The following is a 109,600-nucleotide window of genomic DNA, read 5'->3' on the forward strand; positions in this document are numbered from 1 at the left end:
GGGTCTTCACCATCACCGGCCAGGCAACGTATACGGGCTGGGCTCAAAGCCGGTGAGTGCTGACATGGAACCCGTCGGTAGAGCAATTAAATAGAGGGAGAGGGAAAAAGCTGAGCAACAGGGGAACCCAGGAAGAAGAGGCTGCCCACAGATCTTCTTGCAGTCTCCGCCCTCATGGCTCAGCCCTCCCTCTTCCCTCTATCCTAGGTGTATCGCTAAAGCAGGCGGCACGCATGCATAAAAAATAGTAAAAGTACTACGCCACGGCCACAGATAATAAAGCGTCCTGGCTGAGCAGCAGTTCGAGGTTTTTCAAAGTCCAAACCCGCGGCTGCAACCAAAACTAGCCCTTGGCGGGTTTGGACTTTGAAAACCCGCCAATGAAATTGAAAACCAGCCCAATGGCAACCCTGCTTTATTCTTGTCACTACTTCCTCTTCTTCGAACAAGGAAGTGACACCACGGGTCGTCATTTCCGTCAGTGGCCGGACACTGTAGGAAGCAATAGGAGATTTGGCGCGAATGACAAATTGGTCCCCCAGAAACCGGCTCCAGGTACGGATGAGGCGGAGCTGTCTAAGGGGAGGGAAATACGGGGGTCACGGTGTTGGCTGGGTACTCGGGAATGTGGCGTCGCTTTTAATGATGTCATAAGTACTTTAGTCTGTCGCCTTATGTCATACATTCAAGGCTTCATCATTTTAAATGGTTGTTTAAGCAATGGTGTGCGTGTGGCTACAAGAATTACCTTTGCACATAAATGTGTGGCACTGGCAACTCTGTGTCTTGTTCTTTGTATTGTTCTTATGAAAAGTTGAATGTATAACGAATCAGTGGTTCATTTGTATGATCAGCATAGGGGAAATATGGATTTTCCAAAATCAAGTTTGCGACCCGGCCAGCCCGACTGCCGTGCGCAACCGGGGATACGCGTGCGCAATCGACGCAGGCGCGTCCTCGCCTCTAAATTTACCCATAGTTGCTTTTCAGTTTGTGAACTATTGTTTGTTGATTATATAGTTGCCCCTGGAGGTGCACCTGATTAATGGACTCGCAGCTTAGTACATATGGGAAAATAAGTGCCTTTTTTCCCCCAGTTATGAATTTTTAAAAGGAAACTCTTTAAAATCAGAACTTACTGGAGTGAAATTTTCAAGCAGAACACTTACATACAAGCTACTGTTTATTGAGCTTCAGGCAAATCTCATAGTCCTTGCAGCAGTAGCAACAAAAGCATTAGTAAATGTTTGTCTGTATCCTTATAATACACAAAAGCTATGAATATCTTGTAAATGATATCCTTATAAACGGTGAGTTCTGATGTCATTTCTGTCACATGACTCACTGAAACTTGTGTATTATTATAAATAAAGTACCCCTCAGTTGCAAAGTATGAGGATATTAGAAGTTACCTCAGAGTTCCATGACCTGTCTTAAAAACACTCGGCAGTTGCTGCCGCCCTCCCCCGTGCGCTTCCCTTTTTGCGTCTGGGGGGGTCCACCAGGGCAGCAGAGAGGGCCAGTGTACTAGTGCAGAGAGCTTAACTTCGCTCTCTGCGCTAGAAGAGCAGAATTTCCGGTTTTCAAACCGGAAATACGGCTCTTAAAGTACCAGGAGCAGCATTTTTGCTGCCCCTGGTACCTCGTGTGGTGCTGCCGCCTGAGGCGACAGTCTCAAGTCGCCTCATTGGCAAAGCGCCCCTGCATGAAACTCCTCGGTAACTTATAATATCCTTATATTTTACAAGAGGGGGTACTTTATTCACTATATAATACACAAAAGCCATGAATATCTTGTAAATTATATCCTGATGTCATCCATTATAAACGGTGAGTTCTGATGTCATTTCTGTCACATGACTCGATGAAACTTGTGTATTATAATAAATAAAGTACCCCCAGTTGCAAAATAGGAGGATATTAGAAGTTACCTCGGTAACTTAAAATATCCTTATATTTTACAAGAGGGGGTACTTTGTTCACTATATACTACATGAGCTATGGATATCCTGTAAATAATATCCTTAGAAACTGTGCTTAGTGATGTAATCAGTTATAATCAGAGCTTAGTGATGTAATTTCTGTTACATAATTCACCAAAACGTTTGTTCTAATAAATAAAGTACCCCCTGTTATATGAGGATGTAAGAAGTCATTGTGGAGTCCATGATCTGTATCAAAACAGGAGGTCATGGACCTTGGTAACTTATAATATCCTTATATTTTACAAGAGGGGGTACTTTATTCAGTATATAATACACAAAAGCTGTGAATATCTTGTAAATTACATCCTTATAAACGGTGAGTAGTGATGTCATCAGTTATAAACGGTGAGTAGTGATGTAATTTCTGTCACATGACTCACTAAAATTTGTGTATTATAATAAATAAAGTACCCCCAGTTGTAAAATATGAGGATATTATAAGTTACCTCGGAGTTCCATGACCTGTATAAAAACACTCGGCCTTCGGCCTCGTGTTTTTATATGGTCATGAAACTCCTCGGTAACTTATAATATCCTTATATTTTACAAGAGGGGGTACTTTATTCACTATATAATCCTACGGTTTGTAAATTATTTTCTTATAGACAGCTTGCTCCTACATCATTATATTACTTATGGTGATCTCTTCTAGAGCTTTCTCACCTAGAACATTGCCTGTCTTGTCTAAAAGCATAACATAAACAGTTGTTTTTGTGTAAATTAAAAGCGCTGACAAATCATACCCTATGCCATATTTGTACGAGCCATTTTCCTGCTGCAAAGAAAAAATCTTTTAAACATTAAATCTTATAAAATTGTTTTGCCACCAGAATGGATTCATCCAGCTTGATTACCATCAAGTGCTACAATGTACTGTTTTATTGTTGCAGAAAAAAAGGAAATAGTTTTTAAAAATTAGAATGGACTCTATGGGAGGTGGTCTTACCATAATTCAGACCTTTCTGGATAATAGGTCTCCAGCACTGGTATTCTGAGGTAAAAGAGGGGCCTGGACCTTACAGTGTGTTTCCTGTATAGTGTTCAAATCCCCCCCCCCTCTTGTGCTCTTGTTATGCCCTTGATCTCCAGATAAGGAATGCCATGCATTATCTTCACTGTAATGCCAGTTTGGGCATTGTCTTTGGGAAAACTCATAAACAACTGTATTCTTTCTCTTCAGGATTATTTAACTTTGTAAAGTATTTTCTTATTGTTACATTGCTCTGAGAGAAAAGATGTAGGGGAACTCTGGCTTCCAAACCAAAATTTGATAAAAGAGGCCCACATAACACAAAAAAACCCTAATATACCCATCACAGTTACCTGTTTCTTCAAAAAGTATTAATAAATGCCATTTTCTATGCTGAAATCCAGTTGTTTAACGGTTCTTCTCTCTCTGCATCATATGAAATCCTGGCAGAGAAGAAGGGAATAAACACTGATTTTACAAATTGTAACAACTTCTCCACAGCTTACAGACAGCATGCATGAACTACATAACCCACAATGCACTGCACTGTGATGTTCCGTTCCTTATTGAAATCACGTGTGCAGGGAATTGTGGGTTTTGGAGGATGCAGGCTAAGAACAGATGGCTGCTGATACAAAGTAACCGTAGTCAGCCAGCTCAGCAAAGTAGTCAGACAGATCAGCAAAGTAGTCAGACAGATCAGCAGGGGGCTAGGCTTAGGGAACTGTCCAAACCATTAAAGATCATGAAAAGTCTGCATATTTTTTAATTGATGTATATTGCAAAATTGCTTGAAACTATGTTTACTTTTCAAAAAGCTTAAGCTATGTTTGTGGAGAGTTCCCCTTTAAGGACCGTTTTTTGGCAACATAACACCTGACACCACAAGAGGTTATGAGCTCTCCACTCTCTCTGTGTTTTTGCATATTCAGCTTTTTACAGTTTTGTGACATTTGTATGACATTACATGTTTTAACATTTTTACTTCCTTTTTTTTTATTTTCAGTTAAAATGGCTTCGAGTGAAAACGAGCCATTTTGTGTGAAATTTATCAAGTCTCCTGAAAATTCTGAATACTTCTTCAAAGCTTATGAGGTACTGCATCTATAACACAAATATCTGGGTATATTACTTCTAGAACCCAGCTGGGGAAGTATATTTTTACATTCAGTTATTGAATATTTATAACAAAGTTCCAAACTTTGAAATGCACTCTTTGCAGAACAATCACCCATGCTTATTTTGAAGTTAAAAAGACAAACACAGATTATATCCTCTATTTCTCTGCAGTCTCCGTGGGACACAGGAACCAGTGGTAAAGCTCCATCCCTCAAGAAGGCAGGACACTTGATTGACAGATGAAAAAGGGGGCGTGCCAGTATTACCTTACCCCTTGTACTTCCTCTATGTCAGGGGTGTCCAAACTACGGCCCGCGGGCCAACTGCGACCCGCGATCCATTTTAAATTGGCCCGCATCAAATTCCTAAAAGATACAGGGAGCAAGCCAATACCTAATCTCCCAGCGACCACAGACCAACTAACTAACTGGGAGGCGGCGCAGCGCTGTAAACGTCACCACGTCCAGCACGGCAGGCACCTCATTCCCTCTGATTACAGTGCAGCTCCCTGGAGAGGAGAGAGACTGCTGCTGCTGCTGGGCCGGCATGCCCCGCCCCCCGCTTCGCTGGCTGGCCTGTGAGGAGACTGGGTGTGTGAGAGTGTGGACGTCACTAGAGCTGTGCTGCCCAGGCACGCCCCCCTCCCCACGGCTTCACTTCACGGCTGGCTGGAGTCAGACTGTGAGCCTGCCCTCTGTGGAAACTGGGTGGGGACTGGGGAGACAGCGTGTGGACGTCTCAGGAGACTCTGAGAGAGGCTGCCTGCTGCAGTGTGCTGCCATTCACCATGACTACGAGGTAAACCTCAGTCAGAGTCAGTCTGTGCAGGAGACTTCTGTTCTTCTGCACTCACACAGCACACTCCTCCACAACTTCTCTCTATGGCTGTCAGAGTGAGCTACAGAGGGGTGGAGGAGAAAGGGGGGAAGGTTGCCAGTCCCAGGCAAGTAGCCTGTACACAGATTGCCAGTCCAGGCCTGTATGAGCATTATGGTTAGGCACAGTGTTATGTAGTCGTTCTGTTGCAGATGCAGGAAGCTTGTCAGGGCTGATTTGTGTGGTAAATAATTATTTATTATCCCCTCAAGTATAAGCTGAAACAAACTATTGTACATTAGAGTTGCCCTGTCCATTTTGGGGCCTCCCTTTCTTTTGTGCTCCCAGATAATGGAACAATTAGAATGGTCGGCCCCCACACATTTTCACCTCACCAAATCTGGCCCTCGTTGTAAAAAAGTTTGGACACCCCTGCTCTATGTACTTCAGTTTTTCAAGTGTCCTGCCTCAGGAGGTTGGACTATATGGTCTCTAGAGAGACCCAACAAAAGGAAGATCTTTAGTCGGTGTTTAGCACTGACACCCAGGTAAAAACTTGGGACACAAATAGTTGTACCCAAAGAGTTAACCCCTAATGCGGGAAAGAGGAATTCCGGGGCAAAGTATACATCCCCTTAGGGGGAAAATAGCCACCCAGAACTTATCCTGTCTCACCCTGGAGACGGGATTCTGGCCGGGAAATCTGCGGAGCAGGTAAAGGACTACTTGCTCATTCTGTTTGGCGCAACCGCCCACACACCAATCCCCCCCCACCCCGCCGCACACATGCCCGCATGCCTAGGAGCAGTCCACTACCATCACTGGCAAAAGAACAGGAGTAGCTCGGGCTGTGGCAGCTGCATGCTCTCAGGCTGTCTAGGAGAGCAGAGGGAGTTTTGCGGCGCTACACAAGGGAGCCGGGGGAATACATGCCGGTGTACATCTGATAGCAAGTAGTGGAGTGATGTCACTGGCTATCGTGAGAGGGAATTCGCCTCAAAGAACATTCTTTCGTAATAGGTCTAATGACAAATCTAGAGCAAACTGGAGGCCAAATAAGCCCCAGGGCTAGACGGGCCAGGACAAGCCCACCTTGACATGACGGGGCACCCTCTCCGGGATCTCCGTTAGCAATAGGGGGCAGACTTCTGCCGTTCCGGGAGGTATGGCTCCAACACTCTTCCGACGTCTGGGTGAAAGAAATTGTAACAGAAGGTTACCATCTGGTTTTCAATTCAAACCCACCTCAGAGGTTCTTCATGTCTTCAATTCCCACCGATCCAACGAAGGCTTGGGCATTTCGAGATTGCATTATGACACTACAACAGACAGGAGTGATTGTTCCATTACCACAGCAACAAAGATTTTACGGCTATTACTCCAATCTATTCATTGTTCCAAAGAAAGAGGGATCTTTCCGTCCCGTACTGGACCTCAAAGGGTTGAACAAGTTCATCAAGTCTGTGAAATTTAAGTTGGAGACTCTACGTTAAGTCATTCGCAGCATCGAGTTGGATCAGCCATTGATGTCTCTGGATATCAAAGATGCCTACCTGCACGTACCAATATGGCCGAACCATCGCCAATACCTGAGGTTTTTCCTTTGCCAACCAACACTTCCAGTTCGTAGAACTCCCATTTGGACTTTCTTCTGCCCCCAGAGTGTTCACAAAATTGATGGCAGTTACAGCAGCAACCCCGAGACTCCAAGGAATATCTGTGACGCCTTCTCTAGACGATCTAATCAAGGCAAGGTCAGAGCAACATGCACTAGCCAGTCTAGAAAGGGCAGTGTGTTTAACAATTCGGATGGAAGATCAATTGGGCCAAGTCTCGGCTTCGGCCAACCAAAAGGATGATCTTCTTGGGACTGGAGTTTGACACACAAGAACAGAGAGTTTTCCTTCCATCAGAAAAGCAAATCAAGCTGAGGAAGCAAGTATGGAACCTCAGAGTATCCCACAGACCAACGCTTCACCAAGCAATGAGGGTATTGGGCTCCATGGTTTCGACTATGGAGGCAGTACCCTTTTCTCAAATACAATGCAATGATGCAAATATGGACATTCAAATTAGCATACGTCTTCCCGCCACTACCCATGCTACCCAGGGTAGTCAAGAAAATAAGACCGTCAAATCTGCTAGTGATAGTCGTGGCACCATTCTGGCAAAGAAGAACATGGTACCACGATCTGCAAGAGTTGTTCACAACAGCACCCTTACCGCTACCTCGCAGATCAGATCTGCTTTGTCAGGGACCCATACACCACCCTAACCCAGGACTGTTCAATTTAATGGCGTGGTGGTTGAGGAGTCCATCTGGAGAAGACAGGGATTCTCACCAGAGGTAATAGCGACCTTACTAAAAGCCAGGAAACCAGTTCCTCAAAGATTTATCACAGACTGTGGAAATGGTGTTAAGAAAAGGGAAATCCATTTGAAACTCTTTCCATACCAAATATATCATCCTTTCTACAGAAGGGTCTAAACCTGGGACTTCAGCTCAGTTCTCTTAAAGTTCAAGTTTCGGCTCTTTCAATACTTTTTCAGCATAAACTAGCATTGGAGGAGACAGTAAAATCTTTTCTTCTAGGAGTTGCTCATGTTGTCCCACCTGGGCGGCCCTCGACACCAAACTGGGACCTAAACGTAGTTCTAGAGGCTCTCATAGAACCCCCATTTGAACTACTGACATCAGTAAACCTGGATTGGCTGACCTGGAAAGTGGCATTTTTCATGGCTATCGCTTCAGCAAGAAGAGTATCCGAACTAGGAGCATTGTCCTGCGATCCCACACTACTAGTATTTCACAAGGACAAGGCAGTACTGCGGACCAATCGTCATTTCTACCTAAAGTGGTATCATCTTTTCATCTCAACCAAGAGGTTATAGTACAGTCTTTGTGTCCAGATCCAAAGAATGCAAAAGAGAAAAGACTACATGGGCTTGACGTTGTCAGAGCTCTAAAGATTTACATTAAGCGTACGAGGAGCATCATGGGCATGGCGCAATTCTGCCTCGGCAGAACAGATATGCAGAGCGGCGACCTGGTCATCAGTGCACACATTCACAAAATGTTATCGTTTTAATACCTTTGCTTCAGCGGAGACAGCGTTTGGCCGCAAGGTCTTCCCTCCCTCTTGTTTTTGGGGCTGATTTATGTCCCCACTGGTTCCTTTATGTACTCACCGTTAAATCCGTTTCTCTGTAGTCGACAGGGGGACACAGGACTTCCCACCCGAAAATGCTTGTTTAGAGCTGGAATAGTTTTCCTGTGTTGCCTTCACCATGGTGTTTTAGATGTCAGGGGAATTGCTCAGTATATGAAATCTAATGTATAGAGCTCAAACACTACACAAAGGGCTATGAGCTGTTATGCAACCTTACAATTAGCATAATAACAACAATATTCATTGTCAAAGACAACTGGGGATTTATTTCTGCTTTGTCTTCATAGGCAATCAAGCAAATTCAGTCTGATGAATCTCTTCAGCTAACAGAAGAAAGAGAGGCACTTCTCTTAAAAGAAAAAGACAAATCTCTCTACATTTGTGATCCTTTCAGTGGTGCTGCATTTAGCCATCTGAAAAAGGTTTGCTATTTTATTTATAGATACTGAATACTTTTATATTAGTATGCATAAGGGTTGTCTGTCTTGTCATAACTACTGGCAGTTAATATGTGATGAACATGCTACATTGGCTCTCTTTGAAGGCATATGCTTCAAGCTACTGGCAATCCAGAAGCAGATGATAAAGGTCATATTTTCATCTAGTGGTTTCACACAGTTGCAATGGGAGGCCAGGGCACAGCAGATTATCCACTCACAATATGCTGTTCAGTACTGCACAGCATATGGGTGAGCCTGCATTAAAAGGAAAACTATACCCCCAAAATAAATACTTAAGCAGCAGATCGATTACATCATATTACGTGGCATATTAAAAATCTTACTAAACTGGAATATATATTTAAGTAAATGTTGCCCTTTTACATCTCTTGCCTCATGATGGTCTCTGTGCTGCCTCAGAGATCACCTGGCCAGAAATACTGCAACTCTAACTGTAACAGGAAAAAGTGTGGAAGCAAAAGACAGAACTGTTAATTGGCTCATGTGACCTAACATCTGTGGTCTGTTTGGTTTGTTTGTGTATATGATGAATCATATGATCCCTGGGGGTGGCCCTTATTTTTTAAAATGGCAATTTTCTATTTATGATTACCCAATTGCCCATAATACTAAAAAAGCTAATTATTATTAAAATGATAATGTTTTATGCAATATCTTTTTATAGAGACTTACATTGTTTGGGGGTATAGTTTTCCTTTAACACATCTCTTCAAGGAGAGTATGACAGTGGTAGACATGAGCACTGGTGATGAACGGGTAGGCAAAATATCAGTCAATGCCTGCCCTCAGCACAGCGCACCATCATTACGGGGGCAGGAGTGGTAGCCTTGCTACTCAGTATTGCCTTGGGTGCCAATACTACTTGGTCTTGACGGTCTTTAGGTTTTAAGCAGTTGTTCAGGTGTCTGAAAATACTAACGTTTCTGTTTATTACTAATAAGGGGTTTGAACTCTTGCTCAGAATTTAGAATTCTCTAAATTTACTCTGAAATATTCAGAAGACAGTACTATATTTATAACCTTTTATCGACTGTCCTTTAAGTAGATTAATAAGTTGATACCATATTTTCATAATTATATGGTCTCTAGATATGATCAATTTTTCCTATTTCATTTTCGGAAAATACGCTTACATATGCAGCTTGGCTGTAGGATAGTTGGCCCACAAGTTGTCATCTTTTGCATGGAGAATCAAAGACGCGTTCCTCGTGCTGAATACCCTGTCTACAATATGGCAATGGCTGATGTGACAATATCTTGCACCAGCCTCGATAAAGAAACTAGGGTAAGTTTAAGAACCATTCATTTAAATGTGGGGTATTTACATGGAAATATTTACAAAGTACTGTAATAGCATAAATGTAAACATTAAAGAAAATGTGTATTCCTTTTAATACCAGGAAGATGTGCATCATTATGTACAAATCATGGGAGGCTGTGTGTACAGGGATCTTAATGTTTCTGTCACACACCTAATTGCTGGTGAAGTGGGCAGTAAAAAATACCTGGTGGCTGCAAGTCTGGAGAAGCCCATTCTTCTTCCTTCTTGGGTGAAAGAATTATGGGAAAAATCAAATCAGAGGTAAGACCACTTTCCAATTTATTTTTTATAGTGTTAAGTTCATTAAATTGAGAAAATGAAGTTATGTATTTACTTCTCTCAGGCCATGACCTAGGCCTCACAAAATATAGCTTGTGTGTTGTTGTTTTTTTTTAATAAACAGGAATTTAATTAAAGTTACATTTACACTTTTCGTTATATGAATGGGTATATGTTTGCAACTGATATCTGTAGAGCAGAGAAATGTGAGATGGCTTTCTCTGCTTTTTTTGTAAGCATAGCCACATTAGAAGGCTTTCCTTATTTTCCTATAACATTTTCTCATTGTCAGCAATATTGCATTCATTTCTTTTAAGGATTTACATTTCTTTAATGCAAAGCTGGGTTTACTGCAAACAATGCTAATTAGGAAGTTCTATCTATAAATCCCACAAGGGGAACTCCCATCCTCTGGATATATATATATATATATATATATATATATATATATATATATATATATATATATATATATATATATATATATATATATATATATATATATATATATATATATATATATATATATATATATATATATATATATATATATATATATATATATATTTCTCTAGGTCTGCTTGGGGACACAGGGACAGTGGGGTATAGCTGGAACCACTAGGAGGCAGGACACAATAAAAAATAGAAACTTGACCCCTCCTCCTCCTGCTATACCCTCCTCTGTAGGCAGAGACACTCAGTTTCGTTGTGTCCTCAGGAGGTTAGGACCGTCTCCTGCATTCAGGAGTATTTTACTATTTATTTTGCTCTTTTATTTTTATTTCATTACAATTCTTCACATGATATGGAGCTGGACAGCTACACTGAGTAGTCTGATCCATTACTTGAGGATGTCACCGGGGTCTCTTGTGCTGTGCACTGACCATCCAGCATTGATTCCCTCCCTCTGACATACAGAGAGAGGATGCGCTGGCCGGGACACAGGGCTGAGGTATAGCCAGGTTCATCCTGTTGCTCAATCCTCCTTATATGCCCCAAGGATCCCTACACTACAGTCTGGAACTCCTGCCGTGGCTCATTTAAGGTAAGCATATATCCTTAATAGCAGCCTATTCACTCTCTGAGCCCCCTCCCCCCTGCACAATCCATCTGCCTTGCACAGCAGTATAGGAGACTTTGTTGCAACCTGCAGGTCACTAGTTCAGACCCAGGCAGTATGTTAATCAGCCTCCAGCAAACACACAGGCACTTGATAAAGGGCTTCTGGCCTGAAACATGTTGTGTGCAATAAAGAGCACCTAGCAGCAAGGTCTGCCTTTTCACTTGCTTTCTCTCAGTACTCTAGCTAATTAGTTAATTTCCTACACCTGGAGCGGGTGTGGCTTACTGAGATAATGAGCACAGCTGCCAAATCATCTCTACAAATTGTCCAGAATGGGAATGGCACTTATGTTAACTACTGTCCTCACTGTCAGCAGCACAAGTGAGTTATTGTGGGCTTAGCACCAGTTGTGCCTCACTATTGCCCTTCACCAGGGCTGTCTTTCACTCTACCTGGGGAGGCAACGGCTGGGGCAGATTTTGCACTTACTGTACATGCACCCTGTGCGCAACCCAAAAAGTGCACGCCAGTGCCTTATGCACCATTTTTCTAAGGCGTGCGTCTGCACCATATGTCACTGCTAGGGGAGGGGCTATTCTTACAACAGGGCAGTACTTCTGACACTGTGGGGTTTTTAGCTATTGCCACAGGGCAGCAGGCTTTGTAATTACTGCCTTATCAGCCTTTACTCCCCTCCAAGGCTTTACTCCCAGCAGTACCATGGGGAGGCATTTTCAGTTTTATATATATAACCTACATTATATATATTGTTAACTTAATTCCTCTCTTACAGGAACAGCTTGTGTACACCATGTCTGAAGGTACAGGTGATAACCTTTTTTCCAGGCCAGCAACTACTTCATCGGTTAAGTATTTAGCTTGTGCCAAATGCCGCATCTGGTCACAAGGACCCTCTGTGTTCCACGTGCAAGCCACCTGATGCAGTTTCGGAAATGTCAGAACTCCGTCCTCAGGTAAGCCAAGCCTCCCATGGGGACCCATCAGGCCAGCCCCGGGACTCCACCACCCTGGACCCCCAGCCTCCCCCAGAATGGGCATCTAAGCTTGCCGCCGGCATTCCTAAATTGGTGGAGTCCCGTGGCTAGATAAGCCTCGGCCTAAGCCTCCAAAATGTAGAGCCCCCTCTCCTTCCGAGGATGAGTGTGAGGCGGAGTCCATCATTACTTCATCCCTGCCACCTGACTCCGAGGAGGATCCGGCTCTGTCTGATGGTGAACTATCTCACAGTTCTGACCCAGAGTAAGGGGAATCCCCCCAAACTGTCCTCCGAGGCTATTGATTCCCTCATTTCAGTATTAGAGACCCTTCACTTAAAGGAGCCTGAACCTAGTTGCAGTACCTCCTTGTTTAAGCGCCGCAGCAGGTCCTCACCTTCCTTTCCTCTCTCATGCTCAACTCGAGCAAATTATACAACAGGAATGGTTCAAGCCAGAGGGATGTTTCCAGGCTAACCGCCGTTTTTCTCAAACTATATCCTTTTCCACAGGAACTAACGGAAAAGTGGACCTCCCCACCTTCAGTGGACGCGCCTGTCTCTCGACTATCTAAGGACACTGCTTTACCAGTTCCTGATGCAGCCTCCTTCAAGGACTCCATGGACAAGAAGCTTGAGGGCATTCTAAGTTCCCTCTTCTCTGCTTCAGGTACCTCCCTTCGGCCTGTTCTAGACTCGGCTTGGGTAAGTAGAGCCGTCCAAACTTGGTCGGACGCCTTATGCCGAGCGATTGCCACAAGGGTCCCCCGTGAAGAACTCGCTCATTTGGCCTCGCAAATCAAGGAGGCTGACTACCTATGTGAAGCCTCCCTCGATGTGCTACAGGTGATTAGCAGAACTTCAGCCGACTTGACTTGTCGGTATCGGTTCGCAGATCTCTCTGGATGAAACTGCGGACTTGTCTTCAAGAACATCTCTCACGACACTCCACCACCTGCAGAGGACGCTTCAGTGGAATGTCCAGGCCATCCTGGCAGTCCCGCAAGTCCACGTCTGCATTACTCACCCCTACTTCCCTTCAGCGACTCAGCCGTAGGGGGGGGAGGCTTTGCAGGTTTGCCGACTCCTGGAAGAATCTGACTCAAGACGCCTGGGTACACAAGGTCGTGAGTCAGGGCTACCACCTAGAATTCGCTTCTCTCCCGCCCCGCCGGTTCTTCATGTCCAGATATCCTCAGGGGCATCAAAAGGCTCAGGCGCTGCACGACGCGATCGGCAAGCTTATCCGTTCAGAGGTCATCATCCCTTTTCCGACTGAGGAGAGATTCCGAGGCTATTACTCAAACTTGTTTGTAGTTCCCAAGAAGGATGGATCTGTTCGGCCAATACTGGACCTCAAGGAACTCCATACTTTCATTCGACCGCGAAGGTTCAAGTTGGAATTCCTCAGGTCTGTCATCGCGGCCCCAATTTTCTGTCCCCATCAGAGATTCTTGCGATTTGCCTTCCAAAATCGCCACCTCCAACTCACAGACCTTCCCCTTGGCCTGAACTCGGCCCCTCGTGTCTTACCAAGATCATGTCGGTGGCCACTGCTCTAATCCGCACCAGGGGGATCTCCATAACTCCTTATCTGGACGATCTCCTGATCAAGGCACCTTAATTTGCAGTGGCCCAGCAGGCGTTGCACTTTACCATGGTTCGATTACAGGAGTTTGGTTGGTTCATCAACCTGGACAAGTCCTCGTTAACCCCAAGCCAATCCATGGTCTTCCTCTGGATGCAGTTCAACACCCAGACACAAACTCTCCCAGTGACAAGGTCCAGCATTTGCGGACCCTCGTGCGGTCTCTCCTCTCGAAGTCCCACACCGCGAGATTCTACATGAAGGTGTTGGGAGTCATGGTTTCGATGATAGAATCAGTTCCCTTCACCCAACGTCACCTCAGGGAGTTTCAGTGGAATATTCTTGCGGCCTGGAGGCACAAATCCCTTCTCCTGGAATTTCGTTTATCCCGCAGGACTCGAGTCTCTCTTCTCTGGTTGATGCAAACCAGTCACCTGACCAGGGGCAGACCCCTAGGGGATCCACAATGGTGACTGCTCACCACAGATGCAAGCCTCTCCGGTTGGGGAGCAGTGCAGAGGGTCGGTCAGCGCAGGGTCGCTGGTCTCTATCGGAACAATGTCTTCACATCAACCTTCTTGAGATACAGGCAATCCGACTCGCCTGTCAGCCATCTTCATTCCAGGTCTCTTAAACTGGGAAACAGATTTCTCAGCAGACATCCCTAGATCCCTGCGAGTGGCCTGTAAAGGACAACATCTTCCTCAAGATCACTCAAAGATGGGGGACGCCAGAGGTCGATCACAATCGTAAAGTTCCTCTCTTCTTTGCAAGGTCCAGGGACCCTCTGGCGGCAGACGCCCTCACCTCTCCCTGGGACTTCCATCTTGCGTTCATTCCAAGAAAGATCAAGAAACTTCAGAGAGAACTCATACTCTCATCCTCCAACATGGCTCTGTAGATCCTGGGTCTAGGATCTAGTACATCTCTCACTAGAGGAACCTTGGCCTCTCATCCTGGACCTTCTCTCTCAGGGTCCAATCCTTCACCACTGTCCTGCCACCCTCAATTTGATGGCGTGGCTACTGAAACTGCGATTCTAAGATGGAAGGGGTTCTCTGACACTCTCATTCTACCATGCGTGCAGCCCGCAAACCGGTCTCCGCCAAGACGTACCATTGGGTCTGGTTCACTTACCATTGGTGGTGCCAATGTAATGGTTTCAATTCACTGAAGTTTTCCACTCCACTCCTTCTGGCCTTATACAGGAGGGACTGTCCCTGCACATGTCCCTCGGATCACTGAAATCTCAGTTTTTCGGCACTTCCATCCTGTTCCAAAGAACTCTCGCCTTGTTCCCAGATGTTAGGATTTTTCTTCAGGGAATGGCCCACATAAAGCTCCTGGTACTTTCACCGGTGCCAAATTGGGACTTAACCCTAGTCCTACGTGCCCTGCAACATGCTCCCCTTGAACCCATGTATTCTATTCCACTTCAGTGGCTCACATGGAAAACAGTTTTTTCTGCTGGCTATTGCCACGGAGAGTATCTGAGATCTCTGCCCAATCCTGTAGGTCTCCTCTGTTGACCTTCCGGAACGACATGGCAGTACTTCATACTTCTCCCTCTTTTCTTCCCAAGGTGGTTTCCACTTTCCACCTCAACCAGGAAATTACGATTCCTACCTTCTGCCCATCCCTTTCCAATGCTAAGGAAGCAGCACTGCACACCCTCGACCCCGTTAGGGCCCTCAAGTTTTACCTGCACCGGGTTGAGGACATCCGTCTATCGGACTCCTTGTCCTTAGACCACCTTATCCTGATGGATAAAGCAGGCCATCCAGAGATCCTATTCATCACAGGGTCAGGTTCCCCCAGATCAATCAGGGCACATTCCACCAGAGGGCTTTTCGAAAATAAGCCTCAGCGGAACAAGGCTGCAACGTGGACTTCGATCCATACTTTTGCCAAATTTTACCAGTTTGGCACCTTGTGGCATCTGACACCCACTATGGCAGGAAGGTACTTCAGGCTGCAGTGGCTGGTTCCACGTAGGCCTCTACTTCCCGCCCTAGATTCAGGGGACAGCTTTGGTACGTCCCCACTGTCCCTGTGTCCCCCAAGCAGACCTAGAGAAAAGGAGATTTTGTGTACTCACCGTTAAATCTCTTTCTCTTCAGTCGCTTGGGGGACACAGGGCTTCCCTCCCTGAATAGAGGCCTTCTCTTGGCTTCAGACTGTTCTTCTTGTAATTAGTTATCAGATTTTCTGTTGATTATTGATAACCTCCTGTTTCTCCTTTGGTACGAACTGAGTGTCTCTGCCTACAGAGGAGGGGTATAGCAGGAGGAGGAGGGGTCAAGTTTCTATTTTTTTATTGTGTCCTGCCTCCTAGTGGTTCCAGCTATACCCCACTGTCCCTGTGTCCCCCAAGCGACTGAAGAGAAAGAGATTTAACGGTGAGTACACAAAATCTCCTTATATATATATATATACATACATCCATCCATAGCAAAAAACCGCACTACCAGGTCTTTATCCAAGTGAAAAGAAAATTTATTAAATATACGACGTTTCGGCCCTGTTGCTCGAGCCTTCTTCAGGTGGCTCGAGCAACAGGGCCGAAACGTCGTATATTTAATAAATTTTCTTTTCACTTGGATAAAGACCTGGTAGTGCGGTTTTTTGCTATGGATGTGTATTATTTTTAAACCAGCACCCAGGCAGTTGCAATCTGCAGGAAGAGTGCTCCAGTTTACTTCAAGCATATATATATATATATATATATATATATATATATATATATATATATATATATATATATATATATATATATATATATATATATATATATATATATATATATATTATATATATACTTAAAAGGTTGAACTTGATGGGCATGTTACTATGATTAGTTGGCCTGGGTGCAAATGAATAAAACTAGATTGCATTGCACTCTGCAGGTCTAAAACTAAGAATAGTTTATTGGTGAAAATGGTGTGGTCCAATGTTTTTTCCACTAGTCTGTGACCTTCTTCTGGGGCAGCAAATAAAAATGTTAACTGCACAAACCTAATTACTCACCCCCAGTAGAATTGCACCAAAAACAGATAGGTAGTCATGGTACCTTGTAAACAAGAATACATAAAAAATAACAGAATGCTGATTGAAAACTGTAAAAGTGCTCAGACAGATGTAGAGCAAAAGTGTGTATATATACATTGTAGTGGTAATGTGACATGTGATCGGTGGATAAAATCTCACAGACAATATATTTTAATCATTCTTATTGAAGAAAAGTTACAGAACCAGTAATCAGAATAGTAAAATATGTAGCAGTTAATAAAGTTCAATTTAAAGGGGTTGTTCACCTTCCAAACACTTTTTTTTCAGTTTAGTTGTTTTCCGATTATTCCCCAGAAATAAAGACTTTTTTCGATTACTTTCTATTATTTTTTTTTTACTGTTTTTCCAAAATCTAAGTTTAAAGTTGAACGTTCCTGTCTCTGGATGTTTTAGTCTGGCAGCTCAGTAATTCAGGTGCAGATTCTAAACTGTTACATTTTTGCAACATTTCATTGATACATTTCTCAGCAGCATCTCTGGAGAATCAGCAACTATTGTATCAATTCTAACATCTGCCTGTAATGAAACGCAGAGATTCTGCTCAGCAGGGACAAAGATAAGAAATGTATCAACTAAATGTATCAATTTAGAACAGTTTAAAGGGTCGGCGAACCCCCCTCCCAGAGCTGCTTTAGAAGGTGAAAAATTACCCTTTACACTTCAGTATTAGGAAAACGGTCACACGTAGAAAATATAAAGATCTATCTGAAAACAACTAGTTGTTTAAAGGTGAACAACCCCTTTAAGCTCACACCTGAGGATAATGGAATTGTTCGTCATGCACCCGGGGACAGACAAAGTTTGAGAAGCATGCACAACACAGCAATGTCTCCCCCCCCCCCCCACTGTCAAAGGCATCGAAAGTAGGAAAAATGTAACTATAGAAGAAAACAAACACTAAATACATAGTATATAATGGGAACACATTTAACAATATTTTTTGACAATAAATTCTCTTTTTTGTATTTTACAGGATTATTCGATACAGTGATGTAAACATGACAGAATATTTGTGCCCCATATTTCGTGGTTGTACTATATGTGTAACTGGATTAAGCAGTTTAGACAGAAAGGAGGTGCAACGTCTTACAGCTCTGCATGGAGGAGAGTACACAGGGCAGCTTAAGATGAATGAATCAACACATCTTATTGTCCAAGAGGCTAAAGGTAAAATTGCAACATTTCTCCTTTAACATTTCATGCTTCTACACCAGCCGTGCCAAATTATTTCTGCATTGGTTTTTAATAACTTGTTTAAAAATAATTATATGCAGGTACTAATGCTAAAACTAAATTTAATATATACGTTTGTAAAACATTTGTTTTTACAATGTATTTTTCCGCACTAATATGCTTATGTTTATTAATGTCATAAAATTTAGACCTAACGGGAATTAATGCAGGGACTGTTTGATGTACACCTTGGGGGGGGGGTTAAAAGGGTCTTTTCAAGGCCACAAGCCAGCTTTATAGAAATAATACAAATGATAGATCCAGTTTCAAGAAAATAAAGAGCATACTAGAATGGTATCAACAGAGTCACCTGCTGGCAAAGAACTATTCTGATGTTATTCTGCTCTGGAATGAGATCGGAAACCTCAGATGATGTTTCTCATTAAATTGCTGGACAGAACAACATCAGAAGAATTCTGTTTTCCTTCAGAATATACTGTATTCTCCTCAATTGTACAGTCCAGGGGTTCAGAATGTTAATTGTTCAGTGCCAAAAATAAACTGGGCACAATGCATTTGTTTTTTGGAGGTCATTACTTCAACCAGTAACAATACGTGTTTTACATTGTCTCTGTCAAGAATCTAAAATAGTAGAAGCATACTGTTTTGGGCAATCTCAGTTTGACAGACAATTTGTTTTGTCTTCTTATGTTTGGGTTTTTTGTTCTATTAAACCAGTTTCTTTTTCTACTTCTGTAGATTGTTTTTATTCTGTAGTACTTAGAATATATGCATATTTTTTTAGGCCAGAAATATGAGTGTGCCAGAAAGTGGAATGTACACTGTATCTCGGTTCAATGGTTCTTCGACAGTATTGAAAAAGGATTCTGTCAAGATGAAACAATGTATAAAATTGAGCCTGCTTCTACCATAAAATCTGTGCCAGATACATCCACTCCTACAGGTGGCAATAGCAAACCAAATAGTAAGTATTTTCTTCTTATTAAATTCTAAAATTCAGACTATATGAGTAACAGTGGTTCTATGGTATGAAAAATATGTTCAAAGAGAATAGTCTTTCCTTAAAGGGGTTGTTCGCATTTAAATAAACTTTTAGTATGATGTAGAGAGTGATATTCTGAGACCATTTGTATTTGATTTTAATTTTTTATTATTTGTGGTTTTTGAGTGATTTAACTTTTTATTCAGCAGCTCAAACTCAAAAGCAGTCAAAAAAGCAGTCAAAAGAAAACTTTTTGTCTTATGGAAAACGCCATTAATAATGTAGCAACCATTTAGGACATCCACAAGTCTGAGCTTCCAACGATTTCTCTGTGAAAAGTCATAGTGCTATTCTTATACATTTGTAGACATGTTTTGTTTACTGTGATACTGTTGCTTTCCATTTTTCCCCCTTGTATTATTTATACTTATAAATATTTGTTACTAAAAGCCCCATCATAAACCAATGGGGGCAGACTGAAAGTTGTTGGTACATGGAGATATCAGAACAAATTATAAAACGTGATGCAGTAAAAAATGCAAGATTTGTACTCAAAAAAACATTGGCATCTAAATGTGTGTAAATTATTTTCACCATTATTCAACCAGTCTGGTCAGATCTGACTGAAGGGGTGGTGTGAACCTTACAAAGGATTAGTACACTTTAGATGTTCAATAAAAGGAACTCCACACTATTCATACAATTAAACTGCAGATCTCAACCTAAGATGTTACATGCTTAGCAGTAAATTTAGTAAGGCTTCACCTTACTGATACTCTACTAACAGTGGGATGCTTTCTCACCTACACCTTTTCACAGAGACCCTTCTTGTTTTTCAAGGGTGTCCCGTACCCCACCACCATACATACTAAAGACCTCCCAACACAAATTGTTGGAGTCTCACTTTCTCTAAGCCTGTGTGGTTTTTATAATGATGGGGTGCCAATTGGTTGGTTTGCTAAGCTAGTTGGCTAGCTAGTTGGCCTACTCTTGCCCTCTAAAACAAGTGTCACACAATCTGCCGTCTCATATGTTGGTTTAAAGGAATAGTTCAGATGTACTTTAGTGTACACCTCTGCTCTGCTCTGCTGGCACTTTGCTTACTTTTAGGATTCCCTATACTATAGTGCCCTTTAGTGACAAAATATAAAGTGAACAATAATCATTAAGAAATGTGCTTATAGGTTATGAGAAGAAAAATGAAGTTGTTAATTATGGCCACCTTTAGCTAGTTACATGCCCTTATAATGTTAGATGATGTTATAATACATAATTAGAGTGAAATATGGACGGTAATAGATTATGACAGTTTAAGATAGATTGACACTGCAAGCTAATCCAGTAAAGCTTTCATAGAAACTAGGGTAAATAATCAAGATGAACATTTGAAAAAACAAAAGCAGAATAAGTAAAGAAGCTATAAAGCTGGTTTAAGATTGTAGAAATTGCATTCACTTTCATCCTGGGAAGAGTATATATTGCACACTGAGAAGATGATTCCCTTCCTAGAAAATTGCTCTAGCTAGAACTATATGTTCTCGAGTAGTTTCTGTGTACAGTGTATAACATTATAGGAGGTACACAAATGTGATCTTATTCATCGGATAAACGGAAAGTTCCCCGTATTAGTGTCTTGTTTTCATTTCCTGTATGCAAGTGCATTACCTTCACCATTACTGTAATGATTTTAACCAGTTCTGCAACTTAAGGATGTGCTTTTTTGTGTACCACACTCTTATTTTTCAATCTGATTAGAGATGTAATTGATATTTAGTAAAACGTTTTTATATATATACAGGTCGGGCCCTTTATGATGTCAGCCAGATTTCCAATATAAGTACAAGCTGTGTTAACGAATCTGCTTTTAACTCCGCAATGGCCAGCAGACTGGATCCTCCAGCAGATACCCTTGAAAACTTGGATATTAGTTCATTACAAGCTCCAGATGACCTACTCGATGGCTGCCGGGTGGGTTTTACATTTATGCACATGTGTACAGTACATATATAATACCTTAAATATAGCAGATTCAGTATATAGGTTGGGTATGTTCTGTGGGCAGTGCTGAAAATTCTGAGAAACCATAGAAGCTTCCTTATTAAGTACAGAAACATGTTTTTATATTTGTATTATTCAGGATTTTACAGAGCTACAACTCCCAGTATTCCATGCCACATATAAAAAGAGACCATCATGGGTGTTGTCTCACTGCAGCAGCTGTTTTGCAACCAGTTACCCATCCCTGTGCTATTTGTAAATGTTAAATTTTTTACCATCTTTCAGATATATCTGTGCGGGTTTGGGGGAAGAAAGTTGGACAAGCTAAGAAAGCTAATCAACAATGGAGGGGGTGTGAGGTTTAATCAGCTTACAGGAGATGTAACCCACATTATTGTTGGAGAAACTGATGAAGAACTGAAGCAGTTTTTAAACAAAACACAACACAGGTTAAGTATAAGCAATGTTATATGTTAAATCCTCATGGAGCTTTTATCCAGGTCAAATATTTCTTGTTGTGGTTGGCTTGTGCCTAAGTTTGACAGTTTTATTGGCAGAGAAAAAGACAATTAAAAACTGTAACATCAGTAAAAGCCTGTCACCCAAGTCCAATCATTCAAATGAAAATGTATAATATTAATGTAATTCTTAGATAAACCGTTTACTATTTAGAATGCACAGTATACCCCAGTAAATATAATTTTGGTAACCCAACAGTTAACTAATCTTCGTTTCTGTTTTGTTGTGGCTACAAATCGACGGGCTTGGACTTCAATTGCTTACCATTTATAGTTAAAGTGAATGCCCCTTCATACAGTTATGCATACATGACTGCCATCTGAAAATATAGCCTTGCTTTTTCAGACTACAGTCCTATGTACTGTATCCAAGTTATCACTTTTTACAAGGGTTTAAAAAGGGTCACAGCATTTTCTTGTATTGTTTAGATTGTAGGAATTCATTATTTTAATCAATATTAAAAAAAAAAATCTACATTCATTTGTAGACCTTATGTGTTAACTGTAAAATGGCTGCTGGACAGCTTTGCAAAAGGACATCTGCAACCTGAGGAAATATATTTTCATTCAAGCTATCAACAAACTGAGATGCCTTCACCATTTGAGCCTGCCATTAATTTAACTGCTAATAAGATGAGTAGTACACGAGGGCCTCTGAACCATACTCGCAACCATCAGGCAGATGAGGACCTGCTGTCTCAGTACACAGAAAATAACTCCACGTTAAGTAAGTACTATAGTCAGTATAATATTATTTGTTCATTTGGTCTTTTTTTAAATTTTTGAAAGTATTGCCTTATACTTTTCATAGAAGGGGTTCTCGTTTATCATTTGGTTTCATTACAATTGCCCCTGAACTGGATTGCAATGTTAATATTTGTTGAACTGTTTCACTCTTTTTGCAAAGAGTTGACCCACTGTTGAACCATTATTTGCCAAAATTATATGAATGCAGGCTTTTAAAAATAAAGCTTAATAAAGTCTTTTTTGCTTTTATTTTCACCTGAACAAAATAATGTGTTTTTATAACCTTAATTTTTACTTGTTCTAGTTGAAGATGAGCATCCTAAAACCTCTAATACCAACAGCATTTCCCAAATGAGCATGCATGAAGACATGACCACTTGTACGAGCCAAAGTGGTTTGGCCGATACATCCACTATAATTGAAGGAGGTTTATTCAGCCGAAAACAATTTATGGTGCTGGGCTTTTTGGAAGAAGATGAGGCATGCATTATAGACATAATAAAGAAGAGCGCTGGCAAGGTGCTTTCATCTCAGAAAAGAGCCATTGCTGATTATGCTGTAGTACCCTTACTGGGTTGTGAAGTGGAATCTACAGTTGGAGAGGTTGTGACCAACGCTTGGCTGGTAAGAGATTATTAATCCTAATTATTCAACTACAATATCTGTTTTAGATGTACTGATTTTGCATACTTTGCTGAATAAAATTGTTTTATATACACCAGCTTCTAAACATATTAATAATGGATACCTATCTCTTTAAATGTCTCATATATGTAACATAACCTTTAGCTAGCCTATCTTAATATATAAATATATATATATATATATATATATATATATATATATATATATATATATATATATATATATATATATATATATATATATATATATATATAATTTGTTTTTTTTGTTTTTTGAAGCAGGGTTTCAGAAACCTTTAGGTTTATAAAGGGGCCAGACAGGTTTGCAAAAGCCAAATTAAAGGCCCCCATCTCTGAAGGAGGTCTTGGGCTCCCCGACTTCTGCTAATATATTTTGGTGACACAACTATACTACATAGTCTGGTGGTTCGCCCCAGACCCTAATAACCCCAACTTCCATCTGAAGGAATGCTGAATTGCTTAGATACATCCCATACAGGAAGCTGTCTGACCTCTTAAACAAACATCCTATTCTAACAATGCCATACGCTTTGTGGAACACAGCTTTCCATTTATTTAAGTTGAAACCCCCACTCCTTTTGCCAGCCTTACCGTTATGGCGCGACTCGTATCTGCCCCACTTTTGGCAGATACTGGCATATATGGGATGGCCCAGAGTCGGAATTAAAACGCTAAATGATGCAATACCGGAGGGGCGACTGATCACTAGAGATAATCAAGGGGTCCAAATCAGACACTTGGTTTACGTACAATTACAACATGCATTCCTCTCCCAATTTGGCAGTACTCAGCCGGAGATAACACTAGTGGCTTCAAGAACAATTCTATCGACTCCAACACAAAAGAAAATGGTTACAAAACTGTACAGCAAGTTGATAAACACAGTCCCCTCACCCTTCTCGCAGTCACTCTGAGCCTGTCAACAAGACATTCCTGAGCTCACTACAGAGGACTGGGACAAATGCACAGCGAAGGCATACCAATTTTTAATAGCAACAAGGGACAGACTACGCTCCATAGATTATACATCATTCCACAGAAACTGGCTCAGATGGGAGAGGTAGACAGAGCACATTGCCCCAAATGTAAAGAATGCAGAGCCTCTTTTATGCATATGATATGAAATGATCATGCCCCAAAAAATGAGCCCATGACTAAGCGCCCTGAGTGGGTGCGAAACGCGGATGGAGATGCAAATTATACATTTTTAACTTTGTACAAATAAAATTTATATTTTTTAACTAATTTTCTCTGGTCCTGTGGATCCGTCTGAGCTTCTTCTTCATACCCATGCCCCAAAATAGCCGGATTCTGGGACAAAGTCACAGGCTACATACAGGATAAAACCATGTTCCCAAAAATCCTCTTCCCACAAGTCTGTATACTAGGCATAGTAGACAATATTACAACCACCAATGCCAAATGTCCTGAATGCTGTTTTTTCTTTTAAAACTACCATGGTGACCCAAAAAGAGGCATGCAGAAAAGTGCTTGTCATTTTAGTAATGTAGTAGAAAGTAGTTTTCCTGCTTCAGTCGTGGAACACAAGATTTGCTAAAGTTAAATGAAAAAACACAGAAATATAAGGAATTTCCATTATCACAGCTATTATTTTTGCTACTTTACTTAAAAATGCTTTTGGAGTTAATTTCCTACTTTAATTATTTGTATTCTATTTTTAGGGCATGTGTATAGAACAAGAGAAGCTATTAGACCCACATTCAAATGCTCTTTTTACACCTGTGCCATTTTTGGAAGGTAGCACACCACTGCGGGAGTGTGTGCTTTCTGTCAGCCAATTTATGGGTGCTGAAAGGGATTCATTAGTTTACTTGGCCGGTTTGCTTGGAGCAAAGTAAGTAAACTATAGCATTTCTTGACAAGTAGTGTAATGAGTCAAATTCTTTCTTATCTTGATTTTTTTGATTCTAACATTAATATCGATGTTTCTAAAATCATGGTTGGAGAAAAAAACTAATTAGGAAGGACTATAATTCCAGTATATGCTTGATTGTCAACTCATAGTCCTTATTTAATTTCATCTTTAGCTAAATATGTGGACTTGCTGGCCATGAACTGGGAATTAGGAACCCAAGCTCTGCTGCAAGTGTTCTGACTTCTATTTTAGAGAGAATAAAATAACATACTGGTGTTTGTATGCAAAATGTGTAGCTGTTTTGATTATAGTTGCATGCCTGACAATATCCTGTTCAATACAGAGTACAAGAGTTTTTTGTGCGGAAAGCCAATCCAAAAAAGGGCATGTTTGCCAGTACACACTTAGTACTTAAAGATGCTGAAGGGTCAAAATACGAAGCAGCCAAAAAGTGGAATTTGCCAGCAGTGACAATGAACTGGCTATTGCAGTGTGCCAGAACTGGCAGAAAAGCAGATGAAGATTCTTACCTTGTTGATAATGTTCCTGAAGAAGGTTAGTTATTTTATTAACTTTCTATAGGAAATTATAGCCAACTTGAACTAGAAACTGAATGCTCTTTCAACGTGATTAGCTGCCATGTAGTAGGAGCATTATGTCAGATGTCTAATATTTCAGTGGATGCATTTTTGTTTCTCTTTGTTAAGTGGATCTTTGTCAACTTTTCCAGCTATATGATCTCCTGGTGCAGTTCGACAAACACACAAGAGTGAGATCTGGCAAGCACAAAGGTTGCACAAACTGCTTTTCAGTAAAGCACTTCTTTTCTGCATACCTGTGCTCTGGGCTTTCTCTTCCCATGGTCTAAATGTAGGGAACAATACTGGTAAAAAATGGGGCACAAACAGGTTGGCTTTTCAAACCTCCTTACAAATCCTCTGCCAACAGCAATGCCTCAGTGCATACAAAACTGTGGCTGGTATTTGTTTATATCCCTAATATTTACAATGTGATGTGTGAACTGTGGTTATCAAGTGACAAACATGTGTTTCTCGCAGCTAGCATTGATTCTAGGTAAAGAGCTTTGAAAAGACAACTTGATGCAACCAGCATAGGACAATACCATCTTTCTCAGCCCACAGTTGTGGTGGAGGAATTGTTTGGTAGAGATAGGTGGTCTGTAAACACCTTCATGCAGTTGTCTTGGTGTAAAGTTCACAGTAAAGCACCTTTACATTTATTTTAAATTGAATTTGAAATTAAAATTTAGCATGTATTGCATGTATTGCCAATTGTAAGTATGGTATCTCTTAACAACCTCTTGTAAATATGTGTACTGTATGTTAAGATAATATTACTAGACATTATAAAATAAAAATTGGTATGAATCTAAAAAGTATAAGGAATATCATATTGCCAAATGTTTCGAGCCTGTGGGGCTCTTTGTCAAGTGTGAGACTTGACAGAGCCCCACAGGCTTGAAGCATGTTGTGTGGCAATAAACACTTTTGAGCAGTTAAGATCTGCTGTAAGTTCCTTATTCTTGTATATGTATACTTTTTTTGCTTCCTAAACCTAGGAAGCATGCAGCCCTCCAAGTGTTTTATAGCTCCCCCCAGCACTGGCAAGATTTCCTAAAGAGCGTTGACTGTGTAATCATTGTTAAATTGTACAAATTTTGGACCTAAATAATTACTCTGAAAAAAGTTGCCCAAAACAATAAGGACAGATGCAAACCGCAAGATAACTTGTGTCCATCCACGCTTTAGCAGTATAGCACAAAACCGAGCTGTACTGAAATGACCCTTCAAAAATGTGATCAGTTGCCCGGTCAAATCCCTGACCTGAAGTAGAATGGAAAACTATTTTGCTTTCCCTAATTTTAAGCAGATTGAGCAGGAGTAAATATGACAAGAATTTGAAAGCATTGATGGATAAGCACTGCCATATTTTTAATGAACATTTATGTATTTATTTATTGATCTTGAATTTGTGAGTGAGTTTGTGGCATGCTGTTTGGGCAGGCAGTACAAGTGTGTCTTGCCACTAAAAAGACATTGAACAGTGTAATTGCTGCCATCCAAAGGGTGTGCATAGTTGCAGAGTGCTCTCAATAACACTGTTAGAATGCTGTTTCCTGAATCTATGCCATATCAGATGCAATTCTAGTACATGGCAAAGGAAGAGGATTTTAGAACAATGGTTTTGTTTGGTAATGTTTGTGATACCAGTGTGGTGTTTTTCTTTCCTTTCAAGATAAAGATGAAAGTTTCATAAGTCAGACATACAAACCCCAAGCAATCAGGCTATCAATGCATGCACCATGCCATCTAGAAAATCACCCGGAAGCCCTGACGAAAGCTGCAGTTACCCCACTTGACATGAACCGGTTTAAGAGCAAAGCATTTCAGTCTGTTATTTCACAGCATAACAAGAATCCACAAACATCTGGTGGGGAAAGCAAAGTTCTTCAGAGAGAACCATCTTTGCATCTTGATACACCATCAAAATTTCTGTCCAAGGACAAACTTTTCAAACCCTCCTTTGATGTTAAGGTACACCAGAAAATGTGTCTTATATTAGTCTTTCCTAAAGGCTACAAAATGTTACCTGTCATGTGCGTTCATCAAATTCACGTAATGCACAACATGGATATATGCATGCATGGCGGTTACAAGCCTCAACAAAAGGGGACATATAAACACTAGGGGGTGCATAGTTATTTATTTCATATTACTTAAAATATTGGCATATCTTCTAAATTTACTATCTTACATTTCCCCTTATCGTTCCAAAAATGCTCATAATTCCCATTACTAGCTTTTATGTTTGAGTTTCACACTTTTTTTCTTGTAACATCTGATGGAAAAGTCATATTACATGTCTGTTGGAGCTATAGATACAAACGTGTTTCTTTCAGGATGCTCTTGCAGCTCTGGAAACACCTGGAGGTCCTAACCAAAAAAACAGGACACAGAGCACTCCCTTGTCTGAAGTTATTGGTAGGAATCTGCAGCTGGCTATTGCGAACAGCACGCGTCAGACTGCTGCAGTTACTGCAAGCCCTCAGCTAAAGGCAGCAGAAAAGAAAGAGGTAATTTTTTATTTTTCTAAATCCTTCATTTATGGACACACGGAATGTGTTCTATACAGGTATGGGGTCTTTTATCCAGATAAGGGACCTTTTTCGTAATTTGGTTCACCATACCTTGCAGGGGTTGTTCACCTTTGAGTTAACGTTTAATATGATGTAGAGAGTGATATTTTAAGACAATTTGCAATTGGTTTTAATTTTTTATTATTTGTATATTTGAGTTATTTAGGTTTTTATTTGGCAGCTCTTCAGTTTGCAATTTCAGCAATCTGGTTTCTAGGGTCCACATTACCCTAGCAACCATGCTTTGATTGAATAAGAGACTGGACTATGAAAAGGAGAGGGACCGAATAGAAACAAGGGTAATAAAAAGAAGCAGCAACATTTGTAACCTTACAGAGCATTTGTTTTTAGATGGGGTCACTGACCCCCATTGAAATCTGGAAAGAGTCAAAAGAAGCTAAAAAATTATTACAAATAAATAAAGAAACCAATTGAAAAATTGCTCCATTGTCCATTCTATACTATACTAAAAGTTAACTTGAAGATGAACACCCCTTCCCGTAATTTGGAGCTTTGTGGATAAGGGATCTTATACCAGTACTAGAAGGAAATACATAATTTTCAGATTCTGATTCTAAACTGTAATTTGCATATTGAAATCTGAACAATATTTTTTTTCAAGTAATTTGCAAAAAATGTTGGTTTCAGCTCTTCAGTGTTAAGTCCACCTGATTTAACCATTTGGTTCAGTTGAACATTCCCCTAACCATCTCTTCTAAATTATGTAGAAGATTGTTTGATATAGTCACAACAAAAGTTTTTAACATCCATTCTCTTTGAACAGTTTGACAACTCCAAGCTACTGATTAATGTCGTTATATGCGTGAGCAAGAAGCTAATTAAAAAACAAGGTGAACTGAATGGCATTGCAGCCTCACTTGGAGCAGAATACAGGTACTTTTTATATGAATATACATTTGTAAGTGACCATAGTTTTCAGTTATTCAGTGGTGAAACTACCTATACAACTATATACAGGTCAGGAGGGGCACCAGGGGAGGAGGGCCCCCTCAGTAGGTTTTTTTTTGGCGGGGGACCCACGCTCTCAAGTTATGCCACTTCAATTATCTTTACATAAATATACATATGAGCAAAAATCCAGGGCATTAAGTTCCTGCTTAAATCGCTTTAATAAATGAGCACATCCTGGTGTTCTCCCTGTCATAGTGCTGCACTGCCATCTTTGCTCATTCTCCTAGGGAATCCCTTGTGTTTTCATGCATAGTATAGTAAACTTATTCCTGTACTCTATGTGTCTGACCTGGGCAGCACAGGGGATCTCTAGTAGCCTGGAGTGCTTCCACTTTCCCTCCCCTTATCGCTATTTGAACAACCTAAAATACTGCTGCAGAAACAAAATTACTATGTTGAAGTCAACATCCCTGGGGCAGTGAGCTCAAATGTTTTTCCATGGGGATCCCTAGGAGAGTGAGCTAAAATGTTGGTTTGGTACTCTGATAGAACCCTATCGCAATATATATCTAAACAACATTTTGTAATCTGTTTTTATGAGTTAGGACAGTGCTGCCCAGCTTCTGTGGTACAGAGGGCCTGAGTTTTCTGGCCGATAATGGAAACCAGTGTTTTAAGATCATGTCTGCATTAATGGTGGGAGCACACAAGAAACCAAATAGGTGGTGTTCACTACAGGGATATCACTCATATGTGAAACAAGTTTATTACGTCATATTAAAACATACCCTTAAATCCATATGCCTCACCCACCAGCACATGAATAAACACCTTAGGGACCCCCTAAGGAGTATTTCCAATTGTTAACAAACCCCCACCAAGTTCACCTCTCACATGCAGATCATGGCAGACACAGACATAGCATGACACACACAGGGAGCATAGGGTAGGCAGAGCATGGCACACACAGGGAGCATAGGGCAGTCAGAGGATTATGGCACCTATCAGGACCACTCTAAAATGAACAGTTCGTACTGTGCTACATACAGTGACACAATGCTGATGACCCTCCAGCAGTTTGTATGAGGTGTGAACAGTGTGGACACTTTCAGAGTGGGTCTGATGTGTGAGCACTACAGGGCTTTAGGGTTGTAAACAGGTGTGAACAATGCAGGGGGGATTAAAGTTGTGAACAATCCAGCAGTTTACAGTCTGAATTTGAGGTCTAAACAATGCAGGGGCAAGTAAATCTCAGTATTTATACCTTTTAAATTTACACAATGTAAACAGTCACAGCAGGCAGACTTTCAAGGGGAGGGCCACACAAGGAGTGGATAATGGGCCAGATGCGGGCCGCCTGTTGGACAGCACTGAGTTAGGACGTTGGAGGGTGGTGGAGCAGGTAGTATTTTTTTGCCTAAGCTGTGCCACCTGCTTCCTAAACCAAGGTAATTTGTCTTGACCCAACTATTTGTACATGGATTGATAACTGGCTTGCCAGTCATCCCATATCTGGCCAGTCCAAAATTACCATTTTATGTAGATTTTAAAGCTTTCATTTTGCAAGTTCGTATCTCCCACATAGCATTAGGTACCAAGAAAAAAACATCTTAAATATAAATGCCAGGGGTTCACTGAACAGTTTGATGCCCATTGTACATATTATTACCAAAGTATCTGGCATTTAGAGACCCCAATATGAAGTTAGCGCATCCAAATTGTCCAGGACTTCATCTACTGAAAAATCAACACATTTACTGCATTTTTTGCAGGGTATGAACTATATTTTTGGAAAGTACACATTCAGCCAACTCTTAAATGGGTAACCATGTCTTTGTACTCCAAACTTGCAATGCTTTCCCAAAATTGTCGGTTTTGATATAAATACCTGAAATTCTACTCAAAGCTTCCACTTTCTATCATCTTATCTCACTCATAACATTATGAACAATTTGATGCCCAATATGCATTGATTTACCACTGAAATAACATACCAAAAGTATTGCACAGTGCAGTTAGTGAATATGCTATTCAAAATGGCAATAAAAAATACACAAGATGCAGAATAAAAAGCCATAAATTGTGTAATTGGATAAACGAGTGTGTACAAAATAAATGTTTTATGCAAATATGTGTGAGTGGTGTAAATGTGTGAAACCCCCCAACCCCCCCCAAAAAAATGTACGAGTGTGTGTAAGTACCTGTGTATTAGTGTAAAAAGTGAGTTTTGTGTTTGTGTTACACTAACCTGGGGTATATAGGTTGCAGATCCATGTCCAGGAAGGCAGGAGGACTGGAGGCAACACTGGAAGACGTATTCATGGTGATCCGGGTCAGGGGGCGTTGCTGGATAGAGGAGGTAGTGCAGGCAGCACACACTTGTCTGCGGCACCTATAGGGCCCCTGGGCGATCACGACAACCTTTCCATGCATTCTGCTTGTTGCCTAGGGGCTTCTGAGCAAGTGGCTTTAAAAGCTGCTTCTCCACTTCCCTGCCTGAAAGTGCTGCAGAACGTAGAATCTACGTTCTGTGGCACTTAGGTACTTTTATCCACAGAACCTACATTATGTGGCACTTAAAGGGTTAAAGTTACATCATGCACTCTGTGCCTTTGCGTTTCAAATCAAACCTCCGCACCAGGCAGTAGCTTTAGGGTTCCACAGGGAACTGGGACTTACTGCTAGGATCTGTTTATCTGGCACCTGAACCAATCTAACATAATCTGCTGTTGCAGCATTGACTTCTAAAACATTGTTTCAAAAATGGATAAACAAATTTTGATTTTAACTGCAGGAACATTTACAAATCACTTAATACCACTGAACATTTTAATGAATATATTTTGTAAAGATTCTTTGATTATGTAAAAAAAAAATATTTTTGGATGAAGGACCCCTGAAAAGCATTGAAAACAATATATTTATGTTTGCAAGTGATGCAAAGCAATGCAGGATAATTGAATTTATACAGGATGTGACCCTCTCTTACTATTAACAAACGGCAGTCAGGGAGGTTAAAGGACCAGTAACATCAACATTTTTTTAAAAAAATTCCTTAGTATACATCGAAAAAAACCACAAAAACAATTTAAAACAATTTAAAATCGCAAAGCCTTTATTAAGAAATAACTTACCGAAACTCTGCTTCCACTCCACGACACGGCGATTATCCATCGTGCGGCGCTCAATTTCTCCTCCCTGGCTATCTCCTACAAGGAGGCAAGGAGGAGAAATCGAGTGCCGCACAATGAATCGCCCTATCGCTTTCTGAAGAGGAGTGCAAGCGGAGTTTCGGTAAGTTGTTTCTTAAGAAAGACTTTGCGATTTTAAAGTTTAATTTGTGTTTTTTTTTCGATGTATACTAATGAACTTTTAAAAAAAGAATTTTGATGTTACTGGTCCTTTAAGCGGCAGATGAGACTGTGTCAGTAAATTTAAGATTTTTTTTATATGAGATAAGTGCCCACCTATACTTCTTGTTATTATCCTTGTTATTATATGCTCAACTCTTCTTTATTAACAGATGGTGCTTCGATGAAAGTGTGACGCATTTTATCTACCACGGACGACAAAATGACATGAGCCGAGAATACAAATCTGTGAAAGAACGAAGTGGCATCTACATCGTTTCTGAACACTGGCTATTCGCTGTAAGTTTCATTTGTAAATGTTTAAGATAAACAGCTCTTTCGTTTTCCATCCTTACAGTGCTATAGTATTGTTTATCTGCAGAGATAGTGAGAAGCTGAGAACTTGACACATGGGGTAGTGGACATAAGAAGAGAATAAAACAGCATTCAAGAAGCTTTTCCTTATCCAGCAGCCAATATCCATTCTCTTGAATAGAAAATGATGTGTGATGTTCAGTGTGCCATATAAAAGCATGTTTCCCACGAAGATAATTTGGATCGCTACTTTTCTTTTATTTGTGGCAATTTGGTATGACCTTGGGCTGTGTGTAATGATTCTTGGTTGGTACAAACTTCATCAGTATTTTTATCAAGACCACGACATGCTTTTTAATTCAGCAAGTTCGAAACCTGCTCTTAACAAGAACTCTTAAATTGGCATCCAAATCCACATAAAAATTAGTTTGAAACATCTTTTCACAGTGTTCAGAACAGCAGAAGAGAGTACCCGAGGCTCTCTATCCCCATACATATAATCCTAAAATGAGCTTGGATATCAGTGCTGTTCAAGATGGATCCTACACAGCCAGCAAATTCTCCGCAGACACCTCTCTTCAGCAGGATGAGGTAATTCACTCTGAAAATTAGTCTCCTCCTTAAAGGAAGATTAAATACTGCATGAGTTAATGCAATTTTGTGTTTCTGATATCAGTTTTATGACATTGATCTCCTATGTAGCACGCAAGTAGTCATAAATTATTCTGAGCAGGTTGTTTCTCACTAGGTTATAATTTGGTTACCACTCTGTCTGCAAAGTAAGTTTGGGAAGCACAGAGAACAATGGTTTGTTAAACTAAGGAGAGAGCACCTGCATGGTTAATAATCTTAATTGTTGCATGTATTTTCCATGGTTGTGGAAATTAACAGTGTGTGTGTGTGTGTGTGTGTGTGTTTTATTATACAGAAGACTGAATATTGTGCAGATTACATCCTTAAACCATGTTAAGTGGTGTTATTCATTATAATCTGTGCTTAGTAATGTAATTTGTGTCACATGACTCAAGAAAACTTGTGAAATATGAGTTGGAGTTGTACAACTTGTAAAAAGCATGCAGCCTTTGGCAGAATGTTTTATATGGTCCTGGAACTCCATGGTGACTTTCAATTTACAAAAATTTTCAGGTGTACTGCCTCTAGTTGTCAGCCTTGCTATATCCCCCATTGTCTTGTATTGACAGAGCGGATGTGCCTTTTAATTTGCAAACAAGTTATGATAGAAGCAGCTAATTGCTGTTCATTCATTAATTCATTCATGCTTTTCAATTATATATTTATTTGCTTGTATTGTATAACATGCATGTTAGTTTTAGCTCAAACCCAATAGGAGTATGTTACACTACCCTTTTTAAAGCTTACTAAATGTTTCAACAGCCTGTAGTGTTTCGTGTTTCTATGTAATATTAAATTATTTTTACTTGATTCGTCATGTTTTACAGAATAGTGAATTACAGCTTCAGCAGAATAATAAATTTGGGGAGACTTCTGATGATCAGGTTAAAAAAGCAGCTGGTGATGGAAACCCTCAAAACCCTTCAAAAGACGTTAAAGGAGGTATAAACATATTAACAGTTAAGGCTGTGGGAATTGGATAAAACCACTAGGGATCAGTATGTAAAAACAGGATTTTTGTACTCCCTGTTAAATCTGTTTCTCAGTAGTCGAAAGGGGGACACGGGTTAAGCTCCACCCTCAAGGAGGCAGGACACTGTACCAATCCACTCAATTTTTACTAACAAAAAACCAACATGTATACAACAATACTATTAACTAGTAAACAGGTAGATCGGTAGTCCAGGTGGTTATCCTGAACGCGACCAACAGGTCAATGGCTCGTCCTAAGGGCGGGAAGCCTTGTGTCCCCCTTTCGACTACAGCCAAACAGATTTAAAGGTGAGTACAAAAACCCTGTTTTCTCTGTCGTCTTAGGGGGAGACAGGGACCTAGGGGACTTAACAAAGCAGACCCCCAAACAGCAGGTTTGGGGCAAGCCTAATGATCAGTTATAATTACAAAACTGATTGTAACACCTTGAGTCCGAAAGAGGTCTCGGCTGACACAAGTGTGTCAATTCTGTAAAATTTGGTAAAGGTGTGCACATCTTTACCAAAGAGGCAGAGTTGCGCCACGCCCAGGAGGCCCCAACTGCCCTTGTTGAATGTGCCCGGACGCCATCTAGCGGAGATTTTGCTTTGGTGAGATAGGCTTGTGTGATTGTATGTCTGATCCACCTCGCAATGGTAGTTTTGGAGGATGTTTGTCCTTTACGAGGTCCAGATGGTAGGACGAAGAGTGACTGGGATTTACGGAAGGACTTTGATCTTTCCAGATACTACCAAAGTGCTCTGACTACGTCTAGAATGTGAAGACGTAGTTCTTTGACATTTTTAGGATCTGGACACAAGGACGGTACCATAATATCTTGATTAATGTGGAAGGATGAAACTACCTTTGGTAGGAATGATGGAACAGTTCGTAGAACAGCCTTATCCTTATGGGAAACCAGAAAGGAAGGTTCACAGGATAACGCACTCGGTTCGGACACTCTTCTGGTTGAAGAAACCGCCACTAAGAATACTACTTTCCAGGTGAGCCAGGTTTCAGAGATTGAGCTCAGCGGTTCGAATGGCTGATCTAACAAGGCTTCGAGTACTAGGTTGAGATCCCAGCCTGCCACTGGTGGTCGAAAGGGGGGTTTTACATGTGCCACCCCTTGTAGGAATGTGCGTATCATGTCTTCCTTGGCCAATCTATGCCGGAGAAGGATGGATAATGCAGAAACTTGTACCTTTAAGGAGCTAAGTTTAAGTCCTAACTGTAGGCCCCTTTGTAGAAATGAGAGGACTCTAGGAATGTTGAGTTCCAGAAAATGTAGCTGTGACTCTTCACACCATATGAATTCCATACTATGTGGTATGACCTGGAAAATGAAGGCTTGCGTGCCCTGAGCATAGTTGTGATGACCTCTTCAGCTTTCCCTTGTTTTCGCCAAATTGATGCCTCAACAGTCATCCCGTCAAAGCGAACAGACCGGGGTTGAGGTGAACTACTGGTCCTTTACGAAGAAGATCTGGTCTGTATTGCAGGCAAATTGGCTGAGCTACTGACATCTCCTGGAGGTCTGAGAACCATGCCCTTCGAGGCCAATAAGGGGCTATCACTATTACTGTGGCAAGTGAGTGTCTGATCTTCTCGAACTCGAGGAAGCATTTTCCCTCCAACAGTGGAGGGAAAATTTATGCTAGGTCGAACGTCCAGCTCTGAGTCATGGCGTCCACCCCTGCTGCCATCAGATCTCGGTAATGAGCGAAGAATTCTTGAACCTTTCGATTGTTTTGGGGTATCTGTAGTTGCCGCCAATGGTTCACCAGATCTGTGAACGTCTCTTGATGAAGCTCCCATTCTCCCGGATCTAGCTGAGAAAGTCTGCCCTGATATTGGACACCCCTGGTATATGAATCGCTAATAGCCTTACTGAATTGATTTCGGATTTGTTGAGCTTCCGTCAGTGCTGCTCTGCTGCGTGTTCCCTCCCCCCCCTGCCGATTTATGTAGGCCACGGTTGTTGCTTTGAACCCGTACTGATTTGATTCTATTTTTAGAATATGTGACCAGTGGTATAGAGCAAGTCTTACTGCTCGCAAATCCAGGATGTTGATTGGCAGTTTGGTCTCCTGTAAAGACCACAGTCCCTGAGCAGATAGGTTGTTCCACACTGCTCCCCAGCCCTGAAGGCTGGCGTCTGTTGAGATCACATTCCAAATTGGCATAGCCCAAGATTGTCCCTTCGACAGGTCGTTTGATTGTAACCACCACTGGAGGGCCTCCCTCGTTGTGTGGGAGAGTGTAAAAACTCAAGATGTTGGTCCCCCTTTCCATGCCAACAGGATATTCGATTGAAGAGGACGTAAGTGGATCTGTGCAAACGGAACCGCCTCGATAGCTGATACCATTAGTCCCAGAACCTTCTTTGCCGTGAGGATTGTTGGCCTCCGCAGGGAAAGCAGAGAATGAATTTGATTTCTGATTTTGGCCTTTTTGTCTTATGTAAGTCTCACTAGCTGTGTGGTAGTGTTGAACTCTAGGCCCAGAAATATTATCTGGTGACTGGGTTGTAAATTAGATTTCTTCCAGTTGATGGACCAGCCGAATTGTTGGAGTAGTTGAATTGCTTGCTCCTGATACTTCTTGGCCTTGTCTTCTGACGTGGCTTTCAGGAGAAGGTCGTCCAGATACGGTGTAACTGATATGCCTTGCAGTCGCAATGTTGCTGATGTTACTGACATCAGTTTGGTGAACCCCCGGGGGGCTGACGAGAGACCAAACAGGAGCGACACAAACTGATAGTGCTGGTTGGCAAATGCAAATCGCAGGTTCTTGTGGTGAGGGGGGCCAAATGGGTACGTGGAGATATGCATCCTTGATGTCCAGGCCTGTGGAGAGAGGGTGATAGTGGAATTGTTAACTATGATGGATACTTCCAGGATGTTGCTATTGTTAGTTGGAGGAAAGAGAACAATTTCAGTTTTAGAGAGGTTTAATTTAAGGTAGCATTGCGACATTCAGGTAGAGATAGCGGACAGGCAGGAGGAGACGCGAGTTAGGAGTTCTGGGTTGAGATCAGGAGATGAGAGATAGATCTGAGTATCGTCAGCGTAGAGGTGGTAGTGGAAACCATACGAGTTGATTAATTTGCTGAGGGAGGAAGTATAGAGGGAGAATAGTAATGGTCCCAGGACAGAGCCTTGAGGAACTCCAACAGAAAGAGGTAGGGAAGAAGATGATACTCCATTGTAGGAGACACTGAAGGAACGATTGGTGATGTAAGAAGAGAACCAGGACAGGGCTGTGTCACGAAGGCCAAGCGAATGGAGGGACTGGAGGAGGAGAGGGTGATCTACAGTGTCAAATGCGGCTGAGAGATCAAGCAGTATTAGTAGTGAGAAATGATTGTTGGCTTTAGCGGTTAAAAGGTCATTAGTTAGTCGATTTAGGGCAGTTTCCATGGAGTGTTGTGGCTTAAATCCAGATTGTAGGGGGTCCAGCAGGTTATTGTCAGAGAGGAATGAGGTTAGTCGGTTGTAGACTAGGCGCTCAAGTAGTTTAGAGATGAAAGGTAGCAGAGAGGTAGGTTGTCAAGATTGGAGGGATCAAGAGAGGGTTTTTTCAGAATGGGGGTGACAAGAGTATGTTTTAGTTGAGAAGGAAACAGTCCAGTTGAGAGCGAAAGATTAAATAGGTGAGTTAAGGCTTTGATTAGACAAGGATTGGTATTGTGGAGAAGTTTTGAGGGAATTGGATCAAGCGGGCAGGTGGTAAGGTGAGAAGAGGCCAGAAGCTTTGAGACTTCCTCATCAATGACGGGTGAAGAAGCACAGGAGAGACTGGGGAGTGTGGAGGGAGGGTGGTGGAAGTCTAGGGGGGTTGAGTAGTGTAGTGTCCCTTCTGATAGTGTCAATTTTGTTTTTGAAGTGCTCAGCAATATCTTGAGCAGAGACAGATGTGCATGGAGGCGGTGGAGAAGGGGAAAGGAGAGTGTTAAAAGTGGAGAAAAGTTGTGCTGGTTTTTTAGAAAGGGAGTTAATGAGTGACATAAAGTATGTTTGTTTGGCTTGGAAGAGGCTGGTGTTATAGGAGCGCAGGGCAGATTTGTAGCTCCAAAAGTCTGATTCTGAACGGGATTTGCGCCAGCGACGCTCAAGTGCACGTGAATGTCTTTGGAGCGCTTTTGTATGAGCAGTATGCCAAGGTTGAAGTGGTTTGGGTCTAGAACGTTTAGTTTTTATATGAGCAAGCTCATTAAGGGCAGTGGTGAGAGTACTATAGTAGACAGAGGTAGCCACATTAGGACATGAGATGGCTGAGATATTAGAGTCAAGAGAGTCAAAGGAAGAAGAGAGATGTGACACGTCTGCAGCTTGCAAGTCACGGTAAGTACGTGTTTGGGGAATAGCAGGGGGTGAGGAGGGAGTTAGTGAGAGTTGAAATGTGAGCATATTGTGATCAGAGAGGGGAAATGGTGAGTTAGTATAATTGGTGGATGAACAGAGTCTGGTAAATATGAGATCCAGAGCATTACCATTGGAGTGAGAGGGGGAGTCTGAGCACAAAGATAAGCCTAGGGAGGAGGTTAGTGAAAGAAGTTTAGAGACCGTATGAACTTGTTCAGGAGTTTGAGGTCTAAGACTGGACTGAAGGATCCGTCACCAATAAACAGATTGGAGTAAAACCCAGAGAATCTCTCTTGTGGTGGTACTGGTACGATTACTCCAGTTTGCTCCATCTTGGTAACACATGCTTGAAAGACTTGTGCTTTGTGGGTTTGAGATGGTATTCTTGACATGAAAAACTTTCTGGGGGGTAGGGTTGTGAAATCGAGTTGATATCCTTCTGATACGATCTTATCTACCCATGCGTCTGAGGAGTGACGAGTCCACACCTCCCGGAACTGCAGTAACCTGCCCCCTATCTGTTCCCAGGATTCCGGAGGGAGTGCCCCGTCATGCTGATGCGGATTTGAAAACTTCTTTGCCACCTGGAATTTCCGTTCCGGTGAGTTCCACTCTCCCTGTATAATCTCAGATAATTGTTCATGTGGTGGGAAGCAAGCAGAGGATTTGTATTGTCTCTTGAACAACTCTGAGCTCTCGCCTTGTTGTGTTGTTGTCTGCGAGATATTGAGAATCCGAAGTACCCCTTTGATGAGCCCATCCACATTATGTTGTCCCTAGACTCCTCCTGGTCCTCCTCCTCCTCCCCTGATGATATTTCTGATGGTGGGAGTTCCCCTTCAGTCTGAGAGGAGGCATGGTTAATAGATGACTTGTCAGATGGAGTATGGACTACAGCATCCTCCTTAGCGTTGTCTGACCTTTTTTGTTGCCACTAGATTTTTAGCCAAGCTTACCCAGGGCTTTGCCTTAGTTGTCTGCTATGGCTGGTTACCCTTGCAGTGAGGCTAAGGATTGTGATAGCTGAATGGCCCAGAGGGTAGCTTGAGTCTCTGCTGCCTGGCTGGTTCCCGGGTTCCTGGGAAGTGCCTGAATTATCCTCAGCTAAGGCATTAACATGAGGCAGAGTTGCCCCTGGGTTAGAAGTTGTACCCTGCCCTAATGAACAGGACCTGCACAGCGGCTCCCCCTGGCCCCCAGGGATTTTACCTTGGCACTTTGAACAAGCATAGTATATCACCTGTGCTATAGGGGGGTGCCTTTCCCCCGCCCAGGAGAATAGTCCCCCTGACCTACCTTCTACCATGGGAGACTCTGGGTGGCGCAACAGGGGTGAACCAGACGTAGGTGGGTGAAAGCCCCAGTATGTGGAGGTAATGTAACGGGGAGCGCCTGTATTTAGGTGCACCTTGCTGTGCTGCTCTTCCTTCAAGCTGCCTGTGAGTCCATGCCCGTGCTTCCTGTGCCACAGCCGATAGTTAGGGAAAATGTTCGCTGGAACGCATACTGCTTTCCACAGCGGGTGCGTCTTATTCCCCGCCTCCCGCCCTGCGTTCTGGACTTCAGAATTGGCCGCTCCACAGTTGGGCAGGCGGGGAGATGGCACGCTTGCCAACCAGGGTGGCGTGGTTCTGGTGCTCCATTCCGTCAAGTGCACGGAGCCCTCTCTCTCCCCCCCGCTTGCTGCAGATGTGGCCTTGATTGTTTGAGGAAGAGATTAAGGAGAGATCAGTGGCAGCCTGCAGCAGTTTTGCAGCAAGGTATGCACTACTCACCCTCTCACCGGCCCGACCTTCTACCCCTAATGGAAGGCAGGTACATCTGGGTGGTCTGTATAGCCTTTTTAGGGCAGAAGGTTATAACTTGTAGGCAGCAAGTATACTTTCTCCTGGTATCACCCCTGGTGTCAGTATTCTGACTGAATCCTGTCTTCCTAGTAAGCAGGACACAAAAAAACAACTGTGTGGATTGGTACAGTGGACAGGGGTAAGCCCAGTGTGGCACGCCCCCTTAATTAATATAAAGTGTCCTGCCTCCTGGAGGGTGGATCCCTGTGTCCCCCTAAGACGAAATTAAGTTAGTGTGGGAATTTGATGTTTTGTTTAAACCCATTAAAAAAAATCTTGTGATGCACAAACTGAAAAACTTGTACCAACTAAACATAGAATATTTGGTGCATGTATGGTGGCCTGATGGTCTCCCTGTTATCTATGTACTATGTATAGTGATTGATTCATCCTTCTGACAGGTTCAAAAATGGAATCTGCCAGTGCACAATGTTGGCCATTACAGAAGAGGAGCTACAGTTCATGTACTGTTGTTATAATTTGAAATTTTGGCCGAACAAGCATATTTTTCCCATTCTCTTGTAATAGACAGTGATGAAAAAATCTGTAATCCACTATTTTTAGCCTTCATATTTTCTGTTTTTGCATTGACAGCTCTAACTCAGACTTTAGAGATGAGAGAAAATTTTCAGCGGCAGCTACAGGAGTTCATGTCTGCAACTTCAGTGGTAAAGCCTAGGGGCTCTGTGGGTAGAGCTGGCTTTGATAATTCCCCTTGTACACCTGAAGGGGCACGTTCTACACGTAATGGAAGAAGCAGAGTTTTGGAAGCACTAAGGTAAAAAAAAATGTCTGTCCTGTTTCTTTCATTTTGATCAATAAATAATTATGTTTTGTTCCTACTGCCTGGCTAAATCATAAGGGACTGATCTATTCTCATAACTTTTTGATGTTTCCAATTTTCCTTATTCAATGACTAATCATAACTAAATACTTTTATGTTTTTGCCTCTGAAATATACCTCAACCTTTTGTCAAATGAACCTACCTATAGTTGTGTACTCATACAGAAATTGTATATTTGTCAAAAAAAATTATTTAATGTAATATGCCATTGCATCATATATTTTATTTAATCTGGTTATTTCTTCCTTAGACAGTCCAGGCAGGCTATGACAGACCTCAATACAGAGCCATCGCAGAATGAGCAAATCATTTGGGATGATCCCACTGCCAGAGAAGAAAGAGCAAAGCTGGTCAGCAATCTACAGTGGCCCGACAGTCCCTCCCAGTACTCTGAACAGCTTCAGCATAATATGAATGATGCTGGAGGAAATTATACACCAGCAAAGGAATCTTTAACAGATTCTGAAATAGCAGAATTGGGTAAAAATGTATTCATTACATTTAAAAAAAAAAAACTTAAAAATCTGTGTATATTAACAGTCCTGCTTCTATAACTTAATTATGATTTTGTTCAAATACTACAATGTAGACACAGTGTACTGTATATACATGTATGGAACCTGTAATGCAGAATGCTCGTGACCTGGGGTGTATCAGGTAAAGGATCTTTCTTTAATTATATCTTAGTTTGGATCAAGTACTTGATACTGTTTTATTATTACAGAGAAACATTTTGATGATTTTGATAAAATGAAATCTATGAGAGACAGCCTTTCTGTAATTCAGAGCTTTCTGGATAACTTGTATCCTGATAACGGATCCCATACCAGTACTATATTAGTACTGTTTAACTGGAGGTCCGTGTGCCTGATCTGCCCCTACATCTGCCACCATTTTTATGGCCACCAGTCTTGAGCAGACTGTATGAAAATTAATGAACCCTGTACATATAATAAGCTGGACAGCACTGTACTAGATCATATAATAAAATTATATTTACAAATACAATTATATGTGGATTTTAACAAGGAGCAGTAACATTGTATGAAACATTTTTGGTTATCTGTTATTATAGTAAGTCTGAAGGTTTTGCATTACAGTGAAAGCTAAGGTCAAGTAATAATGAGACCATGGGGAATAATACAAAACTGTGGAACCCATAATTTACAAGAAGCATTATGATATTTACTGAACCAAAAAATAATACCCATGGTTTTTCTTTGCTTTTGTAATCGATATGTTGTGATATTCTAAAAAACAATTGTATCTTGCAGAAGCCTGTGAATTCGAGCCTAAATCAGCTATGAGAACTCCTGTGATAGAGAATAATTTGCAGTCTCCAACCAAACCGGATCATCTCACCCCTACCCCACAAGCTCCGAGCATTGCTTTTCCACTTGCCAACCCTCCAGTGGCACCACAACCTAGAGAAAAGGTTAAAATGAAATGTGTTTGTTTTTTTGTTGTTGTTTTTAATGAATGTATGATATGCAATCCACAAACACTACTATGTGAAGGAATAGGAATTTTGTTTTAATAGGTGTATTAGGAGATAAGTGATACAATTGTTGACTGAATAATAATTCAGACTTTTTAAAAATGTTTTTAATATGTGTCTTTGTTTTAAAGCCTGTGCAACCATTTTCAAAGGAGGAAACTTTAAAGGAGCGTCGATTCCAGCTATCTTCATTAGACCCTCAAGAACGAATTGATTACTCACAGCTTATTGAGGAACTAGGTACTTATAACCCATTTACCTCACCTTATCATGTCACATAATACTGTATCTTGTATTTTTAGACACATTTAGATATATGGCCAAAGCAAACAAAGCTGGGGACAGGGTGCAACCCTGCCTAGTGTCTCTTTCAAGCGAAAAGAATTCAGAAACTGTTATTTGTGCATACTGTAGCTAGTGTGTGGGAGTATAGCAGTTACACCCAAGCTATGAATTTATCCCCAAAGCTGAATCTAGCTAGAGCTTCTCCCTCTTTTAGCGGAGATCGTGAAAAATATATATTTTTTATAAGATGACAATTAACCTTTTAAATGCCACAGATCGTAGAATCTACGTTCTGTGGCAAAGGTACTTGAAATGCCACAGAACGTAGATTCTACGTTCTGCAGCACTTCCTGGTTCTCGAGCGGAGGAGCGGCTGTTAGAGCCGCTCGCTCCGTTCCTGCTCGATCCCCTGCCCCTAGGCAACGAGCAGAGCAGGGGATCGAGTGGCCCCTGGGGCGCGATCGCCCAGGGGCCCAAAAACAGCAGCAGGCACGTGTTACTTACGTGTCCTGCTGCTGCAGCCTACACCGCGCCGTCGATCTCCGCCCCCACAGCACAGAGACAGGAACCACGTCGCAGATGTCTTCCAGGGGCTCTTACTGATCGCCTGCAACAGTCTCCAGCGACTTTTTCAGGTTAGTGCAACAATTACACACACAAACACACCAACACACACTTATTACAGTAATACACACTTAGATTCACACTTACACACACTTACACATACATTTTTGGGGATTGGGGGGGTCACTTACACTCACTGCACTTACACACACGTGCACACGCACACACGCGCACATAACATGTAATTTACCATTTGTACACACGCACACGCACATACATGGCATTGTGGCTTTTTTTTTTTTTTCTTATCGCATCGTCTCTTTTTTTGGCAGAAAAAAATGTTTTATTGCCATTACGCATAGCGTATTCGCTAACCGTACTGTGCAATACCTTTTGTATGTTATTTCGGTGATTATATTGCAATTTTGGGTATTTTGGTGCATTTTTAGCCATTTTATTAAATCTTTAGCCATTTTATTGCATTTTCAGCTCTGCATATATTGTGTTCACTTTTTTCTAGCCGTATAACCTGTTTGGCCCATCTAAAATATTCAAACTGTGATTCTGACGGCCGATAACACTAGTCTGGAAAAAAAACATTGATTTTTGTGGTTTTATTGGATTTTTTTGCATTTCACCCTTTACTGCCTTATTTTGTTTTGCCTTGTAAATTTTATCTACTATATATCCATTTGGGGGTCTCTGTGCGCCACATAGTTTGGTATATCTATGCATATTGGGCATCAAAGTGTTCAGTAGACCTCTGGCGTTCATATTTAGGATGTTTTATGCTGATACGTTACGAAATGTGGGGCATATAATGGGGTAAAATTCAAGCTTTCTGACAATTTTCAGAAATTTGATAAAAACCGTTATGTTCAGCATTGCTTTGCAGTTTGGCAGTTTGCAGTAGAAACACTTATTTACCCATATTGGATTCGTCAGAATGTGTACTTTCTGAAAATATATGGTTTTCTGGGGTCTCTGTACTGTTAGGGGGGTCTAATGTCGCATAATACACACACCAGGTGCTTATATTGCAGCAGCCAGTGCGTCAGCTATGAAAATGTATATACACTATTGTCATTTGGGGGTCTCTGTGCGCCACATAGTTTGGTATATCTATGCATATTGGGCATCAAAGTGTTCAGTAGACCTCTGGCGTTCATATTTAGGATGTTTTATGCTGATACGTTACGAAATGTGGGGCATATAATGGGGTAAAATTCAAGCTTTGTGATGATTTTCAGAAATTTGATAAAAACGGTTACGTTCAGCATTGTTTTGCAGTCTGGCAGTTTGCAGTAGAAACACTTATTTACCCATATTGGATTCGTCAGAATGTGTACTTTCTGAAAATATATGGTTTTCTGGGGTCTCTGTACTGTTAGGGGGGTCTAATGTCGCATAATACACACACCAGGTGCTTATATTGCAGCAGCCAGTGCGTCAGCTATGAAAATGTATATACACTATTGTCATTTGGGGGTCTCTGTGCGCCACATAGTTTGGTATATCTATGCATATTGGGCATCAAAGTGTTCAGTAGACCTCTGGCGTTCATATTTAGGATGTTTTATGCTGATAAGTTACGAAATGTGGGGCATATAATGGGGTAAAATTCAAGCTTTGTGACGATTTTCAGAAATTTGATAAAAACGGTTACGTTCAGCATTGTTTTGCAGTCTGGCAGTTTGCAGTAGAAACACTTATTTACCCATATTGGATTCGTCAGAATGTGTACTTTCTGAAAATATATGGTTTTCTGGGGTCTCTGTACTTTTAGGGGGGTCTAATGTCGCATAATACACACACCAGGTGCTCATATTGCAGCAGCCAGCGCGTCAGCCGTGAAAATGTATATACACTATTGTCATTTGGTGGTCTCTGTGCGCCGCATAGTTTGGTATATCTATGCATATTGGGCATCAAAGTGTTTAGTAGACCCCTGGCGTTCATATTTAGGATGTTTTATGCTGATAAGTTACGAAATGTGGGGCATATAATGGGGTAAAATTCAAGCTTTGTGACAATTTTCAGAAATTTGATAAAAACCGTTATGTTCAGCATTGCTTTGCAGTTTGGCAGTTTGCAGTAGAAACACTTATTTACCCATATTGGATTCGTCAGAATGTGTACTTTCTGAAAATATATGGTTTTCTGGGGTCTCTGTACTGTTAGGTGGTCTAATGTCGCATAATACACACACCGAGTGGTTATATTGCAGCAGCCAGCGCGTCAGCCGTGAAAATGTCTATACATATTGTCATTTGGGGGTCTCTGTGCGCCACATAGTTTGGTATATCTATGCATATTGGGCATCAAACTGTTTAGTAGACCCCTATGTTTATATTTAGGATGCTTTATGCTGGTAATGATACATGGACAATACGATGCTGGAAAGTTGAAGCTTTGAGGCAATTTCCAGATATTTCACCAAAACCGCCAAATTTGGCAAAGCCTTGCGACTCAGTAGTTTGGAGCAGAAAGGCATGGGTACCCATTTTAGATTCCGTAGAATGTGTACTTTCCAAAAATATATGGGTTTGGGGGGTAAACATATATTTCTGTGTTTTTACCCCGCAAAAATGCAGTCAATGTGTTGATTTTTCATTAGCTGAAGTTACCCACAGCAGAATTTGTATGTGCTAACTTCATTTTGGGGCCTCTAAATGCCAGATACTTTGGTAAACTTATGAACAATGGCCACCAAAATGTTCAGAGGAACCCTGGCAATCATATTTAGGGTGCTTTTTCTTAGTACGTAATGACACATGGGTGATATGGTGCTGGGAAGTTGAAGCTTTGAGGCAATTTTCAGATATTTCACCAAAACCGGCAACTTTGGGAAAGCCTTGCGACTCGGTAGTTTGGAGCAATAAGGCATTTTAGATTCTGTAGAATGTGTACTTTACAAAAATGTATGGGTTTGGGGGGTAAACATATATTTCTGTTCGGAGGAACCCTGGCAATCATATTTAGGGTGCTTTTTCTTGGTGCATAACGATACATGGGTGATATGGTGCTGAGAAGTTGAAGCTTTGAGGCAATTTTCAGATATTTCACCAAAACCGACAATTGTGGGAAAGCCTTGCGACTCAGTAGTTTGGAGCAGAAAGGCATGGGTACCCATTTTAGATTCAGTAGAATGTGTACTTTCCAAAAATATATGGGTTTTGGGGGGTAAACATATATTTCTGTGTTTTTACCCCACAAAAATGCAGTCAATGTGTTGATCTTTCATTAGCTGAAGTTACCCACGGGACTGTTTGTATGCGCTAACTTCATTTTGGGGCCTCTAAATGCCAGATACTTTGGTAAACTTATGAACAATGGCCACCAAAATGTTCAGAGGAACCCTGGCAATCATATTTAGGGTGCTTTTTCTTAGTACGTAATGACACATGGGTGATATGGTGCTGGGAAGTTGAAGCTTTAAGGCAATTTTCAGATATTTCACCAAAACCGACAACTTTGGGAAAGCCTTGCGACTCAGTAGTTTGGAGCAGAAAGGCATGGGTACCCATTTTAGATTCAGTAGAATGTGTACTTTCCAAAAATATATGGGTTTTGGGGGGTAAACATATATTTCTGTGTTTTTACCCCACAAAAATGCAGTCAATGTGTTGATCTTTCATTAGCTGAAGTTACCCACGGGACTGTTTGTATGCGCTAACTTCATTTTGGGGCCTCTAAATGCCAGATACTTTGGTAAACTTATGAACAATGACCACCAAAATGTTCAGAGGAACCCTGGCAATCATATTTAGGGTGCTTTTTCTTAGTACGTAATGATACATGGGCGATATGGTGCTGGGAAGTTGAAGCTTTAAGGCAATTTTCAGATATTTCACCAAAACCGACAACTTTGGGAAAGCCTTGCGACTCAGTAGTTTGGAGCAGAAAGGCATGGGTACCCATTTTAGATTCAGTAGAATGTGTACTTTCCAAAAATATATGGGTTTTGGGGGGTAAACATATATTTCTGTGTTTTTACCCCACAAAAATGCAGTCAATGTGTTGATTTTTCATTAGCTGAAGTTACCCACGGGACTGTTTGTATGCGCTAACTTCATTTTGGGGCCTCTAAATGCCAGATACTTTGGTAAACTTATGAACAATGGCCACCAAAATGTTCAGAGGAACCCTGGCAATCATATTTAGGGTGCTTTTTCTTAGTACGTAATGACACATGGGTGATATGGTGCTGGGAAGTTGAAGCTTTAAGGCAATTTTCAGATATTTCACCAAAACCGACAACTTTGGGAAAGCCTTGCGACTCAGTAGTTTGGAGCAGAAAGGCATGGGTACCCATTTTAGATTCAGTAGAATGTGTACTTTCCAAAAATATATGGGTTTTGGGGGGTAAACATATATTTCTGTGTTTTTACCCCACAAAAATGCAGTCAATGTGTTGATCTTTCATTAGCTGAAGTTACCCACGGGACTGTTTGTATGCGCTAACTTCATTTTGGGGCCTCTAAATGCCAGATACTTTGGTAAACTTATGAACAATGACCACCAAAATGTTCAGAGGAACCCTGGCAATCATATTTAGGGTGCTTTTTCTTAGTACGTAATGATACATGGGCGATATGGTGCTGGGAAGTTGAAGGTTTGAGGCAATTTTCAGATATTTCACCAAAACCGACAATTTTGGGAAAGCCTTGCGACTCAGTAGTTTGGAGCAGAAAGGCATGGGTACCCATTTTAGATTCTGTAGAATGTGTACTTTCCAAAAATATATGGGTTTGGGGGGTATACATATATTTCTGTGTTTTTACCCCACAAAAAATGCAGTCAATGTGTTGATTTCTCAGTAGCTGAAGTAAAGTCCTGATCAATTTGGATGTGCTAACTTCATATTGGTGTCTCTAAATGCCAGATATGCATAATGGGTATCAAACTGTTCAGTGGACCCCTGGCAATCATATTTCAGGTGCTTTTTCTTGGTACCTAATATAGTTTGGGATATGCGGAGCAGCAAAATAAAACCTTTGAAATGATTTTTCAGAATTTTGAATTTTTTTTTGAAAAACCGCTATGTTCAAACAAGCTTTTATGTTTGGTAGTTGGGAGTAGAGAGACCTAGTTACCCATTTTGTAATCGGCAGAATGTGTACTTTTCAAAATTGTATGGTTTTCTGGGGTAAACCTACGGTTTCAGGATTTTTTGCCTTGGAATCTAAAGCATGCCGTTTTCTGCCTTAGTGCTTTCAAAATTCGGTAATATACTGCCGGGAGTTTTTGCTGTACAGAAATCCTAAATCTCCCTAAAACTATACATATCTGGTATTGGCACGTTCGAGAGACATAAGGCTTTCCAAATCAGTTGGATTTTCATCCCTAAAATGAAATATTTTTCTGGTATAAATTGATATACGATGAAAAATGGTAATTTTTCTTTTTTTTTTGGTATTTAGCACTATAAATTTTTTTGCACAGGTGGAAATACATGAAAACTCAGGCAGATTTAGAAAGCTCAGTTTCTACCGAAAAAAACAATGTATAGTTTTCCTAGGTAAACTATAGGTTTCCCCTCAGAAAATGCCCCTAAAGTGAGAGAGCACAAAATGTTTCAAAAACGGCTGGCATTTCGCGTAACCAAAATGTGAAATTCTGCTGGCACTTAAAGGGTTAAATGGAGATTTTTCAGCGTCCTGATGCAGTTTAAATTCTCTAATGAATGCATTTCTGTATTGTTGAAATTCATTAACCACTTAACTGGTGTTAAAGAAAGTTTTTCCTTCTTTGAAGGGGGAGTGGTGATAGAAAAGCAATGTTTTGATCCAAGCTGCACACACATCGTTGTGGGTCATCCTCTTCGTAATGAAAAATATTTGGCCTCAATGGCTGCAGGAAAGTGGGTACTGCACAGGTCATATCTGGAAGCCTGCAGAGCTGCAAAACGATTCATACAGGTTTGTATCACTGGTGCTACAAGACGTAAATATATTCCATAATTCACATGTTTATTTGAATTTGGCTATACATGTAATAGACATCCTGTTCACTTAATCTGATTTTACAAAAATCCGGCCCCATGTATAGAAAGCCTAATATTTGTATTTCACAACACCTGTAGTTATTTTTGATGGGCTGTCTGATTTGGAATAGTTCATAATATTTATTTAATATTTACACTTATATAATAGAAAAATATATTAGGTTGGGTCATATAAAGTTTTTAATTTTTAGTGTCCCCATCTAAATCTGAGCTGGCTACTGTTTATGTGGTCAGGTCATATTTAAAAAAAAATGCATCCTTGCTTGTATAAGTCAACATTTTCCTTTTTGCAACCTTCTAGAAAGACATCTATGTTTTAGATTACAATAGCAAACTTTACAAACAAAGTAACAACAAATACTTCCAAGTGTCTTTGCACTCATTTACACATAAGGCATTATCCCTTTGGCTATGTTAACTTGCATCATCTGCAAAATAGTGATCTCTTTTCTGTTTGGATGACTGAAGGCTGTGCATGTTTCCTGTAGGAGGAGGACTATGAATGGGGAAGCATATCCATACTGAGTGCTGTGACCAACATAAATCCACAGCAAAGGATGCTGGCAGAGGCTGCAATGAGATGGAGGAAGAAGCTGCAAGGAATAAAGCAAAATATGGGTATCGCCGAGGTATACACGCATGGCAGTGAATTAATATGATATTTTCAGTACACATACACAGAGCCTGACCAAAACTGTATTATTTTGTAGAGTTCCATGTGCAGCAATAAAAGGATTAAAGGGGTTGTTTCAGTTCAGTTGTTTTCAGATAGGTCTGAGAAAATAGAACAACGGAAGGGTTTCGATCATTCTAAGTACCATCAAAGTGATCTGACTATATCCAGACTGTGCAGTCGATGCTGTTTGACATTTTTAGGATCCGGATACTACAATTTATTGATTCACTTGAAAGGAAGACACAACCTTCGGTAAAAAGGATGGAACTGTACGCAGTACTGCCTTATCCTTGTGGAAAATCAGAAACGCAGGCTCATAGGAAAGCGCACTCAATTCGGAAACTATGGATGCACCAAATCCACTATTTTGGATGGGGCTTCTACAATTACTGTGATGTGAGATTGTTTTATCTTTTTTCAGAACTCGAGGCAGCATGGGTTGATGTGGGAATATTTAGGCCAGTTTGAACCACCAGCTCTGTGTCATTGCGTCTACTCCTGTTGCCAGCACGTCTAGATAATGCGCTAAGAATTTTGGTACCTTCCGGTTGACTCTGGGGACCAATAGATTTGTGGTCGTCCCCAGCGACACACCTCTGGGTGAAGTTCCCATTCCCCTGGATCCAGCTGGTTCCGTCTGAGAAAATCCGCTTTCGTGTTGGCTAATCCGGGTATGTGCATGTCGGATTGTCTCACTGAGTTGAGCCCCCCACCCCCATCTCAGAATTGGTCTGGCTTCAGCTAGCGCTGTCTTCTGCGGTTTCTCCCTGCTGATTTATGTATGCCACTGTGGTACCATTGTTGCTCTGTGTTTGCACTGGTCTTTGTTGTAGTGGTCTTGTCCAGTGGAATAGACTTAACTTACAGCTCTTAGCTTCAGAATGTTTATTGGTAGTTTGGAGACCATCGACCTTGTACGGACATATTGTCCCATGTTGCTTCCCAGCCTTGCAGGCGTCTGTGGCTATCACATTCCATTCCGGGGTTGCCTATGATTGACCCGTTGCCAGGTTGTGCAAGTGTCACCATCATTGGAGAGCCTCTGCCGTTGATTGGGTCAGGAAAAGAGGTCGGGAGAGTGACCCTACTTTCCACTTAGCTATTATGTTGGCTTGTAGGGGGCATAGTTGTATCTGTGCAAACAGAACCGCCTCGGTGGCCAACACCATCAGTCCCAGCACTTGCATTGCCTTGTGATTTGTGGGTCTGGTTGGAGAGCAGTGATTGAACCTGATCTCTGATCTTGTACTGCTTGTCCAGCAGAAGACGTCCCATTTGCGTAGCAGTGTTGAAGTGGAGACCTAGAAATGTCATCTGTCTGCTGGAGCATTTGTTGGATTTTGACAAGTTGATGGTCCAGCCGAAACTCTGCAGGAGCAGGGATGCCTAGTGTAGATCCTCCCTGGCCTTCTGCTCTGACCTTGCCTTTCTAAGAAGATTGTCCAGGTAAGGCGTCACCGAGATACCGTGCAGTCGTAATGTTGCTGCTGTCATCGCCATTAATTTGGTAAACACCCTCGGTGCCAATGATGGCCTGAACGGCAGTGCCACAGATTGGTAATGTTGATTCGTGAAGGCAAACCACAGGTAATGATGGTGAGGGGGGACATATTGGAACATGGAGATATGCATCCTTGATGTCTAGTGAAATCATTAACTGCCCCTGTTCCATTCCTCTGAACATGAGAAATTTTCTTGTTGGAATGACTGTAAAGTCCAAATGATAGCCTTCGGAAATGATTTTGTTGACCCATGCTTTCGAGTGGTGGGTCCGTACCTCCCACAATCGTAGTAACTTGCCCCATATCAGTTTCCGGAGAGAGTGCCTCATCAGGCGGACACAGACTGGTTTATTGAAGGCTTTGTATGGGGCTTGTTGGCCTTCCATGTAACCCGCCCCTTGACGCTGGCTTAAGGATGAAAATGAGAATGTTGCGGTGAGTTGTTTCGTCGCAGGACACATCTACTTTGGCCGCAAAAAAACTTTCTTTGTCTGGTTGAGGTAGATAATCTACCTCTATTCTGGGGGAGAAAGGTGCTTTTTCCTCCCGTTGAATGGGAAATTATTTGCTCCAGTTCTTCTCCAAATAGCCGTTGTCCCTTTAAGGGCAGTGAAGTTAGTGTCCTATATCCTAGGAGTAGGTAGATCATAAAAATCCTTCCAACCTTCGGTCCAATGGATCCTTGAATGCTGCCGAATCGGTGACCGGTAGAATGGTAGATTTAGACAGCCTTAAGACTGGCGCGTCTACTGTCGGGGGTTGGACCACTTGTTGACCAGAAAGGGATAAGACTTGGCAAATTTCTTTGTAGCCTGAAACTTCCAATTGGGAGAATTCCATTCGTCCTAAACTATACTAAGTAGTTGCTCATGTTGTGGGAAGCAGACCACGGACTTGTGCTGCCTCTTGAACAGACTTGATATCTCTGCTTGTTTTTTCTGTGTTTGTGAAATATTCAGAACCTCCAGCACTTTCTTAATAATGCCATCAATGCCATGCTGGATGTCTTGCTCTTTCTCCCGGTTTTCCTCTTCTTCCTCAGAGGAAGCGTCAGATGATGGAAGTTCGCCTTCTGATTGGGAGGTGGCTTCATCTGCCGAAGACCCTTTAGATGGGGAATGTGTAATGGTATCACCCTTAGAATTATCTAAGTGTTTACGTTTGCTATTTGTCTTGTGACTAAATCTAGCCAAGGCCCTTCCCAGGTTATCTGCAATAGAGGCTAATACTTGTAGGGATTCCCGAATGCTCTATACTTGCGCTCATTCCAGGGCAGACACTCGGAAGAAGATGCTGTATTGCCACCGCCATCAGCACTGGTGAGTCGGGGGGTTAGTTCAGGTTACCTGCGCAGTGTGGGGCGGAGCATGTGGGGGGACCCTTTGCCTAGCGATTCAACCCCGGTGGTGTCCTTGGTGTTGGGGGCTAACGTCAATGAAGACATTGTCTCAGGTATCACTGCTGTTGTCAACACTGCTGACCATAGAGTCTTTCTCCTCTGTGTGTTGTTCATCCTCCCTGGAGCAGGGCACTTGAAAAACTGACTGGTATGGCAGTGTGCAAGGTTAAGCCGCCTTGGCACGCCCCTTTAATTATTATTCAAGTGTCCTGGCGGGTGGAGCTTAACTCCATTGTTCCCTGTGTTGCCCCTAAGATGAAAGAGAAAATCAGTTATCATATAATACTACAGCAAACAGCAGGTCTACAAAATGTTGTAGTACAGAGTGTGAATTCGGCAGGGGTCCCTCTCTTGGGGGGGGGCAGGACTCTGCGGGTCCCCTTTTTTAGGCGGCAAGACTTGGCAGAAGCCATCTTTGCTGAAATGAGGGGCAGGCTGAGGAGCCATCACAAATCCTGTTGAAATATGGCAAGGTGTGTGATCATTGGAAACACACATAATCACAAGCCCACCAGCAAGCTCTCCCTCTCAGCAATACTTTAGGCACTTGAATGTATAGGGAGTTGGCAAACTGAAAGTGGGTGGTGAGTCTAGATAGTTGGGGCCCAAGAGTGGTATCAAAGAGACTTGACAAGTTTCAGTGGATGAAGATCTGTAAGGGCTGGAACAGGACATATGCATAGAAACAGGAGGCAGGACAGGGTGTGAAACAGAACAGACTGGAGCAGGAAGCAGCGGGCATAGAACAGGACAGACTGAAGCATGATACCAAATTACAGATGCAATGAAAGACAAGGCAGGCTTGAATACAAGACAGGATTCTCAAGCAAAGCAAGATAATGGGAGAGCTAGGTGTAGGTCATACATTCTGCCTATTCTTTGAATTTTAAAAAAATTATATTTCATAGTTATTTTTATTTAAAAAAACAGTAAAAGAGTATTACTTTGTTTTCCCAATTAAAATCTTTTAAGCATTAGTTGGTTGAGATAATGAGCACCGTAGAAACAACCCCATACCTTCACCATTGTTTTGACTGTTTTGCCTTACAGATCAGGAGAAACCCATTATGTAGGGGGATTATCTGTGCATTGGTAATTTTATAATCTACCTTGCATGAATTAGAATGGAGTAGCTTCATTTTACATGTTTATCTCAATAAAATAAACTATATTATTCACAATTAAAATTACAGGCATCAGGTATCTTCAACACAAGCCCTATTCATTAATTGTATGTTGAACAAGGTAATATACTGACCCGTTAAACAGAAAGAACTTGGCTCTGATTGGCTGGTCATAAATAGCCTAGCCAAAAAGACTTCTGGAATTTTAAAAACATGTTGGGTGATAAGCCCAAAATCACCAGAAACTTCTTGACTACTTTCTTGGCACAGTGTGTTTAGGAAAAGGCATTCAAAAGCAAAGAGGTCAGTCAAATCCCAGCAGAGCCTGACAGAAAGGGTATTATCATCTTCATTCCAGCTATGTTGTAACCTCCAAGAAAGACTTACTAACCACTTTAAATTGTATCTTTTTAGGGTGCATTCAGTGGCTGGAAAGTAATTTTAAATGTCGACCAAACAAAGGAACCTGGTTTCAAACGTCTGCTCCAGTCAGGAGGTGCAAAGGTAGGCTGTGGTGTGTTAAAGAACAAAATCGCAACTGAAAACTGATTTGTTAGATATTCTTCAAAGTCCCCACAAAACATAATTATGAAAGTATTCATGGTATATGTAGGCAAAAATGTGTGGTTCTTGCAATAAAATTATACCTTTCTTCAACTTTTATTTTCGGGTTTATTTTGTATATTTCTTTTAAGATTGAGCTGAATTCACATATAACTGCTTATTATTACATATATGGGAAATTAACATGATCTATTGATGTTGCTGGTATAACTTATCAGCAAGCAAAATTCCATTTAAACCATTGCTGACCATTATAGTTGTCTCTATTTTGCAAAAGCTGGTAGGGCAATGGCAGGGGACTCTATGAATGTTGCCTCTGATTTAGAGGTGATTTACGTTCTGATAAATATATTGGAAAGCAATATGGATTACAGTGTAACAAATGCTGTGGCACGGGGTGGTTTGGGGCATTTTGTTTATTGCACTCTACATAGTTTTGAAAGAGTTTTTAACCTGATAGAACTTCTATCACTATCATGATTGTGTTGGGAGACATGCAATGATCATCTCTGGCATTATTTGGCCTCCTCCATGGCTCCCATCTCATATATGTGACATATAGTTGAATACATTTGTAAGGTTAGCAGACTCGGCTCCAATACCCTCTCATAACTGGTAAGCTTGATAAAAGGCCACTTGTAGCCTGAAATGTCACTGTTATCCTGGTCCTGCCATGTGTACCAAATAAAGGTATTTAATTCCATTGAACAAGGTGCTGTATGTCAATTTTCTTCAATATAGTTGAATGCAGTCCCCCCCCACACACACACACACACACTTGATTTATTGAATTGCTTTGATTCTTTCAACAATTTATCCAATCAAATCGAATTACTATTTGATTGGATAAAGTGTTCATAAAAGTAGGGATGCACCGAATCCACTATTTTGGATTCGGCCGAACCTCTGAATTTTTCACGAAAGATTCGGCCAAATACCAAATCGAAACCTAATTTGCATATGCAAATTAGGGGTGGGAAGGGGAAAACATTTTTCACTTCCTTGACAAAAAGTCACGTGAATTCCCTCCCTGCCCTAATTTGCATATGCTAATTCGGATTTGGTTCGGCCTGGCAGAAGGATTCGGCCGAATCCTGCTGAAAAAGGCCGAGTCCTAGCCGAATTCCGAACCCAATCCTCGATTTGTTGCATCCCTACATAAAAGCAATTGGCTGCAATAGTTTGTGGGTGGGAGAAAGAATCAGGATTTTGGTGTAGTCAAGTATATGTCTTATATGTGAGACCGAGGACATGGAGGAATGGTTTATGCCAGCAGGGAAAGATGGGAATAAAATTGGGTGGCTGAAGTGGCATGGTGCAAGGATAATATAATATTAATATAAATATACTGGGGGAGGTGACATATGACAGAGGAGGAGTGAGGCAGAAAGCATGAGAGCTGAACAGTTGATAACACTGGGAGGGCAGCAGAGGAAGGAGGCCGTACATGTGACAGATGAAAGACAGTGCTGCAGGGAGGACAGACAGACAGACCAGGGTGGTGCAGGTTATATTAGCTAGAGATTTATCCAGAGCACAAATATGAGAGGGGACGGCATGAAGATGTGTAGGTACAGCAGTGGTCTGAGCATGCAATAAAAGATTGCCATGAGATGTTCTAAAATGAAAACTATACTTTCCAGCTCTTTACACTTTCAACTGGTTATACTGATAGAAACCTTCTGGAGTTGATTTTATTTTCCCCGGTCCTTAAATAAATCAGAGACCTTATGAATCATGCCTATGTGTGAAAAGCAGTCCATGCACTCTAAAAAAAAAACATTTGTAATGAAATATGACTAGGGATGCATCAAATTCATCATTTTTGTATGGCGTTTTATAGGTATTTGCTGGCCATTCTTCTCCTCTGTTTAAAGAAGCAAGCCACCTCTTTGCTGACTTCAGCAAACTGAAACCCGATGAGCCCAGAGTAAATGTGGCAGAGGCTGCAGCACAAGGAGTAAACTGCCTGAAACCAGAGTATATTGCCGACTACCTCATGAAGGTTTGTTTATTTCCTAAACTGCACTCACAGTGTTTTCCTCAGAGCAGAACTACATTTTTACTAAACAATGAAAAACAGTAATTAAACGTGTATTTTTGTGCAAAATTCTGAGGTTTTTTTCTTTATCAGTGTTATTTTCCCCGCCAGGGTACTGGGAAAGTGGTGTTTAAAGGAACAGTTCAGTATAAAAATAAAAACTGTGTAAATAGAAAGGCTATGCAAAATAAAAAATGTTTCTAATATAGTTAGTTAGCCAACAATGTAATGTATAAAGACAGGAGTGACTGGATGTCTAACATAATAGCCAGAACACTACTTCCTGCTTTGCAGCTCTCTTGGTTTCCACTGATTGGTTACCAGGCAGTAACCAATCAGTGACTTGAAGGGGGGCACATACATCATAACTAATTGCTTTTGAATCTTAGCTGAATGCTGAGGATCAATTGCAAACTCACTGAACAGTTATGTCCCATGTGGCCCCCTTATAGTCCCTGACTAGAGTTAGAGAGCTGTAAAGCAGGAGGTTGTGTTATGTTAAACATCTAGTCACTCCAGTCTTTATACATTACATTTTTGCTAATGCTTTGAAATACTCTAAGCATCTCAAATTAGTGTAACTACTTAAAGGATTACAGATAAAATTAAGTGGACTGATATTTTGACTCCTATTCTGTTTTAGTCTGAAAAAAGTCCAGCAAAACATGGGCTAGGTACGATGTACTTATAATATAACAAATATATAGAAATAATTGCACTCACAAAACCAAGAACACATCTTTTTGGTTGGAGGGTAGGCCGCAGCACTGTTTTATTAGCATTTTTTTGACACTACAGTGTAGTTTAATTTATCATTTATTGATATCAGAAGAAAAACCGGCCAGCCTCTGCTCTTGCCCAGCAGGCCACCATGAGAATATCCAAAACTTATCAAATTATAATATACATGCCATATTTATTTGTTATGGCCACCAGTCATGTAAATCCAAAAGTACATTCTAATGCTGCAACAGTTTATTTTTTTATTTTTTTTTTATTTCATTTTTTTTTTATTAATATAACAATCATAAACAAAGGGTGGGCGGGCGCAGTCCTCCTCCTCTGATGCCTTTCGCCGGAGAACCTGCTCCGATGTCGGCGCAGGTATTTTATACTTACCCGAATGGTCACCTGACATCTCTAGACCAATCGGATCAGCGAAAAAATTACCTCACCTGCCGGGCATGTACATTGAATCCTGGAAGCGCTCGGCAGGTGAGGTTAACCCCACAGACCTCAACCAGCCCATGCCTGCACAGGGATAATTCCCTGCGCAGTACATTCTCACTTTACAATTAATTGCAGTAAATGCCTCGTTTCACTTTATGCTTTATCTCCCACAGTCTATCCTTTCTTTTATGTCTTGCTTTTTTTTTTCCTTCTCTGGTGAAGATCCTGCTGAAGATGCTGAGATCCATTATATCCTATTTCCCTATAGAACTGTGCTGGGATCAGTTATTTCATATCTATACTTCTTTCTGTTTTGAAAGTAACAGACTAATATTTCTGGTTATAGGAGCTACCTCCGCCCATGAACAATTACTGCCTCCCAGATGCAATTCCATATGTCCGGGTTACAGGGACTGGGCTTTCGCGCAAAAGGAAAACCTCTGGAGACGTCTCTGATGTTAAGAGATCACGGCATTACTGAGAGAGTGAGATTGAAGAGCTAGAGAAAAAGGCAGCAGCTTGGTAATGCCAACTATGTAGCACTACTCTTTGTGACAAAATGTTATGTACTCTGTCATGTCTGTTAATTTATATGGAAATCGGTTTTTTCATGTCAAATACTATGTAGATATGTACACAAATAACATTCCCTGTATTTTATATACTTCTATGTGTCCGTGCCCCAATATATGTGAAATACGTTTCATACCCTCCCTGTTCATTGGGTGCAGTTACCGCCCAGTTATTTGTACACTTGTATAATAGGCAACCTTTTTTACTCATACTATTGTCATTCCCTTATTGCTCCTGTCCAACTAACAGTGGATAGGCAATATTGAATGAAATGTTATTTTCTTTTTTCTTTTAATAGTACTGTTTTTGAGTATATGTTAAAATATAATAAATCTAAACACAAAAACTACCTTGTGCATCTAGATTTTGATGTAGGGAAAAAAAAAAGAATAGGACTTTTAAAATCAGTACTTTTAGTATCAGTATTTCAATATAAGTATGTCCTACTGATATAAGTATCCCTACACAAACACATAGCTGCTCATCAGATTTCTTCTAAAGTGAATTAGATGCCAAGCATAGAGGCACATTTATCATGGGTCGAATTTCGAATCCATGTGAGGTTTTTTTTGGGTTTTTTTTTTAAACTCAAATGACATTTCAAACTTTTTGAATTGACTGCTTTGCCAATTACTTGTGAACCTTTTTGAAACGCACAATTCATTATGTAGCAGGTGCGGACTACTGCTGATCTAAAGGGGTAATGAGCTTTCAGGTTCATTATACATTAATCTAAATGATTGATAATTAAACTGATACATTTTAAAACACAGCCTTTCACGTTAGAAATGGGTGGGTTCGGGTCGACCTTGCGCTGCTCCTCGCGGGTGGGTGCGGTTGAGCTCTTCTCCTGCTCTCCCCGCCGCCACCTTCAAATGCCGGCTTCCGGGTTCTGATTTCATAGTCTAACGTCTGCTCGCCCCACCCCTTTTGTGATGTAGTTGGCGGGGCAGGTCGGCGCGGGTCTATAAAAGGACCCCGGAAGCACAGGTAAATGCATTATCTGGGGTGCGGCTAATATTTTGTCAAATATTTTCCAAAATGAAGTGCTTTTCTATTGGCTGCAAAGCTGACATGTGCTGCATTATTGAACAGTGACAGATATAGGGAGTAATGAAATGTACATTCCTAAGAGGCTAAATGAGCCGCTATCCCATTATGAAGTTTAGACCTTTCACTGGATCTGTTTCTATTATTTTGGTAAGTGCAAATGTAATTGGTGTCGTTTTTCACCCTAGTTATGAGGTGCTGCCCCCTATAGGTACAAAAATGACCAATGATGCAACAATATTAGAGAAATATAAATATTTATTTCAATAACAATTACAAAGGGTTTCTGTAACAAGACATTGAATATGTAGCAAAGTTGCAAATTTGTGATGCTGTGACGCTATGAGTTAAAGTCTACGAACTTCACTTCTTTATAAATACTCCCCATAACACATCTTGATAAGTTTCAGCTTTTCTCTCTCTCTTTAATGTGGAACTAAAATTCTGCATGAAATTCAAGCGCCATGAACTTTTCTGCATTGTTTTCACTTCTGAGAGTTGTTTTTGGGACTCATTTAGAAGTTTGGCAGTCAATAGCCCCATTTTTCTCTATGTCGTCTTTGGCATCACCCAGTGGGAATGAGGAGCCATCTCCTAAACTGCTGAAGATTGGGATGAACCAATATCTCTTTTTATTGCCAAACACTTGTCTCCAGTTCTTTCTGTAGCCCAAGTCATAGGGATTATACTTACAATGTATGCCTTCATTAAACTCTAAAAGAGTGTCATTCATTAAAACCAGTGAGTAATGTTCATAAATATACCGATAACAAAAGATTATACAGAACATTGTACTCATGCAGAACAGCGCAATGACTGAGTCTTTGGAATCCATGTTTGTCACTTGACCAGTCCAGAACAGTATGGAGCAATAAAGGGACACTGCACTAGTGAATATAAGCAGTAGGGGAACATAGAGCAGGAACAGGAGGAAGAACTTGTAGTTGGAAAATCCCACGCAGTTGTTTAGAAATACGCAATGATGATCCACTTTCAGTATACAGATGTCACACGCTGTACAATGATGGCACCTGTCTGGCTTTATGAATTGGCATTTTCTACAGTACTTAATTGGTGTTTTTGAATCTATATTGTAATATAAAGGCAAGTTTTTGGCCGCACGGCTGAGGATTTGCTCCTGCACTTCTGGCCTCTCCTCACTCAGATACAGCTGCTTGTCAGACTCCGATAGGCGGAATGTTTCAGGAGGGACGGCTGGAGGCGTTATAACAACCCGAAGATAACTCCACACACACAGGAGGAACAAAATGTGGAACATCACCAGGAAAGTTGCCTTTAACTCTTGTGATGGTACAGTAAATATGCACAGCTCCACCACAAATATGTAATAGCAGGTAACAAGGAGCCCGATGATTAGTGTAACCAATACCCTGCTCTTTCTCCTCTTACATGCATTATTTTCTTCTTTGTCCATTTTTTCTTCGTCTATATATATAATCTTATAATTTTCCTCTTGTTTTTCCATGATAATATTCGTCAGGTAACAAATTCAGTTATAAATAAATTCAAAATAAATAAGTTATAAATAAATCATAAATAATATTAAATAAATAAGTTATAAATAAATGATAATCAATAAATAAATAAGTTATAAGTAAATTCAGTTATGAAAAAGAATGGAAAGATCCAAATAGCGACAGAGTTGAAGATAGCTTCTTACTCCACCGCTACCAATCCATGTAATGACCTTCAGCTATTTTTCCCCACGGGTGTTTTTCTCCTGTGTATGACATCACAATGAGAGTAACCGTAGCAACCAGTGTTTGGCTCTTCTGTGTATGACATCACAAAGAGTATAACCATGGCAACCAGAACTTCTCTCTTGTGTTTAGCATCACAATGAGTGTAACCATAGCAACCATTGTCCCTTGTGTCCTTATATGGTCACAGAACCCCTCAGCGACTTCTAATATCCTTATCATTTACAGTAGGGGGTAAATTGTCCCTTATAATACATGAGTGATACTCGGAGTTCCCTGAATAACTCAGCCTACAGCCTTGTGCCTTTATATGGTCACAGAACAACCCCTCAGTGACTTCTAATATCCTTATCAAGTACAAGCTACTGTTTTATTATTACAGAGAAAAAGGAAATCATTTTTAAAAATTTAGATTAGTTGGATAAAATGGAGTCTATGGGAGACGGGTTTCTGGATAACTGGTCCCATACCTGAATTTAATTCTGTATAGCCTATGATTATGTGCAAACAAAAAAGTGTCAGATGGTTTTACATTGAAATAAAGCATTTATTGTGCGAGCCTTTTACACATCAAAGTTGGAGCACAACACATTAACTCTTCAGGCTATGTGTTTTATATATTTGCAGCATTATTCTAAGCTTTCTCCTGGCTGAAATTGTCAGGGAGAGCTCTAAACTCTGTTCTGAGTCAGATCATGGAAGGAACCATTTTTCAGAACTACTTAACAGTACAGCACTCTCCTGGTGCATAATGAATTCAGATGACACCGGCAATACAGTGGTTCTAATATCCTTATCATTTACAGTAGGGGGTACATTATCCCTTAAAATACATGAGTGATACTCGGAGTTCCCTGTATAACTCATTCTGCAGCCTTGTGCCTTTATATGGTCACAGAACAACCCCTCAGTGACTTCTAATATCCTTATCAAGTACAAGCTACTGTTTTATTATTACAGAGAAAAAGGAAATCATTTTTAAAAATTTAGATTAGTTGGATAAAATGGAGTCTATGGGAGACGGGTTTCTGGATAACTGGTCCCATACCTGAATTTGATTCTGTATAGCCTATGATTATGTGCAAACAAAAAGTGTCAGATGGTTTTACATTGAAATAAAGGATTTATTGTGCGAGCCTTTTACACATCAAAGTTGGAGCACAACACATTATCTCTTCAGACTATGTGTTTTATATATTTGCAGCATTATTCTAAGCTTTCTCCTGGCTGAAATTGTCAGGGAGAGCTGTAAACTCTGTTCACTTCATACTGCATTGAAGGTGCCAGGCAGGAGCCAGATCATGGAAGGAACCATTTTTCAGAACTACTTAACAGTACAGCACTCTCCTGGTGCATAATGAATTCAGATGACACCGGCAATACAGTGATTCTAATATCCTTATCATTTACAGTAGGGGGTATATTATCCCTTATAATACATGAGTGATACTCAGAGTTCCTTGTATAACTCAGCCTGCAGCCTTGTGCCTGTATATGGTCACAGAACAACCCCTCAGTGACTTCTAATATCCTTATCATTTACAGTAGGGGGTACATTATCGCTTATAATACATGTGTGATACTCAGAGTTCCCTGTATAACTCAGCCTGCAGCCTTGTGCCTTTATATGGTCATAGAACCAATCAGTGACTTCTAATATCCTTTTCATTTACAGTAAGGGGTACATTAACCCTTATAATTCATGAGTGATATTCGGAGTTCCCTGTATAACTCAGTTTGCAGCCTTGTGTCTTTACATGGTTCTGGGACTCCTCAGTTACTTTTAATACCCTTATTAGGCTTGGGTGAATTTGGCCGTTTCGTTTCACCAAAAATTTGCCTCCGGCTCAGTGTTTTCGACGCCAATTAAAAGTCTATGGGCGACAATTTTTTTTGACGTGTGACGCCATACAAGTCTATGGGTGTCATTTCCACGACAAAACAATTTGAAAAAATTCACCCATCCCTAACCCTTATATTTTAAAATAGGGTGTGTTTTATACCCTTTATACATTATATTCGTTTATCTTTCACATATGTTTGAAGGGAAACATTGTAGGGCCGCCTCAAAAAGATCCTCAAAGCTGCCCAGCGTGACCTAATCCCCCGGTGGTGCACTGCGTATGCAAAATGCAAATATCGCGGTGCAAAGGAGTAGTAAAGCCAGTGCCAACATGGGCAGATTTTTATGAAGAATTGCTGATGGGAATTAAGAGTTAAGTGTCAATAATTTGGGCTGGTAAATGCATTATCTGGGGTGCGGCTAATATTTTGTCAAATATTTTCCAAAATTAAGTGCTTTTCTATTGGCTGCAAAGCTGACATGTGCTGCATTATTGTACAGTGACAGATATAGGGAGTAATGAAATGTACATAACTAAAGGTGGCCATACACGGGCAGATAAAGCTGCCGATATCGGTCGTTTGGACCGATTTGACAGCTTATCTGCCCGTGTATGGGGGCTTCCGACGGGTCTTCCCGATCGATATCTGCCCACGATATCGATCGGGAAGGTTGGATTTTTACCCAACCGACCCGTCGGAGCCGCTTGGCGCATCGTAATTCGATCATACGGCCGAACGTTCGAATTACCCCCGATATAGCCACGCAGTTTAGTGGCATATCGGGGAAAGATCCGCTCGTTTGGCGATGTCGCCAAACGAGCGGATCTTGGAGTCTATGGCCACCTTAAGAGGCTAAATGAGCCGCTATCCCATTATGAAGTTTAGACCTTTCACTGGATCTGTTTCTATCATTTTGGTAAGTGCAAATGTAATTGGTGTCGTTTTTCACCCTAGTTATGAGGTGCTGCCCCCTATAGGTACAAAAATGACAAATGATGCAACAATATTAGAGAAATATAAATATTTATTTCAATAACAATTACAAAGGGTTTCTGTAACAAGACATAGAATATGTAGCAAAGTTGCAAATTTGTGATGCTGTGACGCTATGAGTTAAAGCCTACGAACTTCACTTCTTTATAAATACTCCCCATAACACATCTTGATAAGTTTCAGCTTTTCTCTCTCTAATGTGGAACTAAAATTCTGCATGAAATTCAAGCGCCATGAACTTTTCTGCATTGTTTTCACTTCTGAGAGTTGTTTTTGGGACTCATTTAGAAGTTTGGCAGTCAATAGCCCCATTTTTCTCTATGTCCTCTTTGGCATCACCCAGTGGGAATGAGGAGCCATCTCCTAAACTGCTGAAGATTGGGATGAACCAATATCTCTTTTTATTGCCAAACACTTGTCTCCAGTTCTTTCTGTAGCCCAAGTCATAGGGATTATACTTACAATGTATGCCTTCATTAAACTCTAAAAGAGTGTCATTCATTAAAACCAGTGAGTAATGTTCATAAATATACCGATAACAAAAGATTATACAGAACATTGTACTCATGCAGAACAGCGCAATGACTGAGTCTTTGGAATCCATGTTTGTCACTTGACCAGTCCAGAACAGTATGGAGCAATAAAGGGACACTGCACTAGTGAATATAAGCAGTAGGGGAACATAGAGCAGGAACAGGAGGAAGAACTTGTAGTTGGAAAATCCCACGCAGTTGTTTAGAAATACGCAATGATGATCCACTTTCAGTATACAGATGTCACACGCTGTACAATGATGGCACCTGTCTGGCTTTATGAATTGGCATTTTCTACAGTACTTAATTGGTGTTTTTGAATCTATATTGTAATATAAAGGCAAGTTTTTGGCCGCACGGCTGAGGATTTGCTCCTGCACTTCTGGGCTCTCCTCACTCAGATACAGCTGCTTGTCAGACTCCGATAGGCGGAATGTTTCAGGAGGGACGGCTGGAGGCGTTATAACAACCCGAAGATAACTCCACATGCACAGGAGGAACAAAATGTGGAACATCACCAGGAAAGTTGCCTTTAACTCTTGTGATGGGACAGTAAATATGCACAGCTCCACCACAAATATGTAATAGCAGGTAACAAGGAGCCCGATGATTAGTGTAACCAATACCCTGCTCTTTCTCCTCTTACATGCATTATTTTCTTCTTTGTCCATTTTTTCTTCGTCTATATATATAATCTTATAATTTTCCTCTTGTTTTTCCATGATAATATTCGTCAGGTAACAAATTCAGTTATAAATAAATTCAAAATAAATAAGTTATAAATAAATGATAAATAATATTAAATAAATAAGTTATAAATAAATGATAATCAATAAATAAATAAGTTATAAGTAAATTCAGTTATGAAAAAGAATGGAAAGATCCAAATAGCGACAGAGTTGAAGATAGCTTCTTACTCCACCGCTACCAATCCATGTAATGACCTTCAGCTGTTTTTCCCCACAGGTGTTTTTCTCCTGTGTATGACATCACAATGAGAGTAACCGTAGCAACCAGTGTTTGGCTCTTCTGTGTATGATATCACAAAGAGTATAACCATGGCAACCAGAACTTCTCTCTTGTGTTTAGCATCACAATGAGTGTAACCATAGCAACCATTGTCCCTTGTGTCCTTATATGGTCACAGAACCCCTCAGCGACTTCTAATATCCTTATCATTTACAGTAGGGGGTAAATTGTCCCTTATAATACATGAGTGATACTCGGAGTTCCCTGTATAACTCAGCCTGCAGCCTTGTGCCTTTATATGGTCACAGAACAACCCCTCAGTGACTTCTAATATCCTTATCAAGTACAAGCTACTGTTTTATTATTACAGAGAAAAAGGAAATCATTTTTAAAAATTTAGATTAGTTGGATAAAATGGAGTCTATGGGAGACGGGTTTCTGGATAACTGGTCCCATACCTGAATTTAATTCTGTATAGCCTATGATTATGTGCAAACAAAAAAGTGTCAGATGGTTTTACATTGAAATAAAGCATTTATTGTGCGAGCCTTTTACACATCAAAGTTGGAGCACAACACATTATCTCTTCAGGCTATGTGTTTTATATATTTGCAGCATTATTCTAAGCTTTCTCCTGGCTGAAATTGTCAGGGAGAGCTCTAAACTCTGTTCTGAGTCAGATCATGGAAGGAACCATTTTTCAGAACTACTTAACAGTACAGCACTCTCCTGGTGCATAATGAATTCAGATGACACCGGCAATACAGTGGTTCTAATATCCTTATCATTTACAGTAGGGGGTACATTATCCCTTAAAATACATGAGTGATACTCGGAGTTCCCTGTATAACTCATTCTGCAGCCTTGTGCCTTTATATGGTTACAGAACAACCCCTCAGTGACTTCTAATATCCTTATCATTTACAGTACGGGGTACATTATCCCTTATAATACATGAGTGATCAGGGGTGACTTGGCTAATGGAAGGCAATGTACAGGATGTTGCAGAATGTTCAGTGGAGTATTAGGCTTATTATTGCAGAGAATTGAAAGAGTTCTTTTGCTTTTTAAAGCCGGCTGCAAGAACAATGAATGCAGCAATCCGATTGGTTGCTATAGGTAGCCCACAGGCAAATTTGCCCAGTGTTGATAAATGAGCCCCAATGTTTCAGTCTGTACATTCAAAGTCCATGTAGAGGCACCCCTGCATTTATGTTAAAGGGGAAAGCTGTTGAGGCGGGGCACATTGTGCTTCCAAAGGAGCCATAAGACCGGTTAGCCTCTTGGGTTCCAGGCAGCATAACAACTGAAGAGTATGCTGCTTAAATGGTACCTAGGATCAAGTATGCTAGGGCCACTCTACAGTCCAAACTTTGGGGGGGTAAAGTTGCCTAGTCGTCAGAACAGGTGTTTAAAGAGTCGTCATTAACACTAGGCCATGACAATGCCCTTAAATCATTTAAATACAATGAAAACAGACAGCACAACTGAATTTTCACAATAATTTCTGTGAAATTTAGGTTTTTTACTTATTTGCAAACTCTTAGTTCCTAAATGTTGCAAGCTTACAGTTTAGAGATCCCTATCCCACTCATACAGGGTCAGTTTCACCAGAAACAATGAGCTTGTTTGTGTTTGGAGCATGACAAGAAATTGAATTGGAACACTTGGCAAAAACAGCCAAACAGACCGACATAGGGAAGTACATACACTCTACTGCCCTGGTCAGAGTCAAACTCATGTCCTCACAACATCAAAGCAGCTCTCCTGTATCCAGTGAGGTACATAACGGATCTTTTCGTAACTTGGATCTTTATACTCTGTCTACTAGAAAATCATATCAACATTAAATAAACCCAATAGGCTGGATTTGCTTACAAGAAGGATTGATTATATTTAAGTTTGGATAAAGTACAAGCTACGGTTTTATTATTACAGAGAAAAAGGAAATTATTTGAATAAAATGGAGTCTATGAGAGAAGGCCTTTCCATAATTCTGAGCTTTCTGGATAATGGGTTTCCTTGTTGTACAACAGCACATAACTAGAATTCCCTGAGCAGAACCCAGCAGTACTGTATACAATTCTGCATCACTTTGCCATATGGAAAACAGAATAATGGCAAGAAGGGTGTCAGGTTAAGGGTCTATGGCTGGTGGATTTGCATGGGGCTGAGTATTTATAGAAGCAGCATGGTGCTGTTGCAGCAGAATTTTAAAGGGAGAGAAATCTACTAGAAACATAATATAAAATGTTACAAATAAGACAGGAAAATGGTAGAGAGTTCAATTTTAATTCTGTTTATTAATGTCACATGAATGTATGTCAAGTCTGAGAATCCCACAATGGACAGTCTATTAACCCCTCACACAGAAAGATAAGCCTCAAGTCACATGTTTGTAAGTATATAACCTTTTGTAAAAGTGTTACCAGAATTGAAATATAAATTGGTTGTCACTGAAGAGAAAAAAAAAGTTTAAAATGCCCCTGACTGATGGAGTTCCAGACCAGAGGAATATTAAGTTAGAAAGAGCAGGTTCAGCCCTCGCCGTTATACTTCCACTTGGTGCAGTTCTATGAGAAGAGAAGGCATCCCTGTGCTGTTCATGCACCTGATTCAAAGATAGGTTCGGAGACCTGCTAATGCTGCCGCTGCTTTTAGTCGGTTAAAAGTCTTTCACAGATGATCCAGTGCATGAAGCATAATAGAAAAAGAAAAGGCAGCCTTTTAACCCATGGTATCTGCAGCACTAATGGTTGGAGAAGCAGAATCTATACATTACTTTATTAGAATACACCGAGCAGGGATTTCTATACACTTGTATTATAGCAAGGCCAGTATAAAGCGGCAGGTCTAGAGCTCCAACAGAATGAGCTGCAACTGCATTTAATTCGGTTTGAATAACCTGTGGGTGGAATATATTTTTGGGTGGAGCTTTAAATGACTGCTGCTGTGTGTGCACCCGGCTCCAACCTACTTTTAAACTTTCCATATTAAATAATTGGCATCTAATTACCATCAACAAGCAGAATAACCTGATTGACAGCAGATGATGCATTACAAAGTACTCCTATGGTGCACAAAACACACTGCAATTTCCTTTTACCCATTAGACAAGGTATCAATAGAACAGCTTTATTGCCCCAGTGGCTCTAGCAGATTGAATATTTAAAGATGACAGAAAATAGTCTGGAGTAGGCAACCGATATTGTTAAGAGTTAACAGCAGGAAGCAAGCCAATTAGACAATGAAACCTTCTTTTGCCAAATCTGATGAGTTTTGCCCTTTAAAAGGGTAACAAACTACATCCACAAGGTTCTGAATTTCTTTAGAGACCCATATAAAAACTGTAAAGATTGTAATGGTACTTATACTAATAATCCCTTTAAGGTCACTTAAATCATTGACACGGAAAGCAGACAACAATCTGAAGAGCTGACTTTTCCCAAAGAGCTTGCAATCCATGTGGTGTCCGCATTAAGCACAGCATATCTGAGGTAGTCAACCTTAGTCAAGGCTCAGAATAAAAAGATTTTGATAATGACCACTTAATGCTGAATTTTTCAGTTCTCTTCTTTGATGGGTTAGGTTTACAAAACGTTGGGAATTCATGTACAGTTCTCAGAGCCTTGCGAGGCACCTGTTCCCAGACTTGGGGGGGGGACCTAAAGGGTTGCGTTGTTTTAATATTCCAATCATTTTTCATTGAGTTCATACGCAGGATACTGGAATAGTTCAAACAAGTTTATGTTCACACGTTGAGAGCTGTAGTTTGATTACCTTGGTGTGTGGGTAAAAAAAAAAAAAATATATATATATTTATAAAATACAATAAATTTGTATTTGCCATTTTATTGTTCGCCTAAAACCGCATACTGGTTGTCTAACTGGAGTCGGAGGGCTGGGTTCTTGGCTGCTTCGTTACTTGCGCGATTTTTATGCTTTACTATTTCAAAAGTCTTCTCCATTTCTTTTTCCCTAACAGAATAAAATAAAAGGTAAATAAAAATATTAACACTAATTCTGTCAACAGAATCCATTAAGCAGAAGCTTTATAAATGTATTTAACCCATCAGCTCTATTAAAATGACTGCATAATACTTAAATAAAAACGCGGAAATAAAAATGCGGAAAAAAAACCCTGTACTTACCTGCGGGACTCTGTGTGTTTGGCAGTGGCTTGAAGCGATGGAAACTGTGTATCACTATAAATTTCGGGTGGACCCTGTGGTTTTCGTGTTGTCACAGAGGCTCTGGCCCCAGGAGGTCGATATACACCACCAGTATGGACAGGCTCTGGCGCTTCTTCAACTTTAACCAAAGAAATATTTCTAATTAGCATCACATCAGTCTCATTTCATGATTTCATTCTATAAATACAATCAAGGAAAGTATCTTGTCTCTACCACAAAATTAAAGAGTAGCACCAGAAACAGTATTGTATTAAAGGGGACCTGTCACCCAAAAAAAAAAAGATTCAAAATCCTATTTTATCACACTAGTCAAGCAAAATGAACTTTAATTACACTATATAAATTATTTGTATCTTGTTTCCTTCAGTCTGGGAATTAATAATATAGCAAGCAGGCAGGAGCCATTTTGTGCACACTGTTATTAAGGGAAGCCTTGTATCATCTCAGAATGATGAATCTTGTGCACCAGAATGGGGGACCTGATGTCCATCCTCATGCCCTGGCTACACAATTAAATGGTTACGAGAAGTGGGGGAATGTGGGGAGAGTAGTGACATCTAGGAGGTGCTGAATGGAAAGTGAAAGTAATTGTCTGCCCCCCCCCTCCTTCCTCTATGCTTAGGCATAGAGGAGGGGCAGACAATATTTGATTGACAGCTAAGGTTTTTAAATGAGTTTACAACAGCTATGAATGCTTTAATAAAAAATAGAAATTGGATTTCATGTTTAATTTGAAATGGACTTTTATTATACAGATTTTTATGCTGGGTGACAGGTCCACGTTAATACGTTATACTTTGTTTTTGGCCTAAATGCAGTGATAATAACAGTACACAAAGGTTAACATATAATGAGTAAAAATAAACATTGGGTTAATGGGCCATACACATCTTCACCAACAGCAGAATAGTGCATACAAATGAAGCAATTAAAGTTTGTGGCCTTCTACTGACTATCGCATAAATCAGCTTGAGAAGTGGGTGAAGGATTTATCATCTGAGCAAAGGTATTGTGAACTGTTCAAGTAGGTCAATAACTATGTCCTTCAATGTATTTTAGCCATTTATATAGAATAATGTACTTCACCCACATAACAATATTCCTTTTACACCCAAGCTTCATGTTTGCTGTTAACTGATGCAATCTTTTGTCTGGCAAATTCACCACAATTGCCTCTGATTACAGCCCTGTATCACTTTAGTCAGTTTATAGGAAACATCCTAAAGTGGACCTGTCACCCAGACATAAAAATCTGTATAATAAAAGCCCTTTTCAAGTTAAACATGAAATCCAATTTCTTTTTTATATTAAAGCATTCATAGCTGTTGTAAACTCATTTAAAACTCTGTTAATCAAATATTAACTGCCCCTCCTCTATGACTTAGGCATAGAGGCGGGGCAGACAATTACTTTCACTTTCCATTCAGCACTTCCTAGATGTCACTGCTCTCCCCACATTCCCCCGTTCTCTTCACCATTTAATTGTGTAACCAGTGCATGGGGATGGACATCAGGTCCCCCATTCCGGTGCACAAACAAGATTCTGAGAGGATGCAAGGCTTGCATTAATAACAGTGTACACAAAATGGCTCCTTCCTGCTTGCTATAATTATGAATTTCACAGACTGAAGGAAACAAGATTCAAATAATTTATATAGTGTAGATAAAAGTTCACTTTGATTGACCAACGTGATAAAATAGGATTTGGAATAATGTTTTTGGGTGAAGGGTCCCCTTTAAGCCCTGCCATATATAACCCACCTCACAGCATCACCGAGTTCTCCTCTTAAGCTGGCCATAGACGCAAAGATCCGATCGTACGAATCAGCGACCCGCCACTAACCATTCAGATCAAAGTCTTACCATTCAGATCAAATAAAGTAGTAAAAGAACAGATCAGCGATGTTCTGCCCCTGACAGCAATCGTACGATAGTTATGTCTGACAAAGCTAGTGACAGTCTCCCTCTGAAAATCGTACGATCGGCAATACACGCAGAGATATTATCGGCAGGTGACAGAAATTTTCTAACCTGTCCGATCAACCTCGGCTGGACGAAAAATGTCGGGACTCTCCACTCACGGTCCGAAAATCGTACCAATCCACGATTCGTACGATCGGATCGTTGCGTCTATGGCCAGCATAAGAATGGTAGCCAGCAGCGTGTATATAGGTTTGACCATATTTAACCTGTTTCCCAAAATCACTCCTATATAACAAACACATTCCTTGTATGTTAGGCAGCTAGGAACTTGTAATGAAGGTATAAACATTGCTAAATCAACACTAGCTTTATTTTACCAGCACTTATGGGAGCCTGGGCCTGAGCCGTTTTATTCCAAGGACCAGATGACTTGTCAGAGCCAAAACCTCCACTTTCTTCCCAGTCCGCTCCTTGTTCTTCCTTATTTTCATTTTCATCATCTTCTTTTTCATTGCTGCTTAAATGAAAATCATCATTTTTAACTTCTGCTCACTTTTGCCATGCTTTTGGTAGGACATATACTGGTTAATGTAGAGCGTAGTTATAAATCTATAGAATAAACTTCTACTTCTTCAAGTACTACCTGGTCATTAAAGACCTACATAATTCAAATAAACAGGTTCATTTGAAAGAGTTCCTATGGCAGCAATGTCTAATATCTTTCTCTGCTTTAGACGAGGGCAACAAGGTTTGGCAATGGTGCTGTATCTCCCTAAATTGCCCTTTGCATGACTTCCACATTTTTTTTTGCTTACTTGTCAAACAATCATGCAAAAATAGTGCAAAAAGAATTCATCCAGCAGGTAACAGTACCTTATTTGTAAAGACTGAAGCCTAAGGCCAGAGTAATCAACTTCTTTCTGCTCAAATTCTTTCCATTCGTCTTCTTCCTAAGAAAAGAAAAAAAATTAAACTCATTTAAGTCAGATCTAAGACCTATGTGAAAAATAAAAACTACAGTCAAGCTTTAGTAAGCCACAGAAACCACTCTTTTCGAACAGCTGTTTGGTTGCTTTGAGTAAATGGACAAACCGTAAACTTTTCAACGATTATCATCCCCTAATGAGGATAAAATAATAAAGTCTAAGACAATAAAAGGTATTGACATTTCTGATTCACTCTTGCCTGGTTGAAGGCTGTGAAAGGTCTCCTTTAAGTAAAGTATTTATTATATTAATGAAGCCCCTTTACTAAGCAACTTTTCATTTGATCTTCATTTTATATTGTATGATATTTATTAATTCAATCATTTGCTGGCGGAAACAGCAAACAAGTTCTACCAATCAGGCAGCAGTATAATTTCCAGGTCTCAGCATGCATTTAAATTTGCAACATAAATGTATCAACAGGGAAACTTGGGTTTAGTTGGGTTAAACTTTAAGCAGGTTCCCTGCCCTTTGGAGGGTGATCTCACCAATATACAAGTCATCAGAGAGGTACAGGCTTATAAAGTAGACAATATCTGGCTGTGTGGGTGCAGGTTAGACAGTAGCAAGTCAGGGTGGTGTTAAATGTTTGACCTGCTCATCCCTACAGGATTATGCTGTCCATTACACTCCCAGCAGTGACCCACCACGTTTTAGCACAAAAGTGTTGGGGATATATACTATTAATACTAATATTATAGCAACATCTTCTGGTTTTAGAAAATACATGCTTTGTATTCCTTATGAATGGTGCCCTGTGAGCAAATTACCAATATGTGAATAAGTCTACCGTGTCAATGCAAAAAGAAAATGTTCAGGCTGTCGTCAGCAACAGGACAGATATAAAAGGAATACAACCTGAATGTAATTTCCGCATTCAGAAGGGAGAGAAGAATGAAAAATTAGTCAGCAACAACCTAGACAAGACAGCAAGACACAAAGCCATCAAATTAACGCCTACTAAATCAGTTTAATCCACCCACCATCATCACAAGATTCACCTTCACCCACACAACACTACTGAAGAGGTGAAGATGCAAGTCTTTATAAAGAAATCTAGATATAAATATAGAAACCATACATGCAACTAGGCTGAATATGCAGCAAAATTTCCATCCTATAACAGACATGCTGGTGCTTTTTCCTACATTTTCGCAAACACAGATCACTCAAAATGATACAGTGATCACAGCATTGCTATAAATAACACTTTATTCATTTTTAACAAGTTAAAATACTTTTCAGCTGAAAGAAGAGAATTACTAGAGTGCCAAAATGTTAGGCCCCTCCCCAGTAATAATAATCCTTTACTCGATACCCCTAGGCCAGTGCTCCTTTTCACTAACAACTGCACCGGCTTAGGGTCTTCCTTCTTTCCTCAGGGCCCGGGCAGGTGCATATGCAGCAGTGAAAAAGCCCACTTTGGGGATCTCATTTCAGCGACCCCCCCTTATGTGGCCCTCCATATCAAAGTCTGCCTGCTGTGTCTGTTTACCATTTGTAAAATTTAAAAGGTATCACTACAGAGATTAACTGGCCCTGTATTGTTTAATCAAATTCACACTGTAATCCCCTTTATTGTTTACGCCTGTGATCCTACTTCATTGTTCACACTTGTGACACCTCTGTTGTTCACATCCTAAAGCCTGTATTGTTCACATCTGAGACCCAGACTGAAACTGCCCACATTGTTCACCTGTTCAAACCTTATTGAAAATGCTAATGAGGCACCAGCACTGTGTCACTGTATGTAGTACATATTAGACTGGTCCTGATTTCCCTGGCTCCTGCTCTGTTCTGTCTTCCCTCCCTGTGTGTGTCATACTCTGCCTGCTCTTTGCACCCTGTGTTTGCCATACTCTGCCTGATCTATGATCCCTATGGAACACAAGCCTGGTATTTGTTCTGGGGGTTTGTTAACATTTGAAAATTATTGTTAGGGGCCCCTAAGGTGTTTAATCATATGCTGGGGCACTGTATTATACACAGGGGAGGAGGCATATGGATGTAAGGGTATGTCTTAATATGACTTTTTTCACATATGAGTGACATCCCTGCCAGTGCCAGGCCAAGGTAGTTTGGCACCCTAGGCAAGAGCTTCAATCAGAGCCCCCTGTCCTGCATTACCTTTTACCTCCTTACCATGATGGTTTTTAAATAAAGAAAAAAAGAAAATGTACAACACTTATATGACTGCCCCCTGTACCAACAAGCCCAGTAGCCATCCATAATACAGCCCCTCTGTACCTGTGCCAGCAAGCTCAGCAGCCATCCATCATACAGCCCTCCTGCAGCCATCATATTGCACCCAATCTTTACCAGTGCCCAGTGGCGTAACTAGTTACTGGGCCCCATAGCAAATTCAATTTAGGGCCCCAAAATATTTATAAGTTGGCCTATTTTACCAAGATATATTAAAATTGCTAATTAATTAGGGTCTCACTGGGCCCCCTACACTCCTGGGCCCCCCTGCAAATGCAGGGTCTGCTTCCTCTATAGTTACGCCAGTGCCAACAGCAGCCAAAAATAAATCTGATCCACCCGACTGAATGACCATGATTACTGAAACAAATGATTAAACGCTTGAAAAATAAAAAAAAAAACCCATTAAAAAAGTGTCCCTCAATGATGTTGTCCTAGACGCCGCCTACCCCTGATCCCTGCAGTGAGCACCAACCATCTGTTTTTTTGGTGTGCTATTAATGCTGGCATGGTCTTGTGGTAACATGGGTGTGGTTTAAAGTGGGTGTCATCTAAAAACAGGGAGTGGCTAACACTGGCTTCCATTATCGGCCCTCCACCATGTAGATTAGAAAAATTCCGGCCCTCTGTACCATATAAATTGGACAGCACTGCTCTGCAATGTCTATAGCACTAGATACATTATACAACCTAAAGTATCCAAACACTCAATTGAAAATTAAATATCTGTACTGCTGACTTCAAAACAGTCTCTAAAGCAGTTTCAGAATAACCCGCAATTCGGCACTGACCAAGGCACCCACTGAGCCGCTACTGCATTGGTTAAACAGCTTTTATTTAAACACACTGGATGACAATGGCATTGGGTGATTAGTTGAACCAACGCATTTCGTGCCTGCAATACCGGCATTTCCTCAGAGTGGTCTCTAAAGCAGCGTCAGCAAAAGGAGCTTAGTGTATTTATGGGTGGTCAGAAGCAAACAAATGAAATGTCTTCAATATCAAGTGTTGGCTAAAGTGAGTTAAAGGCCACTGGCAATGGTGTGTGTAGCAGCAGAAATTCATTCTTTGGAGTAATAAATGGCAATTTACCATCTGGCAGTCGGACATAAAAGTGCGGGTTTGGAAAATGCCAGGAGAACATTACTTGCCTAAATTTATAATGCTGTAATGTTTGGTGAAAGAGCAGTAATGGTCTGGGAACTCTTTTCCATGGTTTGGGCTAGGACCCCTAAATCCACTAAACCTTAAGGCTACGGGACACAATAAAGTTAGTTTGTAACAATAGTTTGGGAAAGCCCTTTCTGGCTTCAGAACAATAATGCCCCCCATAAACACATCAAATTCTGTACTAATTGGGTTTGTAGAGATGGGAGAGGAAGAACTTCTCTGGTCTGCACAGAGCCCTGACCTCACCCAAAAGTAACATACTAACTGGAAGCCAGGCCTAATCCAAACTTCTGCGTCCAACCTCTATAAGGGCAAGGAAAACTGAAATATGCAGGCCGAAAATCAATCCCTGTGTGTGTATGTTCTACTTAGGTCCTGCTGCCAGATATCGGGATCCTTCCTGAGCTTTAATCACTAGATACTGATTGTAAATTCGAAATTAAACTGTTTACAATGAAAATAATTCACTCTACAATATATAATTTCATTCCTGAACCAGCAAGTGTATTTTTTTTTTAGTTTTAATATTGGTGTGTAGGCAGCTATCTCAGGTCATTTTGCCTGGTCATGTGCTTTCAGAAAGAGCCAGCACTTTAGGAACTGCTTTCTGGCAGGCCGTTTCTCCTACTCAATGTAACTGAAGGTGACACAGTGGGACCTGGATTTTACTATTGAGTGCTGTTCTTATATCTACCAGGCAGCTGTTATCGTGTGTTAGGGAGCTGCTATCTGGTTACCTTCCCATTGTTCTGTTGTTAGGGTGCTTATCAGAGCACAAGTCACGTGACTGGGGGCAGCTGGGAAACTGACAATATGTCTAGCCCCATGTCAGATTTCAAAATTAAATATTAAAATATCTGTTTGCTTTTTTGAGAACCGGATTTCAGTGCTGAATTCTGCTGGAGCAGCTCTATTAAACTGATGCTGAAAAAAAATTTTTTTCCCTATGACAGTATCCTTTTGTCTCTAACAATAGAATAGTAAACTGAGCAGGCTGCTTCTTCAAGCAACTCATTTAGTAACTGCTGTATGTATGGACAAAATTCAATTACATTTGCACAACCAAAATAGAATGCGAAGCAACTTTTCTGTAGACATGAAAAATGGTTTTGAAAGTTATCGGCAAATATATTGTTAATGGCATCTGTCTTCTGATTGTGACTGTTGGAAAAAAAAATGTAGCAGCTGCCAGTTAACTTGCAGGATTATGAGCTGGCCTGAGCTTCATTGCTTCAACAGTCAGAGACAGATTCCGCTTTCTGCAGCAGTTATATGTGCAGGTAACTTTAAAGCCATTTTAATACAAACACTTTTTTTGGGGTACTTGCCCTTTAAGTCACCCTGTGAGGCTCGAGCTATTTTTGCTAAACTAGTGGCCACAGCTACAAGTTTAACCCCTAGTTCCAGAACGTTGTACAACAAGTATGGGCAAGTCAGACTGCTGCTGCTGAACTACAACTCCCAGAAGTCCCCACGAGCAGGAGGAGGAAAGGGAAGCAGGTACCGGTGCGCCTGTCACTGAGCCCACGTGTTGCTAATGAGGGCGAGTAGCCTAGTTGCCAGCCGGCCCTGTCATTCCATGTGAAGCCCTGATATAAAGGTTTAAGCTGTTAGTTCTACACACAAACAGGCTCCATCTTAGCTCACTTTTTCTTGTAGTTGATCCGGGTTCTCGCTCTTGCCAGACTTTTCCTTCTTTACGCCTTTCCCTGCTGCGGACACATAGGAAGATAAAGAGGATGAAGTTGCCCCGTCAGACGGCCTTGCTGGCCCACGACTTCCCGCCGCACTGCCAGACCCTCCTTTATCTTTCTTCTTCTTTTTGTCTCTCTTCGCGAAAAAGTCGTCCAGACTCCTTTCTTCTGGTTCAGCCATGACGGTGAGAGTTAATGAAAGTGCTAATAGGTCACTTCGCTCAGCGCCCAACACACGCCGGTCACACAGACTCACTGAAAGCGTCGAGGCCGGAAGCGCTGCCCACACCCGGGAACTCACCAATATAGCCGTAGCCAAAGGGGTGTATCAGTCTGGCGAAGTAGCACTGCTATTGGCTGGGGGGTAACGCGAGAACTACAACCCCCTACGCTTTTAATAGTGGTATAGTCTGATTCGCTTAATGGCTCTCTTTTTTTTCTAATCTAGGCTGAGAACGTGTCTTGCCGTTACGTCTCTTGGCTTTTGAACAAACTTTATTAGCAGCGTCCTAAACACTAACACCGTTATATTACATGAGTGCGTTATAATCTGTGGCTCGTCAGTAATTGTTTTATAATACACAAAAGCCATGAATATCCTGTAAATTATATCCTTATAAACGGTGAGTAGTGATGTCATCAGTTATAAACGGTGAGTAGTGATGTCATTTCTGTCACATGACTCACTAAATTTTGTGTATTATAATAAATAAAGTACCCCCAGTTGTAAAATATGAGGATATTAGAAGTTACCTCGGAGTTCCATGACCTGTATAAAAACACTCGGCCTTCGGCCTCGTGTTTTTATATGGTCATGAAACTCCTCGGTAACTAATAATATCCTTATATTTTACAAAAGGGGGTACTTTATTCACTATATTACGATGTTCTAGAACTCTGACAGCGCAGTTAATCGGGGATGCTGGGAAATAATGTTCATCAAAACCTGGTGGCGGCGAATAGCAGGAAATGGCTAAATTATTTGTTTTTTTTTTATAATTGTTGTTTTGTCTTTTTCTGACTTTTTACAGCTTTCAGATGGGGGTCACTGACCCCATGTAAAAAAACAAATGCTCTGTAAGGGCAATGACACGCTCAGATTCAGGGAGAGTTAGTCGCTCGGCGATAAAACGCCTCTGCTTAAGGTTGCCACCTCTTCAATAAAATTGTACCGGCCGGTGGGGGGGTGGGAACAAAAGGGGGCGGTCCGTGATGCAAACGGGGGCGGACGAAAAGCACAGTGACGCAAAATGAGCAGAGCAACACGCGCAATGACCAGCCTTAAGAAAAAAGTAAGTTCTGAGCAAATTGGTGACAGGCCAAGGGCATTTTTTTAAGAGTATTACAAATTACCGGCAACTACATTGCCAGTAAATTTGAAATACCAGCCCCGGCCTTAGCTGGTGTTTTAGCGGCTAGGTCGGTAAAATACCGGCCGGGTGGCAACCCTACCTCTGCAACAGGGCGACTAATCTCCCTGAACTGCCTCCCGCCGCCCAGAATCTAAATTTACAGCGGGATGGTACTCGGAGCGATTCATTTTCTGAAGTCACCCGAAGTTTCCTCGCAAGGCAATTTCGGAAAATGAAGCGCTCCGAGTGCCAATTTCCATTCTAGCCGGTGGGAGGCAGTTCGGGGAGATTATCGTACTTAAATCTGATGGCAGGCATTCAAATAAAGGAGATCTTCCAATAAATTGTAGAAATCAAGTAGAAAAGATTTATTGTGTCCTCCGCCTTGTGCGTTTCGTGTTACAAACACTTAATCATAGGCTCTTATGATAAAGTGTTTGTAACGCGTAACGCGTAATTTATTGGAAGATCTCCTTTATTTGAATGCCTGCCATCAGATTTATGTCCGGTTATTCGCTCCCCAAGCTGAGGGCTTGGTGCACCTGGGCCACTTCCTATATGTGGTGAGTAAAGATTCCACTCACATTATTACCCACTCCCTGTTTCATTGAAATATAGTTTGGGGAGATTAGTTGCCCCGAAGAAGAGATTTGTCGCTGGGCAACTAATCTGAGCATGTGTCTCTGCCCAAAAGGCTACACAGTTATTGTTATTGCTACTTTCTATCACCAATTTTTCTATTCATGTCCTCTCCTATTCACATGCCAGGCTCTTATTCAAATCAATGCATGGTTGCTAGGGTAATTTGGACCCTAGCAACCAGCCTGCTGAAATTGAAAACTGGAGAGCTGCTGTATAAAAAAACCAAATAACTCAAAAAACACAAATAAAACATTAAAACCAATTGCAAGTTTCAGAATAATACTCTCTACATCATACTAAAAGTACTCAAAGTTAATAGTTATATTACTGCCTGTTAATGATATACCCACTTATTCAACTTGTTAGTGCTACTGGTCCTTAGATACTAGATGTGTGTGCGTGTAGCAGAAACGAAGGGTGCTCTGGGGACTGGTAGAGTCCAGTGGCTGGCGCTGTCAGGCAATGTGGTACATGTCTGGACTGCCTGAAAGAGGTGGTTTACCTTTGAGTTAACTTTAAATATCTATTTTATATTTTCACCTATTATCTCACAGAATGATACACACAAATTTATTATCAATGTACGTGTAATATCCTCTTTCCTGCTGAAATCTTACCTTTTGTGTTCTGATCCCTCAAATCTGCCCTGTGCCTGTCACTTAAAATGAACCAATACCACGTCTTCATCAGAAAGTCCCTTTGAAACTCATTGTATGGGTCTGGTTCAGGCCCTGAGCCTGTATCAAGGGTTGAAATCCAAATACCCAAAGAAGAGGATGCATTTCACTTATAGTAAACACTGACTCCTCTTCTGGAGCTTGCTAATTTAAAACCCCTAAAGATATATTACAGTATATGGATATGTTATCATGAATTGGCATGACATACTAATTATTAATGGGATGTTTTTTGTTCTTTTTAGATGATGATGAGAAACGCATGTTAAGGGGTTCAGATATTGAACTTACAATCACACTGTCTGGCACTACCTTTAGCTGACTAATTGTAAGGAGACAGAAGAGAAGTATGAGAACAAATTAGAAGCCACATTTGTGGTAGGTGAACTCAAAAATTGAAGGGGTTCCTTCTTAATAATATATTTGGTTGTCAAGATATAATGTTATTAGAACTGATAAACAGCTGCACAATGGTGGGATAGCATTGCAGTAGCTGAACTATAACACACTTCTTTAAAAAGAAGACAACCCAAATTATGAATAAAAAAATTGTGCATAATGAAAGGAAATGTAATTCATAAGTGTGTTTCCTATATACATTAAAAAATGATTTGTGATGAAGTCTTCCTGTGCCTATTTGGGTATCTGAATCTGCTGGAAGGTTAACTGCTGTGTCAGGATGAGGCTGTCGATGAGTGAAAAACTTTTCCTTTTGTTCAGTAACATGCCAGTAGAATGTAGTTCTTAGTGCTTTTGTTTGAAATCAGTACAGCTTGTTTCTTTCTTTTTCACAGATACAGTGCAAAACAGGTCACAACAATTGTTACGTTTTTCTTTGTAAAAGACCCTTTTTCCTTGACTTGCTAAAAATGCATCAGCTTAAACAGTGAACACAGAAAGACATAAATAATGGGGGTTAGTCCCATGTAAACATAAGGCTGAAATGAACTGTTGGACTTGCCAGCCTCTTGTATTATTTTTTAAATTCAATAAATTTGTGTGGATAAAGCCCTTTCTTTATCTCTTTATTTGCTTACTATATTCTTGTATGGTGACAAAGTGGGATTGCTGAGTGGAGTCCCCAGCCGTTGGTGTTACATTTAACTAGTAATAGGATTCCTTATCCTTAAAACACATTATCCAGTAAGCTCAGAATTACAGGAAGGCCATATCTCATATTAACCAAACAATCCTCATTTTTAAAAATGATCTCCTTTTTCTCTGTAATAATAAAACATAATATTGTACTTGATGGTAACTAAGCTGCACAAATACATATTGGTGACAAAAAAAATCCTGTTGGGCTTATTTAATGCGTAAATGATTTTTGCAGAATTAGGGCCTTATCAAAATTTGAATTTGTGAAATTTTTGTATTTTTTTCTACTTAGAATAAACTTGAAATGTTTGAAATGAAAACTCAAATGTCAGCTTATTTATTAAAAATCCAAATAAAAAAATTAGATTGGATAAAAGCATGACAAAAAAACCTCAAAAACATTGAATTTGTAGTCCATTCATCATTTTCAATGGGTTTAAATTCCTCAAACACTCAAAAAACTCATTAAATAAACCATGTAAATTTTGCCTAGGACTACTTCCCCTGCTACATGACCTTTTTTCCTAGATACAATATATCCAGTTGTTTTGCATAATATTTAGGATTTTTCCATTTCCATCCATTCTTGGAGTATAGTGTTTATAGGTGGACAGTAAAAATAGAACCATATTGTTTGTACTATTATATTATTTTTAGTGCATATGATCTCAAATTGACAGGAGCAGGTGCTTTATATCTACAATGTGCATTTCTGAAATATATAGCATGTAAACAGCAATGTTCCAGATTGGACAGTCTGCCTGTTCCTGCAAGCAATAATTAGAAAATCATTAGAAATCAAGAATTTAAATATTATTTAATGTATTTTTACATTATTATGCAAATTTTTTTCAGGGGAAAAGTGTCCATTGGGCAAACTTGGGAGCTTTCCCCCGAAAACTCAGAATTGTTCGTGGTTTTTGCGAAAAAAAAACTCTGAAATCTATGGAAACATCTGAGTTTTCTGAGTTTTTGCACAGAAACTCATTGGATATCGGTACGGACATCAGCGCAAGCACTGGGACCTTCCCCATTGACTTGTACAGGACCTCGAGGGCTTTTAGATGTTTCGGATTTTGAGTTTTTAGACCATTGGACTTTAATAAATCACGAAAACATCTTAGTTTTTTTTTTTCCTCCGAAAACCACAAATTATTTGAGGTTTGGATATTGGGACCTTGATAAATAAACCCCCTAAGTATTAGTATTTTTTCTAGGCTGGTGCTCCTTTTGGGAAAAAATACCCTGGCCCAGGGGTCCTTAGTGCTCAGTTAAATTTGACAAAAATGGTAGAGTTAAATAGGAAAATGATATTCTAAGGCACATGCACAAGCCTAGCAGGAGTGGCCCAGTAATTGTGTTATGTGGAGGTGCATGGGGGGTGCCTGAAGTTTTTGCTTCCTCATTTCATTGCCCTTTTAACAAGGAACAGGCTAAACTAATACACATCATTTTAGAGAAGACAAGGACAAAACAGACACTGAAGGTTTTCTTTTTTAAAAATATCTGCCACAACTCAAGATTTCTGATTTATTGCAATGAATAGATGAGGGCACATTACAGGTAGGGTCCAGCTGCCATCATGCTCTTGAGACAGCAACATGTAAACCTTTAGCAGCAATAAAAATGGCCATTTAATGCAGCAGTAGAAGAGTGACCCCATTCAGTAGAGAGGCAGGAAAGGTATTCATTCAGTTCAGCAGGAGTGGGATCCATTCAGTGCAGCAGCAGACAGATATCGATTCATAAAGCCTTCCCCATGCCCAACCACAAGATATTGCTGAGTATAGCCACATCAGTGTAATAGTACTGAGAAGCAAATATTTAATTGTTATTGCTAAAGAGTGATATCTATTATATCTTAAATATAACTGAGCAATGTCTGTTATTGGTAAAGGGGTGGTTCACCTTCAACTTAACTTTTAGTATGCTATAGAATGGCTAATTCTAGGCAACTTTTCAACTGATTTTCATTATTTCTTTTTACTAATTTTTTACTTGTTTGCTTTTTTCTTCTGACTCTTCCCAGCTTTCAAATGGGGGGTCGCTGACCCCCATCTAAAAACAAATGCTCTTTAAGACTACAAACTTTATTGTCATTGTTACTTTTTATTACTCATCTTTATATTAAGGCCTTGTCCTGTTCCAGTCTTTTATTCAATCAATGCATGGTTGCTAGAGTAAATTGGACACTAGCAACCAGATTGCTGAGCTTGCAAACCGAAGAGCTGCTGAATAAAAAGCTAAATAACTCAAAAACCACAAATAATAAAAAATGAAAACCAGCTGCAAATTGTCTCAGAATCTCTCTCTCTCTACATCATACTACAGGTTAACTCAAAGGTGAACAGCCCCTTTAAACGATTGTTTAACATAATTTCAAATGCTACTTATAAATGAATTAATGAAAATATAATTCAAGTGTGAAGAGCACCCTATATAATTTTACATTTTTATAATATATATATATAATAAAGAACTTGCTTTGCAGACTTCTGTGTGCTCCTTAGGTTATTTCCCAGGGGATACGACATTGCTGAAGAAATATACACCTTATATATACTGTATATTCAGTTAAATGTGAGTAAATAAAAGTGGTTATGTTATAGAGATTATAGAGAGTCAGTGGTCTCTCGTGAAGCTGTTATCCATGGGAGTTTTAGCAGCTGCCACAGATGGTGCTTCTGCTGGATTTGAAAATCGCTACCTACATGTGGAATGATGTAGTGCCAGATCACAGCATATGTAATGCCTCCTGTCCTTCCTTTGAATTATCTGGAAACTAGAATGGTTAAAGGGGGCTCAAATTTGCTAGGTATTTGGGCACATCAGGGCAACAGAATAGTCCATATGCCACTGCTGTTACCTGAGTATTACAATTATGAAGAAAAAAGTAATAGTTTCATAGAAATCATAAACATAGACTTTTGAATGGAAATCAAGGTTCAAATGTGGATATACTCTGTTATTTCTAATACTTTTAGTTGTCTTTTATGGCCAAGTACCACACACAATACACCTCTTTTATTCAGTTAAAATCACCTTTTAATCCCCTATCTTATATTGTATCATGCCAAACTCCTTCCCCCTCTTTTTTTAACAAAACAAAAAGTAGTGGGTTTAAGTATTTTTTTTTCCTCCTGGTCTTCAAACGAGTTATCAAATAAATTCCACACAAACAAAATAAAAGCCACTGCGGGTTCCCCAGATGTTCCCAGATTATACCAAACACCACCTACTGGGATCGTTTTTTATTTACTAATCATTTAGCACGAAGTTCAGGGATTTGTTTGGTTGACTGTATCTTGAAATTCATCTGTGAAAAGAAATATCAATATGAAATATCAATGCAGATATAATGGTATGATAAACATAATTATTTTGAACCCATCTGAAAAAAACAAATGATCTGTAAGGCTACAAATGTAAAGATATTGCTACTTTTTATTCCTCGTCTTTTTAACCATGCCCTCTCCTATTTATATTCCAGTCCCTTATTCATATCAATGCTTGGTTGCTTGGGTTATTTGGATCCTACCAACCAGACTGCTAAATTGCAAACTGGAGAGCTGCTGAATAAAAAGCTAAATAACCCAAAAACAATGCAAAATGAAAACCAATTCCAAATTGTCTCAGAATATCACTCTCTACATCTGTGTAGCTCGTGAGTAACATGTTGCTCTCCAGCCCCTTGGATGTTGCTCCCAGTGGCCTCAAAGCACGTGCTTATTTTTGAATTCCTGGCTTGGAGGCAAGTTATGGTTGTATAAAAACGAATTGTACTGCCAAACAGAGTCTCCTGTAGGCTGCTAGTCCACATAGGGGCTACCAAATAGCCAATCACAGTCCTTATTTGGCACCCAAGGAAGTTTTTGCATGCCTGTGTTGCTCCCCAAGTCTTTTTATTTTTGAATGTGGCTTATGGGTAAAAAAGGTTGGGGACCCCTGCTCTACATCATACTAAAAGTTAACTCAAAGGTGAACAACCCCTTTAAGATAAAAGGGACACTGGAATATGCCCAGTCATTATTAGAGGTTACATATGTTTTTTGTTGGTCTTAAATTAGGAAATATTGCTAGCATCCATTAACTCTCAGTTAAGCAAAGTAAGCCATACAAAAATTTATAATACATGCAATGAACGTAAACAAAATTTGTTAGCTGTCTGCAGCATTTATTAATTTGCATAGATCTTTTCCAGAACTAATTGATATGTAAAATGTGAATTTGAATTTTGAAATTATAGTTTCCATAGCATGTAGCAGGAAACACGTTATTTGTACCTGTTTTCTTCTCCATCCAGAATAGCATGGTAGGCTGCTATATCCTTTTCAAGGTGCATCTTGCTGGCCATCAGCTGCTCTCTGTCTCTCTCCTGATGCTCATTTTCCATTTTGATCTCCTCTAACTCTGCTTCCAGCTTGGTAATCACTGAGCCTAAGTTTTGTAGTTCAATATCGTGCCAATGCTTAGCATCATGCAAAGCATTTTCCAAGCCTCTTTTCTATAAGAACAGGGAATCCAATGTAAATGAAACAGTATATATTCTTTGATTTATTTTCCTAGCTGGAACAATCCATTCCAGCACAGAAAATAGTTATCCAAATTAGATTAACAATCTAAATCTACAATGTTAATATTAATAACTGTGGGAAATATCAGATATTTTGAGAATTCCACTAAATTCTCCAGTTCAATATTAAGGGGGTTATTTACTAAGCTCCGAATACCCGAAATCCAAAAAATTCTTAATTTTTTTTATAAAATCGGACTTTTAAAAAAATCACGGCATCTCAAACCTGTCGAGGTTGCATAAAAGTCAATGGGAACAGTCCCATTGATTTTTGGCTGTGTCGGGGGTTTAGGACAATTTCACAATGTTTTCGGAGCTTTCGGGTGAAAACTCAGAAAAATTTGGAGATTTCGGGGAAAATTCATGAAAAAATCGGAGCTTTTCACGCAAAGCAAATTTTCGGGAAATTTTAATAATAAATAAGCGTTAAAAACCTGAGCGGGTTAGGTCGGAGTTTGTAGCAGCCGCTATTGAGATAAATTCGGACCTTGATAAATAACCCCCTTAATGAATCAGCTCATCAGTCAAAAAGCCCTTACCAATGTCCTTAATGATTCTGTCTCTGCCTGCAAGCTCTGGATTTTGCAAGTGGTATCATGAAACTCTTCTTTTATATATTCTGCCAGTCCCTCCTCTTCACCTTGTGCAGCTGGCAGTGCAGCTGACTGTGGTTGGGGAAAATACAGCACAAAAAATGTAAAAAGTAATAAATGTGACACTAGTGAAACCAAAGGACAGTTTCGCTAAATTCTAGATTGTTTTCCTGTTCAAACTGCCATTATTTCCAAAGCAGTTTTAAAAAAAATTGTAGCACTTTTTTGAAGCACAAAGTTTTTGGGGAGACAGCTTATATTGTAATGTTGGACCATGGAAACTTGCTACTGCCCTTCGTTGGCCAAATCTGCTGGACTCTGTAGGGTAGTGCAAAATGGATATTATGGTACATCATTCTTAATTAATTATAATTAGGGATGCGCCAAATCCACTATTTGGGATTTAGCCGAATCCCTGAATACTTTTTGAAAGATCGGCTGATTAGTGAACCGAATCCGAATCGGGTGGGAAAAGTGGAATTTTTTTACAAATTTACATATGCAAATTATGATTTGGTGTGGCCAGGCACAAGAATTCGGCCAAATCTGAATCCTGCTGAAAAAAACAGAATCCCAAACTGAATCCTGGATTCAGTGCATCCCTAATTATAATAAATTGCCAAATTAAAATTGTCTACTCACCAAACTTCACAATATTTTTTTAATAGAATGTCCCTGTCTGGGCAGGGCCACCAGCACTGGCTAGGAAGTCCCTTCCAGTGCAGGTGGACTAGCTCAGGAAGGGCAAGAGGCATTCATTTTTTTTTTTTTAAATTAGTTCCCCCAACTGGAGTGAAGGCTCTATTAGCCCACACCACTGGTGGGAGAACATTTTATGGAGACAGATGCCCTTTGGCCCAACTTTCTGCTATTATGTCTTTAGTGCACACACAACATTCTTGACCATGAAAGGAAAAAAGCATATAATAGTGCAGCCTTATTTATTTAAAAACAATGTGTCCTCACAACTGGGTATACTCACTGGAATATCCTTAACCACAATAATATTCATTTTGCAAGTTCTCTGGAAAAGTGCACCTGGCTCATAAGAGACTATGGCTGTAGGTAAGTAAGAGATACTAACAGTCTTTGTATCTTGTAGGAGCTAAAGGAATGAATAGACAACCTAGATCACAGACTAGCAGGCTAAATATTGGCTTTAATGTACTTGAGACTATATAAAGTTAGGTTACCCAAGGAGTTCTGGATATACTATTAAAACCCCCAAACAGTTTCACTGGTTAATCATCTGAAGAGAGACAACTTAGGGTTAAAGCTGATACTGAGATGTGAGTTAGGCTGCGATCCTGTGATGTGGCTAAGGATGAGAACAGCGTTGGATTAATGGTGCTAAGCCTGACAGAGATCATTAGTGATCAGGGGGTTGACCTGATATCAACAGGTTGGGTGGGTTTGGGCCAAGAAGTGGAGCCCCAGGTACAGATTAAACTTCAAGCAAGGCCCCTGGCCAAGAGGCAAAATGATGTCCAATATGATACTTAAAATAGGTTCTAGGTATCCAGAGTAACTGTGGACCAAATTTAAAAGGCAACAATAACTTTAGCAAGGAAAGAGCTTTATTTTTTACATAAAATCAGAGGTCCATCCTAGGTAGAGGACACCAAAAGAAAAGGCTGTGGCTTTCCCACTTACTGTCCTTGTCCAAACCTGCACTTGACGAGTGTACTGCACTGGCTAAATAGCCTAATTCCTGACCTGTCTTTGTCATATGTTTCAAAGTGAAAAAAGGACTGTTTTGTCCAATTTCAATTTGCCTTTCAAATTAAAATACTCAGTTTACTAATCAACTAAGAATAATCAAGGAGTAGTGAAGATACAGCACTGCATGGCACTCCTTGAACACCATAAATGGGAAAAAGGGTGTGCTCTTATGCTTTGATCCATCTCTATATACTGAAACATGGGCATCTAAATGATAAGCATTTTGTTAAGTTATTTACACACTTGCAGTTAATACACTGTAAAATGTTAAAACTCTTTACAGCTGAGGTGAATGAATTATGCAACATCTGCATGTGTGTGCCAAATAACATACTTTTGTTTGCAGAAGGGGACCTGTTTCAGCTCTGTTTTTCTCGATGTCTTTCTCCCAGTGAGTCCTTATAGTTTCCAGGATGTCATCAAGTCCAGTACCAATTGGCACATCCATTTCTTCTAGCTGAAATCCAGCCAACTGTTTATACAGCATCTTTACATCCTGTAAAACAAACAGTCTATGGGCCGCAGTAATCTTAATGCCAGAATGATTAATTAAACTGAAACCGGTTCAAGAAACAGCGTGCTGGTACTATTATTGCATGCAGCAGCGTTACAGGCATAAGTGCTTAATCAGTGATAGGCATGATACAGCCCTCCAGACCAAATACAAGGGGCATTTTAATAAATGGCTAAGGGCCCACTGAGACGGGGCGGCACCATTAGACCTTTCATCTGCTATAACTTATCTCTGAGCATCTGCCTCATTTTAATCAATTTGAAGAGCTCTACAACAAAACAATTTACATTTTGTTTCTTAAATAAATTTATTGGATATTTCTATTAAAATGCTGATGTTTTTAGTGAAGACTTTTTTCATGTGGTGTCCCTATTTGTGAGCACAGTTTATCTATTGCATGGTTATTAGCTTGTCTACTTCATTTTAACATGGACCATTTATTGACTGCCTTCCCTTATTATTTTCAAATTCACCTGTCTGTGGGTAGTACACAAACACATTTCTTGGGGTAACTGCAGGGGCCCACCCATGAGAGGGATCCTAGGGCCACAGGTATCTTCCCTAACTACAACTCTCAGACAGTTTAGGCAGAGTTTGTTTTTGGGCACGCAGAGAGGATACCCAGAGCCTACGGGGAGCTGTAGGAAACAGGTTATATATCTTTTTTTTATGACATACAAATAGCAGGTTAAGATTGATATTTCAAGCAGGTGAGTGGTACATAGATACTACGGCCCCATTGACCACCTCTGAGTTTTTAAGGTTAGTGCAGGGGGGATAAGGTAAAACAGCATTAAGTCCATATTCTTATCTTGCTACATGATGTGTGTTTTAGCTCCTTATAAAAGAAAACACAGAATGAAATGACTCAAAATGTCATACATTCGTGTTCTATAATGCCTGGGTGTTTAGCATCCAATTAAAGAAAGATAAAATAGTACCCAAGGTCCCTACACAATGACTACTTTCTCCAAACAGATACATTATATTGGAGAGGTTTTTTAACTGATTGATAATGAGGGTTCTTCCATATGTGGGAGATTCTTTGTTCAGCAGTCATTGTAGATAAAATGTGGGGTTTTCTATCTCTTGTGTGTGGATTACAAAAAAGTAATGCCCCTTTGATTTAATTAGCTGGGCTCAACAACATAATATTCATAAAAAATGATACAGGTTCTTTGACAATGAATGTAATGGTTAGATCAGCGTCCTTCTTTTACCTCCTCGTGATTCTTTGACAACAAAGCCAGCTCTTCCTTCATGTTCTCAATCTGATTCTCCAGATCCTTTTTGGTCAGGTTTGCATCATCAATCACCTTGTACAAAGATCTGATCTCCTCCTGAATTGCCTTTCGAAATGGCTGCTCATTTTCATACCTAACATTAAAGCAACAGTTATGGGGCTGAAGTAATAAAACAACAGAATGAAGATGTGCAAAATTAAAAATAAATACATTCCCTTTTCAATGCAATTGATAAGTATTAATTAGACAGAATTACACTGAGAATGTTAGAAATGTTCACCATTACTATACAGTATAGTATTTAATTAACAGGCATATTATAAGACATTGTAAATACTATTTTTATGTTTTTTTATTAATTAGCCTATTCTGGCTTCTTTTAGGATGCATCAGCCACATAGCAGCTTTGGCGTAAGGCTTCCATTTATTCCTAGTCTTGTTTTAATTTTCAGGACCTATTAAACCTATAGTAGCCTTACTTTCTTAGAAAGATTTGAAATCAGCTTTTTGATTTTCATTCACTATTTCAGAATGTTAAATATTGTTTTCGGGATTTTATTCTTGTAGATACTGTATATGACTCCGCAAGGACTTAATTCAATCATCCACTAAATGATAAATTTTATCTGCTCTAGTGCTTAGATAGACCACAAAGAACAGTAGTCTTTTCTTTAGGCAACTCTTTCTGTAAAAAGAGATAAATTCTATTTTCATAGAATGGCGTTTGCCCCAAGATAGCTAATGGGATATTAGTATTAAAATGAGCAACTTCATAGATTGCCTGACAACTTTGTTTGTTTAGTCAAACACATATGTAGATGTTTAACCCGAGCAGAACTGCAAAACGTTATGTATTAAGGCCCTGTGTTCTTTGTGCACTATTTTCCATAAATAGCACAAATAACACTCAGTACAGCTTCTACTCCCACCCCTGCTGCTAGATCCACATAATGACACCCAACACACCCCTCCATTTGGTTTGCAAGGCTCTGTGCTGCTCACCACCCCCCTGCTGCTGTCCACTCCTTCCCCTGCTGATCACACATCATTAAAGTTAGTTTCCTATACAAAACTAACAGGCCTAGCACTCCAATTTCATCTGATTCCAAATCAAATCCTATATCAACGATGCAGGTGACAATCATGATTCTGTAGATTCCACTGCCACAATATGTATTTTCGAAGTATTTCTAACATAAAAATCCAATCAACTCCGACTGCCCAAATGGACCTTATTTATCATTAGAAATGTCAGAAAAAATTGGGTCTGCAAAAATCCCGTAACTTTGGAGCTTTGCCCGAAAAGTACGAATTTCTCATACTTTTCCGCAAATACTACAAATTTTTCAGGCTTTTCTGACTTTTTGGTCCAAAATCCCCGAAATTATTGGATATCGGTATGGACAGCAGTGCAGACATTGGGACCTTCCCCATTGACTTATACAGGACCTCGAGAGCTTTGAGATGCCAGATTTTCGGAGTCTGACTTTTAAGACCATCAGTCATCAATAAATTCTGAATAATTTTTTTGGTCCAAAAACTACGAATTATTCGAATTTCAGATATTAGGAGCATGATAAATAACCTCCATAAAACTTGCCCAATGTGATTTTCAAACCTACCTGATAGATATCTGTCAATATCTATTGGGTTGGTTACAAAATGCTGATGGGCAGGGACCACATTGGTACCTTGATACGTTCCTCTCCCAACGAGCCTGCATAGATCTCTATTGAAGAAGCAGTCGGGGAGGGCCCATAAACAGCACATAAACTACCAACTCAGCAGCCTAAATCTGCCATTGTATGGCTAGTTAAAGCTTGTGACATTATTTTGCAGATTTGCAACGAATTCCTATGTTTATTAGAAGAACATAATTTAATAGCACTGCAGTGTTGGAAGTGGGACTTATTTGCATTACTTACTTTTTATGGTAAAAAAAAAAAGAAATATTAATAGACTCTAATAAGTACTGAAAGTAGTTATATATGTATAATTCACATTTAGTTAGCATAGCTCTTCTGTATACTATCCCCCTTTTTGTAGAAGATGAAGAGTTCTAGTAACATCTTAACTTTTATTTATTGGTTGCAGAAGATTGCTTTTCAATACAAGGATTTAATTCATTAATTGAAAAGATGAGGAAAAAGTCTGGCATTTTGTTACGTATTTACCAGTTTCATGGATTTCTAATCTATCAAGTTTCTGTTCACTTAGGTGAAGCAACCCTTTCATGTGAAATTCAGACTTTTTTGTCGGCCTACTCTCACAGAAACCCATAGTGAGTCAAAGAGAAGTAACTTGTCCCCATTCACAAAGAGAGCTTACATCAGCAATAATGAATCTGCTGCTGTGTGTCTGTGTGAAAGAACTGGCTTGAAAATGATTTGTTTGTATATTAACTCCCTGGGGCATATGTCTATCCATATGTGTACCTGTATGCAGAGGCTGTTAAACTGCCCATATTTAGAAAAAACACATTTGCAATTAACAACAAACTCTTGTTTTTCATCTTTTTCTACATTTCTGAAAAAATATATTTATTGAGGGGTTTAATTCTGCCGTCAGTATAAAACATGTCTGCTGTCACTGGAACAAAAGTTGTTTATTCTATGGATATGTATGCAAAAAATAAATTATATTTATAGAAAAAGACAAAGCCATGTTTACTGTTTCCATGTTGAGGGTGGGTCACATGCATCCTGTGATTGAGTTACATGTAGACTCCAGTGGTAAATTGAGCATGGACATAAGGTGACCTTGTTGTATTATAAGATGCCAACTCTTTTCAATCGTTTTTTGCCATTGTATGCCCACTTATGGACCTTGTTGTAGGTGTATTGCTTAGCAAATAAATGCTAGTTTTCTTACTCTCAGGGGAGAATGGGTTTTTAAACTGATTGTCATAGACTCATCCTATTGTAACCCTAAGTTGTCAACAAGTGACTGGCCCTTAAAACCCTGGCTGGTCAGTCAATCAAGTTTTTTTTCTGACTGAGAGAGACACAGAGAAAGGTCTGTGAATTCAACATAGAGGAACCTAAGTGCCTGTGCACACACTGGTGCAAGTCTGTAATTCTGCTGCCTTTAGAGGGGTTATTGATCTTCCAAACACTGTTTGCAGATTGTTCACCAGAAATAAAGACTTGTTTTGATTGCTTTTTGTTTTTTATTTGGTCATTTAGTTGAATGTTCGTGTCTCTGGTGTTTCAGTCTGACAGCTCAGTGATTCAGGTGTAGATTCTAAACTGTGACAATTTACTAAATTAGTCAGGGGCACTCCGCCAATGAGGCGAGTTGAGGCACTCGCCTCAGGCAGCAGCGCCCCCTGGTTGCCAGGGGCGGCAAAAATGCCGCTCCTGGTAACTAAGAGCCGAATTTCCGGTTTTCAACCCGGAAATTCGACTCTTCTAGTGCAGAGAGCGCAATTGCGCTCTCTGCACTAGTGACGTGGACCCCCCCAACCCCGTCCGGCGCCTCGAGCGGCAAATTGGGCAGGATCGCCCCTGACATTTCTCTGCAGCATCTGTAAAATATTAGTAACTATTGTATCAATTAGATCAGCTTTAATGAAACTCAGGGATTCTGTTCGGTGGGGCCTGTTGCTGCCGGCTGAAATAAAAGCCATTTTTCTTTAAGAAACTTTTTGCTTTGCTGTCTTGACACTTAGGGGCCGATTCATCAAGGGTCGAATATCGAGGGTTAATTAACCCTCGATATTCGACTAGGAATTGAAATCCTTCGACTTCGAATATCGAAGTCGAAGGATTTAGCGCAAATTCTGCGATCGTACGATTGAAGGATTATTCCTTCGATCGAATGATTAAATCCTTCGAATCGAACGATTCGAAGGATTTGAATCCAACGATCGAAGGAATATCCTTCGATCAAAAAAACTTAGGTAAGCCTATGGGGACCTTCCCCATAGGCTAACATTGACTTCGGTAGCTTTTATCTGCCGAACTAGGGGGTCGAAGTTTTTTTAAAGAGACAGTACTTCAACTATCGAATAGTCGAATGATTTATACTTCGAATCCTTCGATTCGAAGTCGTAGTCGAAGGTCGAACTAGCCCATTCGATGGCCGAAGTAGCTCAAAAAACACTTAGAAATTCAAAGTTTTTTTACTTTGAATCCTTCACTCGAGCTTGATGAATCGGCCCCTTACTCTGTGGGAACCTGCCATGCTTCCCTTTTGGTTACTCTTGATCAGGTCCGTCTGGGATTTAAAACAGGCCCTATTGAGATTCAGGTGAATACCACAAGTGTCATCTAGGATGTGAACTTTATTTAAAAAAGGATTGTATGGAAAACTGCAGCATGACACAGATCTACAGCACTGGTACACCAATAGTTTCAAATCAGTTCTGTAGATTCTAAAATCACTGGCAGGTAAAGGATTAAAATTATTTAAATAAACTAAAGAGTCAGGGTTTAATGCAATGTTTAAACATTCAATTCAAATGAAACATGTGTTCCTCACATTTCATTGTTACCTAAGTGCATGGTAAACAAATGATGGTTTGCTCCATATCAAAGTATTATTAATAACGTAATAACTTATTCTATTTGGAGACCAATATGGACTTTGGAGGGTTTTTTCTTTATTACCTTTCTTTGAAGTCTTCAGCACATGCCTGTAAATTTTCTGTTTGAAGCATCAATCGTGCATTTTCCAGAACAGCATCCCCTACCTGAAAAAATAAAATAATCATTGTCCCTTCTTATGGGAAGGCCATCTCCCATACTTTCTTATAATCAAATATTTCAATGTCTCAATGTCTCTGCATTAATAAAACAGTACCTTGTACTTGATCATAACTAAGATATAATTAATCCTTATTGGAGGCAAAACAATCCTATTGGGTTTAGCTAATGTTTAAACATTTTTCAGTAGACAAGGCATGGAGATCCAAATTACAGAAACATCCCTTATCTGGTCCCGAGAATTCTGTATAACAGGCCCAGCGTCGAACAGGGCCGGCGGTACACCGGGAAAAAACCTGGTGGGCCCTGGCCCTCATGGGCCCCCGCCAGCCCAGACCTGCTCCCTTCAGCTGCCTCAGAAAAGAAAATTGTTGATGCTGCGGATTGTTGCGTCTATTGCGCATGCGCGACTCATCCACTGGCTCCATACCTATATTTGATTGTGGAGCAATAGTATTTGACTCTACTACAGCCATTGCTGACCCTAACACCAAACCCCAATATTTACCCTGTATTCTTGGGCTGACCTAAAGGGTGAGCAATAGTAGGAAACATTTTTACATATAATAGGTAATTTACAAAAGACAGGGGAAGAAGTAGTGAATTTTAAGTGGTGCAAAAGCTTGCCCTCCTGAATATCCACTGATATGCCCAACCTGCTTTGATATGTACATGTATGTAGCATGAATCCTGTCCCTGTCTCAGTAGTTTAGACCCATTATTCCCACGTCATTGCCACTCAATTCTGTTCTTTATTCTTTTTTATTTTTATCCTACATCTAAACATACAAAGCACACATAAAACTCAGTCAAGGCTCTGCTCTCTGCCCACAGATGCAGCTTTAGGAGATCAGTCCGTGACCAGGGGTCCCTTGTAATATTTTTGCACAGCAACTCTATGCTGACTGTGCCCTCCCCAATAGGAAGTGCTTTGTACTGTGTGAATGACATTGTAGATATTTTCTGTGTTCTTACCCTGGGTGCAAAGTTGAACTTGTTCCCTTTATTTAGAAGGTTTCAGCCAATCCTTTCTCCATCCAGTCTTTTAGTATCCCTCTCTCCTCTCTGATTTATCCATTTGTACACACTTTAATTATGTTTTTATGTATATTTTAAAGGGTTTGTTCACTTTTGAGCTAACATTTATTATGAGTGATTTTCTCAGTCATTTTACAATAGGTTGTCATTTTTTATTATGTGTGGTTTTTGAAGAATTTGGCACTTTATTCAGCAGCTCTCCAGAGACTGGAATATAAATAGTAGAGGGCCTGAATAGAAAGTAGCAATAACAATAAATGTGTAGCTTTACAGGGCATTTGTTTTTAGATGGGGTCAGTGAAGTCAAAAAAAGGCAGGAAATAATTAAACAACTTTTTAAAAAAAATGAAGACCAACTAAAAAGTTGGCCATTCTATTACATGCTAAAAGTTAACTTACAGATGAACAACTCCTTTAATAGATCATATTACTGTATAGTATAATACGGGATGCAATTTTCAAATAAACAAAAAATAAACTTTGTTCCCCAAAAGAATATTTTTTAAATAAGAAGATATATGACAAATATATGAATTGTATGATAGAGAAATATCAGTACAGAAAGAATAAAAAAATAATGTATTAGATTGTAATTATGTGCGATTAGATCTTGTATGACGTTTACACCATGCCCCAAAGCAAGACAAGTAGCACCATGTAGATCCATATTTAGAAACAGGTTTATTCAGGCAAAAATGCATTTGTAATTTACCTATGCGTATTATCTGGAAAATCTGTGTATATAAAAAAAAAAACGCCCTTACTCAGATACACATTCTTATTTTTATTAATTTATTGTGTCATTATTATGACATTTTGGCATAAATACATAGAAATGCAAAATGAGATAAATTCATGACAAATTTCTCAAAGCGCTCTTCTAAGCACGTTTGCAATTTATAGTGTATTTCTAGAGTTTTCAAGAGATTAGGCGTTTTTAAACACCCCTTAAGGTCAGCTGAAAATGAATTTCTTTGGTTGCCTAAATCATTTCAATTTTTTGCAGAAAAAATAAGAATTTCCCTGCTGCAAATTTTTCCACTGCGTTTTTTTTCAAAGAAAATTTTCATTGTAAAATTTTGCTGCAGTTGTGCAAAGAAATTCACCAATGGTGAAACTCAGAAATTTGCCTTGTGAAAAATTTCCATGCCTGGCGAAAAATTTGGCCTAATCACTGCATGGAACAAATGTGGGAATGCATGCTCTGCTAGGAACAAGCTAGTTTTGTTGTCTGGACACCCTTAAATATAACATTATGTCCACCAGTTATGAATGTAAGCCAGTCTGGTAGCTTAGTTTGGTGGAACATAGACCATCCAATACTGAATATTTTAACTAGGATGTCTCCTGTTCAATTATATGTGGGTGACAAAATTTAAAGGCAGATGTGCAGCCTTCTATGTTCCATATGCTGAAGAATCACAACTGTTAGCACACCTCTAGAACACCAGTTTCTATAGAGGTGCTCTATTGTCAAGGTTAGAAAAGGACACAACTCTCCCTATTTTACTAATAGCTCTACCACAGCCCCCTCCTCTAAGTAAGTGATTGGCTGCTATAGATTACAGCACTAGGGCCATTAAAGGGGATGTAAGGGCAAAAAAATAAAATCCCATTTTTACTTTCTTTAATGAAACAGAAATCTATCTCCAATATACTTTAATTAAAAAATGTGTACCATTTTTATAAGAAACCTGACTGTATGCAGTAAAATTCCCCCTTCATACTTGCTCTGACTGCTGCGGATAGGAAACTTCAGTCCCTTGCTCTGCTGGGAAACAATCATACTTTCAAACAGCAGGGGGGTGCCACCCTACCTTACTTCCCAGAACTCGAGCAGCTGGCGACTGTGTAGAGATTTGTATCTGAAGACCCAGTGCAGTCTGCATATTCTGATTATTAATCAGTCATGCTGTATCCGCTTCTCTGGCAGAAATTATTTGACTTGTGCTGTTTTGATAATTTTTGACAATGCCTAAGCTTAACCTTCCAACAGCAGCCCACACCACACTGAGCATGTGCATGGTCTTGGTCTTGCAAAGATGTTTAACACAGCAAGATGACAGCCCCCTGCGGCCAACTTTGAAAACATAAAAAATTTGTTTATGTTTAGTATACAAAATACAGCATTTATAGCATTAGTCTATTTTAGACTTTTGTTCCCCTTTAAGCAAAACTGAGAATACCCTTTCACCTATGACCCTGCACAGTTTACTGTGGCCACAGGAAAGCTCCTTTAGTCAAATAATAGTTTTTCTGGCTGAGTCACATCTTTATGTGTTAGTGCTGTTGTTCATGTGGTTCATGTGTGCAGTGTGTGACCAATGACTCTGCTTGATTGTTACCTGTCCGGACCTGGATCTGTCTGACCACAGTTTTATCTTGACCCCTTGGTTCTTTACTTGCTGTGCTCCCTGGCATCTCTTTGCTTTCTTTCACTTTCCTGTTCAGTGTTTTCAGTGTTCAATTCACTTACTGTGAGCAATTACTATTCTTGATCCTGAATATCATCCTGATTTCAGAGCCATATTTACCATATAGGCACCTGGGGGCCTGTCCCTAGCTTTAGGGGGGTTGCCCTCGGGTGGCTATATGGGAAAAAAATACCTCCCATCCCGCCACCAAATACTTGCACCTGAATCTGGTGGCAGAGTTAAGGGGAAGGGAGTACCCATTGCCCACTTGTACTACATGTACAAAGCCTATAAACTGTGCAAACACCAAACTGGAAGGGAAGGGGGTGGGTGATGGTCATTGGTCAGCGTCTAGGAAAGAAAATTACTTCTCATGTTGTCCAGTGCAATACTGTACATAGTATTAAATTAATGTTTGTTAAATACATAGTATTAAAAATGTCTGTACATTGTAAAAGGGAGCACCTTGTGGCAACAACAAGTGATGACATGCCAATAAGCTTTCATTTTGTTTGGTTTTGTAATTGCATTCTGATGAGCTTATAACTGGGAAAGAAATGGAGAAATACTTCACCCCGGCTTCTCTGCTCCTGCTCTCCCATATATTGTGCTCCTGATATTCCCCTAAATATCCTCTTGTGTGGTATGATTAGCATAGAGTGAACTGCGACGATGCCCAGGGATAGAAATACATGGAAGGGTGATTATTTTGATACAGTGCAGGGATTGGCTGAATTCTTGTCTTGTTTTTCTGCTTCGAATCCCAGAAGGGGGCCGGCCGATTTTTACAAGGGGTTTAAATCCTGTGTTTAGCCAGAGCCCACGGTTTGGTTTCTTTTTTTTTGTTTGATTGTATGAAACTTTCATAAAGGTTGAATTTTAATAATGAAGTGGATATTTTTAGAACTGTTTTGTTGTATATTGTAAAGTATAGTGTATATTGTGTTTTTTTTTCAGGATTTATATTTACATTTGCAGGTAAGTGATCAAGATGCTAAATTACTTGGTTCTAGAGTTACAACTAGCAATATTGTATGAAGAGGCAGTTACAGTATGGGCATTTCATGCCCTGGTGCTGCCCTCTCATCCCTTAACGTTACAGTGTTGGAGTGGGCGATGAGGGGCCACATTGCTAGTGCGCAGTTGTACTCTGTGCACTAAAAGAGCTGAAATTCTGATTTAAAAATCAGAATTTCATCTCTTGAAGTAGCCATGTGTGGTAGTGATGTGTGGGCCGGGCCGATAACCATGGGTCAGACGGGTTCAGGCTGACCTCGCACCTCCAGTCTGCTGGCTTCCTTTTTTATAGACATGCGCTTTATTATCCCGCCCCTTTTTGTGATGTAATCGTCGGGTCTGGGTTGCGTATAAAAGGCAGAATAGTAATTAATACAGATAATTACTATATGGCAGCACAGAAAACAGTGCAATTAGCATCAGAATTTAATAATCAGCCCTTTAGCCAGGCTGGAACTAGGGGTAGTCAGAAGAGGCACGTGCCTAGGGCGCAAAGGCAGAGGGGTGCCAGTCATGTACCTTTTCTGACGCCATCCCCTGCTCGGACCCTTGTTCTCTTAATCGGCAGCAGTTTTGTGTCCTTAACCTGCAGCAGTTCTGAACAGTGAGTGTGCGCATGCGTGATCCCCTTCTTTGACTCATGCTCACTCATAGGTCCTCGGCTCTTTCACGTATGCGCACTTACGTTGCCTGGGGTCTTTCATGCATGCACACTTACGTTGCCTGGGTTCTTCCGCGCATGCGCACTCGTGCATCCTCGATACGAACGTTGAGGGAAGCGACGTAGTTGGCCCGGTTGCCTAGGGTGCTCGGCCGACTTGGCCCGGCACTGGCTGTAGCATCAGCTTATATTACAAGCCAACCTCAACTGAACTTCCCAACAGCTGCTCAGAGCCCACTGAGCATGTGAGTGGCGCAGACACTTCCCAAGATGGTGACCCCTGTGCCACATTTGAAGTCCTGGATCATTGCTGCTGTTGATAAGCTGAAACTTTAGTCTGGTACAATAAGTTTATTATATAAAATATGGCATTTTTAGCCATATTGATTTTTAGGGTTTAGTTCTACTTTAAATATAAAATGTAGTTTTTTGTTCCAGCAAGCCAAGCCACCACTAGCTTGTGATCCTGGTAAGCAGGTGCCAGCACCACTATAGGACATCATAAGTCACTTAAATGACTGGTGGCATAAGTAAATTGCAAGTTCAGTAGCAGCATTCAGCAGGCTTAGTATGTAGCTGCAGGTACCCAGGTAAATTTATTGCTCTCAAAACAGTTGTAATTTAACTTGAGCAGTTTTCCAATTTTATTTTATTTTAGTAGTAGGGTACCACCCCAATAATTAGCCATAGAGGCAGACATCCATTATCCTGTAGAACCCTATTTGGATTGAAGATAAGGATAAGATATTAAGAATGCAATGGTTTTTGAACTTACAGGGGATCTAAACCCTCTACATATTTGTTCCATGGTGCCTTCTATCTATCCAGATTTGACATGGCATAATACAGGTACAAGAGGAATTACCAAGCAGAATCATAATTCTCAGTGTCAGCCCTCCTACTTTTACTCAATATAAGAAGATTAGTTTGTTTTCTGACATTACACTGCTTCAACACACATAGTAATATCTATTATATAAAACCTTGCAGCATTGGGATAGGCACAAAGAGATGTTTCTGGAAGACCTGCGTACATGCGCGAGCGACTTTACTGCGTGTGTGCCCATGAAAGGGGAAGGGGGGGGACGAGCTGGCCAGCTTGGTTGCCTAGGGTGACAGGCCGGTCTGGCCCTCCTCTGACTGGTAGCACTGACCCTGACATTTAGTTGTCTTCATTACTCCAGTGTACAATATAAAATGATATATTAAAGGGCACCTGTTGGCCAAAAATATTTTACCCCACCAAAGGTGCAGGCTAATAGAGGTTTGGGAGTTTTACTTTGAAAGCAGCTAGTAAGTTGCAGGTAAAACTTAGTCCCTTTGTAAAATGTATAATGAAGCAATAGAATTCTTAATGAATCAGATGAAAATTGAGCATAGGACTGGCCAGATATGGGATGACTTTGACTCAGTTGGCCAGCTTAAATATATTGCAATATATGGACAAACAATCCCTGTTTTGTTTAAAGGGTAAGGCATTTTTCAGTAGCAGTATGCATAAAATGTCTCTGTCTTAAATATATTGATAATGGGTTGAGTCCAGAGGACTCTTGTAATTGTCTATATGTATTTTGTGGTCACAGCCTCATTGCACCTCCGCCTAATGGTTTTAAAAATTAGTGCTGATCACAACTTTCCCTTGTTTGCTAGGACACTCGCACCAGGAGGGAGCCCCCGGTTCAAGCAGCCATATCGTGCAGAGTGCAGGAGCATAATGAGCGCCTGACGTCACGTGCATGTGCAATGAGCAAGATGCAGCATTTGCTGATTATGCACATGCGTGTGCCAAGGCATGGCCGCTAGAATCAGGTGCTCCCTTCCGCTGCAGGTGCCCTAGCGCTGATAGGGGGCAATTTAGGGGGAAATTAATTTTTTGTAAAAAACTACAGTTACCCCCAACTGGATTGTGGGCTCTATTACCACACCTTTGTATTTTGGCCAACAGGTGCCCTTTAAATAAAGGTATTATTCTGTTTCAGCACTTACCTGATGGTAGATATTTTCCCATTTATACCTGAGAGACCCCCAGCTGCTGACAGTTGAAGACTTCTTGTCCAGATAGACTCTTATATGGTCCTCCAGCTCTCTGTTCACCTGCTCTAAAGCTCTCACTTTGTCTATGTACTCCACAATGCAGCTATTCAGAGACTCAAAAGCTGGGACCCTTCCTTTATCCAGACCTTGAGCTGCTGAAAGAGGAGGTGCTGAGGTGCGCAGTCCTTGCATGAAAACACTGCTGATGCCCAAGGCTCGTCGAGACACTCGTGTACCAAGGCTGCTGGATCCGCTACTTAGAGCACTGCCTACGTATACTCCAGGATTCCTGGGCACATTGCTGACAGTGCTAATGCTGACTCTACGGTTGGTTGGACATTCTGCAGATGGGTAGTGGTGCTGTTGCCCCAAAATGGAAGATCTACGCCTTGGTAGAGGCATGATGCTAGAAGATCCACTGCAGTTTCTGGTCACAGACACTCTATTTCCACACTCAACACACAATTTTGGCTTGTGGATTTTCAGTATAGCATCCTGTCATGTGTTTTGTTCTAGAACATTGGACTCGAATTGATGGAGTATTTGTGTCTCATTGTCTTGTGGTATTCAGTGCCTCAGCAGTTCCATTCAGGAATTTTCTGTCCTAGCAAATAGTCGCAGATAAAAGAAGGTGCAATTGACAACATGCTCACATTAGAATTATGCCTGAGCTTCATTCAAACAGTATAGGACCAGGGTTGTGGTATATATACGTTTATATTTTCTTTACTACAATTGTTTTTTATGTGATAGGTAAAAAATGATGAAGCACATTCATATGCGTGCAGTTTAATTAAAGGAAAACTATACCCCCCAAACAAAGTAGGTCTCTATAAAAAGATATTGCATAAAACAGCTCATATGTAAAACCCTGCTTCATGTAAATAAACCATTTTCATAATAATATACTTTTCTAGTAGTATGTGCCATTGGGTAATCATAAATAGAAAATTGCCATTTTAAAAAATAAGGGCCGCCCCCTGGGATCATATGATTCACTGTACTCACAAACATACTGTAATGAACGTACCTGGTGGTCTTGTGGGGGGACGGCCGGGATGCCCGCCACGACGAGCAGCTTCCTGTAGGCCGCAGGCGCCGGCATCTTAGGGCGTGCGCGGCGTGCTCTGGTGTAATTTAAAGGCGCAGGCGCGCTGACGCCACTACGTCACTACAATGCCGCGCAATTCAAACCCTATTTAAAGCCCATTAGGGCTGTGGGACCTTGCCCGTGATAGGATATTGTTTCCTGGTGCTTCTGAGCCTTGTGCTATTTTCTGAACCTGTTTGATTCCTGTTTTTGACCCCTGCCTGGCTATTTCGACTATTCTGACTTCTGGATTCTGACCCTTGCCTGATTACCAACTACCTCTTCTGATCAACCCTCTGATTGACTTCCTGGTTTGACCCTTGCCTGCCTGATAACGTTTATTCTCTGCCTGCCTCGACCCAGCCTGATCTGACTACTCTTTTGCCTAAACGCCTTGTACTACGATCTTCTGTCCAAAGACTTTGCTTTACTGTCGTGCCCCTCTGCCTATCCAGAACCCTCATCTTGCACCTCTTGTTTAAGTCCAGGTGGCATCCAAGTAAGCCGAGGGCTCCTCCCGAGGCCCAAAGGCGGTCACACTACTGGTGAAGCACGAGCCGAGACCAGGGCGCCTGGTGTTTGTTCTGGTGTTGGGTGCCGACCGTGACATTATCATTGGCCCAAGATGGACGAAGAAGGTCGAGCTGCCGCTGCTCCTTCCACCACTGAAGCGCTACTTACCACACTGTTACAGCGCCTGGAAGAACATGAGCAAGATTACCTGATGCAAGGTTTCCACAATTTGACCCGTCGACTGGATGCTTCTGTTCAGTCTCCAGCTCCAGTAGTCACCCCTCCTGTGGCCACTCCTGTGGGTTCTCCTGCTCTGTTGGGTAATGTATCCAAAACCCATGAACCCAAAATTGTGTTTCCTGATAAATTCAATGGGGACAGGTCAAAATTTTTCGTGTTCCAAGAGGCATATAAATTATACCTCAGCTTTTTTCCCCACTCATTCACTACTGGCGAGGAAAAAGTGAGGTTCGTAATGACCCTATTACAGGGTGATCCCCAAGTTTGGGCTCTCAGATTGCCCCTCTCAGATCCTGCCCGTTTTTCCCTTGATTCATTTTTTAAAACCATGGCTGTACTTTATGATGACCCGGATCATGCATCTTCTGCCGACTCCGCGATTCGTAAATTGCGCCAGGGGAAACGGGATGCGGAGGTGTATTGCACCGAGTTCTGCCGGTGGGCAGTGGAGACTGGGTGGAACGACATGGCGCTTCGCAGCCAGTTCCGTATTGGGCTGTCTGATTCTGTCAAAGATAGCTTGGTAAATTACCCTTTATCTTCCAACCTGGATGATCTCATGTCACTTGCCATCCAGGTAGATAGGAGGCAGAGGGAAAGAAGGGGTGAAAGGGGTTCTCCTTTGCATTCTGGGTTTACCAATGTTAAGTATAACTTTTCTAATATGGTGTCCAATGTTAAGTCCCCTAACCCTTCCGTGGTTCAACCTCAGGAGGAACCCATGCAATTGGGCATATCCCATCTAACCTCTGAGGAAAAAGCCCGCAGGTGTTCCCTTGGTCTTTGCATTTATTGTGGGGAGAAGGGTCATTTCCTGAATTTATGCCCTAAGAGGCTGGGAAACTTCCAAGCCTAAATGGAGAAGGGGAACTCCATTTGGGTGCAGAAGTTTCCTCTCTCCAGTCTACCTCTAGGATTTTGATACCTGTTAAACTCACCTGGTCTATGGGCTCTGTCAAGGTGTCCGCTTTTGTGGATTCAGGGGCGGAGGGGAATGTTCTGGATGCCACCTTTGCGGCAAGATTTGGTATTCCCTTAACCCCTCTAATTCCTCCTATGAGGATTTTGGCAGTTGATAAAAAACCCTTAGGGTCGGGTCTGGTAAAAAATCTGTGTCCCTTTCCATGTGCTCTGATAATCATCACAGTGAGAGGTTAGCCCTCTTTATCATTCAGGGTGCGTCTTCTCCTCTTATTTTGGGGTTACCTTGGCTTCAGACCCATAATCCTCATATTGATTGGGTATCGGGGAAGATTCTTCAATGGGGTCTTAAGTGTGGTGGATCATGTATTCCTCAAGTGGTGGCAACTATTTCTTTAGAAGGTTTACCTGCAGCATATGCTGAATATGCTGATGTATTTTCTAAGAAAGCTGCAGAAACCCTACCTCCACACAGGCAGTATGATTGTTCTATAGATCTAATTCCAGGGTCTACTCCCCCTCGGGGTAGAACATACCCTCTTTCCTTGCCGGAGGCCCAGGCAATGAAGGAATATATAAAGGACAACCTTGAAAGAGGGTTCATCAGGCCTTCTAGTTCCCCTGCGGGGGCGGGCTTCTTCTTTGTGGGGAAAAAGGATGGTGGTCTACGCCCCTGTATAGATTATAGGGGTCTCAATAAGATCACCATAAAAAACCGCTATCCCCTCCCGTTAATTTCTGAATTGTTTGACCAGGTTAAGGGTGCTAAGATCTATTCTAAGCTAGATCTTAGGGGCGCCTATAACCTCATACATATTAGGGAGGGGGATGAGTGGAAAACTGCATTTAACACCAGGGACGGCCACTACGAATATCTGGTAATGCCCTTTGGTCTCTGTAACGCACCCGCGGTGTTCCAAGAATTTGTCAACGACATCTTTCGGGACCTGTTGGGGATATTCGTAGTGGTCTATCTTGACGATATTTTAATTTTCTCCTCTAACTTGGGTGAACATAGAAATCATGTTCATCAAGTCTTGTGCAGACTCAGGGAAAATAATCTTTATGCAAAACTGGAGAAATGTATATTTGAGGTTACTTCCGTTCAGTTTCTAGGGTTTAATATTTCCAGCAAGGGTCTTGAAATGGATCCAGGCAAAGTGAGAGCTGTACTGGATTGGACCCAACCCCAATCATTGCGTGCTACCCAAAGGTTCCTAGGGTTTGCAAATTACTATCGTCAGTTTATTAAAAAATTTTCCCTAATTGTGGTCCCCATTAAGGATTTAACTAAGAAGGGTGCTGACCCCAGCATCTGGCCTCCTGAAGCTGTACAAGCTTTTGACTTCCTCAAGAAGGAATTCAGTTCTGCCCCCATTCTTTGACACCCCGATACTGCACTTCCTTTTATTGTAGAGGTAGATGCTTCTGAAGTTGGGGCAGGGGCAGTCCTTTCTCAAAGGCATCCAACAACCAACAAGGTGCATCCCTGTGCATTCTTCTCTAAGAAATTTTCCCCTGCTGAGATCAACTATGATATCGGGAATAGAGAATTTTTGGCTGTTAAATGGGCCTTTGAGGAATGGCGGCATTTGCTGGATGGAGCAAAACACATGATCACGGTTTATACTGATCATAAGAATCTTCTGTACATTGAGTCAGCCAAGCGACTAAATCCTAGGCAGGCCAGATGGGCGCTGTTCTTCACCAGGTTCAATTTTTCTTTAACGTTTAGGCCTGGTTCTAAGGATACTAAAGCGGATGCACTCTCTAGAAGCTTCGAGTCCGATTCCTCTGAGTCTAGCGAGTGCATTCCCATCATCCCCAGGGAGGTAATTGTAGCAGCACTTGAATCTGACCTTTCCTCTTTATTGTCCCCTGTACAATCATCTGCTCCGGTGGATACTCCCTCTGGGAGGCTGTTCGTTCCACAGGAGTTAAGGGAACAAGTATTGAGGGAGGTTCACGATTCTAAGATGGTGGGGCATCCTGGCATTTCTAAGACGGTGTCTCTGTTATCCCGTTATGTCTGATGGTCTTCCTTCAAACAGGATGCAAAGGCCTTTGTTAACTCCTGTCCGATCTGCCAACGGTCAAAATCATCTCATAACTCTTCCCAGGGTCTGTTAATGCCTTTACCAATTCCTGTGAAACCCTGGTCCCATCTTTCGATGGACTTCATTGTAGATTTGCCCTCTTCCCAAGGGAAGACTGTGATTTGGGTGGTGGTGGATAGGTTCAGTAAGATGGGTCATTTTATTCCCCTTCCACACCTCCCTTCTGCTAAAAACTTGGCTGATCTGTTCATTATTCACATTTTTAAGTTACATGGTTTTCCTGAAAATATTGTTTCTGACAGGGGGGTTCAGTTTGTCTCGAAGTTTTGGCGTACCTTCTGTTCTTTAGTAGGGATTGAGTTATCCTTTTCCACTGCATATCACCCCCAAACGAATGGTCAAACTGAAAGGGTAAACCAGTCCCTAGAACAATATCTTAGATGCTATGTGTCCGATAATCAGTCTACATGGTCCTGGGCAGAATTCGCATACAATAATGCTACCCATTCCTCCTCAGGAGAGTCTCCATTCTTTATTGTCAATGGGTTACATCCCAAAGGGTTTTCTTTTTCTGGCTCTAATTCCCCTGTACCCTCTGCCAATTCCTCTGTCGTTAAATTTTCTGAAATTTGGTCTCGGGTGCACAATTCTTTGTCCGCAGCTTCCCTTGCTCAGAAAAGAGCTGCTGATAAATCCCGTAGGGAAGCACCCCAGTACAAGGTAGGGGACTTAGTGTGGTTGTCTACAAAGAACATCAAGCTAAATGTTCCCTCTCCCAAATTGGGTCCCAGGTTTATAGGTCCATACCCCATCACTGCAATAATTAACCCATCCTCTGTTCGTCTTCAGTTACCTGCTAATTTTAAAATTTCTAATTCTTTTCATGTCTTCCTCTTGAAACCTGCCACTCATGTTCGTCATTTGTCTGTTCCTCCCACAGTATTGGTTGAAGGTCAGCCTGAATTTGAGATCCAAGAGTTCCTAGATTCCCGCCTCGTACGAGGTAAACTTCAATATCTCACTAAGTGGAAGGGCTTTGGTCCTGAGGAGAACTCTTGGGTCTCAGTAGAGGACATCAAGGCTGACCGCCTCAAGAAGCAATACCATGCTAAATTTCCCGGTAAGCCTGGGGGTCCAGTGGCCCCCCCTAGAGAGGGGGGTAATGTAATGAACGTACCTGGTGGTCTAGTGGGGGGACGGCAGGGACGCCTGCCGCCCCCTCGGCAGGGACGCCCACCACGACGAGCAGCTTCCTGTAGGCCGCAGGCACCGGCGTCTTAGAGCGCACGCGGCGTGCTCTGGTGTAATTTAAAGGTGCAGGCGCGCTGACGTAGTGACGTCAGCGCGCAATGCCGCGCAATTCAAACCCTATTTAAAGCCCATTAGGGCTGTGGGACCTTGCCCGTGATAGGATATTGTTTCCTGGTGCTTCTGAGCCTTGTGCTATTTTCTAAACCTGTTTGATTCCTGTTTTTGCCTGGCTATTTCGACTATTCTGACTTCTGGATTCTGACCCTTGCCTGATTACCGACTACCTCCTCTGATTAACCCTCTGATTGACTTCCTGGTTTGACCCTTGCCTGCCTGATAACGTTTATTCTCTGCCTGCCTCGACCCGGCCTGATCTGACTACTCTTTTGCCTAAACGCCTTGTACTACAATCTTCTGTCCAAAGACTTTGCTTTACTGTCGTGCCCCTCTGCCTATCCAGAACCCTCATCTTGCACCTCTCGTTTAAGTCCAGGTGGCATCCAAGTAAGCCGAGGGCTCCTCCCGAGGCCCAAAGGCGGTCACACTACTGGTGAAGCACGACCCGAGACCAGGGTGCCTGGTGTTTGTTCTGGTGTTGGGTGCCGACCGTGACACATACCAACAAACCATACATGTTAGGTCACATGAGCCAATTAACAGACAGAGTTGTGTCTTTTGCTTCCACACTTCTTCCTGTTACAGTTAGAGTTGAAGTATTTCTGGTCAGGTGATCTCAGAGGCAGCACACAGACCATCACGAAATGGTGGCTCAAGGCAAGAGATGTAAAAGGGCAATATTTACTTAAATATATATTCCAGTTTGGTAAGATTCTTTAATATGCCACTTAATATGATATGAACTATCTGTTGCTTAAGTATTCATTTTGGGGGTATAGTTTTCCTTTAAGTGGGACACTTTTACAAAATGCTGTAATTCTACATTAGAGTAATGGCCCAAAGACAGATATCAACAACTATAGGGTGCCATTTGTCCCCAGTAGATTATGTTTAAAAAAAAATATCTCCAGTACAGAGAATGAGTGTCTCTCATGGTACATACTGTATATAATTGTGGCCATATACATTCTAGTGAAGAATGAGAACAAAATCTTGTTTGCGCACAAATGGATTTAATTATATTACAAATTATATTACAAACTCCATTCTATACATTTTAACAATGATTCTGTCTCACAATGTATCACAAAGTATAACATCCATGTAATAGAACCAGAGAATGAGATATGTAAAATACAAAAACTTTGACAAATTATATAATGGTGTAAATTACAAGCATATGCCAAGCTAGATTGTAATGACAAAATAGATGCTTGTGACAGAAAGGAAG

General features: G+C 40.7%; 5 protein-coding genes across 6 annotated transcripts; 1 reads left to right on the forward strand and 4 right to left on the reverse strand.

Annotated features, from left to right (window-relative positions):
- Window positions 1-457: 457 nt before the first annotated feature.
- topbp1.L (DNA topoisomerase II binding protein 1 L homeolog) lies at window positions 458-58,957 on the forward strand. Its single transcript, NM_001089099.1, has 28 exons — window positions 458-555; window positions 3,962-4,050; window positions 8,348-8,482; window positions 9,663-9,806; window positions 9,922-10,103; window positions 17,809-18,002; window positions 18,814-18,993; window positions 20,810-20,979; window positions 21,295-21,458; window positions 22,016-22,254; window positions 22,579-22,898; window positions 24,622-24,794; window positions 25,159-25,370; window positions 27,072-27,370; window positions 27,736-27,909; window positions 28,757-28,866; window positions 32,408-32,534; window positions 32,997-33,140; window positions 34,010-34,124; window positions 40,963-41,146; window positions 41,464-41,693; window positions 42,488-42,648; window positions 42,843-42,951; window positions 49,318-49,481; window positions 50,056-50,196; window positions 54,683-54,772; window positions 56,676-56,837; window positions 58,390-58,957. The coding sequence occupies exons 2-28, from the start codon at window positions 3,967-3,969 to the stop codon at window positions 58,522-58,524; spliced, it is 4,542 nt and encodes a 1,513-aa protein (NP_001082568.1). The 5' UTR covers window positions 458-555; window positions 3,962-3,966; the 3' UTR covers window positions 58,525-58,957.
- Window positions 58,958-59,756: 799 nt separating this feature from the next.
- LOC121394615 (palmitoyltransferase ZDHHC20-like) lies at window positions 59,757-61,207 on the reverse strand. The gene has a single exon (XM_041566048.1). It carries the CDS (start codon window positions 61,150-61,152, stop codon window positions 60,178-60,180), a length of 975 nt encoding a protein of 324 aa, XP_041421982.1. The 5' UTR covers window positions 61,153-61,207; the 3' UTR covers window positions 59,757-60,177.
- A 3,285-nt stretch (window positions 61,208-64,492) lies between these two features.
- Window positions 64,493-65,961, reverse strand: LOC121394616 (palmitoyltransferase ZDHHC20-like). The gene has a single exon (XM_041566049.1). The coding sequence runs from the start codon at window positions 65,478-65,480 to the stop codon at window positions 64,506-64,508; it is 975 nt and encodes a 324-aa protein (XP_041421983.1). The 5' UTR covers window positions 65,481-65,961; the 3' UTR covers window positions 64,493-64,505.
- A 2,044-nt stretch (window positions 65,962-68,005) lies between these two features.
- Window positions 68,006-78,280, reverse strand: cdv3.L (CDV3 homolog L homeolog). Of its 2 annotated transcripts, none has more exons than XM_018266710.1 (5): window positions 77,849-78,280; window positions 72,717-72,793; window positions 72,221-72,360; window positions 69,879-70,038; window positions 68,006-69,705 (listed from the first exon to the last, which is right to left on the reverse strand). In XM_018266710.1, exons 1-5 carry the CDS (start codon window positions 78,074-78,076, stop codon window positions 69,579-69,581), a joined length of 732 nt encoding a protein of 243 aa, XP_018122199.1. In that variant the 5' UTR covers window positions 78,077-78,280; the 3' UTR covers window positions 68,006-69,578.
- A 6,620-nt stretch (window positions 78,281-84,900) lies between these two features.
- bfsp2.L (beaded filament structural protein 2 L homeolog) lies at window positions 84,901-102,626 on the reverse strand. Its single transcript, XM_041566050.1, has 7 exons — window positions 102,133-102,626; window positions 94,921-95,003; window positions 90,287-90,443; window positions 88,887-89,048; window positions 86,777-86,902; window positions 85,948-86,168; window positions 84,901-84,980 (listed from the first exon to the last, which is right to left on the reverse strand). Exons 1-7 carry the CDS (start codon window positions 102,580-102,582, stop codon window positions 84,977-84,979), a joined length of 1,203 nt encoding a protein of 400 aa, XP_041421984.1. The 5' UTR covers window positions 102,583-102,626; the 3' UTR covers window positions 84,901-84,976.
- Between the last annotated feature and the right edge of the window lie 6,974 nt (window positions 102,627-109,600).

Source organism: Xenopus laevis, chromosome 6L (genome assembly GCF_017654675.1).
Source record: "Xenopus laevis strain J_2021 chromosome 6L, Xenopus_laevis_v10.1, whole genome shotgun sequence".
In the NCBI taxonomy this organism is placed as follows: Eukaryota; Metazoa; Chordata; class Amphibia; order Anura; family Pipidae; genus Xenopus; species Xenopus laevis.

Coding starts and splice junctions, on each gene's coding strand:
- bfsp2.L (XM_041566050.1), bottom strand. CDS start 102,582: ATGCCTCTACCAAGGCGTAGATCTTCCATTTTGGGGCAACAGCACCAC. Junction 89,049..90,286: donor TGTCAAAGAATCACGAGGAG/GTAAAAGAAGGA, acceptor TTTGTTTTACAG/GATGTAAAGATGCTGTATAA. Junction 86,903..88,886: donor GTCCCCTTCTGCAAACAAAA/GTATGTTATTTG, acceptor CCCCAACCACAG/TCAGCTGCACTGCCAGCTGC.
- topbp1.L (NM_001089099.1), top strand. CDS start 3,967: ATGGCTTCGAGTGAAAACGAGCCATTTTGTGTGAAATTTATCAAGTCT. Junction 9,807..9,921: donor GCCTCGATAAAGAAACTAGG/GTAAGTTTAAGA, acceptor TTTTAATACCAG/GAAGATGTGCATCATTATGT. Junction 18,003..18,813: donor TATTGTCCAAGAGGCTAAAG/GTAAAATTGCAA, acceptor ATATTTTTTTAG/GCCAGAAATATGAGTGTGCC.
- cdv3.L (XM_018266710.1), bottom strand. CDS start 78,076: ATGGCTGAACCAGAAGAAAGGAGTCTGGACGACTTTTTCGCGAAGAGA. Junction 70,039..72,220: donor CCAGGCTCCCATAAGTGCTG/GTAAAATAAAGC, acceptor CTTTGGTTAAAG/TTGAAGAAGCGCCAGAGCCT. Junction 69,706..69,878: donor AAACACACAGAGTCCCGCAG/GTAAGTACAGGG, acceptor TTATTCTGTTAG/GGAAAAAGAAATGGAGAAGA.
- LOC121394615 (XM_041566048.1), bottom strand. CDS start 61,152: ATGGAAAAACAAGAGGAAAATTATAAGATTATATATATAGACGAAGAA.
- LOC121394616 (XM_041566049.1), bottom strand. CDS start 65,480: ATGGAAAAACAAGAGGAAAATTATAAGATTATATATATAGACGAAGAA.